This window comes from Monomorium pharaonis, chromosome 7, assembly GCF_013373865.1.
Source record: "Monomorium pharaonis isolate MP-MQ-018 chromosome 7, ASM1337386v2, whole genome shotgun sequence".
NCBI lineage: Eukaryota > Metazoa > Arthropoda > Insecta > Hymenoptera > Formicidae > Monomorium > Monomorium pharaonis.
In genome coordinates this window covers 10,567,820-10,690,402 of record NC_050473.1, presented here as the reverse complement: position 1 = coordinate 10,690,402, position 122,583 = coordinate 10,567,820, and the positions used below count along the sequence as shown (strand labels likewise).

The 122,583-nt window shown below is 36.6% G+C and overlaps 2 protein-coding genes and 1 pseudogene across 15 annotated transcripts; all 3 read right to left on the bottom strand.

The window, feature by feature from the left end:
- Positions 1-4,810: 4,810 nt before the first annotated feature.
- Positions 4,811-73,799, bottom strand: LOC105838296 (GTP-binding protein Di-Ras2). 14 transcript variants are annotated; one of them, XM_012683755.3, is made up of 8 exons: positions 73,629-73,799; positions 52,740-52,784; positions 15,727-15,927; positions 14,140-14,243; positions 10,742-11,368; positions 9,359-9,504; positions 8,831-9,096; positions 4,811-6,751 (listed from the first exon to the last, which is right to left on the bottom strand). In XM_012683755.3, the coding sequence occupies exons 5-8, from the start codon at positions 10,926-10,928 to the stop codon at positions 6,547-6,549; spliced, it is 804 nt and encodes a 267-aa protein (XP_012539209.1). In that variant the 5' UTR covers positions 10,929-11,368; positions 14,140-14,243; positions 15,727-15,927; positions 52,740-52,784; positions 73,629-73,799; the 3' UTR covers positions 4,811-6,546. The 14 variants fall into 14 exon arrangements, with proteins under 14 accessions (XP_012539209.1, XP_036145658.1, XP_012539213.1 ...); XM_036289765.1 differs by lacking the exon at positions 15,727-15,927 and having other exon boundaries at positions 10,742-11,035; positions 11,271-11,368; positions 13,467-14,243; XM_012683759.3 differs by lacking the exon at positions 15,727-15,927 and adding an exon at positions 13,467-13,611.
- Positions 58,203-62,115, bottom strand: LOC105838295 (annotated as a pseudogene).
- A 1,541-nt stretch (positions 73,800-75,340) lies between the features above and the next one.
- Positions 75,341-122,363, bottom strand: LOC105836310 (protein N-terminal asparagine amidohydrolase). The gene is given in 10 exon segments (XM_012680251.3): positions 75,341-78,719; positions 78,871-79,032; positions 79,261-79,431; positions 79,433-79,470; positions 79,843-80,005; positions 80,007-80,026; positions 82,302-82,367; positions 83,806-83,996; positions 99,032-99,163; positions 121,584-122,363. Coding segments are annotated over 8 exon segments (936 nt in total). The 5' UTR covers position 83,996; positions 99,032-99,163; positions 121,584-122,363; the 3' UTR covers positions 75,341-78,593.
- Between the last annotated feature and the right edge of the window lie 220 nt (positions 122,364-122,583).

Genomic DNA, 122,583 nt, shown 5'->3' with positions numbered 1-122,583 from the left:
ATTTATTCCTAATTTATAATATCTAAAAATGTGTGTGTGTGTGTGTGTGTATTTAACAGGGTTGGAAAGTTACTTTTTAAAAGTTATTGTGTTACTTTTTTTAAAACAAGCTTAAATAAAAAATGAAAAAAATTATCCTTTTAATACTTTTTATTAAAATATTATTTTTTGTATCTTAAATTTGCAAGATCATAAGAAATAAATTTAGATGAAAGATTAAAAAATGCAAATAAGTAATTTCGATTTTTATAAGATTTATAAATACATCGAAATTTATACTTTTTGGTTCAATTTTATATTTAAAATTTTTAACATGTTTCTAACTCAAAATTATTTTTAAAATGCGGCAATGTGATTGGTTTATGATATCTTAAAATCACATTAATTACGAAAAAAGAAAAGTAACGCCGTTACCATTGCGCTAAAGAAAAGTAACTGTAGTGGTAACAACGTTACTATTAAATAACGCATTACTTCCCAACCCTATAGAGTATAGATACCTATTCTGTAACTCTTAACGATAGTTTGATATCGTACATTGTCGTTGGCCGCTTTTTTGCCATATATACAATATTTGCGCCAGCATAACGACAGTGTAACGATATCGATGCTGTCGTTGAGAGTTACAGAATCCCGCTACAGGTGTGTAATTTCGCACCGCAATTATATATCAACGTGATATATTAAGCACATTCGTAACTTTATATGTGCGAATTTTGCGACCTGGATATAAATTAACGGATAAACACACCGGCCGATAAGCAAGGCGTTAAGATATACGAGTGCCGTAAATATATACTTACAGACATTACAGATAGAGACTTCCAGAAGATCGAGTTTTCCCCTTTTGATTCATTAGCTTAGCCTCTTTTTTCCCGTCTTACACGCTACATGTATAGGCTGCCCGAAAATGTACGCGTACTTCGGACATTCGTATTATATTTTATGCGCGCGAACGGAAACGGACTGACGAAAATACGTCAGTGGATTTCAAATAATTTTGAAGTATCTATTTGGAGTATCTAAAGCGTCTCCGTGCCAGCAATGAGATGCGAAAAAAATTTTCTAGGGATTAAAATCCATACGGTTCGAGTGGTACTTCGCAACGAAACGATATTCGAATTAAATGTAAAAAATCATCTTCATATTAACAATGGATCGAAACTTGAACTGACACGGATCAAATTGAACGCGTTAAAAAAAATGTTCAGAGCTTACAACTCCGAAATTTTCATATTGCTTCACGTTTTGTCTATCCAGTTTCAAGTGATCCAGTTCTGTTTCTGTTTACTTACTAAAAAAACAATTGCAATAGAGACATCATATGAAAATAATAAAATAATATAATCCGTATAAAATATAATGCTGACAAATATAAAATCGCGTCTTCTCGATCAAAAATATTTAATAAGTGTCCAAATTACGCGTACATCGAGAGAATGTAGAATTCCTGACGCAGTATATATATATATATATATATATATAGACATATGGTGGTGCGCCGATTACCAATAACAGCATCATCTGGGAATACATATCTAACTGTATATATCAAGAGTTTGGGTATTAATTATTTACAGGGATATCATTACCCGGCCATTCCGCTTGTTTGCGAGAGTAAGCATAAGGAATTGGAAATCAGTGTGAGGAGCTTGAAGAAGAAGAAGACGAAGGATGAATCGTGTCCTCTCTACTTCAGTGCGACGATACGGCGGATTAGGTGAGTACTTATATTGTACAAAAGAGCTGTATTGTGCAAAATCCGGATTATTATTAACAAAGCTCGTTAACTAACGGGCGTTAAGCCCATAATATGTGGAAATAACTGCTTGTTCTCACATTTATGTTTTGAAACTTGGCGTAAACGAAGCTTCGAACGGTACACTTACTCGCTGTAATTACAAGATATTCTGCGGAAAACAATTTTGATTATTGTCAACTGGCTAAAGACTATTGTCCCGTTGGGATCCGTCTTGCAAAAGCTATCCCATAACAATTTCTTAAGTTCAGCCCCCGAAGCAGGATAAATAGCCTTTACCGAGTCAACATCTAAGTTTTGATAAACTTTGGTCCATTGTACGATATTTAGACAAGGATTGAGTTAGCTCGATCGATTGTTTAGAAAATAGATATCGCGTGAATCACGGAATCAGAAGGGAGCTTCGGTAAGGTAAAGTAAGTAAAGTTCGACAGGTAAAGTCTATCTCAAGAAATCCGTTGAGGTCGCGTCAAGTTCCATGGACACAGGGGAGGATGTCCGCCACAATAGCCGCAACAAAATTGTGTTATCGTCGACGAGCGTGTAAAATCTACTCGATGTAACGCTGTGCTGAACTTTGGAAATTTACCCGGCTTCTATCTAAGTGATTTTCTTCATCCTGTTACAATTGTCTTTTTCCGCGACGTATCGCACTACATTCTTCGCCACGTGGGCGTTTGTTTTCAATTAATTAAAAAACAAAAACTGGATATTTTTTTTAGTAGCTTTTTGCACGTTTATCGACAATACGTTGCTCGCATTTGTACACAGTTTACAAATGATAAAACCGATAGAAATACACTGCTCCCTCTCGCATTATAATGTCAAAATACAAAACCTCACGCATACATTTGCACGGAAATGCTCGCGAGGTACTCGGTCGACATATTCTTATGACCTTTTTTTAACAATGAGCTTACCTCGAGAACATCTCGCGATCTCAGTTCACTTCGCTAAACATACCTTTCACCTTTATAATTTCCCCTTGGTCGCGTGAAAAATATCTTAATGGGACGGTTATTAATATTCGTAATCTAGTCGCATTACTTAACAGAGCAGCGATTGATCCTTTTTTTAGTCTGTGTCTTCCTTCTTAATCTCCATTTAAATTCATTGATATTTGTTTCGTTTTCAACCTTTAAACTTTCAAGCATGAATTGTAACATACTGATAAAATTAAAATAATGAACACAAAATTAACGTAGACGTAAAAATAGGAGCATAATAAATTGTGATATTATAATTAGGTAACAATTTTGCGAGGATCTTATTGTAATTATTATTTATTGCATTTGTATTCAACTTACGACTGATAATTGTCAAGACGTTTGTTACTGCAATTATTTAAGACATTAATTTGTACAGATCTTTTTTTAACAGAACGTATATTCTATGATGATTAAAATTTTCAAACTTGAAAGTTTAATCTTTCTCCGATTATTATTATATCGAAGACACTGTAGCAGAATATTTGCGTACATAAATTTATTTTGCAAATACTTATTGCAAGACAAATAAGTTAATTTACATTTTGTTGTCAGCAGAAGGTTTTTGATCTTTACCCACAAAATACAAGATTTGTTTAAAAATTTCTAACTATATCTAAGCTAATTATTGAAACATTTTATTCTCTACCTAAATATTTTACGATTATATTCTCGAATAAACTCATTCGATGAAATATATGTTTTCAAGCATAGCTTGTACTTTGCGATGATTAAAATAAGATACGAAACATTATTAAAATAATTCACGTGTTATTAGATTTTTGTGAAGATTACATTTCCCATGCAACCGCAAATTAACGAGACTGTAATGTGTATACGATAGAACTCTAAAATGTATGTGCGAATATTTCACGCGAATATTTCTGGTATCTCGTGAAACATTCATATATCTCACTACCTTAGTTTGTACAGTTACTTGCTTAATTATGTAACGTTATATTATACACGTTTCAATATCTAGTCGCGTCAGTATGATATATATTCAAGATATTTCGTGTACCTCAGTACCGTTATAATATCTGTTTCAGTTTGCGGTATTTCTTCAATCCCCTTTGTGCATAGGTTCAGTTACGATGGCATGTGAATCTCCTTCCTGTTCTATTTTACATGTTAGATCTTTCCTTACTTCACAATTGCATATCGAAAATATTGGCATTTTCTTCAATACCTTCTACGCTACTTTTGATTTCTCTTGAGGTAAAATTCTTTTTACAAAAGTCTCACATACTGTAAATAATTTTATATTGACGTTTGATGTTTTTTGAGCTGTATGAATAAAGTCATTAGTTTTGATAATAATGCTTTTTCATATTAATAAAATTTTTTGATAATTATTTTTTCAATTATTGTCTTTTCAGATAAGAATATTTTAAAATAATTTGTAACAGTGAAAAAATGTAAACTGCATAGCATAGCTGCCAATAATAATATTAACATATGTTATTTCTGCGTTAAAAAATATATATTATTTATAATATAATTTATAGATTATTATCATTTGAATTTTAAAAATAAGAGAGAGAGAGAATATAATTTGTTAAAGAAATATTAAATAAAAAATTACAGTGGAATAATAGAATCATAATTATGAGAATAATAATTATAATATTTTTATTAAATGTTATGACAGTTTAAAGAAATTGAAACTATAAATATGATTAAAATATTAAAATATTATAGAACAAGAAGGAGAGTCGTTTCTATCGATTCATCCCTTAATTAATATATCCTATCTAAGTCCAAATATCTAAAATAATGTGCTTTGATATATCTCCCGTAGGTATGCATTACTGGAATTTCTAAAGGTGTTATGAATATATAACTCCTAAATATTGCAGTATACTTTCGGGATACTAACACGTTCAATGACGGCAATGTAATTAATTGTGCACTTGATACATATGCGATCAATATTAAACTTCAAAATTATTAGAACATGTAACAAAATTAAAAACTTCAATAAAATTAAAATTTATCTGGTTATACAAGATCTCAGGAATATTATTATTCTGTAAAATTTTATAATTTAATATTTTCTGTAAAATTTTTCGTCAAAATAGAAAATATAAAATTTCAGTAAAGCGATACGAAGAACTAATCATTTTATAAATGATTCTACACGGATTTTATGTAGGTTTCGGATTAAAGTAATTCTGAGTTGAGTATTAATTATCAAAGTATTTAACGTGAAACCTATTTGTCAAAAAGCATTCACATCGTGCAAAATGTTGTTGCACATACAGAATCGGGAATAAAGTCCTTGAGCTTTAACGTATATCTGGACAAGATAAAAAATACATATTGCACAATTTATTGCAGTAACTCATTCTCATTTCATAAACGTTAAAAAAGAAAAGCACATATCTGATAACAGAATTAGGAGAGAGGTAGCAGAAAAAGGTATTTTGTGCTTTGACTGCGTATCCCATAATTTTCAAACAAATTTCTTCTTACGCGGCGGTAGTACTCACGACAGAAACTTCGTTTGCTACGAGTAAAATTATTATTTACGCGGAAATGTGTGTCGCGTGCATTGCGAAATAAAACATTTTTTATAAAATTGCTACTGGAATTTGTTTTGTAATTTTTAATAATTGTTAATTTTTTGCCATTTATTCGTTGAATAGCATCAAGAGTTAAGTTTATATTTCCCTGTCTTAAGTAACAAAAAAGGATATACTCTCAAAGGGCCGTATTTTTTAAATTAATGTTTTTGCAGTTTTATTTTTATCTTAATAGTGTGAACTTGTTAGGGTCGTTGTGTTTGTCGCAAGAAATTCTTTCAACATTCCTAATTTTTCGAATAAAACTTGTACTTTGTAATCGTTATGAAAGAAAATGCTTTTATATACGATTAACCAGCGGATGTACGTGTTCTTTTAAGTTACAAGCTATATTGGAAAAGCGATATGCGTGCTTTCTTGATTTTGAAGTCACGTATTTCTCGTTAAACTTTCTTACAATCAGTAAAATCTTGTATCGCTTTTCTTGTATATTAGTTTTTAGGATGAGAACGCCGTGTAAAAATAATCGCAAGAAAATGTTGCGTATACCCTAAGAATGTAAATTTTTACTTTAAATTAGGAATATTTACACGGAGAAATGTAAGAGTTCATTCATTCGTTGAAAACAATTACATTACCATTAAACATCGGTTTCACATCCACACTATTAATATGTATATGCAAGGAATATTCCAAGAAAGATGTATATCGATAGCCTTTATGCTGTTATAATTTAAATTTACGTTTTTCTTAAAAACATTTAATAAATTATTTGATCACTTTATAGTTTTCGTTAAAAAATTACATTAAAGCTTAATCCAGAAAAGAATACTTGAACTTTTGTTATTATTTTGTTAATATTTTGTGTTAGATGTTTGCCAACGGAGAAAATTAATTTCAAACTTAAAATTTAATAACAATACTTTTGTTATCGATACACATGCTTTCTGGTATAAATCTTACGAAGTTGACGGTTTGTATCTGTTCGAGCTTCGAGCTAGACTTTCTCTGAAACTAGTCATTTTATTTACTTGTTACGCTTCTCACCCTCTCAGAATTCCGTGGATTAAGACGGGGTAAGCAATAAACGCTAATCCGATATCCATGTTAACCGTGGAAAGATTACTCGTCTCGTTTTCTTGCAAATCATGAACGTTAACTCTTGAGTCTTACCTTAACGCACTTGATCAAAAGAACTCGATTACTCGTTGCCGCGTCCCTTTGCAATAATCAGGATCACTTGGCTCACTCGTTTCACAGTCAGGATAAAACTGATTTAGGAGATGTTGCAATCGTCGGTGCGGGCATCTCTGATTTGTTGTTTCGTTTTTCTTGAGGTGCGCCTAATCAGGCTGCGACTACGTGGTTTGCTCTTCACCTCCTCGGTAACGGTGACGACGCTAGAACCCTGAGCCGCAACCACTTGCTGAGGATTCCCGCCGGGACCTGCGCTACCGGTTCTGCCGCCAGGGCTGCCGGACCTTGCATTGTGACAAAATAATAATAAATGAAAATTAGAAACAGGTACAAAATTCTTGTAATTGACCTGAATAACGTTGAGATATGTTTTGGTTCTTTCTTCGAATTTTCGATTTGGTATCCAGTTGTACTCATCCGCATATATTATTTTACTCTTTTATTAATTTGGACGAAGAATTAATAACTTTTGATATTAATAATTTTGTATTAGAAAAAATTATATTTTACATATAATTTAAAACTTGCCTTGTTGGGAAAAGATTGTTGCTAAAACTTAAGAAGGAAACTTTTCCAAAAATAGGTTTTAAGTAACGAACAGAAAAGGGTTGGAAGTAAAGGAATGTAAATATTATTTAAGACTTTTGAAATTAATATGCTGCGATATTAAATTCTAGCGCTCCATTAAACTGTCACAATTAATTATATAAGTTCCTTAAATGGAATTATAAACTAAGTCAAAAGTAAATATTTAAATGCTACGACAGTTTTCTCTTAAAACAAAATATAAAATGTAAAATATAAAATTTAAGTTTTGGTATTTTTCTCGATCTGAATAGGCTAAAGCGAAAACACATTTATATAAATACAACTTGAAATTTTTTCAACTGTGACATTTTTAGGGTATAAGTGCAAAATTTTTTCCTCGATGATTGAATAACACGAACGAGATATACACACAATTTTTATATATTGATGACAAAATCATCATATAATATATAATAACGAATAAAAGTACAAATAAAAAGAATCAAGCAGTGTAAATTATACAAGCTTGAGTATTAACAAATAATAATGTACGAGAGAATAATCGTCGATGATCTATTGAAACTATATACATTGAAAACGATATCGAATGTTTCACAATTATGTTCACATTTGATCTACCTTAACAATGGCGCGATTGGTGGCGCGGAAGTGCATTGAAAACCTTTTAGATTGGATACCTTGTTTTGTTAATGTATGCTGTTGATAGATGAAACACGTATAACGATTAAATGATAGATTTGCGAATGTGGGGCATTGGTTGAAATTATTTTTGTATATATCATTTAGAAAATTACGTTCTAATTGAATTTGCAACAAAATTTTTTTTCGAATTTCTATTGATTTTTATCGATATCAAAAGGACTTAATTTTTTAAACATCTATAAAATTTGATTTTTACAATATTTATATTCTTAGAAAAAGTATTTCAGTTTCTCAAACAGAAATAACTATTAATTATATATTGATAGGTGATAACTTACCCATTGTTATAATTTATACATATTAATTTTTTTACTATTTTCGAAGTTTAAAGGATGGGACAAAACTTATTATTAAGTGACGTTGACTTGTCCCTAAATCTATATTCTCGTTTTCTATTTAACTCAAAATATGCCTCTCACAATTCTCACTTCTCATTTACGTGGGATACAATCTTCATCTTAAGTCTACTTATCTGCACCAACTATCTGGGTTAAGTAAGCCTGACTTAGCGATTCACTGTGTCTTGAGATTACGGTCCTGTCTGTGATAGGCACGACATGAAAAATTTACTTAACCATCGTAATTAATACTAAGTAAAAAGCCATCGACTTTTAAATAAAGAGATGCAAACAATTGTGTTTGAATTAGTGTATACACGTTATTAGTGTATACATTCTAGAATATACTGATTATATTGTAAAATGTAATACATATGTGCAAAACTCATTTTTCGTAGAAATGGATTTATACTGGTTTGGTTTTTCTTCGGAAAAAAAAGAAGAGAATAAAGTTTAACCGGGAGTTTAACTTTTTAATATTCCTTAATGTATGAAACATTTTGATAAGCTGAGCTTTAAATCAGAAATTTATTGAAAAGAATAGATAAGAAATAAAGAGAAGTTTTATCCATTTTTTAATAATAATTTATAATTCGAAGACTTTTTGCATTGATTTATCCCCCCTTGGAGAGGAAAAAAGAAATTAATTTTAAATTTAGAAAAAAACTTTAAATGGGATTTACATATTATAATATATTCTGAAAAAAACACACAAGTTCCTTGTTGTTTAATGACTTTATTCGCGGGAAATAGCGTTAGTATATTATATGATACCTGCGTGATCCGTATGCCGAACATCTTCTCCTGAGTCCTGATTGCTCGACCTCACCGGTAGGATTCTTCGGCACGATTCTGGAAAGCGTGACGAAACATCTGAATAAGTCCTTAATGTTGTAATCGTCCTTTGCCGAGCACTCCATCACCTTAGCGCGTAGTTTTGGCAATTCGCAAAACAGCCACTCGCTCACGTCCTCGATAGGTACTTCCCTTCGTGCTGGCGCTAGATCGAGCTTGTTCCCGGCAACGACTATTGGTACTTCCTGTTGGAAAGAAAATACGTCTTTGTTGCTATTCTTCGCTCCAGTAAAGCGTAACTGGTGCGATTGAATAAAATAATATAAACGCTCTTCCAACCGATATTGTGGAAAATTTTAAATATTGAAAGGATTAACAAATCACGCTACTCCAAATATCAAATCGGAAAATTTAGTTCAAATCGTAGATGGATGAACAAATAACTATTGAATATTCGATAAACTCTTCGAGATAGACCACGAGCGAATGAATCTGAATAAGCCGCACCTGGTAATCGGGTCGTTGTTCTCTCACTTCCTCGAAGCAACGTTTCACGCACTCGAAACTCGGTAACGACGACGACGCGTACACGAGCAGGAATGCGTGGGCGGTGGCTATGCTCAACCGCCTCATCGCGGGAAACTGCAGGTCACCTGGATAAATAAGAAGAAAACGTATTTGATCTAATGTATTTTTATGCGAAAAAGAGTTTTTCCGCAAAAATCGTACATTGTTGTTGTACTCTGTGTACCGTGCAAAGTAAATTCTTAGAAAACGCTACTTAAAATAACTTTTTATTCACGACTCGGTCTCCGTTTCTTTTTATTCAAAGGATATGCTCGGCGACTATATCGTGATTTTTTTTTTTTTGCAAGTGTTACCGAGAACCGTGCTATTATTCTTGATAAACTTTTACTGCATACGAAATAAGTTACCGTCCGTTTATACGTGTACGCGCAAGGCGCGTTTATTTCGCTACTTTTTCTCGATACTCCCCGTTGCTTTCTCGCTAAAAAGTTATCGGGATGTATCTTTGTGCAATTTCGAATAGATGCTTGGTGCACGAGCGTATTTATACATGTACATCAAATGTATAGAACTCTTCTGAGTTACATTCATTTGATACGCGATTTTGATGCGAGATTGAAGCTTCCTTCATTTTCAATCAAAACGTTATAGTAAAACAATATTTCGTTTTACTATCGAGAACATTTGTATATAGTATTATATGCAGTTAATATTTTTCGTCATATCACATAGCGGATTGATGAGAAGAGAAACATTTCAGAACGTAATGGCTTTGAAGAAAATACAGAATTAATTTCCGTCACAGACTTATTGTTTTTCTCGTTCGAGCTCTTATGAATAATACATCCGCAAATGTACAAAATTTTCAAAGTATGACGATAAATTAACAATAACGTGATTATGTTAAGATTTATAATTACAATTTAAATGCATAATAGTAGTTAATTGAAATTTACTTAATTTAAGTATTGGATCATTGCAGAAGTACTCTACAGCACGCAACACATGAAACATCGCGTTATTACGTTGAAATAATATAATCCTTTTATAAATTACGCATGCACTTTAGCTTTTGCGATATTAGCAATTAATTTAAGTCATAGGCAAAATAATATTTTAATCTTTCCTATTTTCATATAAACTTTCTAGCTTCATATTTGACTGAAATGTAATTATGAAAACAATCTTTAATTTAAAGGAAAATTTTAATGAATTTTGACAATTACACATATCTTTTGTTTTGTCAAGAAATTTTCTTAAAAATCGGTATGCGTGCCCGCATATTACGGGTGGGAAAGAAAATCGACGTTTCACGCAACAATTTAAAGAGATTGGGGAACAGCGACGGATAGTCCAACTTACCCGCGGTATCTAGGAGATCGACCTTAAGCGTCAGAGTGCCGAGGACGCATTCTCGCGAGTACAGATCCTCCACGGTGGGCCGGTACCGTTCGCTGAAGCCCTGGCCGAGCAATCGGCGTATGATAGAACTTTTGCCGACCCCAGCACCGCCGAGCACCACCAGCCGGATCCTCTCGAGGTCGGCCATATTTTGCGGTCGGTCGCACCCTGGTGATCTGGAGCACGACCGTGAGAATGTCGCCGCCTCAGGATGGCATCACCCGGGAGGAGGTTGATCGGAATCTCGTCCACCTCCTGGAAATCCAATACGGTCGCCTTATCCGTCCCGCCACCCGCGTCCGTCAAGGTGCTCCTCCTTCGTCCGAAGGATACTAATTTGATTCCCCGCGGCGATTCCCGAACCGCGGTCAGGAACGAGTCGGTGGTGGTAGTTCCTCGAAATCGATCGGTCGCGATCGACGTCGCTTCGAAACGATCGCGTTTTTCCACCCAACGACGTCGCACGTCACCGACTTCCCCATTCACTTACCCCGCTTACGTTGCGCTCCCGCGGGAACTTCCATCTTCCTCGGGGAAATCGCTGCCATTCGCCCGCTCCGCGAGTTAAAATTCGAGTTAAAAGTCCTACTGAAAGATGTGAAAAAAACTTTGTTATTTACACGTGCCGAATATAAAATTTTATCGGCGAAATGAAATTATGAGACGGGGGAAACCTGGTGTAACGTCATTTGGGATCGCCAAGTGAACTGGAAATTGAAGTAAATAATATTACTGTGGACGCTCAGAATTAATTGGAATATTCCGTTCAGAACGGCAACTTTTTATTGAGGCCACATACCTTCATGCTTTATGTTAAGAAAGCCGATATGTTGGTTATAAATATCGAAGCAGAAAGTCTCGATAGTTTTTTTAGGTCAGTAAGCACACGAAATATATATTACAGTAACTAAAGTTTTTTTTTCTTAATATCAAAACTTAATATCAATAACAAAAAATTACGATGGTTCTTTCCGTTCTATTCTCTCAAAATTATAATCGCCTATGAAATAATACTGTTTTGTTTAGGACATCGATTTTCGGATCAATTACTGCTTTCGAATTTGAATGTCATATGTCATAAAATTTATATTTGTGTCGAGATATGCATCAGATTACAAATGCTTTAGTTTCTTAAATTACGCCCAAATTAATGAAGGATATGCCAAACTGAAATTATATATTCCTATGCAAGATAAAATTGTTCACGAAAATTAACGAAGCTGAGAAACAGCGCGGAAATTCTGCTCATTCGACGGAAATGTGCAAACGGGTAGCCGCGACGCACTAGGATTTTTTACATCAAATGCACATGGGAAATAAATGCAGTACGCTCTAAATGAAATCTACCGTAATAATGAAACAAGAGTTTCATAAGTAGCACGTATTTCGCATATATTATATTATATTTCAATATCAGAAATATTTTTCTACGATTTTTGATCTATCTCTGTCATTTTATTTCAAATTTGTTATCTCGTTATCATCGTTTATTTTGTGTCTTCTCATTTTTTATCTTTATCAGTTTTTAATGTCAAAGGACGCACGCGAAATTGTTGATAAATTTAACTTCAATTATAATTAACTGCAACTTTAGTAAATTTAATTTATGTTTATTGACTGAAGAAATTATTGCTCTTTTGCCATTATTAAGAGTCTTTATTAATGGGAAATATTTCACCATATAAATCCATATTTAAATTTATTACAAGTGAAAGTAATATATACAATGATAATATATTAATTCCAATTTATAAAAATCGCATTCTTATCTTGCTTTGTAGGGAAAGTTATACAGATATTGAAGAGATTTATTATAATTCAGGTATACATATATATTTTTTTACATTTGCATATATTACATATTAATTAATAACGATATTACTTTAGCATTTATCGTTAGAGATTTCCACAAGTAATGGAAAATACATGAAATACAGGAAATACATGAACGCGGAAATCTATTTTTGATGAAAATTTGCATGGATTTGCGTCTAGTTATTACATTTCACATTTAAATAGCTATTAAAATATAATTAAATTGGACCATTTAAACTCGTGATTTTACATGGGATATAATGCATAACAATTAAATGCTAACTGTATGTGCTTCCGATTTCGATCGGAAGACATTTTTTGTATTTGCAGATTAATTATATTTGAAAATATTGTCTTTTACTTGAATATATCATTTTTTAAATAAATTAATTACCAAGTATTCTTTCTTTAATTAAAGATTTATTTTTACCGTAAAAAGTGTATGTAACAACAGTGTCGTTTTAATGCCGCAATTCCTCCTGATTCATTCAACTTTCGTGAATATAAAATTTCTCCTTCGATGAAAATTATATGGAATGCAGGTTAATTTTGTTTAATCCTATCTCGCACGGAGGCCGGACACAGGGGCGCGTAATGAAATTTTGCCCGCTAGCGCGGTGGTATTTACAACCCGCGCGTGATGAAAAAGCGTGTCGTCGCTGTCGCAGCTACGCGACGTGATCGTAATTCATCCCTGCATCGTATGCCCGCGGAGGGATTATGAAAAGGAAAGAAAAGAGCTTGTACCTTGCTTTTGCGCGATTTATCTAGTCCTTCGCGTTCTCTGTATCTCACTTCTTTCGCCCCCCTCTCTCTCTCTCTCTCTCTCTCTCTCTCTCTCTCTCTCTCTCTCTCTCTCTCTCTTCCTTACTTTATTGAGAAGACTCGTACCCTTATGGCAGGAGTCACAGGTGGCTGCCGACGGCAATCTCCTTTTTCTCCTTCGACTGCCCCCACAGGGAGTCCCCACGGGATTAAGACGTCGCTAAACACGCCAGTGCCGACGACAGCCGGCTCTGTTTTATGAAATAAAGCCTTAAATTGCCAAGCTCATTTAGCGTCGCGACGAAACATTAATTTCGCGTCAACTTCGCGCAATTATTGTCCGAAGCTTTTCACGTGAAAAGGTTCGTATATATCGCGTCAGATGAACAATTGCACGGATCATGCACGCCTACAGATTCTCGTTTAATGAACTTGACACGTATGCCACGTGTTCCTAAGCTTAAAATCTTCCACGCCGCGAAGTATTATACATTCATTGCGATCTCTCCTTGTGATTCTTCCTTCGAACATCGTTCCTTCCGGTCGTTACATTTTGTCGACGCCGCGATTCTGCTTCTAATGCTTTCAACAAGTCGGCATTATTTCCACGTCACCGAATAAAGTAGTCAAAATAATTTACAAGAACATTTAATAAAGCTTATTATGTCGAGAATTTTAAAAATATATAGTCAATAAAACAAGTATACGACAAGTTTATACATAAATTGCAATAAAAGGATTACAAATGAAAAATATCAAGTGAACGATATTTATCATACCTGCAATGTGCTTTGCATCAATAGTTTTTGCGTCACCTTTTCATTTATATCCCACATTACAGAGGATACCGAAAATCCCGCGTTGACATTTGAATATTCATTTTCTGTAACAGAAAAATCAGTAAGAAATTAGCAAGATATTGTGATCGATGTCATCAGGATTTTTGTATTGCATTGTTAATTATTTATGCATATATGTCTGTTATCAATCTTCCGTACAGCTCACGCATCGTTGATTTTTTTTTCCAAACTAATTAAAATCTGGTAAACCGACTGAGCGGGATGAATTACGGTAATCTGCCTTAAGTGTTGAGAGAAATTGGAATCCGCAGCATTTCCCTATTAGGATAATTATTCACGTCATTAGTGTTTCTCGAGATTCTCCCGCATTCGTATACGTATTATCCGTCGAATTCCGATTGCACGAAACGTATTCAACATATATCAACCTTGACACATTTTTGTTCCGTATTTTCGTAAATGTGATCTTGGGAATTACCGCGTGCTATATATACCAAATTTTCATAAATTCTTGTAACTATAATATATTAATTATATTAATTAATTACGAGTAAACGAATCTTACTTTGTAATTAGGTTTATACTTTGGAATGAAATTCCAAATGAGATTTACAACCAAATCTATGCTCAATCTATTACATAGCTAGTTACTCCAACAGCATGCCAATGCAAATTTATCCTTGTTTTATTTTCCGTAATATGAAAGTTTTGTTATTGTTGGATGGCTGCTGTGGGAACGGCAGCATCTTTTATACGATTCTCCGGAGATAGAAATGGAAAAGAGCTCAACGGGAGACTTTCTCGACTACCCGTGACGCGGATTTGTTGAAGCACTATCTTGTAGATGAAATGGTGGAGCAAAAAATCTTACAGAACTCGTTTCGTTTTGCACTCGTTTTTAGAAATAGATCCCATTTTGGGAAAACTTTGGATATTTTATGCAAGCCATTGCAAACCTGGGAAGAAACATGGGATATAATGTCAGACACACCCCGTATGATTACCATGGTATCGCAGTATATGCATTCGAAGCTAAAAGGAAATGTTTATACTCCTCCGACTTTATCGAAAATTATGTTATAGAAAGAATATCTAATAGACTAGATTACATTATGCTTAACGCGAAATCTAATGCCAGCTTTAAATATTGCAGTATTAATATTTCACAATTCATGAAAATTACAAACGATAAAATATTTTGCTGTTTTTTAATACATCCGTAATACATGAAAAATCTTGAGCTAATTATTTAGAAATACGTTTAGTATTTGCTAAATCACGCATTTCATCACGCATATTTTTTATTACATTTAATTTGTTTAAAATAAATTCAACTATTTTTAATTTAATATATTTCTAAGGTGTCGTATTTAGAGAGTACGAAAATTATATTTCTATGGTAAAACATAAAATTATTGCATTCGTTCCTTAACTTTGCAGTTATTGCATTATGAATGTGACTGTGTATTTCATCTGCAAATAATGCAAAATAATAAATTTTATTAATGACTTTTGTAATATCGCGCGACATCCTACGTGTGTTGAAAACTTATTATTAGATCCTACCTTTACGACCATTAACCGATTTTCGTTGACATCAGCATAACGATTTGCATAATAATGCCCGAAATTCCTGCACGGCTTTCCCGAATACGGCCGGCAAAATTGAAGTCGTTAATTCGCTGCTCGCGTACAAACACGATCGGATAGACGAGTCGCCTAATCACATCACGTCCCTCGATGTCATCTACTAATGCCTCTTTTCCTCTATAACAAAATGATATCTCTCTGATACTGAAGCGTAATATATTACGATATTCGAAAATATGAAGAAAGTTTTCCCGTATTAGGGACGCAGCTGTTGTATAGCAAGCGCAAACGGGGAGTTTATGGGTTTTTCTTGTCTTTATATATCTCTTCTTTTTTTTGACATGGAAAAAACCAGAAATATGAAATTTCTCCCCAAAAATTTATATTTGAAGATTTTTATAATATTAATTTAGTTAAAATCCCACTATCCGCAAAATAATTAAGTATATATATATATATATGAAACTTGCTTAAATTTTTATTTTTTTTAATTTTAATATGTTTAGTTGTTTTAAATACTAAATATTTATTTTCTTAAAATGAATTTTTTAACGTTATTTATTTATTCGATAGTATTCGATTTTTTTAATTATTACTAATATTTTATCCTTCTTTAAATCAAATTTAAGTATTCGATAATTGAACTGTATAATTTATAATTTTGTTAAATGTTTTTTAAATTATTTTTCTTCAAATAACATTATCTACTAAATTGGGAAGATAGAAAAATATTATTAAAGCATACATATATCTCTTGTAATTATATATACACGTGAATGTAGTTTTATTTTATTAAAGTTATTTACATAGTTTATTTGCTTAGGGATTTAATTGATATTTTGTTTCGATTTTATGTAGGCATTTATTAACTTTTCTGTTTTAACTATATTTACGTGTTTTATTTTCATTTTACATCGTGTCACTGTATTAATCCAATTAATTTTACAGAATCGACATTTAGCACGTTTGATATTTTAATGAGTTTCATGATGAAACGAATAAGATGATAAATGATGTAGCGCTTGCTATTCTGAAATAAGATTAATTTCAATTAACCTCAACTTTTTTTTCTCGAGAAATCAAATTACAATGGCATTCGATTTGAACTCGATTTAGATTCCAATAAGATCAAAATTATTACGTACGTTTGTTTCGACATAACAAAATGCCGCACAATAAAATACAGTCAGTGTTGAATATTACAAGTATTCAATATCTTGTCACAAATCCTTTATACAATAACGAGAAATAAAATGGGAATTACTATTATCAAGTATGCTGATCAATTGATGGCAGAAGAATGTAATAAAGTTCCGTTCGCTTTTCGGTTCTTTCTTTCACTGTCAGCAGCCAAAGCTAATAAGAGATTGATGTGAAGGAAAAATAGGAGAAAAACAGCGGAAACTCACTCGTTGTGCATGTTAGTATCGAGGATGATAAAAAAGAAAATAAAGAAATCTACATACAAAATCAATTTGATCTTATTTTCTCTTGGATATATTTCATTTCTGTTTGTATATTAATAATATTCTGCTATTTTTATATAAGGAGGGAGATGCTTTTTATTTTGAAGTAGATTTATATTTCGAAAAATCCACAGAGCTGCGCAACGAATCTTTGTTAAAACATCCTTTTTCTCTCCCTTTCTATACAAGTATATATTTTTAAATAAAGTTTTCTAATATTACGTTATGATTGCTAAAAGATTGAATAACAGTAAGTCACAAAAGTATTTATATACATTTTCCATTATTTGCTTTAAACGATTAATTTATTCTTTAAAAGAAATATTGTATCAATAAAAAATTTATGTCGCATTAATTCTTTAATTTATATAAATTTTCATAAGTTTAATATTAATTTAGCACAAAGCAATTTAAATAAATTTGTCAAGAAATTAACATTGTATATTATATAAAATACATTCGTATTCTCTTAGAATCGATATCATCAATTTAACGAGCTTGCATTTTAGATAAAATTACATTTATTATTATTTCATGTTTAAAATTACATTTGAATCGTTCGTATACCTTTTCATGAATACCTTTTTATGAAGCAATACTACACGTTAAGCTGACGGTAGCTATTCTGTTCAGAATAGACTTTCTGATCGTTCGAGCGGGCGCGTGGCGCGTAGAGTTTTCATTTTGCTCGATCGCCATTATAATGCAACGACAAGTATTTGCACACCTCTCTGCCATGGATTTAATTTCGCTAAATCTTTTGAGAATTTCCTCTTGCGAGTAGAGGAGCCTTCGCAGCATCCACGGAACATTATCCTCTTAAAAACTTTAGCCGCCCATATACGCGGCTGCGACATTCTTGAAATGTAGGACTTTACAAAGAAAAATCCAGGGGAAAAAAGACTGTAATCGCATATAATTACGAAGGCGACGGAACGAGATGGAGACGAGGGAATACTTAAATCGGTCATTATAAATGATTGCAACTTTTCTAATATTCCTTCCTTTATATTTATTCGAGGCAAACTTCGTGGCTAATAGTACTCTCTGGTATACGTTCGATTAAATAAAGTAACTGTGACGTTGAGATAAAGGGGCGTGTAATTTCGAAATTATTGAAAGTTGTAATCCCCCCCCCCGCCGACCATTTTCTAATTATTAAAACACATTTGAATTTAGAAAAGATATTTTTTTCGGAGATGCGCCACACCTTCCTCTTTCCATTTTAATCTTCATACAGAATGAAAATGTGTTGACACATTACACAATCCCGTCGGTGACAAGGTAATTATCCGCGATGATATAAAAATTAAAATTTTCAAGTTTCAGAATATTTTAAGGTTAATTAAGCCAAGCGAAAAGTCAAATTAAAACTGGAATTTTCTACTTATATCCAAATTTCCCTTCTCTTTCTCCGCCGGCAGCCGAGTTTAATTAACAAGAACGAAATTTCCGCATAGTCCCAATAGATCGAGAAGTATCAATTAACTTTGTCTTATCACGGGGAGCACGGCGCAAATCGTTACGTCAAACGGACAGATGCAAATCAGGGTAGTTAAGCGGCGACGGCGTTAAACTAGACTATGATCCCCCTTTCGAGCGTTGACGGACGTCAGTCGCCAGTCTATTAGATAATATTGTTCTGGTGTCAGCCTGCTATCCATCAAATTTGGGAAATTATGTTGGAGCGGGAGATGCAGGTAGGACGTAAGCTCATTATCGATACTGACATATTTTCGCGGTTTGCGGCTTCGCAGTGCGGCCTTATGCCATTCGGTGCGCATGTTCCGGAATTACGTATGTATAGATACGGTATGCAGCTGCACCGATCGCTCTCTCCTCCGACGTGGCGCGCGTAATTACGGCGGTCTTCGGGGTTTACGAATACGTTACAAACGCATTGCCGGCAGGCCCGTGTGCAGATAACGCACTAGTTGACGGGCTATAAAGCACGAACAAGCTCGCAAACCAGTTTCTTCATCCTTTGAGCCGCAGCGAGATTCCCTCGTCAACGTTTCGCTTAAAGCTATATGAGAGCTATATATATATACGCGCATAGCTTTGTGTAATTGAAACAAAAGAAAGACTTCCACTGCCAACGAATTTTTTCGTTGTACAATTATTTTTCTTAAAATCGCACTTGATTATACGCCGCTCGGGGAAACACGATAATGTTCAATTTAAAATCGAGCAAATACAGGTTACATAAATAGACTTGTTTAAATAGCTCACATAAGTACAACGTACTTTATACAGTAATCGATGTAAATTCTCGGTTAAAATTTATTTTGTACAGATACGGTACGTGTGATAAATATAATTCTATGTATGTGTATATATGTATGCAAAATAATAATCCTTTGCCTCGATATAATCCTAGCGTAGAAACTTCACGGATTATCTCTGTTTGCATTGTCTACGATCGTCATCTGAAATATCCGTTGTCTGCACCAGGCCTGTGCGCTTCGCCATGTCCGAGGGCGCAAACCACTTATTTGATGTAGGATCGAAGGCAACGAGATATTAAGGTTGACGTGCGATATTTCCAAGTCAAATTAACTGTAGTTATACAAGAGATTTTTACATGCTGCAAGAGAAGGCAACGCTCGCCGTCACGTCAAATCGTTATATTTCATAGCGCGCTTGGAACGGTGCTATCGATCGCGGCGCAACGCGGGAATTTCATTAAATCGATGCTGGAAAGGAGTAGTTATAAATATGTAAGCGGTAAATCGTGGAATATATAGACTTGTGCTTTTATCGGCGACTACATTGGCTTAGATTAGATCGGGGCAGAAATATATCCTTATTTATTGTTTACCTCGCAACAGACTTTAGAATAATTCTTTAGCAGTGCGTGTCGCCCTTACGATATTGATAAGCGCGTTAGAATTTCCCGCCGCGCGAATTTATTGGACAGAAAAAAACGTCCCCTAAAACTTTATTAATGACGATGGTCTTCGGCCATTTAGTGTCTGCCACATAATTTTTATTGATTAAAGCGAAACTCCGCTCTCCCTTTCAAAGGTCAAGTTTTTTTGTCCATAACATTTTCACTCCGAGGCTCTTTAATCCCGTCGTTGCTTATCGCGGGCAATTTTCCATCTGACGTCTAAGTCTGCGATTTATCAGCTGGCGGAGGATTACATGTAACCGTTCGTATCCAAATCTCATATCTGTAAATCCACTCGAACGTAGATAGATTTTGCTTTCCGCGTGTATGCTTCATATGATCAATAAAATGAATTTATTCGATCAACTGAAGTACCGACTGCCTGAGAACTTTATTTATTCGTGCAAACATTTTTGCCCATCTGTCGTTGTGAAACTTATCTATTGGGATACTTAAACATATATACCGTATTTATCGTTTTATATTATTGCGGTTTCTTGCATCTTACTGATTCTTTTCAAAGAAGTTTTTCGATATTTTTTATTTGCTATCCTCTTATGAAACGACAAATATGTGAAATTTCTGAGGATCTTAAAATTCTTTCGGAATATTGGAAAGTATCCACGTAGTATTACGAAAATATTTTGAATAGCAGGATGGTTCGGCTAATGAAAACCTCTCCCCCCTATTCGAAAGCTGCTATTGAAATGCAGGTTTATTCCCATAAACCGCATGGTGATCTATTTATTTCGAAATACTCGCTCGCTTACATGTGTCCATCATGCATTATGCATTGTCCTCGCTGCAGGATATTAGCCACGATTGGAACAGAATACAAACACGGCCTTCTGTCACCTATGTACCCAATTTTCCAACACGGAATCCTATGAATATTTTATGGAGCCGCGAAGCCTGCCATTCTTTCGCGCACTTTGTGAACTCTGGCATCGGATCAGCGCTTCTTCTATACATTATATCCCAGTTATCACACTTCAGCGTACACTATCAACAGTCATTTGAAATGTTCAGTACCATTATTTCGTTAAAATTTCTTCGCAGATGTAATTTCAGCTCGTGTGTTGAGACGTTATAATTGTCTGGTTACTGCAGGAGTTAAGTTAGTATTATGTAGTTGGACTTAAATTGAAAGTGGCTTAACAAGATTTTCAGTTTCAATAAACTGTCGGACATAAACTGTTGTAAATATTATATAACATTTTTTGTACATTAATAAAACGTTATTCATCGTACATAGATATTAAATAATGACGAGAGATATCCAACTTTAATATATTATGCTCTGGAAAAGAAAAGAAAAGTTATGCAGATTTATTTAAATTATATTTTTTTCGGTACATATCCGTAATATACAAGTAAAGTTTAATCAAACGTCTTAGGAACACCCTGTATAGGACAAGCATTTTGCACTCGAATAAACTCAATCGAAACTACAAGTTGAGGCTTCGAAGTTTCCGTAAAAGTAATTGGAGGATCGTTTAAAAGATACGTGACTCCGTTGTTACTTCGTTCTCCGGATTTTCCACGTTCTGTTTGCTCCATTGTGCCTCCCTTACCAAGAATTTCGATGATAAAACATGTATACGCGTGTATATATGGTTGCTTTTAATAACGCATTACTGCTTATTATACGCGGTATTATTGTCATAGATTCGTTGGAGGATAATTAGTGTTTTATTAATTATCAAATATTCGCATGTGGCAGTTGGAGTTGCACGAATCGATATTAATTCTAGCTAAATTGTGTTGCGATTAATTCGGATATGTGGCAGACAGAACGGCGCGATATCGAATTAGAGAGAGATTGAGTACTCAATGTAATTCTGTCCTTTCTCTCTCTCCTTCTCTTTGTCCCTTCCTTCCTCTCCCAAATGAAAACTAGAAGTTTCAATCATTTTCTAATTATATCTGCATTGACATTGATTAGAACACGCAAATTTTATGAAATATAATGTAATATTTATATAATTAAAAGGAGAATTTTTATCCTTATTTAAGATAACGTGCGATCTGCGACGAGCTTTTTTTGAGAGAGAGAAAACGGATCTATTCCCCATTTGTGTCATCGTCTATATGAAGTAACTGTATAGGAAGGTTTCAATGGGTCTCCGAAATTCGATTCCTACAGCACCGCGTACGATTTCCTGTCAACGTTCCGGCGAGCTAATGGAGCCGTAAGCAAAAGTAGTGATAGAAACGTTTCGGAAATTTGATCAGTTCGGGAGGGGGAATCGCGGTTATCGTAAATTCAAGCTCGGTGTGCAAGTCACGAACAAAGCGACTTTGTATTTCACCGTGCGAAATGCATAGTCTGACTTATCGATGCATAAACTTTTATGAGGATCGGAGAAGGAAAAGTAGTATATATAGAATGGGAAAGATCGTTCTAGAGAGATCTCGAATTTATAACCCCGTTTTATGTAGATTGAACCAAAAAATTACTCTTTCTAAAATGTAAATAAACCAGTACTACTAGAAGTAAGAGAGAGAGAGAGAGAGAGAGAGAGAGAGAGAGAGAGAGAGAGAGAGAGAGAGAGAGAGAGAGAGAGAGAGAGAGAGAGAGAGAGAAATATCTTTTTTTATAGATATTTTTAAATTATTATATTAATAGTAACTACTTACACATTTTTGCATAGTTTTCATATTTTTTTACGAACATATAATCACTGTGTAAATTATTGTACCTTCACTAAATTATCAATTGATTATTTTTGAATGGTGAATCGATGCACGTTAAACATATTTTTTCAGCACATTCGCAATCGCGTAAATAAATGAATAATTACTTTTTAATCTTGCTCAGAGGCGAACGTGACAAATTGGTCAACAAATTAGGCCTGTGCAAATAATTACTTTGTAAATGAAGCATTCGTGGCGATTTTAATTGAAAGCAGACGCGGCTATTAACAATCGGTTTTTGTCAACAAAGCGATTACTAGACAGGTCTTAATTAGAACCGACTGACTACGCCAGGATCTCCACCGTTGCATTTTGGCGACTGTCAATATTTAATTTATTCTATCAATCGCTGTGACAAGCGGGGAACAGAATGCGACTGGTTGCAGCAAAAAGGGAATTTTTCGAAACACGTTTCCTATTGACGTCAAACCCGCATTTTATTACATTTCTACGACACAGTTGCGCGATCGCAATAAATAATTTTCAATTGAGCGCTACGAAGAATTTGGAACGTTTTTCTTATTTTACTTCAGGAATTATATCTAAGAAGGCATTTAAAATTGAACGATGGTAAACTACTTGCAATTATCTGTTTAAAACTTTACGTGTGTAAAAAAATTCTCATTCTTTTTTTCTCTTTTAAAAGATAAAATGAGGTATAACCGTTCTCAATAAAGGAAGAATTATTACAAAAAAAGTAGAATTAAACGATAACGGAGTTAAGAACGTCTTTCTACGTTTGCTCGCAGCTTGCAACACGATTATAGTCGTTATGTATTGTGTGACGAAATGCGTCACCCGTAAATCGCAACGAGAGTGAAAAACCTCGCACGCGTGTCGCGAATTTCCGTCAACTGGAATTTCGTTTGATGAGCGTTAATTAGGAGCGACGTGTTGTGCCCGTAAGGAAGAAAGGCGTTATGGGATCGCCAGCTTTCGACGGAACGTTTAATTGTGCCGGCTTACAAATGAGAGATTCTATCCCTTTTTCCCCTCTGCTCTCTCTCTCTCTCTCTCTCTCTCTCTCTCTCTCTCTCTCTCTCTCTCTCTCTCTCTCTCTCTCTCTCTCTCTCTCTCTCTCTCTCTCTTTCTCCTCCCCTCTCTCTTTCTCTGACACACAGAATTAGAAATGAGGTGTGCGTATATGTGTGTATATCTTACACACACACGCGCGTGCGCTCGCGCGGATGCAGTGGAAAGTTCAGGTGCAAAAGGTTAGGTTATGTTCTCGCGGCTTTAACAGATGAGGTACTAATTAGTTTCGAACGCAATTGTAAAGCAGAATGTACCAATAGCAGCCTGTTAACGTGAATTTCGGTTTGTTCCGGATACCTGGACAAAAGTAACGATGGACTCTACATTTCAATATCTGAAGATTAAACGAAACGGACACGATTCAAAAATAAAAAAAATATTTCTAACTGCGCTTATCGAATATTAGAAATTTTCTTTTTTTCTCAACTTTTCCAAATTTGACTTGAAAATTGATATTATACTAAATTTTTAAGTTTTTATTTTCCGGGTAAACTTACAAAAAAAAAATAAATAGTTTACGAAACTTAAAATATTTTTTTCAAGGTTGCATAATTTGATGGCTGATGAAATGGTTAAATTGTAATATTATTTTTAAAAAATATATATTTTTTTATTACTTTGTAGACATATTTACGAAAAATTATGTTCAGCTACTTTTATCAAAATTTGAATATTTGTACGAATTTGTTCCTATTCTTTTATTGAAGTAGATCCACAGATGCAACTTCTTATTTCACTGCAAGCGATCTACTAGGTAATCGCATCATATTCTTTCGATGATTCGGACGTCTCTTTACTTGCTTTCTATTTTTATTCTTTCAAGTACGCTTTCAGGATATGATAGAAGTAACTGTATCAATGAAGAAAGCGGTCATGTCGTATTTTAGGTACAAAGTAAAGCTTTATATACTCTTTGAGAGATTTTTATGCTCCATCAAAAGTTTTCTTTATATATTTTCATAAATTACATTATATAAGTTGCTTTGTTATCGTTGCTGTGTTGCGATTACAACCATATTATAACACGTCATATCTTGCGTAATAAAGCGGATTAATATGAAGAAAGTAATGTTTTTATACTCCTCAAATCTTAATAAAATCAAGTTCTTTATTACATTAATGTAAGAGATGGTAATAGACGGTTTTTCAATTACGATTAAATTAAAATTAAATTACAATTAAGATGGAAGAAAAAGATGTGGAGGAAAAAATATAAACAATAAATCTTCTTTTGCAGATTAATCTCATTAGATCTTATTACAATTAAGATTTAATGTAAGCTTGGAATGTTTATTAATGTGAAAGAATCCAAAGGTGGCATCGCACAAAGTTTTGGAAAATCGATAGTAAATTCGTCAAAGTGACTATGGCCGAATGGATATACCGAAAGATACATACACTTCATGCACACGTATGTGTCAAGCGAACCTACTCTCAGTTTTCCCAGTTCCACACGGAAAATGTCGGTGATCCATTGAGCTGACGCGCGCGTTAAACGAAGCGACGTTTACTCGCGAATAAATTCTAACGACAAAAAAAGCAATAAACAAATGGCCGAGGAAGTGGTGATTCGGTCAGGCGCAAGAATATCGAAAATGTTCTCGCCCGAGCAGCCATTCACTTGACCGTAATTAATTTATTCAGTACAAACGAGCTCGCCTCTCTCTCTCTCTCTCTCTCTCTCTCTTTCTGGCCGATAGTTGGTTATAATAACGTAATGATAAAAAAACAAGCTAGTAACAACGCGTAATATTAAAGAGGCGTTTGATACAGAATCGTGAAATATGCTAATCGAGATAGGGACGTTTTGTTTTAAATACTTGACACCGAGATTATCTTTCTTAGCACTTTCCTGGATTTAATTAAAACTATTTGAGTTTAATTAAAACTTAAAAAAATATGAAAAAGTAACGCAAGACGTATTAGAACGATGGCTGAAACGTTGAATTGCAAAATGACGCGCTGAGTAAAGAGAAAACGTCCTTCTGAAGAATTTAATCGGCAGTGTTTTTTTCACCCGTTGTTTCACCTCGATTTAATTAAAACTCAAGTTTAATAATGAGTGGATCGTAGCACTCTTTTGGAAATCGTCACGTTGTCCAGGTTTAACGGCATGATGGACAAGTTAATAAATAATCTATAACAGCAGACTGATGGCACGATATTTCAGCAACATCAAACAAAGGGGTTGAACGATGGTAAAGCACTTAGCTGCAGATAGTTACAAGAGTTTCTCGTCGTTTGAGCTTCGAAATATCGCGCGTTGTTTGCAGACGAATACTCGGTCATTGCCAAGCGTGAAATTATACCTCGTCTCGAGGAATGCATGAAACGACTAGCCGTTAGTTACTCGCATCGGTAAAGCTCGCTGCGGATAAGCGCATTAGTGTGACATACATCACTTCGAATTACCCAATTTATCCTGTATCGCGAGGTACATGAAAGTAATTGAAATACTTGAAAATTCTATATGTGTACGTATATTGCTATTGATAATTTTGCATGGACAATATTCTATTATTTATTCGTATTTATATTATAAATGTAATTCCAATAATAAATGGAAAATCCAATATATGAGGGATAGTAAAAAGAATAACAAAAAATTAATAACTTTTTAATTGATTTTCAGTTAATTGCAAAAATTTTAATTAACATAATCAATCACTGCGATAAAACTATAAATTTTCAGTTTTTTAAAATTATGTTATATTGCTAAGAACTTTAAAGAAACTTTTGATTAAATTTAATTTTCTTAGAAACTTCGAAATAATGAGAAATGCAAAAGCTTTTAGAGATTTAACCGTATTTCCATGGAGGCAAATTTATTTAGAAAGTGCCTTTGAGAAGAAAATGCAACTGCATCCACATGCAGTTTCCGTATAATTTGTGTAATAATGCTGTATGTATTATAAGTTCATTAAAAGTCCTATACGGGTTCATTAAGAGCATCTGCATTTTACGGTGGAAAATATGATGTTACGTGATGTATTTAGAGGCTGTCTAACGCATCTCGAGGTTTGGAACGTTTTCTATAGATGTTTCACCAAACAAAATATTCAGAATAGAGAGTAAACGCAAAGCGATTACACGGTTCACAAAAGAATACCGCGCGTCATTGGATTCTGCAAATAAAAATCTTTTATTTTCTTATATCAATATTACTTTATAAATTAAATTGAAGAGATTCTTGTTACGTTGATCAGTTTATAAAAATTCCTTCGTGCACGATATAATGCATAGAATGCTTGGACTGTAAACTGGAGAAAATAAGACAATAGTCGAATGCGGTAGACGGACGCAAGAGAGATTGTGCCGTCCGTAAATCACCAAGGGCAATATGAGAGACGATCCATGCTCGCCCTTTCGTCAGTTTCTTTCCAGCGTCGCGTCGCCATAAAAACCAAGCCGGGTATTTTTCAGCGGCTCGCTGCTCGGGCACGCGTCGCAATATTCTTCGTGTCATTTCGCTCTCCATTTCATCAGTGATTTCATTTCTTGCAGATGTAGCTAGGTAGATACAGCGAGACGACGTGCGCGCTCTATAAAACATCGCCCTCGCGTAAATGTCGGCCTGCTTTTTTCTTCTCACGTCGAGAATCTTACGTTCCACGGGGGTAACGCCGATTTAACCCTTTCAACATTCGAGAAATGACACGTTCCATAAAATGTTCTGAACTTTGTAACACTAGGTTTTATTAAAACACATACAATATTTTTCATGGAATACAAAGAACTACTTTCTGGTGACACGTATTATTTAATTAATCTTATTTTAACAAAAATCCAATCTTGTTTTAATGAAAATATAAAAGTCCACTAAACGAAATTAATATAAATTTTAATATTTGTTATTAAAATGTAATATTTAATTATTAAAATTAAAACATTTTTATAAATAAAACATAAGAAACATATTTTAATTAAAAACAAATGAAGTTTAATTTAACAGAATTTTTATCTAAGATTACATTTTAATATTTAATATTGAAAGAGACAAAGGAGGAAGAGATTGATTAGATTGATTAAAATTCCTCAAATAATCTATAGGTCAGAAATAATGCGAATAATTTTTGATATAAAAGATACAGAACTGCAATGCAGAGAAAGAGAGAGAGAGAGAGAGAGAGAGAGAAAGAGAGATGCTATCTTAAAAATTTATCGACTTGAAGGCGCGAAAATTAGACTTCTACTTAGCAATGTTGATCACGTGCGTTTAGAAGCTGGATCAGCGAGCGAAGAATTCTTTCAGATGCTTTCAAAAGATATTTGTTGAAAATTTAAATAGATACACGTGAATATAATACCAGGCGATATCTGCATGTACTGCGCAATATTTACAACAAATAATAATTTGCCTGACAAAACATCGCGAATAATACATTCCATCACAATTTTAATGGAAAAAAAATATTGTGATTCTACGTATGAAGTATATGTTGCAAGTTATATCACAAGCTTACATCACATTGTATTTGCTGATAATAATTTTTACGGTAAAAAATTTTTAAAAAATTTTAAAAACTTGGAGAGAGAGAGAGAGAGAGAGAGAGAGAGAGAGAGAAGTATATTCTAAGTTTTAATATATTATATACCTTTTTAAGTTTTATTCAACAAGCAAAGAGGAGGGAAATAGAGTCACACAAGCAGCAATTTTTTGTAAACATTTTAGAGAAGTAAAAGTGGTTAAATTGACGAATAGGTAAAAGAAAGGAGGGATCGATTATGCGGTACAACGCGTAATCGATTTCTCCTTTCTTTTTGTACGAGAAGGTATGTTTATCTGATTATCTCGTTTCCTATACATCATGTTTCGTTGAGTAGTATCCTCTCGCTCTCGTACGAATCGCCTCGAGGCGAGGACTCGATAATTCTGCAGTTGACAGCTGCTTTCCTGGACGATTTATTCATAAATGCGCTTTGTTGTCGCGAACGCTCTGCGAGTTACGCGTAAGCTGGGCATTCACTCACGTGAACGTCACATACGTGCATTTCCGGGTTAATGGGGAAGGTTAGCGCTTGTACTCGCCTCAGAGTGACACGCATAAATAAAGCGAACGTAGGATGCGGATGAAAAAAAAAATTTCACGTACGTCTTTCAACAATGCGATCGCTTAAAATGTACTCCCTATGCTTAGCCAATATTGAAACTGTCACACGGAAAATTGTTTATCATGATTCATTCCGCGGAATGGGCAATGCCCGTGGACAACGGACGCATTGTGCTTTTGTTGTCCTGCCAGAATACATTTTAGATGTTGCGACATAATGAAATGAAAATATGCGGAATAAATGTAATTTACGAAAAGTGCAAGACGTGTGAACAAAAGCGTATTGTTTAAGCGATAGTATAGCGGGCAACAATCATGCTACGTACATCTAATTTAAATAAATGAAAACATTAAAAAATTATTAGTTATTAAATTAAAAATATGCTGTCTCTGAAAGAAATCTCGCAGTGTAGTTGCATTATTCTTTAAAACAATAGTACGGAATAATTTACTTTAATTAGTAACGTACGAAGCACAAAAAACACAAATATATGCTTTTGTTGTATAACTCTGATTGTGTTTCTTAATTGCATATCAAATCTTACGGGTTAATGTGCGTTATGTGTTTTAATTTTAAAACTAAAAGTTAATTAACGACTATTGATCGAATATCAATAGAGTATAGACAATTATTCTTGTTGTGTTCTCTTCAACAAGCTATTATAATGGATCATATTTTTATCTAATTTATTTTATTGGCAAGTTTTAGAAAAAAAAATATTTTTATATTTATTTATTACAATTATTTTAAACTTAGTACATCACGTTTCATTTTTCTACACTCTTTGTCACTAATTTCTCTTTATCTCAAACGTTCTTTTAACCAAAGTTAGATTCCTGTTAAATGTATTATCTGAAAAGAGCACATCGAAATTTTATTATTGACGGTTGAATTGAATCGGGAATGCTACATAAAATTTCACCCGATAATACAATTTCAATGTAGCAAAACCTAACGAGGACGTGGGAGCGTTCTTATTCAAGACTCAAAGATGAAATTTCGTTTCGTATCACTCTTGCGCGAGAGATTGAGACGTGGAGCATCATGCAACGACAAAGTTCCCCGTTGTCTCGTTCATTCCGTGAAATTCAACATACGGACAGATGCACACGCGAAATTATAAGTTCAAGCAGAAATATACAAATGTTTACACTCTTAATTGCAATTGAAGATAACGGCATGTGCATTGTCGGAAAGTGCAATAGTAATTTCCGTGAAAATATCCAGCGTATTTTCATCTTGCTAACAGAGTATGTTTGGTTACTACATTAATTGTTATTACATTTGCCAAGGTATTCAAGAATCTTTAATAAAAAGACGTGTAGCAGTGCTACAAGACTGTACAAATACATCATCGTGCGGTTTAATTCAATTTTACTTAAATAAAATATTAATTGTCCACCGTAGGCAAGCATATTTAACAACGCGCGTATTATTTTTAAAATTAATTTAACTGGATTTTTAGAGAGGTAACTGTGCTCGAGAAGAAATGTTTCTAAAATATTTTCTTTTTCCTTCTTTCTTCTCGGTTTTACTTGGAGAATCATCACTGGAAATATCTCGTAAATAGCATCTTCCACGGCGCTATTATCAAGGTAAGCCCTTTGAAAAATAACCTTAACTTAATGGGTTAAGAGCCTCTAGTCCAGGTGCCAAAGCGTCTGACCTTTCCTTTCCGTGAGGTAACCGTGGAAATAGCGCACAAATAGAATTGGGACGTGCCACCGTTTTTTTTTTTCTTGACGCCACGAGATTTATTGCGGGAGTTCTTCCATCGACACGGATACCTCCGTGTTAACCGCGAAATTTCCTCCAGTCACGAAACGCGGAGGCATTATCGTTCCCCGAGGAAGAACTTACTCGCGCACAAAACAGAGTACTTCGTAAAAAGATGAAAGTAAAAATGCAGCAAGGATAAATTGCAGCTGGAACTTTCACATTTGCGCGTTTGATGCAAAATCCACCTTTGTCGTTTGCATTGTTTGCATCCGCTCATTGTTTAATTTTATAATGACAGTTATTGCAAATAAAACGTCACCTATTGCGCTACGATTGTTGGAAGTTATTCTGCACTGCTATACCTATATACCTTTGTCTTTTCTTTTAATTTTATCGAAAATTTATTATAAGTGACGTAAACGAAGTCGTTATGCGTCGGCTTTAATTAAGGGCTTCGTAAAAGTGAGTTAAAGGAAACGTAGGTACGACATAAAATGCAAACGAGGCGAAACAAAGTCTTAATTAGACTCTTTCAAGGCGAGCGTGTTAACAATCGTAAAGTGAATTGAATTGATGCAAATTTTGTGTGATACATACGCATAGAAGAAGAGAGCATAACTATATTAATTTCAGAAACGATCGACACACCTAAGCACGTAATTACTTCTCACTTACCTTCCGACTACTTTTATAAAAGCAGTACCTAAATGCAGTTCTCTTCTACTTCCACTTCCGACACCATGCAACGGTGTATTTTAGATACCGATCTCTAGAGTTGATTTTATCGAGATGGACGCACGCACTCCTCCAGCCATTGTGAATGCCGGCAGTGGTGCTGCTGATCATGCGATTTTTCGTATCTCATCTTTCTATTTTGCGCAATTGCTTGGCGTCGTAGGCAGAAACGAGCGGTGCTCCATCGCTTCGGCGATTTGTTACGCGAGCGTCACGAGCTTCTTTATCAAGACGCTTGGAAAAAAGGACACTCTTCCGTACCATTTCTTCCGTATTAATTGGTGGAAAGGGGAGCTTAATAAAGCGAAACACGGGGGCGTCAGGCGTTTGCCGATGCTGGCTTACTACGCTCTCGCTCTTTCTCCCTTTTCTCCGCCTTTCTTGGTTCGGGCCTAATGATGGTCGAATATAGACGTAATGCTATTCTTGATATTAATAATTACCGCAATATGTGTTTGAAATTTTTATTGTCGCGGACTGACAGAATAGAAAGGAATACGCTCATCTAAACTACATATTTTTGTATATTTATATAGAAAATATTTTTTCACTGATTTTTTAACTAACTTACAATCTGCAAATGCTCTGTTAAAAAAATGCTGTTTATAATTCAGAATATATAATATACTCTGAACTTCTTCTCTATTTGCCTCTCTGGCTGGAATCCTAAAAAAGGCAAAGAGTCTATTTATATATCTGTAAATTTTTTGTGGTAAATTTGCAGCGCTCTGTCTCCTTGCCCGATTTATACTCGCTGTTTTAACATCATGAAGAAGAAACGTCGCTTCGCGTTCTCCGACCGCATTCAGGGATCCGAGAAGCTATTTGCCGTTGTGTCGCAAAGCATCGACCATTCTTCTTGAATGTACCGTGACTTTCGAAAACGGGTTTTTATCCTGCGAGACGTATTGTCTATGTCTCGCTGGTCCTAACTGATCCTATTTGTTTTATGTCGTTGAGATCGGAGCAATGAAAACGAGATGTTAAAAACATTTGTCAGGATTTATATTGCGACACGATTGAAACGATAATTAAAGAATTAAAAGAGAAATATACTTTTAGGAGGAGAAATCTTTTTAGATTGTATAAAATCTTTTATAATTAAAGAAATATACTATTTCTTTGTTCAAGATGGATTTTGATACAATTCTGTTAAAATTACGATTTCTATCTGGCTAATATCTTTAACTCAACAAGTGAACAAGTATCATGATCAGACATTGTCCATAAACGGAAGGAATATTGCTTGTCGATGGACATAAAACTGTCTATCTGCCGTCGAGATGGAGATATATCCGACATTGACGACGACGTTACATTACATTGAGAAATAGAGGAAATCGGCCGCATGAACGCGTGCACAAGAAGATAGACGCATAGATGAAACAGAGGAATCACGTTTCACGCGAGGCTATCATGCGATATCATTTTCGACTGTGCTCTTCAACCCCTAAAGAATTATTTCAAACAAAAATTGACTCACCAAATTTTCACATAAAATGTTTTATTGTTTATGCTGTAGCAAAATTTTAGTTATTACAATTTAATTATTTTAAGTTGTGTATATTAATCTTTTAACGTATCATTTAAAATGTAATCGATTCAAATTTTCATTTAAGAAAGCCATTAAAAATATTTTGCAGGATTAAATTTGCTATTAGCAATCTTGATGATGTTATCGGCAAAATAATAGCTATAGTAACGACACGTAAGAAATTAAACAAAATTAGCTGAGTAATGAAAATCAATAACACCTATACTGCAAAAATCAATAACGGACAATAAATTAGTATGTATCTGTATACATAGTCATAGTTAGAAATTTTACGCGATAACATGGGATAGCTTTTATCATTTATAAAAATGGTAACGAGATATTTTTGTCCTTTTAACATCGAATTTTTATTTACTTCTAGAATACGTTTAAATTTTGCAATTATTACAGAACGTTCTGCATGTTACATGCAAACATATTATTTAGAGCCGATTAATATGCCGTCTGGATTTAACAACGGACGCAGTCAGTAGTAATGGCAACGACAAAAGTGTTGAATTATAAATTAATAGACGCTCATAAACTTCAGTTAATCACTTCAGTTGTAGCTTAGCCTAAAATTCAACATGATTGATGACGCTTAACGAGAGATATGAGATCTAAAACGAATAGATCTTTCGCATTGCTGACAGGATGAATTTTTCATATATTTTCTGTACATGCCTTTATGAATTTTAATTTTGAATTTATACATATATGCATATCTCTGGTTATCACATGGCCAACAATATAATAGCCAGAGCAACCCAATCAAAAGCTTTGCACTATTCAAATTATATTAAAATATGATTAGTTAAGAATAAGAATTATATAACAGTTTAAATTATAATCACAACTACACTTAAATTATGGAGATGCATATAATAAGAAATACTAATTAGCACGCAGTTTTACGAAAAATTTCACTGCGTTAAATAATTCGTATTTTTATTATAATATTTAATGTGCCGGTCAATTTAATAATTTAAATCTAATAAAAGTTTTTGTATGAAAAGAATAATTGTAGAGTTTTCAGTGAAAGACAAGCTCCTTGACAGTTAGCAGGAGATAAATATTGAAAGAAAATAACGGTAAATTTTATGTAATATCATGTATCAGTGTGGTCCATGTGTTTTCGTCGTAATGTTATCTGTAATATTGCGACGAGCTTATTTGACTATGGCGGAGAGTAGGGCGTGAAGTACGGCGTGTAAATGCAAATACCCATGTAACTTAAGCCGCATTAAAGGGCCAAACTGCGAATAGTAGAACAAGAGATTTGTCCGCGTGAGTCTCACTTGCATCAGACAAAGAGACTCCTGGTTTCTCGTGATTTGCCTTTAGTCAAACGTAGTAGTTAGACAAGCGTGACTAACGTCCAATAGTAGAAACGCGATATAGAATGCCGTAGAGATCGTTACGCATTTATATTAGGGATTATATATTTTCAGATGCAACGTGAAATATTCTGGTAAACAAATTTCATAGATCCGTGATGTCTACAATTTTGTTTATGGGATAGGAACAACCATCTTCATCAATTATACTTTATAATATACAATACATTATATGCATTTTATGCATTAAAAGCTGAAAGCTTGAAATTATTTTAAATATTTAAGAGAAAGTTTTAGTTACATTATCATCTTATATTATATAATAATAAAAATAATTAAAATGTTATATTAGTTATATTTTATATATAACGTACTTTTATTTTATAATAATTATAAAATTTTTACTTTTAGATTGTGAATATCTTTAAATTTATTTTTTAATATATTATACATATATTGATGGAGAATTTTATCAACATATGATGTCGATAAAGAATTTTATCTCTAAACATTATTGTAAATACAAATTAATCGTTAAAAAAACTTTGGTCAGTCCTTTATTGTTTTTTTACGAATTTTTTGTCGCTATAATTCTTTACCGACTGCTTATTAAAAAATTCCATTTCTTAAACAAGCAAAAAGAAATATTGCTTCATTGATACGCTGCAATATCGAGTGTTTCGAGACTTTTAAAATAATCAATTCAATTATTGTAAAATCGTTATTCTACTAGGACTTGTTTTTATACTCTCGACCATGTTATTTATCATATCTTTCTTTTTTTCTTTGCATATTTTGCACCGAGCCGGTATTTTTTTATGGCATTTCTTGAGTAAGAACGATTTATTATTGCTTAAGTTACTTTAACTGAAAGTGATAGAGGTAAATTCAACATAATGCAGTTCGTGACGGATGCCGAGCGAACTGATCAATTTTGATTCGATTAATTGTGACCGACGGTAACAAGCTCGCTAATTAGAGCGTAGTTTATTTGATTTTTCCGATTTCGCTTTGCCAGAAATATCCTCGCAACAACTCTCTCATATATTGATCTTCATATAATTGCAATGTTTGCCTATTTGTTCATTATGTCTACCGAGTATTCGTACTCAAAATTATATTGTTAAGTTTGTCACTATTTTTATATACATTTACTGTATATATATATTTATATATGAAAATATATGTAAAAAAATTAGCAGAGACCTTAATATTACAGAAAGATTTTTTTATATTACATGCAACTTTACATATGCTTTAGAGAATATTTTTTTGCGAAGTTTATTTTTATCAGAAAATAAGAAAAAAGAATTTAATGTCTTGCAAGTAATGTCTTAACTTATAAATGCTTTTATAGTTTATGAACTTCACGCTTCTATGATATGTTGCAGCAAAATTGGACAGAAAATCACGACGATAAATCACGAACAGAATTTGTAACTCTGATATATATATGGGCTATTTTGATTCTCTATATATTTTTCAGTTTTGCTTTTTACAGTTTTACAGTTTACTTTCTGCTACAAGCTTCCTTTTTTGCGAAAAGTCTGCTTACCCGATTTTAAAACAATCGAATCAATCTTGTAGTGTGTCGAAATGGCTGTGTAAAAACTTTCAAGCCGCCTCGATCAATCACTATATTCCCCGATTTTCTAGGGTTCAGAGGTTACTCCTTATCGATCTATTTCTTTGTTCGCCACCTGTTTAAGGTTAACTGAATTTACTTGGAAGTTTGTCAGTGATTTATATATGGCAGATAGCGAAATTTCGGGTAGAAATTTGCAATCTTGCTTAAGAAGATTATGTATAGAGTAATGAGACTTTCTAATGAACGAATACATCATACACGCGCAGAACTCTTGACTGTGCTCCATTTGTAGGAATTGAAAAGCATCGCGTTTTCGCAGAATTCAAACCTCACAGAGCACATATCGATGTTTTATTTATCTTTCACCAATTCAAAATTTAAAAACGTAAGTTTCATCGAAACGCTTTGATCGAAAAATTAGTAATTTGATGGGCAATAATAATTTATAGATAAAATTACTTAATTTTTCTTTTGAAAATATCGAATATTGAATTATAATATGAAATATACTTTTATTATTCTTACTGTTATCTTTATCGTATTTTTATAGTATTTTTAAATAAAAGATCAAATAAGATTATTTATTAAGATGATACCCTTAATTTTAATTACATGTGAAGCTACTTTTCCTTTTTCTTTTTTTTTCTTAGTGTTTGCGATTCCTCTTTTAATGCACAAGTCTAACAAGATTTGACTAGTAACAATATTATAGAAGATGGGTAATGAAGAAACAAACCAACAGTGTGTTGTTGTTTGTCTGAGTTTTTTAAAAATATATACAGTCGATGACATGTCTCTGCGGATGAATGTTCATAGTATGATGAGCTCGAGTGAATTCGCTAAACTCAAAAGCTTGTTGCGACTCAATCCTCCCTGCGGGCTATGGTTTCTAATATACTGGTCAAACAAATTCGCAGAATTCTCTCCGAGTTGAAAAGCTGCAGTCGCTCTCGTGAAACTGGTCCACTGCGTAGAATATAAAAACATGCAAGAAATTCCCGGAATTGTACAAAGCCGGTATACGCATAGCGCATTCGATTACGCATTGTCACCCTATAAAAATCCTATGAAATCGGATTAATTACATCCGTCTCATCAAATAACAGTATAATTACCGTACACTTCGCGATCGATCATCAATAAGTATTCTATTTATCTTTCTTTAAATTATAGAGACTTTTTTTCTAAGCGCTAACAATAAAGCAATTTAAAATAAGAATTGAATTTATTATCAGTTTTTAAGCTCTAGTTGAAAACAGTACACAGATAATAATTCGATATTCAGGCGTAAGTGGAGAGTTCTGCGTACGATCGTGTATTTGTGAGTGACGCGGAAGAAACAAAATTGCGCTGACTGTTGTCGTATTGGGCAGATATATCCGACCATTTCGTTTTACATCGATGCACGCCAACGGTGCTTTTTTTCCGATCCCCTTTCAAGCGAAGCGAGGTACCGTTAGTGCGCGCTAGAATTTATATAAAAAGAGCAATTCCATTATTTTCTCGCACGTTTAACGAGATTCCCCGGAGCGATGCAGCTCCATTATAGTTTGCTTGAATATATATCCCCCTATCCAGGAAGCTTCATCACTCTGTCAAAGCGCTTGCAATCCCAAAAGTGGCGTTATGTTTTATTAACGCAGCATTGTGTCAACGTATCTCGCGAAAACAGCTTGCATTTAAGTTAAATCAATTTATCGACATAACAGTTCCTTCTCTTTCGGTGTTTGTAAAATATATGTGTTTTTCTATACAACAGTAACGTATTAATTTTGATAATGTAAATTATATAAAATTTTGTATTTTATAAATACAATAAATATATTAAAATAAATATGTTATATATATTATAGTAATTTAAATTTCAGTCGAAAGAGTGTTAACCTAATAAAAAAGCAAAATACTTTTAGCAAATTATTATGAATATAGTGAATTAAGAAAAAATGTAAATTAAATCAATCTTAAAAGATGCATCTTTTAGAAACATTTTAAGGTCCTATTCTCTACATATATTACAAGTAAAAAATAATATTTAAAATAATGTTTTCTATATGGAAAATACGGGACAACACTTTAATATTTGATGCGTGTATTTCGTTATTTAATTAATCATTTAAAAAGCTTATAGATTATATGAGATAAAGTGCTATTAGAAAATATGTGCCGACGGCTGCAAAACTTTCAACATGCATGAATGTTTTGAATGTTGTGCAAACAACATAATGCGATTTATGAGACTTTTAACTACGTTGCAATTGGAGAAATGCATTCCGGTTTTTATCCTGGTATTACACGCATTTATCTGCTCCCGGACTAAACGGTATTTATTTATACGCGAAATATGTACATCACGCGGCACTGTTTCGTATGAGATGCGCTTTAACGATTTATCACAAATATGACACGATAATAAATTATTATGTCACTTCCGTAGAATACACCAAATTGTCTCTCTCTATATAGTTATAATTAATGGCAACTCTTGTATTTTCGAGCGAGGGACATCTTCACGCTATAATTATATTAGTGAATTATATTCAATAATTCACTCTCAATCTATTTCTGTTATACTTCTTTTCTAAAAAAAAGGAGCATAAAGCTTATTTCTCTACATTTAATTATTTAACTGCTGCTTAAACTTAATGTATTCATTTTTATATTTGTGTGCAGTATAATAACAATTGTTTTATTTAACAGAAAATGTAGTTTGCTGATTTTTAAGTAGATATTTATTCAATCTGGATAGTTAATAAATTTGACTGAAACTTGATGTGGCACGAGCATGCGAAATTCTTCGTATCATCAAACTCTTTCCGATAGAAACAGAATGGAATGTTCGCTTGGCAGTCTTTCATAACTCTCACTTCGTTCCAGAAGCACTCTCAAAGCAATCGAAAAGTACGCGATTCTACAAAGACGAGTTATCTATCATAACGCTCCATCTTCTCTCCTGCCTTCTTTTACATATTTTTGTGTCAAGGAAATACACGAGGGTGGTCGCATTGTTTCCGACAGAAAAATCAGAATACGAAGAATTGAAATTGAGCTGAGAAAAAGTCGTCTCGAGTCATGTACATGCATTTTTCAAAACGTTGCTACATTAATGTTCCTTTATTCCTCGCGCTCATGTTATTTTATGTTCATGTTTGCCTTGTATTGATTTTCGTATGATCAGTAATATTTTAATCTTATAATTTTATTTATTAAAGAAGTTACAAGTAAAAAGTCACATGTTTGAATTCTGTCAGCTATATTATATAAAATTTTGAAAATTCATCAGGGAGGACAAAAAATTATATACGATGAAATATTATTAAATATACGAACGTATCTAAAGTTTAACAAAAATTCAAAACTTCATTGTAGACTTCTTATTTAAATGAAAATTAGGCTGCCGAAATTGTTAGCAAAAATCAAGAAAATTCCATTACGGGGAGCTAAGTCGCCTTAAATATGACGAACCTTCATGACTGATACTCTTGTACCTCCGCGAAGAAGAATGCTCCAAAGTCACGGGAATGAAAATAAGTCGTCGTACGTATTACGTTTGCGTCGGACGGAGGCGACAAAGAAGAGCGATAACGCGCCGTCGTCGCTTTGATAATTCGCCGAGCAAGCCAAAAGGGTCGAGGCAACGGCAACTTTCCCAATAAATGAGCTTTGAGATCTTTTAGGTACGTCGACGAGAGGGGACAGGTCGGCAAAAAGAGGGCTCTCTTCGCGAGAGAAGGACACAGGGCGCGGTGACGAACTCCGTTTACGGTGGCGATGGCCCGACGCGACGCGACGTAGAAATAGATAGGTGGCCCCGGTTCGGTCGTACGTGGTTGGTCGCGCCTTTGATCGTTTCACGCAAGATCGGTCCTTGGTGGACCGACACACGTACCTGACGGTGGACGTGCACATGTGACGGGCCATGGAACCCGGTCAGACGGGGGCATATATAATGTCATAAGCAGCTGCAACCTGTCCGACAAAAGTTCGTCGGTACGCGACGGAGAACGTGGTATTCCTGGGAGAGGTATTCTGCGGAGGTGCAATTTATTCGATACGTCTTTATCCGTGAGTTCGTGATTTTCGATCCGAACATATTTTCGTAATTAGGAAAATAAACTTTATAATTTTCAAAGTGAAGCGAGTTGGCGTGGAGTTTCTTAATACGATTATATGAAGATTAATGGCGTAGTACGTACGCTAAGTTAGCTACGATAGAAATTTAATATAATTCTACACGAAAAATATTATGTGCATATTATAATGTATATTACAGTTTCTCTCAAATAAAAGCTGCCGAAAGATACTACAGATAGCCCTTATCACATCCATTAAAAGTTGAATGTTATAATTATTTATGCTTAATTTGATTATATCAATATGTCATTATTACGGAGTGAAGCATTTACCAAATTACTTTTTAATCTAAAACATTAAAAATTCTTAGGAACAATCCTTGTTTATTAATGACTAAAATCAGTCATTTTACAATAAGCTATTTTTCAAGAACGTATCTCATTAAAAGAAATCATTTGCTGTTTATGACGTCGTCGTAAACATCGACGATTTAAATCGCACAGATATAGATTAACTTTTTCACAATACTGAAAAGAATAATCGGTATACTACATATAGTGTTAAAATATATTTAGATCCGTCTCTATGGATTTCCGATTCGGGATATTTCCGGATCGGTCATTAATATCGAAAAATATATCATGCCTTTGTCGGGTGTTATTTTGTCGTGGCTGAACGATCGCTTAATTAGGAGCGGCTAATTATTAGCAGCGACGCTTGGCGAATAATGTTCATCATACAAAAGCAATATTCCAGCACGTTACACGTAAATGACTGCTTCAAATTAATTGCACAATTACTAAATAATATGTTATATCGTGAGGTACTACATAACATATTCCGAGAATATTTTGAGAAGTTTTAGTACTATTATTAAATCTCTTTCTCCCCTTTCTCTTTCTAATGTTATTCATTACCATCTAAACATTGCTTACAATTGAATCCATTGTTTCAAGATTTTACTTTTTCTTTTGCAAAACAAATATTAGTGCTTCCAAAAAAGTATTTTTTAATAATAAAATTCTTTCTTTTAATCACACATCTTTAATTAATTTATTTATTAATTTACTTATTAATTAGATCTCTTTATTATATCAAATACGACTAATTAATAAGGATCATTAACATAATATTCATTATCATGAAATAAATGCGAGAATGCATAATGCATTACGTAAAAATAATTGAATACATACAATTATTTTAATAATATAAAATACACTGCGCGAACTACGAGAATATTAATTACAACGTATTGCAATGGAAAATTTTTTTAATGACTTCATTATTTTTATGTAGTTTATCGAAAAAATTGGCGTTCTCGCAGATACAATTCGATAGATAGATTTGTGCTAGAAGGGCCATTGGTGATTGGATGTGATGAGAAATGAGATATTACGTGACTTTAATGTTGTACCGATCGAAGATCAATGGCACTGCGCAGAAAACTCTGAGGTGATCTCTGAGGCGGCAAAATCCCGTCGTTGCGACGTTTCGTCGTCGAGCAGAGGACAGTAGACCCTCAGGCTAGGAGGATAGTTTCCAATTTTTCTTCTCGCGTATGGCAGTGAGGGTAGATTCGCGGGAACGGACGTTGGGTTTTACTTGACAGTTCCGAAATTTACGAGTCTTACGATATATCCTCTCACTTCGCGCACTTCGTTCTTCGAGGGTGATCGAGAGGGCTCGAACGACGACACACAGGTATCCGCCCCGGGAGTTCTCTTCGGCGAGAGATCGTCACAGTTTTCCGTTCTCTCGACCTACCAGCTCTTTGTCAGAACCTTGTCGGAACCTTCTTCGAAAAGTCGCATAAAATCAAGACCCCAACGGCACGCACCGACCCTGCCCCTCGTTTTCGTCCGTCGTTCCTTCGAATATCGCTGATGCCTCAGTAAGTCTCCCCTGGCCTTCTCTCCGGACACTGTCGATCGTTATAATACATCCTATATTTTAGCGTGTTCAGATATTAATAGCCGTCGAGCTTTTATAAGGCTAGATATACGAGATATTGCGCGATATTCTCAGCAAGTTTCGCTTACAATTTGTATTGTACTAGTCAATTTTCTATAAACGAAACTGTGCCGAAGTAAGCCAACATACAGGAGATCGAAGACATTATGCTAGTCTCGCTGAGAAGGTCTGTTCGATTAAACTTTAGAATTACTATTGTAACATCTACTACTGTTACATCTTTCTCGAGTGTACACACAGATTGTATCGAGGAGAATTGTAATGAATATCCTTTTCCGATATCGGTTTCAACTGCAACCGCCGACGGTAACACTCAATGCAAGACCGTTGGAGGTCTACTTCGCGTGGGGTGAATTTCGAATTTAATTAAAATGAGATAGACCGAAAAAAAGAATCGTCATTAACGAATCGGTTTTTACCCTTAATTATTACACGCTCCGATTTCCACGTGTTGCAGGCATATCGTTAGTCCGTCCTTGTAAGGGGAGAGGCCTTCTATTCGCGATTAACCCACTTTCTTAGATACTCGCTACGCGAGAGACACCCTCCTGGTGCTCTCCTTTTCGCACAGACGCATCCGTTGTCTGACAAGGGCGAGAGACGCATCGAATCCCCGGTGTTGTATTACAGAACGGAGCCCCGGTAACTGATGGTGGTGCGTCGTGGAATGCGTGCGCGTCAATCTCTCGCGGCACGGCAAACACGACGGCACATCCGTCGCCCGAAAAGAAAGAAAAAAAAAAAATAACGCGAGAGAGGCGAGAGAAAAAAAAACCGCCACCTTTCACCTCCTCCATCTATGTTCCGTCCGACGAAAAAATGCTGAGCATGAACTACGGGGACCTTGCTATTGATCGCGCCGGGGAACGCTATTTTCGAGGGTTACCACATCCCTGGGCTACATTAATCCCGTCATCTTCACTAATGATTTATCCGAAACGCGCGGGACAACGAGTGATCGACGAGCGCCGTGAGCGTGAGAGCGTCCCCCCCCCCCCCCCCGTTAAAACTATCGACGACAGCCGCGCGATAAGAAATAATCGCTTGCAGCATTTTAAAATCACGCTTTTTTTTTCGCGGGACTCGATAATGGCTTCAATAAGGATCTCGCGCTCTCGTTATTAAAAAGCATGTAAGATAGAATTGTATCGGAGGGCGGAAATTACGTAACTCAAGACAGCACCTGGGAAAATTGACACACGTTATTTATTAAATTTATAATTATATTTGTAATATTATATTTCTCCCTTCAAGCGTGACCTTTGCCCGTTACGTCGCTCGAGTCATTTTTTCCCCGGCGGCACAATTCAGTTGTCAATTGGAAATGTCAAAACATTCGCTCTTTATCCGGGAGAAAAGGCGAACAAACAACAGCCGGATATGAATGGCTTATTCTCAGATTCATCTTATCATCGCTTGATTCTCAACAATCACCGTATTGTGCTGCATTCGTCGTACCTCTCCTCTTTGTTAATCGAATAAATCCAGCCGCCGTAATAAGCGCGCGGCTCGAAATCTCCGAAGGGAACAAGCGCACCTGTAGCGATATGCTTTAATGGATCGTGTCAGGACCGATCCATAAACTTCATGCATATTTACCGCGCGCATCACACTTGACATTAATGGCGGATCAGAATCAATGAAAGAGATAATTTGCCGAAGATACAAGAAGAGTAGTCGGACGTCGGATGTCTTGTTTTAAAAAATCTCCCCGGAAAACATAATTAAATTTGCGGGCTAACTTGAGCTACAGTACGTTTACGACCCGTACTCCGAATTTGCAGCGGGAGGGTGAAATCAGAGCGATTTCCTGGGATATCCCGGATTGAACGGTTCGCGCGCTCGACTGACGCGATGCAATTCCCGGTGCAATTTCGTTTCCTCCTTTGTTTAATACGCCGCGTATACACACATGCTTTGTCGCGTCGCTAAGGTAACCTGAATCGAGCGAGATTACACTATCGCCCCGCTCGCAGCACGCCCGGAACACGCCGCTTCGGCTTTTCGTCGCGTGCGCGTACAAGAAGCCCCGATAGTCGCTGCTGAGAAGCAGCGAGTGCTGTAAACGCTGGATAATAGCGGGGTGAGAGAGAGAGAGAGAGAGAGAGAGAGAGAGAGAGAGAGAGAGCGAAACGTAAAGGAAGGAGGGAGACGTCGTCAGCACGTGCACGCGGCAAAATGTCCACGAGTGTTTTTTACATTTTTATAAGGGAAACTCGGCTCGCTCGCTCGCTCTTTCTTTCTGAAGATTTTCTCGTTTCCTCTCGCCTCTTCGATGCTACAACGGAAATTACGGCCGGTACCAAGTACCCGCGGACACGTGCACAGCCATTGTTACGAAACCATTACCTTTTTTTCTCATTGCTCCTTTTGAGCTTGCATCAGCTAGGAGTTCACTGATGCGTGATTTACGTCAAGTTAAAAGAATATGTCGGTTAAAAAAGAAATCTGCTCGGGGCGAGTTTCCATCAAGAAAAAAAGGAAACCGTCGAGTGTGTGACATTTTGAGAGTCGATGTAATAAAATGGGAAAAACTATAAATTGTCGAAAACCAAAGATATAAAGTAAGAAAATCAATTTTCTGCGCAAACACTGCAATTCCTCGTATAAATTTCTGCGCCATTATTAGAGATATAATGCTGACTTTTCCGCGCGGTGTTCAACACGAAACACCTGTTATTCAACGACTTACTCGAAACGCGCCTCTCTCGTCTCGTTAGTCGAGTGTGATGGTTAGCGAATGACGTGCTAAATGAGATCGCCATCCGCTTATGTAAACCCCTTGCTCGGCACGCAAAAGACAGATCCGCTTTAAGAAGAAAGGGAAGCACGGTTCTCTCTCTTTTTCGCTTACCTTGCCTGTCCTTAGAAACTCGCAATTCCGTCGCCGGTGGGTATGTTGTGAGTTTATTACGTTTCACGGGTCTCTCCATGAGAAAGACAAAGGCTCGAAGGTGCCCGCCTCGAATTTCCCGTCCCGTGTTAATCCGGTGGTACGCATTATTCGTAATACTACACCGGGCGAGATTGGAAGCCGTTTGAGGGATCGTTACAGTTTACAAGATTCTTTCCCGGTGGCGTTACAACAGCGTGAAAATGACGTAGACGCAAATTGATTCATTAAATGAAAACGATTGACATCGCAAATGTTCGAAAATAGTAGATTTATGTTGCACTTTAAAATTATACATAATGTACATAATTAATTAACATAACACTTTTACATTTTTATGTCAAATGTATTAAATGCGACTTAATCCCTTATGGGCTGATTTATAATTCAGCCTATATTTAATTTTAAACGAATCCATTTTAAGATTTTATCACATCGGACAAATAACCCCGATCGATGTGTAATGTTACACAATCGATAAAAGTACGTCTAGCTTAACTCTTTCTGTTGGCTACGTTCAACAGAAAAAGCAGCTTTGCAACTGTTGTAAAATTCTTTAACACGATTGGTTCTTGCCCTTAGTTTCTGTCGGATTTAAATGCATAAACCAATCATATAAAAGCATTTTATAACGGTTGCAAAGCTGCTTTTTCTGCTGAACGCAGCTAATGTTTCATCTTTGTAACGAGGTTCTTTTAAACGAGCTTTGTTGTATTATCAAGTATCTCTCGTAAATTTCCTCCATACTGTTTATGTTTCATTTATATTTGCGGCCTACATTTCGTTTATGCTTAGCACTTAATAAACAAGAGTTTTTAATTAATTTTCAGTAGCATTTTCACGAGCAAATATTACATCTTAATATTAACATGTGTTCTATAACTAGAAATATCTAATTATAAAGTATTAAATATGTTATGTTAGTATCATAACGATTTTTTCATTTTCGACTTTTTTATTTTAATTTTAATGGTAGGTTTTTATATAAATCTCATAGATACACACAATCCATCTATTTATCTTTTAACTCAAATGTCAAGCTACCATTAATTTTCGAGTTTTTCATCAACTGATAGTAAATGAATGGCTTCACAAACTGTTCTACTAGAGAACAGTTAAGTAACAAAATCTTATCGTTCATTTAAAGTCAAATGCACTTTTTCTTGTAAAGTTTTAGCTCAAGTTTTAGTTACCAATGCCTTTAATATTAAATATTACAAAAGTTGTTTTTCTTCAAACTTGTAGCCAAAGTAAAATTTATATTCGTCAAAAAATTTATCATGAAATATTCCTTGTATATATTTATTCGTTTTTATCTTTTTGTTTATATATATGAATTAGTACATAAATTAATCAAATTTTTTGTATATAAAAATTGACAAAAATTTTTCCTAATTTTTAATATTCCTAATTAATAATACTTATAATATCGATTATATTTACCTAATTATTTTTTGATTTACTTATTACTTTTTGAAAGTTTAAATATTTTAATAATAACAATAAACCTGTTCGTTATAATTAAACAATGTTGATGCGACAGTAAATCCATAAAAATAAACATAAATAAATTATATCACGTGCGATATTTGAACTTCGACTTTTTATATCAAATTATTGTTAAATGTCACTGAGCAAAGTTTCTCTTTGTTGATATCTGTTGGCAAAAAATTCATAAGATATTATATCAAAACATTTATTAAATCATTAATTTTCTTTATTCATGCATTTCTTTTAAAATTAATAAATCTAATGAAATTTTGTAGCATTTTATGTAATTTTTTCTAGTAAAAATACGAATTATTTGAAAAAAGTCGCGGATAATCTGTCAGATAAAGTTATACGTCATTATTTTTCAACGTACTTCTCCGTAATAATTTCAAATACGTTCATAATTTAGATGTAATTAAGTATATGTTAGGTTTCCAAATGCACTCAAATTAAACGTTACCTTAGGCAATGATAATTAATCCAATGTGCTGTATGTGCCATAATAGTTCACAAAATTAACTTGAAATACAAAAAATTGTAAAAAAATTCCAATCTCTTTGACACATAATTGTGATTTTTTTAATATTAATATAAATTCAAGTTTTAATATAAAGATTTTTGACAAGAAAATTCAAGACAACTTTCCTGACTTATTTATCTTTATTTATTAAATTTTATTTAATTTATTAATTTTTTATCTCAATTATTAAAATGCGTTGTTATGTAAATTAAACAAAGTGACATAAATGTATAATAGGAAAGTTTTACATTACGCAGTAATTATCATATAGAAGCTCAGATATTGAAAACGTTACAGCATCGTTCGTTCAATATGTAAACATGTCGTAATAATCAGGAGCTCTATTAAATGTAATGCGCTAAGTTAAATAGTGATATTTAATATTGATAATATCCTTAGTATTCGCGCCAGTTACATATGGTTACACGTGGAAGATACGAAAATAAAATTGTATAGATAATAATTAAACAGTTTAATGCGAGGTCATTACTACAACTGAATAATATTAAATAATAAATACATTTATGTGTAATTGTCTCTGTGCATTTTCCATGTGAAATACTAAAATATTAATATCAAATAAATACATATATCTCTGAAATGCTGATAAAACAAAGATATTAACGAACCTGGTCTTATTGACTCTTGTATCGCTCGTTGAAATTGGTTAGAATATCACACCTCTTCTTAGTTTTGGTATCGAATATCACAAACTTAAACTTTTATTATATTTAATCAATTTAATTTCACATAAGTAAGTAACGTATCAACTGGAAAGATCTTAACTTCAAAGCATTATTAAAAAAAAAAAAAATCACCTAATGTACAATAAAATGTGAATTATTTGTTGCTCAATATTTAAATTAGCATTATTCGATATTTGTTATTTTCGCTAAAATTACATCTCTTTCGTGACTTTAATGTCTCATTCGATTATAGAATGTAATTGGTATTCTGAAATGCTCAGTGGGATTACTTCCCAATTTCTTGCGATCATTGAAGAGACAGCCGATTCTATGTTACGATGCTTGTGAAATCATGGCCCGTCCCTCGGTTTTATTACGTTCCTGAAATATTTGACTCGAGTCCCGCGAGAGTTAAGAGGCAAGAGGTTCTTAAGGCGGCAGCGTGAGAATTCTTAGCACGAAATCGCGACAGGGTGGCGTAGATTTGCCAGAAGCAGTTACGAGCTTGTTTGCGAGTTCGACCGAGGCCTAACGCTCTCTAACACGTGATGATGGATCCCGCCGCCAAGGGAGGGAGGATGCCTCTAGCACTGATTCAAAGATACGGACATGGTGAAACCGGGTCAGGAGTCCTCGACAAGACCTCTCTATAGACGTAATTCCTCCTTTCGATGCACGACAGCGGAGACGAAAGTTTGGCGGCCGATTTCGTACGTCGACGACGTCTTGTCAAAGCTTTAATCGAGAGAGCGAATTTGCCTAGCATCATACGATAATGCTTTGAAAAACGTCGAGGATGAACTTCAAACTAGAAACTTTACAGAGAGAGCGCATCTCTCGAGCGATACTGATTAGGCAATACAAAATTTCGATTTGATATTGCATGTAAAACGAGTTTTTTTAATATGGAAACGACACGTTTTTCTAATACCGATTAAGATTGAACATTACAACAATAATTATTTTGATTATGGCTACAGTTAATTTAGCTATAACATTATTTAACTTGGATTAATGTAATCTTTATTTTATCTTTTTATTTACTCGTTGGAATAATTAAATAATGCATATTTAATACGCGTATCAAAGAGGGTATAAAAAAAAATCTAGATTTTGTAATCTATCTTACACATCTCTTATTAACGCCTCATACGCTTATATTTCGATTATGCTCGTCTCTTGAGAAAGTTTAGTAGCTGGCCGGTGCTCGACTTCTCGAAAAAGAGTGTTAGGCAAAGCTCTCTGTTAAAGGGTCGAGTGGATCTCGACCGTGCCTGAAGGCTTCTTAAACGCTCGATAACTATTTTTCGCGTGGTCGGACGATTGTTAGAAGCGCGTTTGAAATGTATTTTCTGTAGAAATGCAATTCGCAGAGTCGAACGTTTAGCCTGTTTTACAGCTCCGCGCCCTCGGTTCTAATTGAACATGAGTAAAAAAAATGAGAGGGGGAAGGGGAAGAGGGAAGAGTGAAAAGAGAAACGAAATTGAAAGAAGGAAATTTTTCAAATCAATGAATGAACTGCTGCTCTTATAGAGTTACTCAATCACGAGAGAGAGAGAGAGAGAGAGAGAGAGAGAGATAGAATGCAGACGACAGCGGAGAAAAGTACAGCCATATTTTATTTACGGAGAGCATATTTCTGTGGCTGAGAACAGCGTGTTTAGAACAACACGGGTGGAATAAACGCGACACGCGACAAGTGGTGTGTGCGCGGGATATAATAACGGCCCCTATAAAATATACCGCGAAGTTGTCGCCGGCATATCCGTCGTCTATTCTCGTGCACGGCAGTTGGGGTATCAGGCCTCTTTATCTCGTCGCGGCCGGGAGAGAAGAAACGCGGCGCGACAGTTGCCTTATTATTTATTACTACATAAAGGCTGCATATACGGCGACAAGCGCGGTGCATTTCACCTCGGATAGAAAATTTTATATCCAGATGCAGGAAGATAGAGAAAGAGTTCTTTTTCCGCGATAAGTTTCTCTGGAGGAAGCGTATTCTTTTTCTAAATCCGCGGGCTAAATTTTTATAGAGATTTGGACGTTTTATATTTAAATTTTCTCTTCTTTATCTTGTTTTTACTTCTTTCGTTTTATATTATCCTCTAACTAATTCGACGTTTAATTATTTTTTAATAGAAGAAAATTTATATAATTTTGCGACATCTTTTTATCTGCCAACTTCGAACAGCTGCAACGTAAGATTCATTGCAGGCTTCAGCGGAGACGTGGTTATGTAAATTACATCGACTAAACTGCCATGTGCTACTAACTGCGAATTGTTCGATCACCATTAAATAATCGACATGATAGCTCGCAATTCGTCGCTTCTGGCACATCAATTCGTTTTCTCTCGTACGACCGATCGCAAAAATGTTATTTCCACGATTTTCGTCGCTTTTCTCCAAATGTACGCTTGCCTCGATTAAAGCGAAGTATTTGTTCACGTATCGATAAAGTTTGCGCGTGTTTGACGTACGACTCAAGGAAAAAACGAAAGTTCTTATTTTCTGAACTAGATAAAAGGGGCAAGTTGGTAAATGTTTAGATAAAACAATCTACTTGTAAAAGAAATTGGTACTCGCGTTTTTTTTTTTTCAATTAATTTGTGTTTATAAAAATTACTTTGCTGATTTTATGAGGATGATTAGTTATAAAGACTATTTCTCTTATAAAGTAAAACTTTTTTATAAAGATTTACATAAATTAATATAAATCATCTATGATCACGTAATTCAATTGAATGTTAAGTAATCAATGTTTTAAAAGATTGTCAGATATATAGACATTTTTATTACTAAATTCACAGTTTATTTAAAGCTTCGTATGTCAAGTTGATTTACTTTCGAGATGAAATAGGATAGGTTTAAACTAGCGCATTCGACAAGCATAAATGTGAGTCAAAGATCTTGCTCGAAACGCGAACGGATGGATTCGCTTTCAACAAGTGGTTCGGGCCATTAGTCACACTGAAAGCTCGCGAATATCGATATAGCCTGCATTCCACTGAGAAGAAAACGCGTCGTTTGAACGACGAGTAATTGTCATTGTTTCTTACAATCAAGGAAACAATTTATATACATTTTGATAAAGAAATTAAATATTTCGATTATTAAGACAATTGGATTATATGAAAGAAAGATCTAATTAGAATTTAAAAAATTTTCAATCTAATTCTGTTATCTGATATTTGTTTGCTTGGTATTTAATTTGCGTATAAATATTAAGCACAAATAATAATCCAGAAGTATTGCTGCCCCGGCATTGAAACAACCGTAGCTTTTTAGCGTTTTTCCCTGGTGCTTAAAGAAATTATATCCAACAAATCTCGACTGTTATATACAGTAATCTCGAAATATATTGCGGGATTCCTTTGAAAAATGTTTGCACATTTCCGACAATACCATTTTTGGAGGGTAAAAAAGAGAAGAATGTATTCGCTGATTCTCGCCCATCTTCTCGCTGATTGCAAAACGATGGGAATCATGATTACTGAAAACTATTTTATAGCCGGAAAACGCTTCGAACCGCGACAAGATCTACAAACGTAGGCTTTAACGAAAGATATTGATCGACCGCACGTGCAACTCGTACTCGAGTTTAATTATTTTCGCGCGCACGCGAGTCGCACAACTTCCTGTTCGTTTACGGGAGCCGCGATGTCAATAGCGCGGGCGCCGTCAACCTTCGTGGTTGAAAGCCATTAATTTTAAAGCCACGCTGGAATGCTTATCGGACGAGCAAGCCGCCGTGGGAAGGAGAGTTGGACAAGTATGAAACGGACAGACCGGTAGCGGCATTCACGTTCACGATGCGAACGAACGGTTCGGTTTAGAAGCAGTTGCACAATTGTCGGAAAACGAAGTAGCGATTCCGTTAATAATAGACGCGGAGCTATACTACTCAATCTTTTCATGCCGTCTGGCTAACTGAAATTATTGTTGCAGAGATACGCTCACACACCAAGCAAAGTATATTTTAGGAATTTTTTTTTTTTCCAAAATGATAATCATTGACAGGTTTTTAACGTGAAAGGGACAATTTTGCTGAAATATTTGGAAATAATTATGCTGAATTAAAAATTCATATTGCACGTTTGAATTGGTTGCTAGAGTCAAAACGTTTTGTAGCGATATCATTATGCTTGAGCGTCCGACATAATTACTTGATGGTTCAATATGAAATTATTTTTCTAAATTTCTGATCCGTATTTAGCTAAAAATTTAGATACTACAGTAAAATTCTTTTTCTGAACGAACGTTGATACAACTCGTCTGCTCCATTGAACATTACGCCTTTAGTCCGAAATAAAATACAATAAGGCGACACCTATTCATCAAGCCTGATGAAAATGACACAGTCGCGAGCAATTTTCTAAATTGAAGTCTTTGAACGACAGTTTCTCTGCATATGTGCATATCCTATGCACATCCGCGTTACGATCTGTCGCATCTTGATTCGTGATCAACGATGCGTGAGTGATCGTCGTGAGCATTGTACGTAGAATTTTTCTCTGCAATCCAATCGAAGTCAAAAAATTCACACGCGAATCGACAGACGCCAATTTCGTTGCGCGTAGATGCGTGCGATTAAAATTTTATCTATATCGAAGACACTGACTTATGATCTATGTTTCAGATATGCAAAAAAATGTATCGTACTTTCTTGTAGTATTGTCCAAGAGAAAACAATTGTAAGGACGGAATTCATAGATCGAGCTTAAGTTCAAGAATTGTCTTAAGTCTAGCTTCGAGCAGACTTGAGACTTACTTAACCAATGAAATAGCAAGCATTGACGTTTCAAGATCGTGCTTAAGATGGGTCTTGAATAAGATCGGTCTATGAATTCCGTTCTAAGAGTGTTCAACAAGCTCCATTACACAGTCCATTACACAAAAAAACGGCGTAATTGTCGTTGCAAATTTGTATTCGGTGACGACAAATTCGAATCAGATGGCTTAAAAGATAACTGTGTAAAAAGATAAGTACAAAATAGAAATAAAACGACAAATTATGAATAAAACGTTGTTTTAAGAATTAAAAAATATGAACTCTTGAAAGAATTAATTGTAACTTTGCTAACTCTTAAAGTGAGTTATTAGTTGTTAAGTTATTAGTTTATGCTCATAAATATTTATCCATATCAACAATTATGTTGAACACGATTACTAAATTCGAATTTTCTTGATAAAATTCAACTAATTAATAAAAATATATTTATAAATCTCTTCAGATATTTAAGTAATATAATTTTGTAAACTTAAAAATTTTATTTTCTTAGTTATCTTGAAGTTTACCTTTGAAATGCAGAATATTCCGTGTGCAGGAAACTGATTCTGTAACTGAAAAAAATAAATTGGTAGAACAAAAGTAGAAAAGTCCTATTACATTTATCTTAAATTTGTTTAGACGTGTAAGATCTTATCATTTTACGATTATTCGTCACTTGTAATTTAGGAAGCAAATAAAAGGGCATTTTTTTTTGTTTTTTTTTACTATGTAACATTTTATTCAATTATCGTGCAGATCAATTATCGTAGAAGAAAGACACTGAATATAATTCACTGAATATAAGAATAAAGAAGTAGAGGAAGATGTTATATGAGATCTGGATTACACGGTAGGATTATATCTGGGTTAAGTTTGTCAAGCCGGACTGGTCGTAAAAATGTCGGAAGGAAGCGGCTTTCTTATAAGTCCTTGAAGAGCTTAACTCGTGGATCACACACAAGTGGAGAAAAAAAAACCGTTTTGCGATTTGCTAGCAAAACAATGTGCTGCTTTATATCCCCGAGAATGGACAATGGCGATCGCGCAGGTTGATTTTCGTGAGTGGGTACTTCGAGAACCCGTCTTGGACAAACCGAGCGTGAAACGTCGCTCTTCAGACGAATTGCACGAGAACAAGGTTGAACGCTGTCGTTGTCAGATACTATTATCATGAAACAAATTCTTCCTATGGGAACCATTTTTATTCGTGTATCTAGAAATTTATTACTTTTTATCAATCTTGAAAATAACGCGCTTCGTGAATTGTGCTTTATTAATTTAAAAGAGATTTTTTTCAATATTTAATATTGATTGGGTATTATTTTTACAATTTCCTCTAACATAGAACATTAAATGTAGCAATAAAACGTTAAAGTAAAATTTTAATTAAACGTTTAAATGGAATGTGTATCGAAATCAGTTGTGTCAATTGGTTTTGTGAAAACCGATTTTCAAAAAGAGCAGCTTTTTATTAACGGTTTATAACTAGAATATTACACGCGCGCGCTATTTATCTTTTTTTACTTTTTGAAAATAAGTTGCAATAATAATTACATAAATAACCATCTTACAAATTGTGTACCACGGATAACACAAGACAATTATTTCGTAAAATAAAACGCTTGATCTTTCATATAAGATTTTATAATTGCATGTACCGTTTGTAAACGTTAAGTCAGAGATGTGCGTAAGAGTTTGGTAAATCAATAGGTTACATAAGAAAAAAACTCATCAAGTATATGACATAAACTGTAATTATGAGCAATCATAGCGGTTAATGAAAATGTCTTGCACGAGTAATCTGAAATTTCACGACAGTCTTAAGCGAGGTGAGAAACTCATTTTGAATCGCTCGCCAGGCGAGATCTTATAATTGCGTCTCGACAATTCAATCTAAATTAGCAGACGTCATAAACATTCCGGGAATCGTTACTGGCGGCTTTGCGTTTGCCACGGAAATGAGATAAAAACTTTTTCATTGATAAAAAAAGAAAACAGCTCACAATCTGATAATGATATAATTGCTATGATATTCTCCTATTTCATGGAATAAATTTTGTTAAAATACTGCCATATTAGAATCAGATACGATATTGCTCCTTATAAATAACGTAAATATGTTTCGAGTAAAAAGCATGTATTTTTGGTAGATAAACTTGCAGGCTTGGACGCATCAATGTACAATTATTAAATATTCGTATTTCTGCGATCATAATACAGAAACGCATATTTTTTGTGTAAAAATTAATTTAAAAAATAGCATTGTGCCTAACATAATATAGACACAATATACTATAATTCATTTTATAAATGAAATGTTATATTAAATATATTTTCTATAAAGAAATAGAAGTATAATTTTACATTGTACATAATAATATATATAATGTAAAATTATACTTTTAAAACGCGATAAATGTAAATAATCGTATGCATAATTCCCGCTCTCCGCTGTACGTGTGTCGTAATTCTATCGTGCATACTCGTGAATGCCATCGATTAATCAACGATAATGTTCAATTAACGCCACACCCTCGTTTCCTCGCCACGGTTTTCTCACATCGATTAGTATGGCAGCCCTGCCTATCAAGTTAGCAGAGCGTTAACCTTGCATCTCGCTTAAATTACGCTTTTATTGACACGTTCTCGCTGTTAACGCGGAAAACATGTGACACGCTTGATCACTATTACCAACGAGCGGAGAATGGGCGCTTCTCCATGTTACGCGCGCGTAAATGTAAACTCTGGTATTTAATGGTAGTTAATGTGGCGTGCAGAGGTGATCTTATCTTAAATTATTACGTGCTTGTCACATCGCCAATCTTAATCCGCCTCAGATTACGGGACACTGTTGGATTATCTCGCGTTTACAATTAAACAATTATAGTAAGACTGTATCTTTGGAGAGTTTTCTCTTTTTTTCCTCTCTGTATCGTCGTACTTTATTAAGCAAATGGGAATTAGCAAATTTTCACTGTTTATCTTTTAAAGGCAACTACATAAAAATACCTCGCATTTTCGAGAGTACCATTTCAATTAACCAATAGTGAGAACTTCATTACATCGTTTGTTAGAGACGGATTCTATTATGCTTTCATACTTGACATGGAAACAGTGGACGTAAATCAATAAGCTTCGTTTATATATGCGATTACCAGTGCTATTCTCTTTCACACTCGAGCGTAGCGCATCTCTTTGATTAAAAAAAAAGAAAGGAATCCTAACAATTAACCGATAAATAATAAACGACGAAACTCGATTCGGGCACTCGTCAGCAGCTTTTTTTTTCCGCCCTCCACAGAGGAGAGGGTTAAAAGGCCCTATTGATTTTCTCTTGTGGTTCGCTGTTGCCAAGTTCGCCCTATAAGTTCGCATCGCATCGCGCGCGAGTTTTCCGTCATTGTGTATCGCACGGCTGACCGACATGTATCACATGGAGGAGCGAAACAGAGAGAAAGAGGATCGTAAATAGGGGAGAAAGCTTTCGCGATGACCATCGAAGGAGGAACGGAATTGCACGCGACATAACGAAGAGACACTTAATGGGGTAGGTGGTAGGTGTGGCATTCGACCGGTATTTCTCGGCTCGGTGGCCGGGTAATTATGTCCTCGACGACGCGAGGCACGCGCGGCTCTGTATGGTGAACGAGCTGGTAATACGAAAATTTAATGGGCCCGAGATTACACCCGAATGCGTCGTCTGGCTTATCATCCGTGGTTTCGCGGCGCGCGTGCTTTCGGTCAATCTCCAAGACCTCCTTCGCGGTCTTGCTCACTCGATCGAGATCCTACTTAATCACCGAGGTCAGGTGGTGTCGGCTTGCTTGTACTGTCCGTTTGCTTAATATGTAATTCGAGGTGGACCAATCCCGCTGATTGCGCTGATGAACATTCGAGCCGAGTGATTGAATTTCACGATCCTCCGACTTCAAAATGCATCGCGAAACTTTGATGTATGAGTTAATTACACAAATATTCTAAGAGAAAGGGTGTATAAGGATATTCAATCAAATTTTCTTATATAAATATGAAAAGCGATTTAAGAAAAAGTTATATACGTTTTTTTAGTAATAAATTACTAAAATTAAAGCAAATCTCATATAGAAGGTATCATATTTTCTGAAAATTTTAGCGGAAAGGAAAACGCAAAGCGGAAAATCATGTTGAGTTTCTTTTCTCTCGCGAAGAAAGAGAGCACCCAAGGATCGATACATCAATCTCACAATTTTTTCCCCGCTACAAAAAACTTTCTTCACATACGCAAAGAATATTACGCCGCGAAAGGTTATCTGCACAGGTCTTTCGGAGAAAGCGCAATGTCATTCGAAATTTCAATATTTGTTCATTCAATTCGAGTATAGAAACTTCGTAATTCGGCCACATCAAATTTGTGTATAAAAGCGAATTGAAAAGATTTCCAGGTAGTGAGAATGTATAGTAGTACACTGGTAACTACATATATACAAAAATTTCTAATTTAATTAACGATCAATAACATAACACGTTGATAACACATTCAGTAACCTGTCTTAATGTCTAAAATAAATATTATTTTTTTAATTAAAATTTACTTAAAATAGCGTTTGTACTGTGAATAATCGAAATAAAAATTTCATACCTTTACTACTAAGTATTATTATTTAAGTAGTAAAATTATTTAATTTTATTTATTAATTTAAATGTGATTTAATCAATAGATTTTTTGTACTGCAATAATATGTTTTATGGGTAAAGATATATTTTAATCATTCTTTCAACTTGTAATATTAACGATAATAATAATAACAGTGCTTATATAAACAGGGTGTCCCAAAACATGTGGGTCAACGCTCGTAAAAAAAGGTAGAAGGTCGAGATGAACATAAAAGTCCAATATTGTCTTGGGTTAGGTCTTGGGTTAGGTCCACCAATAATTGAGGTTTTAATTTTTAAAATTATGCGAATGAGAGCGCGCCAAGGCTCGATTTGCTCGAGCTATAACACGGAAGAAAAAATTTATCGTGAATGTGATAAGCTTTCATTAATTTACTGTTCACAATTACGATAGAAATTAATTAGATTATTTGCAGATTCTATACATTAATATCTCGATTATTGGTGGATCTAACCCAGACAATATTGGAACTTTTTATGTTCATCTCGATCCTTTCTATTTTTTTATGAACGTTGACCCACATGTTTTGGGACACCCTGTAGATTACTTATAATTACTCATAATTATTTATATCATTGTCGGAGGTATTTTATAATAAAAGATTAAATCCATTTTTGTGTGTAACAATGGAAACAATAATTATACGGTGCTTGAACTTCGACTTTTTATACGTCAAACGTATACTAAATGTCAATAAGTAATACCTTTTGATGTCCATTGAAAATCCCACGAGTCTTTATACAAAAGAATTTATTAAATTATAAATTAATACAAATTGTGTTCCATGATAGCTTAAGTCGGAAAATGATACAAGAAGATTATATTTGTTGTAATTATGTATTATTTATGAAATTTATTTTACTTCCATAGAAGAGAAATTTTTTTAAATTATACATAATATTATATATATATATATATATATATAATTGCAACATTACAAATAATAATATTATTATTATTAATGACATGACGCTTTATTCGTCTTTGTGTGTGTGTTAAAATACTTAAATTACCATAAAAAATCAATTTGTTATTTATTTAGGTAGCATTGCGTTATATTATAGATTATCTTCCACACGGAGAGAATTTTCTCTTAAAATTTACCTTCAAAATCTGGTAATTGTAGGATAATGTGTGACCTCGAGGAATTTTACTATATTTTTTAATAAATTTTACTAAAAAGTAGTAAAATTCCTCGAGGTCACACATTATCTTACAATATTTTGAGGGTAAATTTTAAGAGAAAATTCTCTCCGTGTTTGATAGCAATTGCTTTAAGTCGGAAATTATACAAAAAGATTAAATTATTTCAATTAAATGTGTCGCAATTACGTATTATTTATGAATATTATTTTGCTCTCATCTCATAGAGGAAGCCTTTTAATCGATCTGAAGACAGATGTCGCTTCTGCGAGAAAATTGAATTTAATTATTAAGAACAGTGTTAGATTGAAAAAGAAAACACAGATGAAAAATTATCCTCACTTTTTCGTGTCTACATGCGTAGTAAATGCGCTTATTCTCTTTGCAAACATATTCAAACATAAAACAATCCATGCATTTAGTGGCCAAATACTTTGTTTCGTTTCTCACGATATCGGCATACCATATCGCCGCTTTAATGTGGCTGCACACTGGTGCAGAAGAATGCATATGGAGTCACGTGATAAGCATTAGCAGTACGTCCCACTTTACATTCTATAGTTCATATTCACGTACATACTAAATATAACCATTTGAATTTCGATCCGGTGCAACATTGTACTCGTACATCATCTTTTAATTACACGTGCCCACACAAATTTTGATTAATATATTTTTATTACAAAAATATCTAGATACTATTAGAATTAAAACACTTTATAAATGATCATATCTAATAACACGTAACATGTAATGTGGTATAGCACGTATAATACATATTACGTATAGTGCACATGTACATGACGTATGTACATTCAATAGAATAAGAGAAACGTGAAGAAAGGATAAAAAATTTCAATTGGAATTTCAAAATGTAACAAATAAAATTACTGTGATTTCTTATATCTTCTGACGAATGACAGCCAGGCTGAGGTGCCGTTCCAACATTGCCATAAATATTGAGATTGCCGACATTATTCACGGTAGCGTGCCACGTTCGTGTAAAAAACGTCCAAGAATTTTGCGACTTCTGGATGAATTACACAACCGTCGTATGTATCCGAATAAAGATATGCTAGCGCGGAATCTAAACCTATATTTATTGATACAAAATAATACACTGCATAATATATTCTAACTTCCATTACATGTCCCTATCAATAAATTGTTTTTTTTTATAATAAATGATAAAAATGTTCGCGATAAAACTTACATATAGATGTGATATGACAATGATATATTTTTGTGTTTATTGAAACACTAACACTAATTTTTTTATTCATATATATAAATCTAAATTGAAAAAATTATGAAAGCAACTTGTTAAAAACATTTCGGAGCAAAAATAATTGTATAAACATAATAATAAGTATAATTTAATAGTATTTGTGCTAAGGCAAAGAAATGCTCTCTTGCAGCCTTTGCATAAATTAGTTACAATTTGTCTTGAATAAATCTGATATTGATAAGATTTTCCAATAAATGTCAAAGAGAATATAACGATTTCTAAAGCAATAAAAGCATAAAAATAATAGAAAGCTAAAAACAGAGGGCTAATATAAACAGAAGATATAATGATATTAATGAAAGTATAATAAAAGTTTTTTTTAGTATGCCTGTGATATGTAAAAAACGTAAAATTAGCATATGTTCCAATGCAACCTGTAAGGTGAGCACTTAGGGAATGTCCAATTAAATGCCAATTTGCTATTTCATATCCTTTGTCATTTAAAGAAAAGTAAATGCGGTTATTTGCGCGATTTTAGTTAATCAAGTAGAAGCCAACATTAAGTCGTCTCCTCTCGGTTTGTCCTTTGCCCTTTGCTAACTTTGCTAGTACATACACCCCAGTCAAGTACTACAATGGTGAAAATATTTTGCGAACAATAGGCTAAAAAATTGAGATATCATGTAGTTAATAATTTTCTGCTGCACTAGCATATTAATTACTCAATGATATAATGATTAATGAATTATTAATTTATTTGTTATTCATTTAAACTTTTATATGTATCTATTTAGTAAATTATAATAAAATGATATTTCTGTAAATATTTCTGTATAATCATTTGAATCACGAACTTGTGAGGTCAATACTTTGTGGATATTCACGTACATTTACACATTATATGCATATGACACATCGATATACGACGAATGGAAATTGTAATTAAATCTACAACATAATCTTGTATTTAATACATATAAGAATAAGATAAATAAATAAATATTTTGTTTAATTTTATGTCAACATAAAACACACATTGACAGAATAATGAAAGCTAAAATTATTTCTTTAATTTTCATCGCTTTATTAAATAAATAGTTACTTCAGTAACATTAATTAATGCCTTGTATGTATGAGAAAAATTTATTATTATTAGTACCCAATACAAAGTACGGCACGTTTAATATTTCTACCTCCTCTATATCTGTAAATAAAAACGGTAATGTCATTCTTTTATCTTGTTTTATTTATGTGCACTTTGTATACAATCTGTATCTTCTATAATACACTGGATGATTGATGTTCATCTCATTCATAGCGATACATACTACGTTATGTATAATTTAAATGGAAATAATTGTAACATCAAATGATATTAATTAAATAAAATATTAAGTAATATTAATTTTTTCATTTATATTACTTATCATTGGTGCTGCAAAGCAAGAGAGACAAATCAAAATACAGATGTACACAAATATATTCCACGTCATTTTGTACTTTGTTCGACAGTTGATCCAAAAAAACCATCAAAAAATCAAGTGGATATAACGCACGGATAAGCTCTCGTATCACTACGGTTACGACAGTTACTGTAAGACGACATATTGTGACTGAATATTAGTAAATAAAAATCTTTCTTTCACGCTTTTGAGAGATAAAGATTAATTTACAATATGCTCTTTGCTTCCTGTTTGTTTTCGATTGCCTTAATTAAGATAAAAACTATTATCTTATCTTAATTAATTAAGATAAGAATAAGATAATAAGATAAGATAAGAACGTGAGTGTCTTAAAATAGTCTCGATTGTTTAAGAATGGCTAAACTTAAAATAGAAATATGAATGTCGTGAGATTGGATTGAATTTTCATAAGGATAATTTATAGTGAATTTTTATAAGGATAATTATAGCCTAATATTTGACTAGATACAAAATATATTAGGTGTTAGCTTTTATTAATTCTTTTGTCTCTTCTTTCTTTGTAATTTATTTAATAATTCGTATCTACAACTCGTTCTAATTTCTTTTCACTAGCCGTTATAAACGGAGAGTTTACAGATGGATTCCCATACGCGTGTTTCAATATTTGTGTTAGTAAGTTATTACTAGAATATTATAACGCGATAACTGTGATAACGTGATGAAATATAATGATTCACGTTAATTACATCGGTGCACTGATAACTGGTTATTTTAACGGTTTTACATTCTATATATTTCATATTTCATATATTTTATAAGATATTATTGATTATTTCTATACAGATCTCTGATAGCGATAGCCGCTGTTGTTTACGATTAATTTAATGTTTAATTTTTACGTTTTATTTGTACACGTGTGACAATTTTTTTTATTATATATCGCATTAATTCTTTTTCTGTGCAGTGCGTTAAATTTATATAGAAAATGGAAAAAGAAATTAAATTGTTTTTGTATTTTTATTTTTATTTACTTTGTATTTATTCGCCCAATAATAAATGTAATAAAATATAATAAAATGAATATTTTTCTGATTATAACATGCTCAATAAGATGAGTTATTTTGCATGCATGCTCTGTTTTTTTGTATATTCTGTCTTTAATAACCGACAGATTTGTATGCATTCTGATAAATGGTTAATAATTATTTTTAATAATGTATGCAACGTACGATATATGCAAGTCTTTGATAGCAGTGTTTTATTCTTAAACAATTCACAGTTTGTTTATTATGTCATTTTGTCTCAGGTTTTTTATTTCGCAGTTAAATAAAAGAGAAAGAGTGAAATTAAAATGAGTTTTGTATCATTATCTACTTTAATTAGTAAAAAATATTCATAAAAAGTACATAATAAAAGAAGCAGTTACTTACAAAGTTATCCTATATAACCTGCATTATGTCTTAAAATTCTCGCGTACGTGCTATTTTTCTATGAATTTTAAAACCTTGCCGAAAATTTTATGTGCAGGTTGATAATCGGATGACGCGGTTTGCTACTTTAAGCGATCGATTTCTTAATACGATCTATCATATTAACGCCTCGAGAAAGTTTCATAAAAGTGCATCGAACATATCCTGTAAAACTCTAAGACTTACAATTAGTTAATGCGTTTTCGGACTTTCTGAGAAGATTCCGTTCTCCGGAGAAGCGAGAAAAGCCGTTACGGCTGCGAATTTAATTCTAACCAGTTACGGTTTGTTTAGTAAAAATTCGTTAAGAATAAGTCGACAATATTGGTTAAAGTAATCCTATTTACAACTACTTTAGATTATCAGCGAACTCAATTGCGGTCGTAAAAACTTATAAACACAAATCTAGATAGGAAGACTTTTGCTTTCTCACGGTGACTTTCAAGAGGTTTAGTTTTTGTGAGCAACTCTCGTGTTAACGTAGAAATCTTTTAAATGATACTAGATAGTACAGATAGTTACTTTATAAAATGTCAACAGAAATTTATTAATATAAGTAAATAAAAAACAAATCGAATACAAAAAATTAATTAATTTCAATTTAAGAGAAAAATGTATTATGAAACAAATATAATTTCATAAAAACACTTTGAAGATAGCCGTGAGAAAGTAACTCGAGTTATAATTACATTAAAAATACTTGAGTAAGTAAAATAATAGACCACCAAATTGCATGTAAATATTTTAGATATTAATTAAATTTTAGATATTAAAAATTTGTTCTTGAATCAGAAAGATAAAGATTTTGACAATTTAAGAAAAAAATTATAATTTAGGTTTCTTTCATCTTATTTAAATGCAGTAAAAATATATTTTTTACATAGATTTTTGAGACAAAAATTTAATTTTTTAAATATGACTTTCCTCATTTTTGGAATAATATCGATAATTTGTTAATTTGTTAATCCTACCTAGCGATCGTGAGATTGTTGTACAATAATGTAACCTTTAAATGTGCTCACTCTCTAATAAGATCGTCGCGATGCGACGAGCAAACTTCATTTGCCACACGGGATCTTCTCTAATCTTTTTCTTTCAAGCCCGACCGACCATAATCCATCGAGGTTTATCGCGACCGGCCGTTGCGAAAAGCCGAACATCTTCCTTTCTTAAAGTGTAGATATTGCGCGCTGTTGTGTAGCTAAGGAAATACTTGCCCTTTTCTTCTATTCTCTCTAGGAAATCAGGGCTTTTCTTTTGTCGCATTTATATGGAGTGGAACACTGCATTCCTCCTTTTCCTTGTGCTACCTTCGTTTATCCGACATTAAAAAAAAAGACAAGTTATCTTTATGATGTTTCCCTTCCTAATAAAATTGATTTGTATTATTAGTATAATAAAGGTTCAAGTTTTCTTCTTTTATTTCTCTCTTTCTCGTTGCCGCATACTTCTAAATAGATGTACTTTGATAAATTAATAATTTATTTTATTTATCATATACACGAAAGTATATCTTTATGAAATAAATTTTTGCAGAAAAATAAGAGATTATGTTTGAATCGAAATGGTCTAATCCGATTTAAATTTTAACTTTAAGTATCGATTTGTTATCTAAATGAAACTCCATCGAAACGATTAAAAAGTGACTGCGAGACACAATACGACGTATTGATTCCATTCCATAAATGTATAGCGCTTCAATATGGGATTCGCTCGAGTTGGTAAATGTTCTCCGATTCTCAGCCGCCGACTTCCTCGAAGTTTTTGCCGACCGCATTATCGACGTTTGCATTTTTATTGGAGGAAATCTCAGCAAGCCATCAGGGAATTCGAGGAAATTAGTAGCGGCCATTAATCACTTGTATTTCGCGAACTCCTTTTGCGCGAAATATCGATTTAATAAGCGTTTTAATGTGCAATGGCTCGTTCGAAGGAATCAGAGATTCCTTCTCTCTTCTTTCTCGTTCTGAATCTCTATTATTCTTTTTCATTCTTTAGTAAGATGTTATGTATTTTTTCTTAAATAATGCATAGCACGAGATCCTTAAAATCATATTAGTTTTATTATATTATAATTATTAAGAAAGAAAAAGAATCACGGAGAAATGTCGTTGTTTTACAAATAAATAAGTAGAATGAGTAAAGTAAAATGAAATAAAACTTGATAATTCATGTCTCTCAATGTCGATATAATGATTGTATTTACTTTCCATTTTTCTGTTTTAATTTTTACGATACGTTTCCGACGTCCTTTTAAACGTTTCTATGGAGTTACATTTTACTCTGAAATTATCGTCAAAGAAATAACAGAAAATACCGTTCTCCTTGAAACTCGGAAACGCGTAATCAGCTCCTCATGTTCGCGCGCGAGTTTTCTTCTCGAGAATTTCTAGTTTCGCGGAGTTTCTCCTTCGAACGGGCTGTCTTTTAAAATTAAGAGCGGACGGATTTACAAAAGAGCGCTGTGCGGTATAAAGTTTATAGGTTTATTGGACAACGTACGCATCCTTTGTTACCGTTTCATCGTAAGATGTCAAGCTTCGTTCATTTTTTTGCGCAGGTAATAAACACGTGCAGGTCAGAAATCTATTGACATTCTTCTTACGCTCTCGAAAAAAAATTGCCTGCAGATTGGCCATCACGTTGATATAACGTTCTCGTGGTTTATTACGATTTGGTTATGGAATGCAATCGCAATAATCTTTTGTCGTTCGCTTTTAAAATAAACGTACCGAAAGTGGTATCCTTGCTCAAACGATATCCTTGTTCAAACAGTATCGTCAAATCCATAAAAATCTGTCGCGCAATGACACGAGATTAAGTTCTGGACGACATAGCACTGCCGCACGTATATCTGATATAAATGTTGTGAACATGGAAAAATAAATATAAATATCAAGCCGAATAACATGCAAAAATCTCAGTATTCAATATGTGTCGAAATAGTGTCAATATATTTCAAGGAACTGATACAAATCATTTTTTAATATATAGATATGTTTTGTACGAGTATCTAAGCAAAGATTTATATCGTGCAAAAAACATGAAAAAATGAAAAATTTTAATATTAATAATAATACTTATTAAATAATTTATATGTAATGTGCTAAATTTTTATCTAGATGGTTTCTTTCAATTGAAAGTAAATCCGAAAATCGATCGAATAGTGTTCTTCTATTGTACCCTGAATTCGTTGATGGCAAACGAAGATACCTATATATCGGACAATTCGTACGCGTGTTCGTTATTAAGTCAAAATAGGCAACGCAGCAGAATACATAGCGATGCGCGTTTAATTAAAAGCATTTGAACGTGGATGACGTTTTACGAAAGTCACGAAGGAACGCTTGCATCAATAAGGTCTTTTCACTCGGCTTAGCAAACCGGATGAAAATTTTTTTGATGAAAAATCATTGATATGTTTCTCGCGCTGACGACGCACAATGGCTAATCGGACGAAATCTCAATTTAGAAATACTATATAGAAATAGTATAGAAATATGTATATTTAGAATATGTATGTGTGTGTTGAATAATTAAATGATAAAGACATGAAAGATTCTTGAACATAATACTTGTAATAGAAGAAAAAATAGGGCATACGTAGAGTGAGGAAATTTAGTAGGTTTTGGGAAAATATTATGTATGGAACAATTAAATAGCCTTTGAAAAACTTTTTTTATTATTTTTACCGCAAATAAAACCGCCTCCATTTATTAAAATGTCACATCTTATGAAAAAAAAAAAAAAATTAAAAAATTTCAACAAAAAATAATTTGAATGTATTGTAAAAATAGAATTTAAAAAATCGTAAAGTTTTCGTTTTTTTTTTTTAACATTTCATGTAGTATTGTGTGGTGGCAACGGTGGCGGGCTTTTATCCGCAGGAGGGTAGTTTGTTCAACCACGGGGAACCGGCTTTTTGGTAGTGAGTGTTTTTTCTCACTCTCCAGGGCTTGAATAATTTTCGCATTCTGAGCCCGTCGCACGTGCTCTCGATCCATCTCGAAACAATTTCAAAGATCCAACACCTTTCACTCCTCAGATATGAAAGAGGGAGAGCCCAGAAGGATCTGTACTTTATGACGCAAACATGCAATAAATTCTTTAAATGAAGATATGTATTGCGTGAAAATAAATTGATTCCTAGATAAATGTTGCAAGCGTTACTTTTTTTTTACAAAAACTGAAAGCGTCACTTCGTAATAATTGATAAAAAGAAACAATTTAACATTTAAACTTTTATTGTGTGATTCTACGTTATATAATGTATACAGTATACAGTAATAGCTTATTACACACTTCTAGACTTTCTTTTTACTTAATTAATAATATAAATGAATACGGCAATTATATAACACAATTTTTATTTAATAACATATATCTTTAGCGAGTCGATAAATGATATCGAGTCACTTTACTACTTCTTCAGAGATTTTAATGAGCTCAATGATATAAATTATAAATGATATAAAGAGCGGGTTGAGATTGATGAATCATGGATAAAGGAATTTCTTTTGCGGCATGCTCTCTTTTATAAGAACTTTCATGCGATTCTAGATTAGTTGCCATCAGTCTAAAAAAATTTGTGTACATGACTACACAAGTGTGTGTGTGTATGTGTGTGTGTGTGTGTGTCTCTTCAGAGAATTGCTGGAATTTCAATATATCTCAACATTCGAATAATTCGCTCGAATAATTCGAACGTTTTTATATTCAGATTATATTTGGGTGAAAATTCCGTATAATCATATTCGCCGCGAATAAAAACCACGTAGCGATGCTTTTTCACCCGTGATACTCGCGTTTCCGGCGGCACATACAGATTTAATTAATAATTTGTGCAACTACGCGGCACAAGTTCTATTATGCGTATTAATTACATTACTTTTAATCGTGCAATATGAAAAGATCGTGAAAACATTATGTTCATAGTAATACGTGAATAAGTCACGTAGCAGTGATGTGAATAAATAATGTTGAATCTTCCAGTACTTTCCACACATAGTGCTTTCCATGCTCTTTCTCTTATAACTCACGTTTACGCAAATTGGGGATTATACATATATCTCGGCTTTTTATTATAAGAGATGAAATATTCTCTCTTGCAAAAAACGGCGTCGTAAAGAGAAAGTTTTTTAGAGCTAGTGCAAGATGACGTCATAAGCGGACATTATGACACGTGCACATGCTTTTTCTTGGTTTTCTACATTTCTCTCTGAAATGTTGAATTAATCTCTAAATTAATCCTAATTGTTTAGCACTGTCCCCCGTGTATCTTGAAGGAACTAGTGAACTAAATGATATCTTTCAATGATTCTAAGAATATGTATACGTGTGTGTGTGTGTGTCAGTCAATATTGTTCGTCGAGTATATTTATAACGCTTGTTGATAATTTATTAAAAGCATGGTTTATGCAAAGCTTCCTTCAATTTTGCGGATGGAAATCCGACGACATGTCTCTCTCGCGTCGAAATATTGCATTAACCGCTAATAGCAGATGCCAATCGAAAAATTATATATAACTCAAATCGAGATTCCTAAAATAAAATTCAACTTCGAATCTTTTTTTTTTGGATAAAAAAAATATTGTAATCGTTCAAATGCGCGAAAATTTTATGGCTTAAATAAAATTGGTGGATACGCAATCAATCCGTTTGCGTAATATGCTAAAATCGCATACAAAACAAACATGAGTGTTCTATTTAGAACCGTCTTTGTTAATTGATAAATTTGAATTGGAAAATAGAGATGGGTGGTACTCGGGTTTTCGTCTGCTATTGAAATTTTTATTCGACTCTACACATTCATTATTTCAGCTTCACACGATATTTAATATTTATGAAATTTCCGAGAAAAAACCAAATTTCAAAGATCTGAAACAAATTTTGTTGAAATAAAAAATACATACAAATTTCTCAATATTCAAACTTTTTAAATTATTATTTATTCAATTTAGTGTAATGAAAAAAGGCATTTCACGATTCATACATACATATTGTATTATATCGAAAGAAATTATTTAAATTTTTAAGGAAATTTTTTTATTTGCGATAAAAAGATCAGTAAAATATTCAGGATCGCGGATTATAATAGAAGACTTGAGGGTTTTAACCTTTAAAAATGATGGTCCGTTCTATAAAATTGACTGCTTGCTTGTCAGTTGTCGCTCGTTTATCGCGAAGAAAAAAAATCCATTTCTTCGTAATGAACAGTGACAGTTCCACACAACTTGTCGAATTCTTTTCGCTAGTGTTCTTTCCAAAATTCATTACTTTAAGAATTTTGTGTTATATTTATTTCGGACGCCTTCGTATAATATTTAATACTTTAATTGTTTTACTCTGGTAATTATTTTGACAGATTGCGACTTATACGTATTAAAATACAAAATATCCTCCAATTTTTTCCCCTATTTTGAAGGGGATCAAAGTCTGCTATCGTTCAGCAAGAGACTGAGGGAGAATTTCTGAATGATTCCCATAAAGAAACTTCGATCGATAAAAAGACAGAAGTTACAATATAAGAAGACTTTTTATGAAAACTTAGTTTAAAACTTTAAAATGTTGGATATCGTTTCGTGCAACATTTTTAGATTTACGTTATCTCGTATTTTTGCACTCATAATAAACAAATTGTATAAAATAATAATAATTTTTATATATTGATTTTCTTTAAAAAAATTATATATTGATTAACAGTATTTTATAGCATAAAAACTAATTTTTAATTATTTAAATTAATTTTAACAATTTTCGCGGGGAAAAAATTTGTCTAAATGGCGCATATAGAATGGTGTTCATTTTTTGCAATTAATTTTTTGTATAAAGTTATAATTAATTGTTTATACAATTAATTATAACTTTATACAAAAAATTAATTGCAAAAAATGAACACCATTCTATATGCGCCATTTAGACGAATTTTTTCCCCGCGAAAATTGTTAAACTTTATAGTTATAATAATCGAACAGATGAAATAAAATTATTCAAAGTAAAACGTGAGGTATGGTGGGTAGTTTTAAAAATGTACAATAGTACATCGAATATATTAAGAGAATGTCTCTTTAATTGTAAGATACATCTGTAACAAGTCTTATAGAGGTAACAGCTGCCCAGCAAACTCCCTTTCATTAAGAGACAAAACTCTCCTTCACAGAATTCAAATAATACCACAAACTGTCTACCTATACATCTTTAGGTCAGAGTATCTTGTTGTAAGAAAGGACTACTATTGTAACCATTCTATTTATACATTAAACAGTTAAGTACGTAACCCTTTACTGTCATGGATATTATTCTTTTAGTGCTCGCATGGCTTTCTCTTTAAAGAGGAATCTTTTTATAATATTATAATATTATTTAATGTAAAAATTATTTCACATAAAATTAATTCAAAAATATTACCTTCAAAATTCTGTTTAATAAGATTTCATTTAGAATTAAAAACAAATTAAATAAAATTATTTAATAAAATTAAATTTCTTGAATATTTATTTACATATAAATTTATATACTAATTTATGTTGATCCAGACATTCGTTGTTAATGTGAATCATAAACTTTTACCGACGGTAATTTCACGGTAACCTATCAATTATTGCAACTTCTTAATTTTCAAGTTTGGAATAACTCAGCGATTAAACCTTTAATTAGAATTAAGCTTATTCAGCATTAAATGAAATGATAAGATTTTGTCATTTGATAACTTCGCAAAAGTTTAATTCACGGAATTGCCTTCACTTTCTACCGCTGTTTTGACATTTTAATAGAGAAAAATTGAACCCAAAGTATTTGAAGCATCTGCCAATAAGATTAAAGTCTTAGACAGCATTTAATATAAATGAAGATAATATAATTTAATGTAATAAGTTTAATTGAGGATTCTTTCTTCATCTTTGTTTTTCTCGCTTTCTTTTTATATCTTTCTGAACGCGTTGTACCTTCGTCTGCGAAATAGAAATATCGGACCTTGACTAATCGAGTGAGGGTAACGTAATCAACCGTGGCGTATCTCTTTATCGTTTCTTATTGATATTACCATCGGTATCTAGACCGCTAATAACTTGGCAAGGAGTGGCGACAGCTGATACGCCATTGGCTGTTGGATGTTTCCCTTGAGAAAAGGTGAAGTATATAGAAGAGCGCAACGGGACGCGCTCCACAAGATGCGCCGCAATAAACCTGAGGGGTGAGATCGCTCTTGGAAGTCGATTACTCGCTTCCTGCCTCGCAGAGGAGAAAGTAGACAGCGGTCGCGAGGTTCACCTTAATCCGATTAAATACGTCATTCTTGGCCGAGCTCTTCTATACTAGGCTACCGGGGGAGAAACGCGACGCCGCCGTTTATCGATCTCGGATCGACGAGCGCTCGTTCCACTTTGTGACGGCTGAATTATGTCTCTTCTATACGACGATCGAGCCGTCGACGAGCAATAATTGTCCCCTCCGCAATACACAACAATGTCGATGACCGGGATAAAAAAAAAAATAATATCGCGCTCTCCGCGAGAGAATGGGCGATCATCGTGTTATGCGACACGTCGATAAACTGGCAGATAAAAAGATGGGGTCAAGAGACGTTTAATAGAAAGGCAGGCCGCCCCCGCGCGGTCCAGATAAAGGTCGGAATCGTGCATTACGCGATCGGTGGAATTTGCGACTAAAAAAGAAATCACGACCGATTTGACCGGTGAAATTTATAAAGTGCAGAACGCGTCCGAATCGTCCTTCTCGAAATTAGAGTGCAAAATCTTTGGGAAGATAATTATTTCGTTTTTCCTACATAGCTGTATAATGTGTGAAAAGATGTGTATAAGCAATATATTTGTAATACACTTTTCCAAACGCGGAAAATATTTTAAGTGATTGACATTCTTCTTTTACAAGATGTTTTAATATTTACGATATATTAATAAATATTAGCCGAGAAGTTAATAAGAGCGTCAGATTCAGGACTTTCACAATTTCTGATAACAAGATTTGACTTTCGTTTACGATTTCATTAAGGATAAGCTTACGTAATTATTTGAGTTTCAAATTATTCGATACAGAGATTTACACGTGCGAAATAAGAGGAATGGAAAATATTTTGGGAAAAGTCTATTCTGTGTATGTGGGTGTAATCACGAAGGACCGTGTTATCGGCCATTACATTGTACACTCGGACGTGCAAAATCCACACAATACGCTTCCTCCACAGATTTTGCCACATACGTAATTCCATTCCCACGTCCGTCAAATCGCGGAGATTGCATTAGCTCAGAAATTATATTAGCCTAATACTGCACTTCGTGCACGAAGTGCAGTATTTTAAAATTGTGTCCTTTTACACAAACCCGTCGCATTAATTTCTAGATGTTCATACTGTGAAATCAGATGAAAATTTATTCTAATGTAGCAAACTGAGAAATTATGTTTAAGAAAGTAATATCTTTTCAGAAACAATTTTACATGAAACTCTCTATTTTTCTCTTAAAGTTTGTGTAATACAAGTGCGTATTAAAGAAATATTTATTTGTCACGTATCTCTCAGAACAATAACATTTTCTTAGACCAATCTAGAAAACTGTTTTTTATTTTCTTACATTTTCATCTTTCTCTCTTCATGACTTATAATTTCCAACATTAATTTTGTCTTTAGAAAAATTTTAAATTAAGCTGCTTTTTAAAACGTTTAGGAATTTTGGTGATAAGGAACTATATGAAGCGTAATATTGTTACTTATAAATAACAATGTTACAGCATTTTTTGATAAATAACAATATTTAGGTAAGTATACTTGCTTAAAATTTAAATTGCAAAAAACTTTCTTTGTTTTCAATTCAGAGTTGTAATTCAAATACTGTTAATGTCTGGGCATTCTTCCTCTAATTTTTAACAACAAAACAAATATAACTACTGAGATTGAATCGGCTTTATAATTCCGTTTAATTTAAAATAGCACACGACCTCGTCGCTGACATTTTAAACTGCTTTCCGTTCATCAACCTTCACTTTTCTTCCAAGAATACACTAGTCGAAAGCGGAAGTTAAATGAGGATGAACTTCCTGTTCGCGTTTCCAAGAAACGGGTCGGTCGATTATAATCTCGCGACACGAACATTCGCGATTAACCAAGACTAGCACAGATAAACAATAACTATTCGTTAGCGACAGACAACTTGTTTTCCGCGATTTTCTCCTTACCCCACGAGACGATTAGAAATATTGATTATTAACGTACTCTGAAATTAATACTCGAGTAAAAAGGGCACATTGAAGAAATTCTCAGTTTGTTATCAAAATCGCATATTTTGATAACAAAATCCTTGCCTTCGAGTTATAAAAATTTCGTTATTTTATTTTTTTACTGATAGTATTTTTTTTTAGAAATTCTTCAATTCGATAAAAAGAAAAAAATTAATTTCAAATTATTCAATTTTTTTGTTTTTATTATTTATCCTTTTTCTCAATTTTTTAATTAGCTATTACTAAAAGAAATCCAACATTTGATTGCGTTACAAGCAACAGAGATTATACATCGTATTTTACACAGTGTAACATATAAACGTCACATACTCGATTGATGCAAATATATTTACCTTCCTTCAATCTAGTCAATTACAAGGAGCAAGATTGCTTTTAAGTAATAGTATTTTTATACTGTGAATTGTGCGGATATATTCCGTAACAATATCATGTCATTCAATGAATATAGAAAGGAGAATTTAAAACTACGCGCGTATTCGACGCACAGGTGTACCTTTGAGTTTTACAATCATTTTTACGATGTACTAGTTGTGTTATCTATACTACTAGAACAAAGTATAGAATAAATACAATTAATGCAAATTAAAATATATTTTATACATTTCTGCACTAACTTATTTTTACATAAGATTTATTTTTCTCGATTTTATATAAAATTTAAGACATATAAAAAATAGTGTAATGTATATTAAAATATATATATAATTTTTGCTTTTCTCGGTAATTTTTGACATATTTATTAGTTCGCAAAAACTTGTGTATTTTGACACACTGAGATCTACATTCACGCTATGAAACAATTAATTAAATTTGTTCAAATTAAGATTTTGATTATTCCCTTGTTTATTTTCCAATTATATAGAATTTATAAATTACATTGAAAAGAATACGGAAAAATTAGTATTTTTAATTTTAATTCAATTTTGTTATAAATAATTATTTTAACACAACTCGATTATTTATCCCATCATTTAATAGTACCGTATTCAGATTTCATTATGCACATTCAAAAACAATAGATCACATATTCGTTAATGTATTGTCAATTTTTTTTTAATTCAAAAAATAGAAGTGAAACGATTAATTTAATGTGCAACACATTGCAACCTTTGTCAGAATAAAATGCACGTTTGAATTCAATCAAAATAATTGACGAGCCGTTCTCGAAATTAAACAATTCGAAAGTAACAGTTTGTCCTTTTCGAGAAAATTACAATCTCAAAAGAATGTAATATAATAAAACTTACCGTGAAGAAGAGGACTCGTTCGTTCGGAACTTCCTTCAAATCCGAAAAAACGTGGAGCAACCGCGACAAGGGAAAAAACGCGGATTGAGCCGTCGTCGAGCCGACGACGAAGCGGCACTGACCGTGTCGGACCAAGTGCTTGACGCCAACTACTGCCAGTCTGGTCGAGTCACTTGCGAGGAGTCTGCGCGCGTCGTTCGTTACTACTCGCCGCTCGCGGGTTCTCCACAAGTCTGTTCTCTTTTCACTTTTCTTTGTGTTTCTTTTCGTTTTTCTTGTCTCCTCAAATTCGGAAGGTGCTGAATATTGATTAATTAGAACGTAAACGTCGATATTTCTTGTCACAAATCGTCAAATTTTCCTTGATTCGTTTCCTCGTTTCGGTTTAGACGATTAAACCGATATTAAGTCCTCATCTCCAACATGCGTTTTTAATGCGGTTGAATAACACTAAATACAAATAAACACATGTTATTTGAAGAACTAAATAAAAAATCGTTTCATAATTGTAATTGCGTTTTGATAACATACACGGAGAATTACAATAAAATGCTTACATCAATTTTGTATATTATGTTCCGATATTATTCCGCACGAGATTATCACTGAAATTTCGTTGCGGGTGAAGTAAATAGTTTTGCAAATAGTCCGAGGACTATTCGAAGACTCTACCGTTCTTTGTGACCTAGTCGACGGATTTTGCAAAGGCCCGGAGTTGCTCTCCTGAATTCCAGGCACGAATATTATTTCCGGATGATCACCTTTCAATGCAATTACCTTCTTGTTGCAGATTTCGGATTCTATGCTGAAGAGAGAAGCATGTCAGAAAACTTGTAAGTCGTTCAAAGCGAAACTTTCTGAAAGCGGAAATTTCCTCCCGCTGACAATCGAGCAACTTCTTATACAACTAAGTAGCAAGATATAAGCAGCACATCCACGTACACATATAAACTATTAATGCTCAATAAAATTACATAATGTGCAATCTCGAAAGTTATGTAATGTATAGAAAATTTCTGGTGTAAATATTTGCTGAATTTTTAGTTTCTAAAAGTTTTTACTTAAATATCGCGATTAAAAGCTACAAATCTCGGCTTTTCCTACTTCGATAAATTAATACAATCCAAAATCTTTTACGTTATCCAATTTCTTCTTGCGTAATTTCCACTCCTTCCATATTTAATAACATTGCAAAGAAAATATTTTACTACATTTTAATAATTTTAAAGTATAATAATTTTAATAAATATAATATTATAAATAAATCAAAATAAAATACGAACTATTTTATTATATAACTTCCGTTTTCTCGAATAATACTTAAACCAAAGTCCTCTCCGTCTAAACCTATTAATCAATATCCAATAATTGCGTTTGATATTTAATAATCATGAGGCCGTGATAATGCGCGCGAACGCTCCTTTCTCCTCGCGATGCGGTGGTTTACTTACGTAATAGTTTACTATTACATACTGTGCAGCAGTCCGCAACTTTGTTAACGATGTTGTTACCAGTCTCTGTTCAGTGGTTTCTCAGCAAGTTGATCCTACTGAGTCGCGCGTCCTATTCGCAAACACCTCGCGATTAGATCGGCTGCAAGAGATCATTTATCATCGACAAATAGGCAGGCATTAATTCATCGATAGATCAAGATCGGCTGTCATCCCGAACGTTTAATCTTATAGGATATTATGAAATAATATACACAAATGTTGCTTTATAACCTATCATCGTTTATTGTATAAATATATCACCAAATAATATTATGTAGTAAGATTGCGTCTGCGTAACGCGAGAAAGAATGCGATAGAGATCAAACGGAAAGATTACCGTGAGAAGAAAGGAGAAAGTACGGGCAGAAAAAGGTGGGGAAAAAACAATATGGTGGACTTAAAAGAAAAGAGAAGTATATATGTAACTTGTACTGCTGCACCGGGAAGTTTTCATGACGTAAGCAAGAAAAGCCGTATATTTTCCTGGCAGAAGCAACAAAGTGGCAAACCACCCGTCATACTCTTCTTCTACTCGCGTAGATCGAATGGTAAGAGAAAGCAGGTCGCAAGTTCGATCCTGAGAGGTTCGTCATTTTCGCGAGTGTATTCGCTCTTTTTTTTTTCTTTACATAATATAGTAAAAATATATCTCTTCGATTTCTAGGAAATATCATTATCATCAGCAGTATCATGATAATCGTCATCATTATTATTAATATCAACCTTAATTAGTTTATGTATCACTAGAACAATGGAAAATTGTGAACGCACCCTTCCTTTACGCACTACTTCAAAGCTTCGAGACCATAGCTTTATAAAAAAATTTTCATGTATTATTTGAAAAATAAATTTCGTTATTGTGTATATTTAACCCAATAGAGAAAACACTCAATAATAATGTTATGATTAATTTCATAAAAATTATATTTAAGTGTTGAAATATTAAATTTTTTGCCGTAGAGCTGTGCTCTCGAATGCTATCTGGAGGGTGATTACCTTTCGGCTAAATCGATGAATCCACAGGCAAGGGAAGGCCTCGTTATTTTGATTCTTTGATCGCGACCGCATGCCTGTGCTTTCTAACAAGTAGGAAAATCTATATCGGACATTTGCACGATCTTCAGAGTGGAATTACCCCATTATATTATGCATTTTGTTTTAATATTAATCTCTACAATTTCGTACGCATCGGTCTCGCATATTTAAGGCCAGTATTCATAGTCGGATCTTATATTTAAGATCATCTTAAGTACTGTCTTAAGATGCCATCAGCCAATCACAGAGCCGTATTAGCATCTTAAGACATTGCTTGAGACGATCTTTAAATAAGATTCGACTATGAATACCAGCCTAAGTCATTCAATGATACAATGGAAATCGTTTTACCTTGAACATTTATCCTACGTTAATAATTAAACGCAATTGCTCAAGTATTCTGCGAGTCAAAAAATTGAAAGAGATGTTTTTCGACATGTAATATTTATACAAAATTTAGCAAAATTCCCGCGAGACATCAACAGTTTGTATACAATCACTAATTTGCGTATAAACTTTTGGAGGGATTCCACGTTCTGTGTTTCTTTCGCGGAAATAATTACACCGAGGCAAAGGAACTTTCCCTCACCCGAAAGACTCGGGCACAACCCTGAAAATATATATACATCATCTCTTCTACTTCACCTCTCTACCTTTCGTCTAACTTTCTTCCTCTTATTATGGCAAGTGCGGAATTATTCGTTGTTCAAACTTTCACAATTCGACTAAAAAAACAAAACTAGAAGAAAAAAGTAAAAAGACAAATGTCCTCGCGCACGTGTACATAGAATCGTGCTTTTAGTCCCGCACTTATAGCACCAAATGAGATTTTACTTTATTATCGAGTTAGTTATTTGACACGACGATTGCACGTGATGTAAAGGAAATGAGTTATATTTAGCTAAATGCGCAATAAGAGTGTCATTATTTTCACGCTCTGGCAACGAAGAAAGTTTAATACGGAGAGAACGTTCAATGATGAAATAACAATTGCGTACGACTAATAACACCTTATAGTAATGACCAAAAATCGACCGTAGTCCACGTAATATAATAGCAAATCTCATTAGATAACAAAAAGATAAAATTCAACAATGCCAATATATTCAGCACGTGTTGGCCTATTCACAACTGAAGTTGTCGTGAGCACGCTAATATAAATGCATGTATGTTACTTTTTAAAAGATATAAAGTGTATATGTAATAAAGAAAGAGAAAGAGTATTTGTATATTATTATATAAAATTCTTTTCTATTTCTTTGTAAGATTTTTTAACAGTCATATATATATATATATATATATATATTAGGTTATAAAAGAAAAGTTGCTTAACAAATGAAAAGTCGAAGTTCGATTATCGATTCAGTTGCTTGTGCGGCAATTTTTTGTCTAGAATTTCTGATCATAGCCCGCGGGTAATTAAAAAAATCTCTAATTAAAGATCAATTTAAACTGCCATTTGTAAAATTTAATTTGAGAATGGATGAATTGTTTATGTATTGTATCTGCAATATAGTTTAACATTATTATTAGTAATTTTTACTTTTTCTTCTTTAATTGAAGAATTGAAGTAGTCTTAATCTTTTGCTTTGTAAAAATTTATCTAAAGCAATTTCGATAAAATCATCGAAAACTTTTTACGACAATTGTATGACAGGAAAATCTCATCTATTATATCATTTTTTTAAAAATGTATCGAATATATATATAAAATATTATGCAAAACCTAAGCAAAATATGCATTATCTGCGTCTCTTTCTCTCAATGCAGAATAATACATATTAAAATTTTCGGAAAATTGTCAAAAAATTATTTTTATTTAATTTTATTTTTCCTAAAGTCTTTAATATGAAAAATAAAATAAAAGATTGTTTTATTTTATTTTTCATATTAGTTTACGATACTAAACTACACTGTCTGATAATTTTATTTATAAATATTACAAATCGCATTTGATAATGCCTAATCCACATGCTGATTCGCATTCTTGGTTTCAACACGGCTCGTGAGACGTCTTCCGGTGTGAGCAGGCCTTAAAGCATCGACCAACACGCTGATTACGATCACTTCGATCGATACTCGATCCCACGGCTTCCTTTCGATCGGACGTCCTTTTCTCGTCGATCACAGATAATTGCCAGCCGACGAAGGCTGCAATTATTGCACGCCAACTTCCGCAATTTGCTCGCTAATCGTAAATGCGAGTCACAAATCTTTTTCAAACGGACTCATTAGGGCTTAAACAACTTCGGCGAAGACACTGCCATCTCCAGAAGGCGCCAGTATCAAATTCAATTAATTGATTTAAATTCCTAATCGTCCTGCTCCGTACGCTTCGTCGATTCGCAAATTTAATTATTATACTTCGTGTCGCTCGAAAATTTCCTCGAACAATCACCACGCAAATCCTAAATTGAATCCGTGGCTTATTGAATCTTTAGTATCGTACCGGCTGCCAGACACCGGTGGCTTCGTCTCGACGATAGTAATGAGGTCTGTTGTCTCGGAAGACGGTGACGGCCGGAAATTGATTGTCTTGGATATACTTGAGTGTCGCCCGCACCTGAAACAGAAATTTCGTCGCTGCTTAATGACGCGTGGGAAGCGCAACGCAATTGGATTTGTCTAATGCTTTCTGTGTCGCCGCTTTCATGGTCCCCTCGAGGAGCTAACGATACGATAACGATGTCGCACAGTGTTCCAAACGGCATTACCTGCGATACGAAGTGTGGTTGCTCCACTTCCGGTGACGTAGACAGGTGCTGCAAAATGAACTGATCAGTTTGTGCCAGCCAGAGATCCACGCCACGCAAAGGATCATAGTTAAATGGGCCGATTCTAAGTAATCCTAGACCGCAATCGTATATGTCCAAAACCTGTACATGTAAACAAAATATACACATACAATTGACAGTATGCACTGCACAGAATAATTTGATATCACGCTTGTAATATTATAAATCGATTAAAAGCAATTATAAATATTTTATTTAACATATTCATTTATGGAATTAAAAGTTAGAATTTTTTTTTGTTTTACTTGTAAGCCGTAAGTCTTATCCAGCTACAATAATATCGTTAATGCAAACGTTGCGTACACGCACCTGTTGACCCCCGGTCAATTGTCTAGCGCACCTCAATGCCTGTTCTGGGCCTTTGTCGGGGAAAGTTGCAGGAAAGATCTCGCCCGTCTTTACGTTCAGCCCGATACCGTAGATCATCGGCCAATGAATTCCACCTCTTACGGTGGTATTCAGCTCGCCCACGCAGCACAAGGGTAAGATCGATCTCCACCGGTTGTTTGTGAAATGCGGCTAGAAGATGATCGGTCCAATTAATATCCTATAGACAAAGCCGAAGCAATTTTGTTCTACTTTAGATATTATCCAATTTAACAATTGCTCAAAAAACTCCGGCATTTCTATGTAATTCAATGTCGTTCCTCAAGTCAAGTTTGCGCATTAATTTCGTTCAGTCGATCTTGATTGAACGTTTGGTTTTCTTTTTCAAAAAAATAACATCGTAATTTAAGACTCACTACAAATAAGGAACAGAGGATGCAAGGCATAATTATTTCTGCTGATTTATACGTGCTTAATAAAAATCTTAGAAGCTCTTTCTGAGCCATAGATGTTTCTTCCGGATAATAAGAATGCTGAATCAAAGATACATTTTCATGTGCGTACAAAGTATCTTGTAGAATATTCCCTCGGAGTAATTTCTAGGATCGGAATAACCGCCGACCATTTGTAGTTCCAGGCGACCTTCGGGATATCCGAGGGTGAGTTCCGTTACCCTCTGGGTCATCGCCGTCGCGGCATCATCCGTTCCGTTACCGTCGAGATGCGCCTAGAGCGGCGGCGCCCGAGCCTGAAAGCCATCATTCAAAGATGCGATATTCGAAGTCCTTACGATACTAAAACTGAGTAACCAGGTTATTTATTATAAGCGATTACATATAATTATTTAGAAAATAATTATAATATTATTCGTATATTATATGTATTATGTAAAACATACTAGTATGTATTACGGGATGTGTACAAAATATCATTTATATTAATTATGCTTGAATATAAAATATTTGTGTTAATAACAATTGTCTGCTTAGCGAATTAGCCTCGATATAATGTCTTATGAAGAAATTTTGTACTTTTATTGTTACTATTATTTATGTTGTTGACCAGGGAGTTTAACGGCGTATTTACCGCCGTTTAAGAGATCAATCGAGAGAAATAAATATCAAAACGTGGCTAAATGAGAGCTATCACAGCTTATGCGCTATTATCTTTTGTAATGTTTTCCCCTCGCGAAAAGAATGTACCGATTAAAAGGGAGATTAATTTTCGAGTGTTTAAATATCGCTACCAGACGAGTAATTACGGCTCCATAATAATTAACCGCAAACAAACTAACGTATTCGTCCTCTCACCATTTTATACATCACCGAATCGCGAACGATGATAAAAAACGCTTACATCGCATTAAAACAATTCAGTAGATTCGAGTCACGGTTTGTTAAATGCGATTTAACGTTATCTTAAGAAATAAAAATGAAGTGAAGTGAATAGTAACGATGGATAACGTGTAAATGTGCGATGTTAAAAGAGATATTTAAGAATGCGATTGATGCATTATTAAGTGTTTCGTACGTTATTAATTGATTACAAAAGCGATAATAATTGATTTTAACAATTAATTCTGAATTCCTGCGCGAATGAACAAAGTAACGAAAAACGAACGGTAGGAACATTGCGACAAAAAACTTTTATGTCGCAAACTGTTATTTAATTACCATATTTTCGCAGTCGCTTTCTATTTCGGCCATTATTCACGCGCAACCTTAAGGCGATCGGAGCCACCCAGCTAATGTCGCGATGCACTGTCGCCTCAGCAGGAGAAAGCTGAAGGGAAACGTATCCGATAGTCTCGTTGGGAAATGTAATACAATGTAACATAGGCTCTTTCGTGTAACACAAAATGTGTTATTATTCGAACAAATTTAAATATTTTAAACATTTTTGAAAATCGTATGATTTGTATAGTATAAATGGCGAGTTGACGAAATAACTTATTAAAAAATAATTGTATGGTCATTTCAATAGATTTCTAACGCCCACGAGAGTACACGAGATTATAGCGATTCTTTACTTGTACTTTTGTTAATATTAAAAAACGGCGTCATTGAAAATTGCGCAAATATTATAGCTCATAAATTTGCAATTATTTCCTTCAAAGCTCTTTAAATTTGATGTTGTAGAATTAGCAAGGCATTTAAATGACTTTGTGATATGAATGCAAATCGTAAGATGAATCAGCACTTTTTTCCTTGAGCTCGAGTGGCGGAACTGGTTCTATTAAATGGCTCGTCTTTCGAAAGCAGTAGTGTTTCGCATTTTGCGATTAGTTGTTATCTCATGGAAGAGTCAATAATCGTGCAAAGGTAAATTTATTGTAGGCTTGAAAACAAAGAAAAAGTGATATAACGGAAAACCTGAAGATGATCATGGATTCACCACAGTTCTCAGCTTAACTATATTTCACAATATTTTTCTCGTTAGCCGGCGAATAATTTACAGATCGAGTTAGGCAGATTATGATAAGATTTCTCTTAACGACTCTTTACTTTCCTCCTACTTACATTTTCTGTACTTTTTGTAATTTTTTGTAAAATAATTTCCAAACAAGATGCTCATAATATTCATATTTGATATTTTCGAGCATTAGTTTTTCTCAACTTAAATTAATTTAAACTTAAACTTTTTCGGAATTGCATTTGATTGAAAAATTGAAAACCTAGTTAGACTCTTTATTTAATAAAATAACTCTAATAACCGTCTTAAAACTTTGAATTAAAGTTTTCTTACGGGATAAAAGTTTTAAAAACTTTCCAGGTATTTCTCTTTCAAAATCAATTTCAATTTCGTGAAAAAATCTAACATGTGTGTTAAAATCGGTGGTGTAATACTCTGGGAGTTTCTTATTAAGTTATCCAATGACGTGATACCGATCAAACAACAGTTGAGCTTTATCATTGCGTTATTCCGACCTCTTTTTCTTTTCATTGTTGTGCCGCAAGCAGCCATTTATATGCAACCGGCAGCTATTTTATAATGAGCATGATTGTACTTTCAAATATACTCACCGGAATGCCTGACGATAACGATTATGCATGTGGTCATGTCGTCCGAACCGAGGATGCTCACGTTCTCTGTAAAGCGGGGAAAAAGAATAATCGATCGGTATTGCAACGAGCAAATATGGCGCTTCGAAAGGATTGTTAAAATTATTCGTCTCGATGCGGCATAGAAACTTTCCATAATTATGTAAAATACATTTTTGCCTGACGTTTCGACGATTGTTATTTTACGAAGAAAGATATTAAGATCTCTCTCATGTTTGCAAGAGAAACAATATTCCCACTCGTATTCTTGCTTATTATTCTTGTCATCGGGTTTATATCGCTTTCACTTTTCCTCAAATGATTATTGCACTGTCACATGTCGTGAAAATTAAAAAATTAAAACAGGGATATATTTTAGAAGAAAAGTACGAGTCATCTAAACGATTCGTAAGTTCAGTATATTTTTAACATAATATGTTACATTACACTATTTACGCTACGTTACACACGCGAGAGTAACGGTGGCTTTTTATGCGATAGCTTTATTTCTCGATAAAGATTGCTGATAAAGATTTTATGTGTATTCCGAGAAAGAGAGATAAGGAAATCGCCATTGCGAAACGCGACCAGATTCATCCAGAAGACTTAGCGTGCTCGAAAGCACGTGGAAAAGATATGCCCCGTTACGAAATTTACCGCACCGTTGTTATTCCAATATAATAATGAATCGGTTATTTTTCAGAGTTACATTATCATTGAAAAAAATTGAACTGTAATTTATAGTTGCCCGATAACGCGCAAAATAATGCTCAGCATCCGCTGATTTATCGCTCGCGCGGCGATTCTTTTTTTTTTTTTTCCTTTATTCTCGTAATCGAGCGTGGTAATCACAGTGGTAGGTTGGCGGATTGCGTCAATCCCGCGATATCGCGCGGCAAAAGTAGCTCCGGTAATAATTCGATATCTCTTCGAGAGATAACATGGAGATCGCGTGGCTATTGCATCAGTAACATATTCTCTCCGACAGAACGCCACGAGAGAGATTACTTTCCGAGGAAAGATTGCTTTTCTCTCCCGCAGGGAGACAACTGATCCGCACAGTCATTTGGGGAGCCAGCAAAACTCGTGGATTCGAGCTACGGATACACCACGTAGACACTTACATACAGATTTACACATCGTGTACTCACACTTTCGTGAGCGACGGTGTAATAAACATTTGAGGAAAAGTGGAAGTAAGATAATACAATCTAAGATAATCGATTCTGTATCGTACAGCTTAAAAAGTACGTAAATTTACTAAAATATTTATAATTTCATTCAACATCTAATTGATCGACCCAAGTGTGTGATACAGAAGCAACTCTTAATTAAAAAAAAAAAAAACAAAAAAACTCAAACAAAGGTAAACGTTTGCCAGCGGTGTCGCATTCATCAAGACAATTAAGTCGCACGTCTGTGTTTGACCGTGCTCGTTTACCTGGCTCCACAGCTCGACGACTCGTCGAGATTGCATCGTACTTACTATCGTGCGGCAGCGTCGCGGCCATTTCTCGCTGTTGCACGTAGAGGAGGCCCACCGGGCCCACGAGCTTCGCCGGCATCGAGTGCAGCTGGGCCGCGCTCTCGCGGTACACCGGATGGGCCGCGTACAAGGACCTGCTGTCCGCAGGAATCTCTTCCTGCAGGACCACCCCGCCCACCACCAGCACCATCCTGCGAGAGCGAAACGAAAAGCGGTTTAGAGCGAGGTGAAGAAGCGGATGATCGCTCTATCGCATTTGCAACCGAGTTTACGAGTAAAGAAAAGCATCACGCACGTGCGCATACGTCCGACACACGTGGAATCAATGCCACGGAACAATACGCGAGCGTATTAGTGATAATTTATGCCTGCCGACGGCCATTCCCTCGCGCGGTTTAGTTACCATTTTATTTCTCCACTGACGCATGCGGTCTCGGAAATCGACGCGCGAGATTTCTTTATCGGACAAAGTTCGAATTTGTTTTCAGGAAGCGCAAGATGAAAAACGCACCTCCTCGCGGGTCACTTTGCGGTTGTCCGCATACCCCTTTTCATTTGTACCACCGTGAAAAAGTGCAACGTTTAGAATATAAGCGCAGCTTGATTCTTTACGACGCCGTTAATGGCGGTGACCGTATTTTACATATTGCAATAATTTCGGCTGAACTGCAATTACCGTTGAAAAAAAAAAAAAAAAAATTAAAGTCGACCGCACATGCGCACAGACAGATCCTACAAAGAAAAGCATTCTCGTCGCGTGGGACATGCGCACACCTCTTTGTAAGTCATTTGCAAAGTGACTGGCGCGAGGTGTGTGATCTCACGTGATAAATCACTACGCGAGCGGATCATTAAAATTAATTTACGGCAACCGTAAAGCGAACCAGTTGTCGCACGACGCAACAGGCGGGTGTTGAGCGCGGCGGCTGGCTTATCGAGTGTAAACTTGCTCGTCGTACGAGAGAGAATCACCCTCGCCTCGATCTTTCGATCTTAACAATGAGATCCTCGGCCCTATATCTCGAACGCACAATCGGGCCTGGGCATTGTGTGACGAAATCCAATTGGAATATCGACGGGATCAAAGTCGTGTTTGTCAGCACCGTGCGCTGGCATCCTACCGGTGGTTTAATCGCGACAACAGACGCTGGTGATTTAATAAAATTGTAAAATCGATCTTCAATTAATTTAATTAATTGCGCTCTATCTATTACGTTGTGAATGACTCTACCAGATACTATAAATTCGACGTTATTAATGACAATATTGATGTTAAAAAGTAAAAAAAAAAAAGAACCTTCGATAGAACAAAGAATCCAACTCCTGAACGCAGCACGTGTCGTTGGATCACAGCTGCCTCAAAAACACTAATTGCTTCCTTTTCCTCTCGTTCTTTTTATAATAATAAATTTCCAAATCATGCTATACCAATAAAAAAAAATCATCGCTTCGTTAATTAAATCGATTATAATCGTCATCGACCTTCATTCGATCCTAATTGGCAAGAGGCCGGAAGGTTGATGCAAATTTTCAACAAGAAACGAGTTTTCTTCTAGTAATAAAAAAAAAAAAGAGGGAAGAACGAGACGGGCATCTCTGCGTGAAGCGCGCGCCACGCGTTTAAATGCGGAATGATCGCCAATTATGTCGGCGGCGCCCGCAGAACGAAAGGAACGCCGCGAGAAATATGAGGTTTTCGCAAAAACCCGTCGCGGCGTCCTCGTGTGCGCGGCGCGATTCGCGGCAAGGACTAAAATAGATCCTCCGCGTGTTGCGCAGCTGCTTCTGCGAACACGCAGAAATACATGCGAGCGAAACCCCGTGTGCCCCACTCGTTCGAGTTCCTTCTCTCTCTTTGTCGCGATCTTTGAGTTTCTTTCGCGGCGATTCGCGCGCGAGCCCAATAACGAGAGAAACGCCGCGCTGCAAAGTCTCAGCCAAATCTCTGTAAAATTTTGATATCACCGCAAACGCGCTTTAGATAAGCCTATTCTTTCCTCAACCGCGATAACAATCTGTTCTTTAGAATCATAACGATGTGAAGATGCGGATTTTGCAATCAATAATTCCGGTTATTGCAGGGACGTACAGAGTGACGTAAATTAAAGGATCGTTTATTATGAAAACGTACACTGAGAAAAAAAAAGAGTGATATTTGCGACTGTGATTGCATCGTAAAGTAATTATAGTCTATTAATAATATTACTTTTATAGTAATTACTACTATAACAACAACTATATGCTTATAGTAATTGTTTTATACAACTTATTATATTGAGATTATGAGAATCTTAACGTAGCTTAAACAAATTGTAATTTATATTATTGAATAACTATAAAAAAAAGATTGGATCCAAAAACAACTATAATTATAGTGATATATATTAAAGTAAATCTCGGTGTAGAAGAAACGAACACAGATTTCATGTAATCGTATAAATCCTAAGTACGCATGCACTTCGCATTCACGATGTTAGCTCGACTTCAATGGCTGTCCCCGTAAGACCCGTAATTATATCTCGCGTTCTCCCTCTCCTCTCTCTCTCTCTCTCTCTTTCTCTCTCGGCCGCTCTAGAAACGAAGGAACAGAAAATTGCGGCGACCAGCCCGCCCAGGCGGCGCGGTATCTTTTACCCTAGAGCTTAGAGCCTAGCCGCGTACAATGTAGGTACGCTTCGGTATTAGGGAGCAGCGCGGTACTGTAATCCAGATGAGATAATTGCATGTTTTGTATTCGGTGGAAATATCGCGGCTTAATTATACAGCGTGCGACATGCGATGCATACCGCTCGGTTGCGCGCTCGCTCGCTGGATGCAATTTCTCGGTTGGAATTTATTCCGTGGGTGATGTGCACGTCGCGTAAAAATCTTTCGTCCGGCTCCAGGCCGTGGCGACGGGGTAATTGGAGAATTTTTGGAGATTTGCGCGAGGCTCCTGACATTAGCATTAACCCGATTTTCATATGCCCCGCTTTATCTCGGGATATGTGTTAAAAATATTCCGTTCTCGTGGCGTGCATAATTTTTTTAAGGGCATAAAAAAGTTATAAAACGTTACGAGATTTCCACACGTGACGACGTAAATCGCCGCAGAATTTATGAGCGTCCTTTTTTTTTCCTAGCGAAATGGAATCACATCACGTTGGAAAAACATGGGCACTTAAACGTGCGGTTAGCGAAATTAAGAGCGGCACGCTAAAACGAAGAAAACGTAAGACGCGTACGCGGCACATTTCGCATTACGAAATACTCTCGTCTCTCCGTAATTATCGCGCGTGGCAGAAGAAACAGCCAGCTTACGTGTAATTAGTTGTATCACGGGTAGCCGTTCGTATAATAGAGACGAACGACGATGGCTCTGTCGCTCGGACGGCTCTTTCGATCGAGCGAAACAGTCACGTGGAGGCTGCGGCTATGTGCTGACGCATAATTCACAAGAAACCGGCATTATCGCGTGACATCCGCGCATTCGATATAGTTGTTTTATGTTATGAATATTATTCAGGGAAAACCGTTCACGAGGCGCGAGTTTACACATGTCGTGATTTTATATTATATCAATTTCTCGCGGCGCGATATCGCGATTCATAATATGTATGCGTGTTGCGACACGCTGTTTATACGTGTTACTATCGCATGATTGTCGCACGGATTGCGTCAAAATCCATTAATTTATAAAATATTAGGTTTACAAGTAAAATAAGAAGGCAATCGGCAGATAGCGGGTTTATTGAAAAACCTGGATATATAAATATAGAAATTAAATATAGAAATTTCTTTAAATGATTATTGCGACAGAAATAGCTATTTAGCTAATGTATCTCATTCCAGGCATTGCGTAACAGCAACTTACCTTACGTTTTTTTTTTATTAGTTGATCTCTTTTATAATGAAGTCTATCCGAGAGCAGTGGTTACGCTCAGGTACGATAGGACAGCATATGAAAGCGCCTGGCGTATATTTTATGCGTCGGAATTTACAGTTCCTCGTTATATTAGACTATCGAAACGTTATTGCGTTATTGGGATTCTACGCGCACTTTATCGGGAAAAAATTCCAACGATTTACTATCTCTCACTTTTATTGTCCGTCAATGCTGCTCGAGATTCAAGATCACGCGCCACTAAATCCTTTCGCTGGACATCCGTCACGCGATGTTCTCGAGTTCATTCAAAAAGCACCCTTTATTGTTGTCACTTTGATAATCATCTCGATTTTATCGATTTTATCGAGATTTTAAGTCACTCTGATCTATCGGTATTACCGAGATTGAAAGTCAGAAATTGTTCGATCCACGATCCGCACTCCGATCACAGTCCACGAATTGCTCGCGTGCTTCGTCGGGCAATCTCGGATTTTGAAGTTCCGGCCGGATAACTGCGAACGCGCGATCACTTTCGATTGGTACAGCAGAACGACGGGACACAGGATGACGATCTCGTGTCAATCGTCTCGCCACCGCCGAATCGGGGATCCAGCCGAGCCGCGACTAAATTCGTCCGCACAGTTTTCATTCAGTCGCCGTCGACTGTCCCGGCGCTCATTAACAAATCGCGTTAATTATGGCCTCTGTTATCAGCCGGCGCGGCGATTGGACGGCCTCGTGGAGGCGGTGGGACGGGTTAAAAGGCAAGAGGGACCAATCCGGGGCCGGCTGTGGCCGATCGGATATCGGGGCACCGCGAACGAGAAAATAACATGTTTGGCTCTGTCGGCAGGGCTTAGGAATCGAAATCGCCTCAGCCCCACTTTTCGTCTTTCATTTTTATTTTAAACTCTTTCCGCTTGCACCGGCGATCGGCCGACTGACGCGGTATTTCGTAGGAGCGTCCCGTTTTACGGGATAGCCGAAAAGTCCAGATCTCAACGCAGGTCAAATTTACGAAGAATGCAATTTGCTCTTGGCAAAATGTACGTGACATTAAAATTCGTAACATAATATCGTAACATAATAATAGAACAAACTTAATAAATTAAAGATTAGCTACGATGATTATTGAATAAAAGTCTTTTGTAAAAAAAAAACTGCAAATATCAGTATAAAAGTTGACGAAGTAGATTTATTTTACAAATTTAAATTGTTAATTATTTGCACAGATCTTGAGATAGAAAACTTAATAGTAAGTTCCGACTTGTTTCACGGTGTTGGAAACTTTCCGAATATATTTATGGTATGAATAACCGTGTATTGAAAGTCTCTTTTTACCCGTGAAAAAGCGAGTGGAGAAGCGGGCGATATGCATCTATGAATGTATTTAAATATATGTGGAGAGAGGTCAAGTTGCACGTATATTTTTACAATGAAAAGCGAAAGATACCTGAACGGCCTGAATAGGCAGTTGCGGACTCAATCTAGATCATAGATCCCGCATGGAATAAGAATAAAAGGTGATATAAATAACTGACTTTGCTTGGCGATGGAATACAATCCTCGAGCGAAACTTGCGGTCTGAATAGAAAAGAAAATTATCCCCTGATTGAGCGTTTGGGACCGGTTTTACCGGCGTCGTTTAATTCTAATTTTAACTCATTATTTGTTCGCTTATTCTTCTTATATCGTTCATAACTAAAATTTAAGAGGGAAGAGTGAAGGAAGAGTTTAAAGGAAAATAAGCTCGATTAACTTTAATCCTCCTTTATTCTTGGAATAATGAAAGGCGAGTCTATCTGATTCGACGCAAAATTACCGCAAAATGCTGCAATTTTATTTTTCCATCGGTAAAGTTTGAAGCTTGTTCGATCATGAAAACAAGTGGAACGTACTAATAATTTCATTTTCACATTTAATTTTGTCGGGCGTAAAAATCAAAGTACTTCTCTCCATCCACTTGTATTAATTCATTTCCAAAGCGTTTATTTAAGCTCTCTCCTCGAAATAATCGATTCAAATGTATACGAAGTCACGTTCTCCTTTCTAGCTATCTGAACGGTGGCATCGCGCGCCGCTGAAGTCATTAGTCTAAGCCTATGTTAATTTCTTTCCCCTTTTAAACTTATTTCGTATTTATTCGATTCGAAGTGACGTGATAAAATCGCTTCGGAAATACATGACGCGCCTATTATACAGCGTGACATCAACGTGACACTTGGAAAATAACCTACGTGAATTTATTCATCTATGGTATATCTATCATTCGAGATCTTACGCAAAAGTTTATCCCATCCCGATCATGCGTTTCGTATAAATAAATATCAAGGGGTTAAAAAGATTCACCCCCTCGAAAGACCAGTTGCCACGCGGGGAGTCCACGTACAAACGAAAGTGTCGTGACAGCGTGAACGACAGCCTCCCGAGTGTAATCGCGTGCCGATCGAGGGATCGGAGATCTTTTACTCCGGGACACCCCGCCACCCTCCCCCGAGGGCGAGCCGCGAGCGGCGCGAAGGGAGGGCGACGCTGCGATACCATCTCGACAAGGCGGGATTAGGCGCGTATAGGAAATCGTTATCGATGTGATCTTACGGACGGATCGACAGACGAACGGGCGGGTTTCTCGGGGAGGGAGGGAGGGAAGAAATCCCTTTACATCAGATTAAGGCGCGGATCTTCCGCGGATCCTCGCCGGAACGAATCGTGGTACCCACGCGGATACCCAGGCGTAGAAGCGGAGCAACTCTTTCGCCGGCACGCCCCCTCGTTCCCCGGATCGATCCCCCCTCCCTCCCCGGACGATTTACGGCGGGGATCGATTTGATCGACGATCAAGAGGACCGCCGCGCGCCGTCTCACCCTCGCCTCGCCTTGGCCTCGCCCCGCGATGTCGAGCAGTATTTCTTTGGCTGCGAGAGAGGGACGGAGGATTAACCCTCTTGGACGGCTTTTAACACTCGGCATTCACCGGTCGTTGATTAATGCCGGCCGTACTTTTCCGTGTAAACTGCGCGAACTGAATTTATCGCGTTCGAGGTGAAGCCCGGATGTTACGGGATATATACCGATTCAAAAAGCAAGCAACGGGCAAATCTGCTCGTTCCCACTCTTCGTTCCGAGTTATTTCTTCCCGCTTTAAAAACGACAATCTTCGTTATCTGTCAAATACGAATCACAAATACTTGACATTTTGATAAGGAAACGTTTACATTATTGGACTTCAGTGTTTCACACACGCAGCTCACTAAAATTTCCAAAGATTGAGAAAATCGTGATTTTCCGGCCGCGAGGACGAGCAACCTTGTGCGCTTTACCGAGTTGCGAGAGCGGGGATTCCCATGACGCGCGGAAAATTAGAACCGCGCGCGCGGACGGTTAAGATTATACGGCGCGGTAGGTAGACAGGCAGCCAGGCAGGCATGGCTATTGTTGTATGTCGACGAAAATTACACTCTTCAAAATCCATTGTATCAAATAGCCAACCACGCCGGTAGACTTTCTGTATCGTCCTCGTCGTCGTTGCCTCGACGTCGTCATCTCTCCCTCCCGTGATCTCGGCATTCGTTTTCGATACACGAGACAAAGTTTCATGTGATCGGTGTCGTATCGTCGAGATGCACTCTATTTTATGTTATTTCTTTTAAGTTAGTCACATAAGAAAACAGAAAGGGACGAATATTATTGTATATTATATTTTATTTTATTACGTTTTCTTTAAATTATTATTTTTATAAATTGTCACACATTTCACGTATTTTATAAGAAATAATAGCGAGAGAAATTTTTTACAGAAATGTGCTTCCTTCTCTTGTTAAGATTAAGAGGCAAAATAAAAAATTCAATGTGGTTCTCGTCTTCTTAAATTTAAGCTACACATTTTCCAATATTTTGTTGTCGATCTCAAATAATTCAGGAGCAATTAATCGTTCCGAGAATGAGAGACCGTTCATGAAAAAACCAAATCCTAGACTGATTGTGCATGTCTCGAATGATTTAAACGTCGAAATTTTTACTTCGCACCACTGGAAGATAATACCCATGTATATATGTTGTACGTATGGATGTAAACGAAGCCGATACAGAAATCGAGAAAGTCATTGAGATAGCTTCGAGCATAAATGTCTTCTCGAGTATCTGGAGCAGAGATAAGCACCGCGGAGCCTAGGATCGGGATACAGTTTCCGTTAAGACGACTCTCACTTCCAGCGGTCATTTGATATATTCGATAAATCGAATATACGGTTACAAAAAAAAAGTCGCGCAAACACCGATTTCGTGGTTTCGCGAGCTTGCAGCGTATCGGTCAGAAGAATAAATTATCAAATTTCATTCTTATTCAGCCAGGAAATTTTTTATCGTCTCTCTCTTTCTCTCTGAGATACACAAGCGGCAATTATTCTGAAAATGAACTTATCTCACTTCGTAAGTATTCGAAAACAATTTGCAATCTTTCTCGTTGTAATTTGGTTCCCACAATCAATTATCTAAATTTAATAAAATGCCACAAATATACCGTATCGAAATCCGTACTGACCTTCAGAATGATTCAAAGAGAAGTGTAATAAGCAGATATAATTAACGTTTTTTTTTTTTCACTTAAAATAACAAATGGCAGATAATTAACATTTAAATGGAATTGATATTTTTTCTTTGCACTATTTCGATATTATTTTATCTTAAAATAATATTTAAAAAAAAAGTTTTATTGTTTAAAAACTTTATCGCAATTAAAGACAAGTTTGCTGATATTTTCGATGCTTTTATAAATGTCGATCCCCCTCGAATTTTCTCATTTTTTAATCGCGAAACTCAATTTAAAATCGCCGTCGCGACAGAAGAGCGGATGGAATTACGGGCGATACTGATCGATCGAAAATCAGCGATGAGTATACACAATTATTGAGGGGGAGTGGACAGAGGAGTTAGACGAGAGGAAGCTATTCCCGTTCGGGATACAAAGAAGGTAAAGAGAGGACAGAAAGGGGCCTGAGAGCAAAATGGCGGGGCCCTTCGTGACCGTAATCGGTCGACCGGGAGGAGGCCGCTCGGATCGAGCCACACGGAAATTCACTTGAAAAGTAGCCATTACCTTAATTATTGGTCTTTCTAAGAGACCGTGGCGACGAGGATACGCGGCAGTATTCGCGTATTCAGTCGCCAATCGCGTAAAAAGGAAATCCTCGGAATTTCCACGTGCGATTTCCGCTACGGGGATTGAAGGAGGCAGCTGTGGTCTTGATTTACGATTCGATTCGAAAAGCTACGATGCTTAAAAAGAGAGTCAATGTTATCTACATTTTTCTTCAACAAAGTGTACATAACGAGAAAATAACGACAGTCGCGCAAAGCGATCCTGGGGGATTCGGGACAAAGAGGACTTTATCGCATCCCTCTGCAATTACGTTCGATGAAAAATAAGAATCTGATTCCGCCTATCAGTGAAAGATAATCATCTCAATTCACCCGAAGAAATATGTCGCAAGTAAGGATAACGAGGAGGCCGGGGCCAATTAAATCGACGGCGGAAATGAAGGCGGACGAGTCACGGCGAGAGACAAATCGCGTGGATTAATTGCGATCGATTTGAGATATCCGGTCGATCGATTGCGGGGGAAAAAGTGAGGTAATTAAAACCGCAGTAGAATTCGAATAAATCGGTAACGGACGGCGGTCTCGCCGGCAGCAAGGGGGGGGAAGAGATCGATGAGCCGGGAGTAGATCGACCTTTAATAACCGCGTATCGGCGTTCATGGCGGGGCCGGCTCTCTTCCTCGAGGGAGCGGAGAGAGAGAGAGGGATCCTCTCCAAAAGGATCAACGAAAAAGCCTCGATCGAGCGGGGCATCGCTCACTTAAGGAATTAGCGGTAATGGCGGTGCAGCGCCGCGCAACTCTGTTGCACGCTATTTCATAATGCAACGCTATCGAAAGCAGAGGGGGAGAAGGGTGGAGAAGGAAGAGACGGAGGAAACTGGAAATTCCACGGGGGTAAGTTAGCGCACCGCCGGTAATTCATGGATGCTCTTGCACGGAGAATCCGATACATCCGTCCGAGACTTTCGTTTTTTCTTCCGCCTTTCGATTTCATTTCAATGCGCTTTCCCATCTATTTTTATAGCGAATTCCGTACGCAATCGCAAAGGTGAATTATCAGTTTGATTTTTACATTCATATTTCGTCGGTTTTTTACAAACTTATCCGTTCCTTTTGAACCGTAATTTCATGGACCCGGGCGCACCAGAAGGCTCCCTTGTTTTCACTCCTCCCCCAACCTCCTTCTGCGATTACGCGCGGAATGCACTCTAGACGCGCACGCACGCACGCACGCACGCACGGCACGCATCACTCGTACACGTACACGCATAATTACCATTCTCCACGATTGTGGCGCAGTTATTTATTTAAGCGTGCAAAAGAGCTATTAAACGGATGCCTCGCAAGTCACCCACCCCCTTTCCACGCAATGTCGGCATTCTAATGACCGAGGATTCCGTCGGCGGTCTCTCGGAGATAGAGTTTGTATCGAGGGAGAGAGAGAGAGAGAGAGATCATACACCGGCCAGCATCTTTTCTGGACTCCGCGTTCTACTGAACGCGAGACTCATACAAACGCACGTTGGATACCAAGGCAACCGTAAGAAAAGTCGGCACTCGCGTTTAATCCACCGTCGAAATTAGAATCAAGAGAGAGTTTTAGTGCATCCCACATGTGTGTATTAATAAAGGAAACGGTTGCTCTAAGAAAATATCCTGAAAGGATTAAGGATCGTTTTCAATTTAGACGATCCTCTCTCACGTAGAGCGAGGGCCATGGCCCTGCGAGGTAGCGCCTCGGAGATTTCACGTTCATTAGGGTGTGAATGATGGCCGCGCGCACGGGGACGCCGGGCGGAAGCTCTAATGCGCGTTAAAATGGCGTCATCTCCAGTGTCGCGAAACACGAGGATACAACCGCGCGCGGATGGATGTAACCGAGATGCCCCGGTATCGGGCATCACTATGCCGTATATAATACGTACACGTCGTCTCGCGGTCGCGGTCCTCTCCCGGCTTATCCCGATGGAGATCCGTATCTGGTGGTAATTAGGCGTCTAATTAAACCAGTTAATTAATCACTAAGTGCGCGCGGGTGCGCGGGCAGCCAGACACGACGTATGGTCGCCGCGACCTGATCGTCGACATTCAGCGATCGATTAACGCAAAAACGTCTGCGGTGACGGTCTATTACATCGTGCTTGCCCGCGTGTATTTGTTTAATTAATAAACTCGTTCGAACGGCGAAACTCATCGCCCGATTAAAACGAAAACCGTTCTCGTCGCTGCGTTTTTATTCGGTGGAATAACCACGGATCTACTGCGAAAGGACAATCGACAATAAATGCCTTTATCCGTTCGACCTGGCAATCGGCAAACACTCTCTTTTTCGTCAATGGGCACACGTCCCAGCATCAATGGATCCCTGTTTTCCCTACATCATTTATCGAACTCTCGCGTCGCCTCCTCGCGACGGAAAGATTTCCCTACGGAGGATCCTCGCAATTTATTGAAAATACAAAACATATACGGAATCTTCATAAAATTGCGCGAGGTTTCTGAACGAAATTTAAAAAAAATTTTTTATTCTCCAGTCACTTATCGAGCAGTTAATTATTCGAAGTAACTTCTCATTCAATTCTCATTCTTTTGTCTTTGAAAAAAAATAATTGTAACAATTGGAATTGAAAGGCTCTCAAACATATACTCTTTTTACATTCATGAGATTGTAATGAAGCGGTTGCACGAACGATATAAAGAATATTAATGATTCCGCGACGAGAAAAGTTGAATTTTTACGGGGAGAACTTTGCACTTGCAGACAGAAGGCTTTTGCGTGATTCAAGGCCGTTTGCGTTATTAATTTAATTCACGTGGCATATCACCTGCGCCACTCAGACGAAGAAAGACGGCGAGGGGCCCAAGTGAGTTCGGGCTGACGGCGAGCGATTAGGGCGATTTGAGTACAGGTAATTAGAAAAACGTGTCCATTGCCGGTGCATGTGGGCGACGTCGACTAATCGGTACGGTCGCCACGGTTTTATTGGTCACTTAGCATCGATTTATGACATGCAATACGTGACTGGCAAGAAGACAGCCCCGTTGCTTGTACCCCGCTGTACAGGATATCCTGTACGTAATGTACGTAATCAGGTAACGTTTCTCATTAACGTACTTCTTAACGTATTTTCAATTTTTCATTTATTAAACATTCGCTTTTAAATAACTCTGTAGTAAATGTTTCAAAATGTCAAAATGTTTTCGGTAAAACGAAGCGCACTTAAAATTATACGAAGAACGAAGTTTATTTACATCCTTAAAGTTTAATTTAAAAACTTTTTCGATCTTTCCATTATTTATAAAATATACATTTTTCATCGTAATTTTTGAACAGAAAAACATTGTTTTAAATTGATCTAAAAATTTTTATAGAAATATGAGTCGAAAAAGGAGACTGCTTGATACAATAAATGAGAAGTGAGTGTCTTTCACTCAATTTTACATTTTATCTTAGAGATTAGTCAATAATCTCTCAGACAATGTGTAAAAAAATCAGTTTTTAATTCTTTATTTATAAAAAAAAATTAATAATTGGAAGAGCATCTGGCGCATTTTGTACAAACAAATTAAATCGGGACACGTGATGATAAATATACGCTGTAAAAGTATATTTTAAAATATATCTTGATATACTCAATCGGAGTGAAACGCGTCAAATGGAACAACATCAAAAGGTTGGGAAATCGCGCGCGATTACCGGAAGCGTGTTCGAGCAGTGAAAAATCGATCGCCGTATCATTCACAGAAACCGAGAGAATTCCGTCGACGATAAAACGGTTCCCGACCGATGACGTCGGGCTCGTTGCCCAGCATCGTTACCACGTTATCACGACGGACGATTTGATTTCTCGGTCGATTTCTTATTTTGCTTCCTCGTGTTCCGCGTAAACACAGCATCGCTGCCGCTCGCAACAATTTATCTGTTTTCCTCTCAGCGATACCGCGAGTCGCGATCAGCGCGAAATTTTCCACTGTCCGACGGAGATTGAACTGCTCCCCCGTTACAAATAATGGAGGACGATAACTATAATTTTGCCGACGTCACACACCCGTGCGTATACATGCATACTGTAGCTTGAAACATCTCCGTTTGTCGGGAAAAATTATTTTCATTGCGATAATAGTTCTTAACTAAGAACGACGATCAAATTGTTCGAGATAATTAAATTAGTATATCTAAGCAAAGGATATTTTTCGCGATAATCGAAAATGTTGTTAGATATAATATAACAAAAGGCAGTGAACAAAATTAAGAACACGGCATAACATTTCTTAACTAATTAAATGCGTGTATTTTAATTTTTCAGAAATACGTGTATGCGTATCAGTGTTGACAGAGATATTTATGTCTATACACGAGTAGATTTAAAAGGCATTATGAAATTCAAGAGAGACAAGACCGAGAGCCAGGAATCGAGTCCCGAAGGGTCGATTCAGATTTTCATGCCGAAGGAGGAAGATTCCTCCGCACACCGGGGACTATTAAATTTATGGCTCTCCCCTCGTCGAAGGGGGAGACGATAACATGCATAATAAGCGCGCCCAGATAACGGGTGACGCGTAAGTTACGGCCTCGCGATAAACGAGGACCATGCACGCCCGTGGTCGATGGTTTAAGGACCACAGACTTACATCCAGGAAGTTCTTTTAAAATATTATATCATGAGATTAAGTAGAATCCAAACAGGTGGCCAACGCACATACATAATCAAATCCAGTGTTCTCATGGATATTTATTTGGCAATAATAATTTAATTAAAAATTTATACAGTAATTTTTAATTGTTTTTCTTTTAGAATAATGTATGAAAGAATATTCTTCCATTTATAATTCTATTTAATGTCAAAATTACTGATCAGCTTCAAATAGAAATAACGATATAAACGATTATATTGTGTTGTCGGACAATCGTAATAATTCAATGCAATTCAGCTTAATAAATGTAAAAAAAAAGAATAATATCTGCATATAGATCGTATCTAAATTATACACGTGTTCTTTAACAATAAATAATCCACTTTAGTGCAAGAAAATATCGACGTCCACTTCATACAACATTTAAGCTTCCTGAAGCGTATCTAAGAAAAACACCCCTCGATTCATTTAATAATTATCAGCTTTACTCATGTTTCCCGTGAATCCAACAAAGAACTGCTCCAACATAATCTTTCATGCCGCGTGCGAAATGTCAAGATACTCAATAATCAATTTATATACTGACGTTCCAGCCGCGTGTGTGTCGATAGACTCGCAGCTCCGCAATATATTTAAATCGTAAAATAATTTTTTTTTTTGTCAATTTACGCGACTTTAACGTCTACCAATTGTCATAGAAATAATATTGACATATCAAGTGTACGCAAAATAAAATTGTTAAGTTAAATACTCTGTCGTTATTATATTATTATATCACGTTTCTTATGTACATTTAAGAATGCAACTCGAGTAACACAGCAATAAAACGCGAATTATTGATAATCTTGGTCAACGCAGTGCTTTTTTATTATTCAAGAGCTCTGTAAATAATGATCGGCCGTTATTGTATAAAATAGTCAATGACAAAAAATAATAAACTTTTAAATAGTCGTGTCATTCAATTCGATTCATGCAATTCCGCTCTCGCTCGTGTTATCTTAAGAATAAAAGAGGGGCAATATATGTGAGGCTAGGCCTCTTCCATTTCCCCCTTGTAAAAAAAGATCGATTGTTAAATTCTTAAATCTGTTCGCAGGCGAGAGAGAAGTGATCGTTTACACCGTATCCGCGTGTATCTTTTTCTACTTCGCGAATATATTTGGAAGTTAACATCTCTGTTCGACGCATTCCCCGCGAAAAAAAAAGGACGAGTGGATTATGCGACAAACGGTGACAATGCCAAATCAGATATGTATCTACACGGAATTCATGGGCGCCTCGTTGCACATCTTAATCGCGGAAGCTGCCTCTCTTTTTTCCTCCTTCAGGCTTCGTCTTCACGAAGCGGCATTGCCTCGCGCTTATCTTCGTTCGCTATTGGAAACTATCGGCTGGGGATAGTGGCCGAGACTCCAAGCGATTCTGAAAAAAACCACCGGCCTGCCCTCCCCTCCCCCCTTATCTCTCTCATAGGTCTTCGTCTTCCGCCACTCGATTTATCTCGTTGCTCGCCTCGCCAGTTTCCACCCATTTACCTCGCTTAATTTATTTCCCGTATCTCTTGAAATCTTAATAACGTCGCGGATCCGAGCGCGGAAGCACACAGGGGAATCGGGAAGGAACTCACCTTACGGATTTCTGCGGATACTGTGTCCCCTCAGGCGAATTGGCACGTTCCCGCCGCCATAGTCAACGAGCACTTCCGCCTCTTTAGCCGCGAGTTCACCGTGCTGTCACGTGCTCCACGTGGAACGCAGTGCTGAAAGAACAAATACACCGAGGATAGTCAGAAGAAATTCGATTTTAAACAATCCAAATAGATTTCCGTAATACAAAACGGGATAAATATTTATATTATCATACATTATTAATAGCGATTATATCTAGAAATATCCAGAACTCCCGACGAAAAAAGGGACTGTGACCAATGGCGGTCGAATGAGTTATGAGGGTCGCGCAAACGAGGGTGCGATAAGCGAAATCGTTCATCTCAAATCTGGTTATCGTCGTCCAGTGGTTACATGAGAAAAATGTCGGCAATTTCCAGTTCGACACGCATGTGCGCTGATTATATGGTTTAAGAACGTCTTATCGTCACATTAATATACTTCTTAGACCACATGTTTTTGTCGACTTGACACAATAACTTGGAAAGAGTCAACGGTCTCATAAAGATAGTAGGTTTAGTATTTTATATCTCCCCTCAAGAGGATAGTGCAGCTGTTTTAGAAACAGGTGCAAAAGTCCATCACGTTATTTAACAACATTTTCGGCCAAGAATCTTTAGCGATATAATTTACTAATATAAATACGCTGTATTTCTTTTTCATTACAATTATATGCACACTTTGATATTTGATCTTGTATTAAATTTATTATAATATTATCAAATATCAAATTGCCATCTAAACATTTAACGAACTTCGAGTTTAATTTTTTTTAATTGTTAATCGAATTGGTTTAGACGAGCATAATGCATTCTACTTCGAAAAAGCATATTACTTGAGAACTTAAAACAAAAAAGCGTAAGAAAACTCACGATAAATATATTCAGGGAGTAAAGGTTGCAGTGCAGACTCCCTCCTGAATATGCAAATTAAATTCCTTCCGCCTTGTGGATTTCGAGGAAATCGTAAATTTGCTAAGCCGAAACGCTCGCGTGTCAAAAGTCCGCAAGCTGCATCGAACTCGTTGCTTATCCCTTTATTTAGTCACCTCTTAACCCCGACTTTATGGCGCAAATCGTTGAAATCGTATTAAACACGTCATTTTATGTCGCTTCCACGGTGCTTGCACCTGGTAAAACACATTTCTTTGTATATCTAACAATTATATATATATATATATAGTAAAATAGTATTTTTATAGCAAATAAAAATACATTGAACATCTCGATGATCACCGAGATCAGATTAACCAAAAGTTGTTTATATCGGGTGCGCGATTGGAACGTAGTGGCAATAGAAGCATGCAGCGGTCGAATTTGCATACAGTGGTCGCAACTGACTGTCGGGCTTCGCCGCCGTAATATTTATGAGATACGACTTCCTTCGATTGTTTGTAAGTAGCTACGTATAAGTGACATAGTCATTCTACGTTCTTCGATCATACCTTCGCACTAAATCACTAATAAATTCTGGCACAAAGGCAAACTATATGTAAACAATTATAAAATAAGCGAAAGGTAAATAATAGAATTACTTGTGATAAAAAACCAAGAATACTTGGTAAATAACAAATGAAAAATAAGCAAGGCATAAAAGCAAAAAGAAATTTATTAAAGAAATCATAAAAAGAAAAATATTTGAAACAAAAGACTTTTGAAGACTTGTATCAACTTCTCTTTTAATTTCTCTTTCACGAAAGGTGGACAATTCAAAATACTACAGAGACAAAATTCTTCGTACCATTCGAGAATGCTCTATTAACGAGATATCGATAACGAACGGTAAGAACGCTACACGTGATAATTCGAATCAATTAAAGCTTGGGAGACGCTTAGTATGAATATTCCACGCACGAGATCCATCGATTACGGCGCTACTCGATACTTCTTGCCCGAGCTTCATCGGATGAATAATCGCGTCCTTTATTTAGCGCTCGAGGACACGTTACTACGGATGATTTATAACTGGAACATAAGATTTAATTTCCATCGTCGATTACCGGCACAAAGTTAATGTGTCTATTAAGAGAGTACCCATGCGCGCGCGCGCACGGCGCGGCCAATCGAAAAAAGTTCTAACCGCAAGACAGATTGCGACATTACCCTTGATTAATGCGCGCTAGAAAATCCACGCGATAGCCGTTGTAATCGAATCGTCGCTCTCTGCCTGTAATCAGACCGGTTGTGCCGATTTAATTATGCACGCGGAGAAATTCAAATTATATGGAATTTCACGGAAATGTTTTTCTTGCTATTCAAATATACGTATTTATTTCTACTTTGTATTTATTTTTATCTCAAACTCATTGTTACGTACAACACTTTTAGATAATTTGCGCTAATTAATTTAGTGCCCTCTCTCGATCCAAGCAAGCGTAAATAAACATACGTAAAGTATGCTTCAGTTGTTAAACCAAATTGTTTATTCGTTCGTTTATTCACGCTCGCTTGCTTCGCGTAAAAAATCTTTTAAATTGCATTTGACCCGCACAGCGGAACATTGAAATTGTTATTTAAAATTATATTACAACACTATAAATCACGATATATATGTGTACATTAAAGAAGCTCATTAAATTACTTATTTTACTAAACAAATTAATTAAGCACAGTTTACTATACAATTACATTTCTCGCGAATGTGCAAGATATTCTTCTCGTTATCACAGGAAAATTCATCGTTCAAATTCACTCGCTTTCTGTCGCACGCTCTGTCGCACAGAATTAAGGATCGTCGTAGTGGCTGCCGGCTGTGGCTGTGCACAGCGGTATTGCGGTTACGCAAAGGTGCATAAGCAATGAAATGCAAACAATGCTTTCTTAAGATGCGAGTTAGAACCGAACACCGCGCGCACCGTGCGCGCAGAGATGCACCTCCTCTTCGGTCGTAAACAATAATAACAATATTTGCTTCCGCGGCGCACGTGAAACACACACACACAGACACAGACACACACACAGACGTAACGCTCGTCCGTGCACCGCACGTGTGGGCACGCGAGTACACACGCAGCAGCGTAATAACCCGGCTGTGACACACGCTGCGGCTCTCGGATTTGCGTTTCTAATTACGGCGTGTGCATCCGCGATTTGAAAATAAAATTAGATAGCGTCCAGAGGATTATTTATCACTCTATTCAGGATTTTGCAGCACAAAACCCCAAAATAAGATGATGACCCTTAATGAGTTAAACAAAAGTCGGCTGGGTTAGTCGGGGTATCGCATGGAGTAGCTTACAGCACTATGCGCTTGTGTGTATGCGTCTCTTTGAACGTGTGTGCGCGGTGTGTGTGTGTGTGTGTGAACACACCGGTGTGGACACGCACACAACGCGCCGGTCCGCATTCCACGAGTGGAACAACCGGTACACCACGATTCCAGCGGCTCTCATCCGCGACCGACCACGCGCGACGCCTCGTCCGCGCCGGACAGGAGAGGAGCGTTATGCAACGAACGGAGAAGTCAGTGGCCCGGCAAATTCGCGGAAGATGAGATGGCCTTCCGGGTCCCTCGTTACTTTTCTTTTCTTTCTTTTCCACGCGCGTCTCCCCCGCTCGCATGCGCGCGCGCGCGCGCGCCATTCGAAATCGAAAGTCGCGCATGAAAAAAATCGAGCGACCCCCTCGATCCTGGGCGACGGACTCTCCTCTGAGAATCTCGCGATAATAAAACGCGGGTTCACTTTTCATTATAAAACTAGCTCGATCCTCGGAGAGTAAGTATATTAAACGATCGAGGTCCTTTGCTTAGGTGCATTGGAAGGTTTCACGAATTCAGTGTAAATTTTTAATGGTTTTAGTAATGTTTGAAGAAAGAAATGATCATAGAATCTGGCGAATGTACGTTGAAAAAAAAAAGAATAAATGAAAATTTAGAATTTACACAATTAAAGGCGAATACATTTCATAATTTTTAACATGTTCACTTCTTAATTAAAGTTTAATCAAATATTTACATATAATAAGAAAGCCAGGAAACGAAACAATAAAACCTATGCGTAAAACAATATTAAAAATGTATACCAATTCATATATTCCTTATTTCTTAAGTATTCGCTTAATATTAATTTCGAATTTTAATCAAACGTAAAACAATGCAGAATCATTCTCAATATTATTGCCGGCGGGGGGGGGGGGGGAAGGATTTGCTATTGAAAGAGAGAAACTCACTTCCCCGAGATAAAGGAAGAATCAACACGCATCCCCCAGTAAATTCAACCAAGAACTTAATCGATCTTGAAGCTCCATCGCGGTGCAACGCATGCAATGACGGCTGTAGCACCGAGGAGTAAAGATTGTTTCGGTAAGTACACCGCAAATTAACGATACGCGATAGGGCAACGTAATAGTCACGACAGTCGAGACAATTGCATTTATTGGCAATACCGACGATAATGTAACGGTATTCGCTATCACTAGCGCGCGAGGATGAGCGGCGAGGGATGGGCGCAGCGGTGCATTATGGCGAAAGCGGAATGTCCATGTGTGCGGGCGAGTGTGCGTATGCGTTTCCCGTTTCTTTCGGCGCGGGATGTATTCCGCGAATGTACGCGTCCCCGTATTTATCCTCTCGGATAAATATGTTACGGCGTTCGCGGGACTCCGCATCCGCGCGAGATATCGCTCGCGCGAGAAATCACTGGGAAATAACACGATGATCGATAATTCGGAGTAATTCAAACCTCCTCTCGTTTTAATAATTCAATCTCACCTTTGCTCTTTTTAATTGACCGATGTCGCAAAATCGAACAGTGTGACTTTTACACATTTCTTCCTCGTGTAATGAAAGTATCGGTGACAATTTTTGGTACTACATGTACAAAAATCGAATGTGTAAACCGCGCGTGATGCGTGCTCGTCACGGTCTGCAGAACTTAAGATCGTGTGCGTAGTGTACTAGAAATTACGAGTGCGACACGGAGATATCGGATGACTCGCATTGAGCATCGTTGACTATCTCATGAAAGTGTCTTGCGACACGCTTAGACGCAGCTGCTTTTCTTTTACTACGGTGTTAAATCCGCAACGCTCATTCTCTCGTTCACCGATCAATGCCGCGTGAAATCGAGATAGAGATCGCCGCCGCCGCCGCCGTATCGAACATCTCGATATCGCGACCTGCGGTTAGAACAAAATTACAAAACGCCGAGCATAAAACACGGACGAGAGCGAAATTACGCGGGAGTAGAGCCGGAAACACGAAATAGGAGAACTGATTGGTCACGTTCGACGAGCAATCCTCTCCACTATGGGCAAGATAAAGATATTCAAAAGCACAGTTCTCCATTGATTTGAGTGGCAACATTAATTTTCACTAGTATTATATTAATTACTAATGATTTTATTAGCCTTTTATTAGATATTTATTAGCATTATATTAATAATACCACTGCAAGTTAATGAATAATGTGTTCTCTTGAGCGCAAAAAAATTCTCGGATGTTTAATCATTTCCAAAACGAAGGACTATTCGGAGATAAAATTAATTAATAGAGTGATACAAGTACACGTTTAGCGTGCAGCGAGCGATACTTATCGCCGGCGTCCACAAATAACGAGATATCTAACAAACAAACAAAAAATTAGCAGCGTCACCGTACACGATTCTATCGGGTGTATCTAGCCCACCGGTTGATTTACGATGGGCGACGAGGGCGCGTTGAAGTTATCGTACGAAACCCCGGGGTAGACGAGCAACGCGTCCGGGAAGGGTGGAACGCTCACCCCGTCCTAATTCCCAATTCCGTGGGCCGCGCGCACTCGCCTCGCGGGGAAATTACTTCGGGGACACCCGGTGCATCTAAATTTCTGGCTTGGCTGTGCTTCGGGCTAGGCCTGAACCTGAGTTTCTGATTTATGTGGGCCCCCGGGGGGAGTCCAGTTGCCAGGTCTTCTCTCACCGACACAGAGACGCGCCATACTCATGTACGTAGCACCAGTACGTAGAGGCACACTTGGCTCGCCCGCGTGTGTGTACGGTACATAGTATATAGTGCCCCAAGCATTCAGTACGTTAACCGCGTTTAAGATCGCGCGTGGGTGCGGATTTCTATACCCCCGCGGGATGGATGCACTCGCGACTTTCGAACGCGAACGGCCGCTCTCGTTTGTATGTACGTCCGTGAGAAATGAAAACCGAGGCATGTCGAGGCGTGTCGAAACGCGGGGCGCGCTGATCATTTTCATCGAGTAAACTTTGACGTTACTTAACGGTTTAATTGTCACGACACCGCCTCGTTAAAAGCACGAGGCCGTGAAAAACGTGAGCCACGTATGAAACGTGCGGCGTAATCGAAAATTTTATGACGAAGACGAGCGTCAATAAATTAATAAAGTTTCAAAAAGTGTATTGAGATGAGATTGTATAGAATTAATAAAAAAAAGGTCATTTCTCGTCTTTAGAATTTCCTCAACTCAAAATATCTTAATCAACTTTTCAAATATACGTTTTCATAACGTAAATTATGTGCAAATTTTAATATAGACCGAGAAAGTATACAATAAATCCTATCAACATAAGAAAACATACCGTTTCAGAGTTAAACGTAAAATTAAAACATTGAATTCAAAAATCCAAACAACACATTCAAATATTTTAGCTATTGAAATATTATAAAAGTTAAATGGATTGTCACATAAGAACGGTGTGTTTTAGCGGCATTCAGTCGAAAAGAAGCGTTGTTATCTGTCTCGTTTTAAAGACGGTACGTACACGTAAATACATAATGCACACGTTGCCGCGAAATACAAGACATGATTATACTTATGCACCTTCACGCAGCAAATTGCAACATGAAATTATAGGTACACGAAGTTTATACAATAAAGATTAATGCACGCGATACGAACTCTTGTGGTAACACCGAGGGAGCCTTACACTTAAGATAGCGTAAACGCGGTTTACCATATACGGGATATATGCACTTGCAACTTGTGCATCGCGCAGGTGCATCGTGGCGCTGAAAAAGTGGCGGCTTAAACGACGAAATTCACAGGTCAGTGAATAATTAAAGTTGCAATTGCGCTACGTCCTACTTTACCGTACGTAGTTTGCGTACGCTAGAAATAAGGCCGTTCGAGCTGGGCCAAGTTTCCTTCCAAACGTTCGAATGCGGTAAATATTCCGATTAAAGATACGTCCCGTCGCGCATATATTTTCCATGGTGCAAATAATCATCGCAATAGATAAAGATTTTCTATTCATACGTCGAACGATTAGTAATAAAATATATAAGAGAATTTTTGAAGAAAATCTTTTATAATATTTTAGGATATATGTATATTTAATTTCGCTGTGATATGACAATTCACGCTATAATTTCTTGTTTATTTATCTTAGATTATTTAAAGAAATGCAAATGTATACGTCTTTAAAACAGGTAATTGATTAATTATCCATAATTTCATCCGATTTATTTAAATTTGCATTACGCGAATAGTGTGACTTTTAGTGACACATATGCAGCGTCTAGTTACCATGTATTTTTTAACCTTGTTTTATATTCCACATGTGCGTGCGTGCTATGTAACAATTCTCACGTAAATTTGCACGCACATACACACGTGCGTTTCCTGACGACTCACATACCCGTGTTAAAGTCTTAAAAGCATTAAATATCTTTCGAGCAAATGAAACCGCTGTATATATTCTACAATAAAGGCATTTAATTGGAGTAGCGTGAATCGCATAGCTTTGTACCAAGCACGAAGTTATTTTATTCGCTTGCTTTTACATGCCTTCAATTTGTAATGTTTGCAAATCACAAAGTAAAAAGAGAGATAGATCCTAATTGCATAATTTTTGCGCTATACATAAATGCTTTAAGTTAAAAAAAATGTAAATTCACATTCAAGAGAGAAGGATAAAGTATATACGAGTTTCAGTTCAGAAGCGAATACTAAAATAGTTAATACTACAATTAAAATTGGGAATGGAATAAAACATTTTTCAATTAAGGGAATAAAAAATCCCGACAGGTGACTCTACTGAAAAACGACGACTCATTTCGTTAAGTATATCAAACGAATGGACCCTTCGACGGGCACGATAGCAATTAAAATCTCATTTCTCGGAAAGAATTTTACAATTAATACAAGGCGGCTTGTTTCGACCGGCAGAATCTAGCGCTTGAATCCGTGAATGCTGTACGGTCCATACGGCGAGTATATACGTTCACTATTCTCGGATATCTCGCTAGGAGACACATTTATGCGCGGATACACAGCCGTTCGTTTCGCGTGCTCCGTGTTATACACACAGAAGAGAAGCCCACTCCCCGTGTATGCCTTCTGGATGTAAGTCTCTCTCTCTCTCTCTCTCTCTCTCTGCGCCTCGCGGGTTCTTCGTAGCCAATCGGATTAACCTAGTCCGATGTGGAGTCCCTTGATACGCGAAATGCGGAACGTGGAAACCGGCACACGGGATTCCGCGCATCGCGCTTAAAATTCCGACTATTCACAGCCGCGGATAACGTAAATTGCCCGCCGATGGCCGGCGGCAGTTCGAAAATTCCTGCCGATCCGCTGCCCGAGAGTACGAAGATCTCGCGTGATTACGGAGGAGGTATTAAAATCCGCGATAGATAGCGCGCGAGGCCGGGGATTTCGAAAGAAATCGCGTCGAGAAGTAGAAGCCGACGGTCGTGCAAAAGATATTCACCGTGAGATTTGGCGTCCGGCCTCTTTGCCGCGAAGGCGTGCCAATAATTTTCTAACGAATCTTACATTCGGTCTCTTCTTAAATAATTATTTAACTTACCCACATCTTCAATTATATCAATTACCTACCATTTACACGCACGTAATCGGGGAAATTTAAAGAGTTACCCAAGCTATTGAAATTTAATACGTCCGTCTCGGCGAGAATCTTCCGCGAGGCGAAGGGGCGCTTCCTCGAGCAATGAATCATCGCATTTGCGATGTACGTAAGAGACACGCGTGCACGCCGGACGTTACTTCGTCAAATTCATCGGAATATCATCGTTCTCATCGTTCGGTCGCCGCGGCACGTTAATCGATCTTCGTGCGCGGACGAGTAAAGAGAGAAAGAGAGAGAGAGAGAGAGAAACATGAGTCCGTAATGTTATCGAAAGCCTCTATCTAAGAACCTGTCAATTGCCGCAAAGTAGCGTGCACACGCGAGCTTATTCGAATTCCGACGTGCGCATAAAGAGCCAATCATTAGAGACGATTAAAGGGTGGAGGGTTCGCTTCGGCTCCTCGAATCATCCGGGACAGGTGATTGCGGGAAAAAAAAGCACGGCGGACACGGAGGCTCGCTTTCATCTGAAATAAAGAACGGTGCTGCCGGGCCGAGCTCTCCGTTCTCTCTTACGCAAACACGGCGAACAAGCACGAGTTAATTCAGAGAGCCTGTAACAAAAGCGACAAGCACGAGAGAACAGAGTCCAATCCGTTTCAATTACGAAATATGGAAAAGATTTCTAATGAGCAGCGCGACATTTAAAATTCGCTGAATCTTACGCTACGATTAAAAAAAAGATTAATGAAAAATTTTATGATAAGTTCATCAAGTGCAATTTTTATTATACGCGTGCCCTTATGGTTGCTTGTTCTATCGGCCCTGAAAAAAGTTCCTCATGTTGCCGTCGAAGGATTAATATCCTGTACTTTCCTCTCGTCTCGCGTCAGATCGGCGATGTCTAGCCGGAGTTGCTCGATCGAGTACGTCGAGCATCCCGGGAGAGATACGTCCATTCGCGCGCCGATCAAAGTGATCGCACAGAAAAAAAAAAAAAAAAAATTCGGCGCGGACAACGAGGAAGCGATCCGCGGAACCTCGCGTATCAAATTGAAACGTTACGGAAAACGATGGCGCGCCGTTGAGAAGCGGGAGAAGCCAAGCTAGCGCAGGTGAACTCTAGCGGGAGAGAAGGTTAACACCCTCTCTCTCTCCTTAGTCGGCCCTACGTAACAGCGTCTCGTAACTCGGTTAGGCCCAAGACTCGCCTCGGGAGAGAGTTCAAAGTGCCGGGAAAGAGCTCGTCTCTCCCGCTGATGCGAGGAGAGACCCCCTCTGATCGAGGGCGTTCCACGTGGCCTGGTCCTCCTTCGCTTTTGCAGCGGTTCGCGTGCACGTCTGCAATTCGTGAGGATTCCAACTAGGATCGCAGGAGGAAGTGACGCGCGAAGGGCAAGGCAGAACGAGCTCGATCGCTCGCTTTTAATAGCCCGAATTTTTCGCGCCTCGCGCAAAATGGTCGGCCTTTCGATACATTGCTGTGTATCGACAGTGGTTTTTTTTTTTTACAATCAAAACTTGAAATCCGAAAAAAATATTCCTTATTGTCGCCAGTAACAATTGATAAAGTTAAAATCAATCTGGCGAATTTATTATTAATTTCAATAATTACAACGTTTTTTTTTTTTGAGATCTTTTTCGAATGGACAACAAAATAGGATTGAAAATGTTGTTGCAGAGACAATTGAAATCCGAACTCATTCAAGGGGGATTCGAAACTACTAATTTCTTCCATTAGCTGAAATTCTTTTGCGGTATATTCGATGGTTAATAGAGAGTTAGGATTTTACGGAATTTAAGGATTAATCTATTGACTACTACGAATGTAATTTACTAAATTACGGCCGATCACGGTAAAACGGAAACGGCATTCACGATGGTAGAACACGCCAGTGCTCGTAATGAGTAATCGGCACCGAGATTACTCAAGTATAAGCGAATAACTACGCCACTAACGCAGGTAATAATTACGCGGGGAACGTTACGACAATGTTAATGCTTTACCATTAGAAAGTATCGTCGAAGTGCGCTCCGATAAGTCACGATGAGACGCGATAAAAGTGAAACGTTGTTAAAAACGTCATTCACTCACGAAGCTTTTAACTTGTAAACGTTGAGAGACGGCGAAGGTTAAAATTATTTTGCAAAATAAGAGAAAAACACGTCGAAGAAAAACTTTTAATTTGATTTGATTCGCTTCGGTTTTTTTGTCCGGATTTCGTTTCCTTAGAACCGTAAAGACTTCAATTTACCAGATGTTTCGATGAAATATCGCGGTTTTAAGTAGAAATACGTGTAAAAGAGATTACCACGTTCAAAGGTAAGAGCCGATAATTTTTTAGCAACGTGTGCGTCGTGACCGAGGAAATTCGCTATTCCTCGGTGAAACCTAACGCTCCTGGCGCTTCGTCGACCGGATTTTAGATAAAATTCGAAAATTCGTATACGTCTCTCGCTCCGTCTGTCTCTCGTTAAGAAACGTCAAGCGGGAATAGAGACCAAAGTCGTGGGAAACTCTCCAAGCGAGCATCGAGTATGGGAATAGGAGGTATTGGTTATAATTCTATACCGTGGTTCGGTTAAGTACCTTCCGATTAAAGTCGGCGGCCACGTGAAAGTATACAGTTATGGTTGCAGGGGCGTCCATATTCGTACACCAGCACAGGCTCGCGTCAAGAGAAGAAGAGACTATTGGAATCGAAAACGTGGGTATCCTCTCGAAAATCGAAGCGAAACACTTCTGTATGCCAAACTGATGTAAAGCGAATGCAACAAAAAAAAAAAAAAAAATTGGAATCTGAGATCGCAACAATTTCGTAAAAAAAAATTAAAGAAATATATATAAAATGTATATTTTTGAGATCTAAAAATAGAATTAAGGAGTGTGATAAAAAATGATACAAACGTGGACTTTTGAACTTCGTGCTTGTCGCGCTTTAAATCAATTCCCAAGATTTCCAATAAGAAAATCCGGCGCGCCCTTCAGTCGGCGGCGGTTGCAGTCGCGGGTTGCACTTGCAATTCTCGCGAGGCCCTGAAAACCAGAGAAAACTCCTCCATAACGAGAACGGCGTCTACGAAGCGTTTCGGCGAAACGTTCTATAAGGAGGCGGATAATGACATTCCCGGAACATATCTCGAAATCCTCGCGGCGTACAGCGGCAACGTGATTTACAACGCTCGCGCGAGTAACGGCGGGATCGGGGGGGGGGGGGGGATCTCCCGGGCGAGTTCGAATTACAATTACCGGCCGTTTCAGAGACGAGATAAAGACGAGCGGCGGCGGGTTTGCACGTAACACATCATCGAGGACGGCGATGCACGGGGGACAGTAATGGTCGCCTCCGCACGGCTGCGCCGCGTCCTCTCTTCTCGGCGCAGCCGTGTGTTTACCGCTGACACAATGTGCAGATTTGTAACGACGGCGGTCTCCATCGCGTATTCCCGCGAGAGTACCTGCCGATCGGAGCCTTTTCCGAGGCGGTAACACGAGAGTCTCTCCCGTCGCAAAATTTATGCATAACGGTATAACTGCATCAGCCGTCTCTGTGAAACTGTTTCCGCCGCACGGAATAGAACGTCGTACAATAGTCGTCTATTTCGCATTTATCATTATTTGAGTGTCAGTGGATAATGTATATTGTAGAAAAGAATTGAAGCGCATGCGAGATGTGTTACGTGTGACTAATGCAAACTTCGATATTGTAAAATTAGGTTTAACAAAGAGAGAGGGAGAAAATCTCTTCGTCTTTGAAAAGACAAAGAATTCTGTCATGTGATGCGCAAAATTTTCACAGATTATTATTATTTTTTTTTTTTTTTTAATTTAGGTGCTTCTCTCTTATTTCGAGGCAACGTATATCGGCAATCGATCGGAAATCGAGGAAGAGCACAGCTTGTACGAACGCTCTCTTCTCAGTATCTTACGGACTTGAGAGCCGCTGCTCGCATGAGTTTCATTAATCTGACCGCGCCTGGAGCCTCGTCTTGTATCGCGTCTACGTGTGCAACGTCTCGCACGTTTTCGCCGTGCACGTGTATGCACGTCGCACGTGTGTGTGTGTGTGTGTGTTCTTACGTTAGTTTACACGAATACGAACGCGCGCGAGTCAGCTAGCAACCCGGTTCATTACCGTCCCCCGGTGTACAAGCGCAGCACGTATGCATGAGCCCCGCGTGCACGTGGACCGGCTCTATGTGCGAACGAAATAAAAACACGAGGTTGCAGGTAGAGGTGTGCTCGAATAAAAAGACGGATGTACAGGGTGATCGGAAGGTAATAGCCGTGATTTGTCCGGCGAGAAGGGGACTACGTGAAGCTACGTGTGCAGAACTCGCGCGAATCGAGGAGGATCATCGAAGGACCCATTTTATCACCGGTCAGTAAACCGCGTGCGCTTCTCCGTTTTTTTTTTTTTTCCGAAAAGACAATGGAAATCCAGGAAGTGAATCGTGAATATTCCCGATCGGAGTCCATTCCGGAAAGTTTCACAATGCGCGCCCGAATGGCGAACGCGCGACGGTGCGCGGCAAAAGATAAATCAAGGAATCGATAATTATCAACTTTCAGGCCGACTAGGTATTCTTGAGACCTGAACCGGTTTGGCATACATTCATGAGAACAATCGTAAATCAATTTGAAAGATTGAACTTTTGACAAACGCCTCCGGGTGGCCAGCGGGGTTAGGTCAACATTGAATCACGCGGGGAAATAATGACAATTTGTAAATGACCGTCGGTTGACGGCTGAACATTTTATTTGTATCATGTAACGCACGGCCTACCTTCCGATATTCATTCGTTTACCACCTCACATTAATTATCGTCAGGGGAATCACAATACCACATAACTAATCTCTTCTACAAATTCGATCGGTTTTAATTTGTCGAGGGACTGTAATTTCTTAACGCACATATAATGTATAGAAATATCCCCATTGCAATTTAAAAAACAATGCATTAATTAACCCATTCACGTTTACAGTAATTTTTCATATATGCAACTGAAGGACAACTTATTTCTTCAAAGAAACTTGAGATTTATTACTCCCCCTCTCTCCTTGAAATTGAATTAAACTCAATCTTTTCTCAAAGAAGCGAGATTCTACTGAATAAAAATACACCAAATACTATTAAAAAAGAAATATGTCAAATAAGAAAATATATTATGCCGCACGATTTCCATCATAATTTCAAGTCGAGTCGACTTTAGGGATAAATCCACCTCCATTAATCCAAGCCGCGTCCGAAATCGAACGATACAAGTTTATAATCGTCGAACGGCCGACGCTAATCTTCGCGGTGATGGGGTATCATTTGTTAACGTCGATCACGGCGGCGGACGCGTTTGCCGGGCCGATGAATAAAACAATAAACATGTTTGCCATCGTGCTGATATCGGACGTCTTAAAACTCCGCTAAATAAATCACAAGTAATTAGCGTTTGAATCCTTAACCGTCTTTTTCTCTTTAATCCGCGACGGCGCGCGGCGTCTCGAGGATATTACGGGAGGAGAGAAGGATTAAAACGAACGAAACAAATGTGCACCTCGCAACGTACGAGGGATGCGCGCAACGAGAAAGATCAATCCCAATTTTCGTAATCGAGTTAGATTTACAATGTTGAATAAGGTCAGCGTGAGACGCGAAGGTTAATTAAACGCATCCCGGATTCTGACGTCGTTTTTAAATCTCCCCAGGAATTTCACCGATCAGAAATTCCGATGATCCTAACCGCGATCGTTGCTTTCCCATTGCCGCGGTGGCTTTCTCAGCCGCTCGGAAGAGGAGGGGAAAGGAAACGCGGGGAGACGAGGGTAGAAATGGAGAAGCGCGGTACAGAGAGGCGCACACCCACCGGTACACAGGTACCTGCCGCCGCGGCGTCTTTTATTTATAGAATGGCGGAGTGTAAAACTGCAAAAAAAAAAGCCGAGGTGGGATTAATCAACGACATTCTTAATACCCGCCGCGGGCGATGACGGAAGTTTTCAGGATTGCCAGCATAACGCGCCGACCGCGCGCGCGCGCGGTTTCACGCGGCGCGCGCGTATCGAGGAAATCTCGCAATCTCGTGTGCATCATCACCACGAGCGAATAAATTTGCCGACGTACCGGGAGATAAGGTGATTTAACTTTATTAATTAAAGAGTATCAGCCGTAAGTCCCGTTTATCTCTCACGTTCTTTAACATGACGAGTACCGTCCGTTTCTAAACGTCAAGAAATTATTTCACGAATAAAAAAAATGAGTACATTAATCTCTTCGATAAATCTGGCAATGTTTAAAGGTTTTATCTTTTTCTTTTTACGTAATAAAATCGAAGATGAATTGTCAGAGATTCCTCATCGTAATATCAAAAACCAAAAATGTAGATCTATTTATATGTTGGATTATAAGAAAATAGATGGATATTTTGAAAATTTAATTAGAAATTATAGATACAATTTTTAAAGCAAAGGGACAGCCCTTCTCTACGTCCGCGAATGCTCGATGCAAACATGACATTAAGCATTCATCTTTACAACATACTTAGGCCGTTGTGGCGGGGTGAAATTAATAGCGAATTGCAAACGGCAATGTAAACGCAGCGGGCAGTCCCGAGGAAAAAAAGGCTAATCGCGGAAGTGCATCGCGTACCGTACGTACGATCGATCCGATCGGCGCTAATTAACTGTCAAATTAACGCGAGTTATCGTCCCCTCGAGGGGACCGCGAGGAAAGGGATCTTAACTACGATTGTGCACTATCGCGTGTATATTTACCATCGAGATTTATTACGATCGTGCGATGCTTGCGCTCTCTCTCTCTCTCTCTCTCTCTCTCTCTCTCTCTCTCTCTCTATATATATATATATATATATATATATATATATATATATATATTGCGTTAAGTTTCTTAATCGCTCTATTAAAGAAACAAAAGTTCAATTAAAGATTTATTCAGACCGTATTTATTGAAAAAATTTAAGAGGAAATTACGCCATGTGGCGCGTATGACATAGAAAGGAGTGGTTACCTTGGATATATCGGCATGAATGATAGATATTGTAGAACTGTCAACCGCAATATTATTTTTTTTATGCAACATCCGGAGCAATCACGTTCGCGTTCCGTAGCGCAAATTTATGCAATTCCCTGCATTTAATTGTGTAGCAAAATCGTTCAATCAAGATCACATTTTTTCCATTTAACTGCAAATCGCGTTTAAAAATGCAAGTACAAAGCTCGGCTTTACAATAGATGCGAAATAATTTCAAGACTTAATTCACAATTTAAGTTAGAAACGGAATACTCAGTGAAATGTAGAAAAAAATGTAATTCAAAAGTCGTTCACAGATTCCTTAGCATTGCGTGCCATTGATTACATTAATAGTAACATTACCGATAATTTATGTACATCTGTAAATTGTTTTATAAATTTCTCTCTGCAGATTGCTTTGCGCGTGAAAACACAAACAATAATCAATCATTTTTATAAAAATTTATTTTTACAAAGAGGCAAATTTATTTGTAATGACGAAAGGTAATTTAACAGACGCAAAATAACACCAGTATCGACAAAAAGTAGAGGAAAAAAAAATTTGATTACAGCCGAGAGAAGTGTCCCACGTGCGTAGTCTCGAGACAAATGATCGTGGCATCGTAAAATTCCACGTAGCAATGCAATGGGATTGGCTTAACACCGCCACAACCGTCGTTGATTCTAATGATGAACATTTTTTTTTTTTCTAATCATTCGCCCGGAGAAGTGTTCATTATTTCGCAATTCCTTGGCCCTTATAAGCATCGGCATATACTTAAGTTGCGCACAATTATTGGCACGATACCGTTTGGATGCATTTTCTCGCGGGGCAAAAAGCGCATATGCATGCTTCGTCAGAGAGAAGGACGAAAAACTTTACGTTTGACGCGATTATAATCATGAATCGCACAGATAACGTGTGTGAAGTTAGCATCTCAAAGTTTAGCATCTCATAAAAATACTGCAGAATTACTTGCATCCAGCATAGTTCTACAGTTCTTGATAGGTTTCAACAATAGTTCCGTTGAATTACGTATTTTAATTAAATTTTTATAAATGAGATGCTAACTTCCAAAATCACATAATAGCATCTCACCGTATTTCGAATATACGACCACAGAGAAGATTAAATCTATAGAGTTCTATCGTTTAGAGATGTCTTATCAATAGTTCTGATGATTAAATTAATAAAAAAAAATTTTTTTGTTACAAACATACGTATATATGCGTATACGTCTGCGCACGTGGATTTGGTGTAACTGACATCTCAGACAGACAAAATTAATTAATTTAAAAAATTTAGAAAGTATTTTTCAACAACTATCTGGATGGAAAACTTGTATTTATAGGTCTAGACATGAGATGCTGGTCGAATATCGACAGTTCTATTTCTTTTAACGCAGTTCTCATATAGATACGGACGCGTACAATAATTTTCTAAAGAGTTCTAAACTTTGAGATGCTAACTTCACACATGTCAGATATCGTGAAAATCAATTCCGGATGAATCAAGATGATTACGTGGCAATCAAAATGCGATACACGAGTCCTATTTTTATATCTATAAATTGTTTAAAATATCTGTAGATAAATTTAGATTCTTAAAATTTATGTAAATCACATGGTCATGTTTTTCTATGAAAATAGTAGTTTTGTAGGATCAAAACTCTTTTAATACTGTATATAAATTAAGGTGCAAGCGGCATTACTTTTGCAAAATACTTTGTCACCCGATATATTTATTCAAGCAAGTAACATATGTTTGTCGACTTTCAAAACGGCTAAGTTAAGGGAAATAGCGATCACTGTATTTACGCATGTAAACCTTGGCAAGATTGTAAAGGTGATCGAACCGAAAAGCAAATGTAAAAGAATCCGAAGCGACGGGGGGAAACGCGAAAAAACTGCGAACTGCGAGTAGCGGAGCACTTCCCGCCAGACTCGAAGATGAGAAACCGAACTCTCTCTTATACTTTTAGTTCAAATATATAATATCGTATTCTCTCATATCTACCTGTTCTCTATCATACTCTATCTGCCCTTACGATTATCCTACAGTTTCTTAAAAAAATATGGAAAATTTTTTTAAGAAAATTTTCTTGTACAATTTACGACCGCGACTAAATCGAAAGTACCATAATTCTTATCTCGTACAGCAATCAAAATCTACGATATATGTATAATATATTTCAAAAATATATTTCGATTAATTTAAATTACTCCAAAGTTCGATAACGATTGTATTTTATACCTAAACATTCTTATACTCCAACAAATTTTCCAAGAAGATACCTGAAAACTCTAAAGGGTGTGCGGCGCCCCAGAAATGTTCCAGATAAAAGTTTGTCTCAATTTCTCCTCCTTTCTTCCCATCCCTCCTGCGTTTCTTCTCTTCACGAGTTCAGATTAAAACGTAACGCGATGCAACAGGTTCGCGGAGGTAAGGATTGCCGATTGATCGCGATTCCCACGAATCGCAGCACCGCCGTCAGAAACCGCGACGGAATCCTCGGCGCGGAAATTATCGGTTCCACGATGCTGCGCGCGCGAATCAAGCGCGCTAAAAATGATTAATAAATACGACTCCTACGGGGACTGTCGATCGCCCCGCGTATGTGTGTGTGTGCGTGCGTGTACGCGTACGTGCGTGTGCGTAAGCCGGCCCCGGTATTTTGTCAGAGACGTGCACTTATCCCATCATGCACGCCGCCCTTTCGTTTCTACCTTTTTCCCTTCGGTTTCCTCGGCGCTCTATCGTTCCACCTACCCGCTCCTCCCTCTTACCGTGTACACACGCGCGCACGAACACATACATACATACATACATACACACACACACACACACACACGCACGCACGCACGCACGCACATGCGTTTTAAGTACACGCAAAAGCTGTGTTTATCATTCCACGGCAGCCTTCCCGACTTCCTCCCTCTCTTCTTACCCATTATCCGCTCGTCCGATGATTCTACCTTATTACCTGCAATGTAACGTGCATCTATGGGGCGAGGGTGCAGCCATTGACAAAAAACGGCGGAGAATTAAGGTAACGTGCGCAATTTTTTTTTTTTCACTTTGAGAATTATTTACGTAGGGAGATTCGCGTGTCTCGCGCACCTCGTAATGAATATGAACGTTATGAATATTTAAAGCCCTTCTTCTTGTAATCTCCTTTAAGGACATTAAATAATCGGAATACCAGATAATCCCTCGTAAAACACTTTTTTTACGTGTTTGTATTGTTGATCACCTGTAAAATATATTTCTTAGTTTTACACATGAACACGGAGAAAATTTTACAGTAAAAATTACTATATACGATAATAGCTATGGACCGAAAGAAATTTCAAAGAATTGTACCATAAATAGTGTGAATACTATCGTAATTTAATGAAAAACATATAGTAAAAATTTTCACAATTCCTTCCCCTATTTACCACAGTAATTTTTAATATAAAATTTTCTCCGTGCAGGTGAGCGGATACAAAAGTATTTTTAAACGTTTTCAAAATACTACCTTTCATTGCTCGTTTGTTGATCTGAATTTGACACTATACACAGAAAAAAAAGTAATATAGCCAATAACATATGTAATTGCGGGCTGCCAACTACATAAAATACTCAATGCAATAATATTTGCTATTGATGCAATTACAATATTGATACTGCAATAGCATATATTATTGTATTGAGTATATCTGTAGTTGGCAGCCCGCAACTACATATCTTATTAAATATATTACCTTTTTTTTCAGTGTATGAACTTGATTTAGAACACAAAGAGAGAGGAGGAGCAGATACTACAACATAACGCAGGATTCTTTCCAACAAGGTACTGTTGGAAAGTACAATATTTAAAAAAAAAAGTCAATTTCAATGGATTCAAAACCTTTTGCGGAGCGCTGAGGACCGATTAATCAAAGGTGCATGCGCTTTTCCGCAAGCGGTTGATCAAGCTTGATATGGCTTCCTATAAATTTCGCACACACACGTGCATTCACCCGCGCGGATACCTCGACCGAATGATTATAATAAATTCGATCGCAGCGTGTGAGCGGCGAGAGATGCTCTGCCATAGACGCAGGCACAAGACGTACGTTACGCTACGAACCGCAACCGACATGCAGTGGGTCAATTCGATTCCGCCTTTAATGACTGCCCGAGTGATGGCCGGAGGGGAGGGAGAGAGAGAGGGGGAAGCCTTTTAATAACCCTTTCCCTTGAACCCCGCTCGATCGGAGGTTCGAAAGTCGCGGCAAGGTTAAGTACTTGCACTCCGCGCTGCTCGTCGGATGCCCTTTCTTCCGGTTTCGAACGGGGGAAGCAGATCGCCGTCGATTACGATAATTAACTTCTATCCTCGTCGACAAATTTGCGCGAATTGCACTTGCCGAGTTTTCAGAGGGACCCTTCGCGAGGGGGGGGGGGGAGGGAGGAACGATCCGAGTGATCGTCGCCGATAAATTAATTAAAGATTCGGAAACTAATGGAGAGCCTCGAGAGATAAGTAATTTTTCCACGGTCCTCGAGACAATTTTAAAGCAGCTGTTATTTCCTGAACGATTGAAGCTTAACATGCAGAGATTGCACAAGCCAGTTTGAATTGCTGATAACGCGGTGATACGCGCGCGCGTATAAAATTAGCGATAAAAAAGAAATCTAAACTCTCGCGCTCGCGAGGTCTGTAAGGACCGGACGAGGATAATGGGGTTTTCCCCTCTTTTTTTTTTTCCTTCTCCCTCCGACCACAAAGGAGAAGAAAAGAAAAAAAGGGAGCACAAGAGGGACCGAGCGAGAGGATGGCCACTGGATAATTTCACGACGACGAACGTACTGCATATGCAAGCTGCCATTGCAGCGACGCGACACGGCCGGACTGTATACGTTTGCCATTGTGCACATCGGCACGTACACTATCTTCGAAAAATTCTGTTGTCGACGTACACGCGATAAACGCTCACGTGTCGGAGAGGCTGCGTCCTGAAAAAACTCGCGACACATGCGCATATATGAAAAAAAGGTACGTAGAGAAAGGGTTTTTAAATTCGTCAAATTTTACTAAGAATTTTGTTCCGAGAATTCTTTCGTCCGCGCTACTGACTTGAAAAAACTTTGCGGCAGTAATATACGTGCTTCTCAGTTTTTATTTCATTATTTGTACGCGTCGCGAGTTTCTTTGAGCTCGCATGAGCGTACACGTGATTTACGATTTGAGACGAACGTCTCGCAAGTAGAAATAAGAGAATATCGTGGACAAAGCGAAAATGGAACGACATGTATTTGTTAACTCGACAGCATCCGCATTTGATTGTATAATCGCATCGTAAAGTGCTGAATTTTAAATCGCATTCAAATTAATTGCGAATTTCGAAGCGATGTGAGTACCAAAGAATTTTTTTCGTTTAATATACAAACTCCACACGGAATTGTAATCAATTAAGAATAAAAAAATTCGGTATTTTATTTTAGATTTTATGAATCAATTTGAACGATCGATATTATAAGCGAATATAGAAAGCACAAGTACGCGCAGGTTCTTGATTAATTTTACTACAGCATTTTTAACAAATAAGGATTATAAATAACGCATCGATTATTACATTCAAATCTTACGAATTTCAAAAGATGATTGTTTAAAAAAACTCTCTTTAAACATTCAGTTTCGTCATAAATAAATATATTCAAGTTACTTTGTTGTTCGCATTTTATCTTTTTTTTTTTTAGGCGGTCGCTATGTCACACATTCCATTCTTCGCATAACACATTTAGTTCTTTTCTTCTTTTTTTTTTACAACACAAGAATCTAAATCCAAGTTGTGTTTATGCGACGCGACGTATGTATTCGTTATTATCTTTTTGCGTTCGTGTAAAACACACTTTCTGATATCTCGAACCGCTTCGGGGACGCTCGCTCATTATGCCTTCCGCGAAATCGAATCTACGAAGTAACTCCCTCCTCGGTCGTCTCGCCACTCGCAAAAACGCGTCTTATAATAAAAGCAGGTCTTTCTTCCCGCATAAACCCGTCATTACTCCCCCCCCCCCCCCTCCGTCCAACACCAACTCATTTTCGACATCGTTCCGCCGCATATTCAGATACGCGGGCGAGCGAGACCGCGTGATCCCGCTCGTGTTTAAATGCCGTAAAAACTACGTTCGTGCGCGATTAAGAAAAATACCGGATCGATCGCAAGATTACACCGGCACGATCGACGTTTATTTTTAGATCGTCCTCGGCAAGCTTCACATCGAGTAAACGCAATGCGAAAACTTGTGACCCGTTGCATTTTTATTTCAAACAACGTATATGTATACGTATCTGTATATTGCATCGCTCATAAATACCGGCGGATTGTTATTATTTAACAAAATCACAAGTGCGCACGAGCAGCTTGTATGTATAACACGTTATGAAAACACGTCAACAGTGAGAAATGAATCACTCGAGTATATTCGGTACGGCCGACTCACGTTTCGCGCGTTAATACACCGAGATGCGACACCCACATGTTTTCCAACGTAGAGATCTCGCAATTGTCGCGACAATTCGCGTTTGTTTTCCGCTGCGAGGCTGCGCCTCGGATGGAAATCTCTTACGGCATAAGCCGAGCGTATTGTATGTATGTATTATACGTGCATACGCGAACGGCCGGGCGATGGGCCGCGATTACGGGCCGCGTCAGGAGAAAAGAAAGGAGACAAGAAAACAAGCAACAAAAAAAGACTCACCGGCGAAGTCGTGCGCTCCAAACGTCAGACTCCAAGGTTCCCGTAGCGCCAAACTCTCCTCTCGGCGCGCGGCGTGGCGTGGCGTAGCGTGGTGTGGTGTGTGGCGAGGCGCGACGGGCGCGGGAGGGACAGGGCCGATGCACCCGCGGGAGAGACGCAGGCAGCGGGCTCTCAATCTCTCTCTCTCTTTCTCTCTCTATCTATCTCGTTGTAAAATGCAGTTACGCAACACGCAACTGGTGGTGTACACACGCGACGCGGCCGATCGATGGCAAAAACGTCAGTGTCGCTGGCGACGAACGGTCACCGTCTCGTGTTGTCCCGCACGAGTCTACGTATACGTACGATTATCGAGCGTGCCGCGACGGGGAAAGAGTAGGCGAACACGCGGGTATCCCGAGAGCGCGCGGCTAGGGAGAGAAAGAGCGAGAGAAAGAAAGGATGACAGATCGGAGCGAACGTAAGCGGGAGAAAAAGAGAGAGAGAGAGAGAGACGGGCTCGCGTCTTCGACAACAGCGAGCGAGAGAGAAGGAAACAGATAGATAAGTGCAGGCAGCGCGAAGAGAGATACGCGCGAGGCACGATCGTGGTTAGGGACGACACTCACGAAGCACCGCTTTCACGCGCCGCGAGAGAGTCGGGCTTGACAACTGTGCAAAAATCGGCAAAATCCACAAACCCGGCGTGTAGCAACGCTCGCTCATTCGCCCGCTCGCTCACCCGCTGCACCGTCCGCGCACTGTCCCGCGCGAGCGCGTCTGTGTTCACCCCGTTCCGCCGAATCTCGCGTTCGCGCGGCCTCGGCCGCGCTCGGCCGCGCTCGTCTCGGCCATGCGCGCGACACCCGCCGGTGCCGCCCTCTCGCGTCATCGCTGCGTGTTACCGTCGCACACGATTCACACTCGGTGCGCGAAACACGTCCGATTGATCCTCGCGTCGCATTAGCGCGTTAGCGAAAAATAGACGTGTGTCCTGCGATCGATGTAAATTTATTCTCGC

Excerpts from the sequence above, each read along its gene's own strand:
- LOC105838296 (XM_012683755.3), bottom strand. The coding sequence starts at position 10,928 with ATGGCCGACCTCGAGAGGATCCGGCTGGTGGTGCTCGGCGGTGCTGGG. Across the intron at positions 9,505-10,741 it reads CGATCTCCTAGATACCGCGG|GTGACCTGCAGTTTCCCGCG; the intron begins GTAAGTTGGACT and ends TTATTTATCCAG. Across the intron at positions 9,097-9,358 it reads AACAACGACCCGATTACCAG|GAAGTACCAATAGTCGTTGC; the intron begins GTGCGGCTTATT and ends TCTTTCCAACAG.